At 39.5% G+C, this 143,217-nt stretch overlaps 6 protein-coding genes and 4 long non-coding RNA genes across 15 annotated transcripts; 7 read left to right on the top strand and 3 right to left on the bottom strand.

Annotated features, from left to right (window-relative positions):
- Nucleotides 1–6,969: 6,969 nt before the first annotated feature.
- Nucleotides 6,970–27,202, bottom strand: LOC116796257 (carbonic anhydrase 13-like). 4 transcript variants are annotated; one of them, XM_032706741.1, is made up of 7 exons: nt 27,108–27,202; nt 20,589–20,786; nt 16,730–16,848; nt 13,375–13,470; nt 12,183–12,245; nt 11,074–11,229; nt 6,970–8,433 (listed from the first exon to the last, which is right to left on the bottom strand). In XM_032706741.1, the coding sequence occupies exons 1-7, from the start codon at nt 27,136–27,138 to the stop codon at nt 8,320–8,322; spliced, it is 777 nt and encodes a 258-aa protein (XP_032562632.1). In that variant the 5' UTR covers nt 27,139–27,202; the 3' UTR covers nt 6,970–8,319. The 4 variants fall into 4 exon arrangements, with proteins under 4 accessions (XP_032562632.1, XP_032562657.1, XP_032562648.1 ...); XM_032706766.1 differs by lacking the exons at nt 20,589–20,786; nt 27,108–27,202 and adding exons at nt 18,962–19,026; nt 19,474–20,229; XM_032706757.1 differs by lacking the exons at nt 20,589–20,786; nt 27,108–27,202 and adding an exon at nt 18,962–20,229.
- On the top strand, nt 15,347–16,625 carry LOC116796299. The gene is made up of 3 exons (XR_004360313.1): nt 15,347–15,523; nt 15,626–15,674; nt 16,168–16,625. It is a non-coding gene; the product is annotated as an uncharacterized LOC116796299 (long non-coding RNA).
- An 853-nt stretch (nt 27,203–28,055) lies between the features above and the next one.
- RBIS (ribosomal biogenesis factor) lies at nt 28,056–33,315 on the top strand. 2 transcript variants are annotated; one of them, XM_032706789.1, is made up of 3 exons: nt 28,056–28,218; nt 31,701–31,817; nt 33,146–33,315. In XM_032706789.1, the coding sequence occupies exons 1-3, from the start codon at nt 28,099–28,101 to the stop codon at nt 33,212–33,214; spliced, it is 306 nt and encodes a 101-aa protein (XP_032562680.1). In that variant the 5' UTR covers nt 28,056–28,098; the 3' UTR covers nt 33,215–33,315. The 2 variants fall into 2 exon arrangements, with proteins under 2 accessions (XP_032562680.1, XP_032562671.1); XM_032706780.1 differs by lacking the exon at nt 28,056–28,218 and adding an exon at nt 30,783–30,971 and having other exon boundaries at nt 33,146–33,310.
- E2F5 (E2F transcription factor 5) lies at nt 33,271–47,795 on the bottom strand. Its single transcript, XM_032706727.1, has 9 exons — nt 47,578–47,795; nt 41,360–41,469; nt 40,982–41,143; nt 39,653–39,696; nt 37,864–37,928; nt 36,674–36,938; nt 35,767–35,971; nt 35,295–35,337; nt 33,271–34,005 (listed from the first exon to the last, which is right to left on the bottom strand). Exons 1-9 carry the CDS (start codon nt 47,701–47,703, stop codon nt 33,979–33,981), a joined length of 1,047 nt encoding a protein of 348 aa, XP_032562618.1. The 5' UTR covers nt 47,704–47,795; the 3' UTR covers nt 33,271–33,978.
- LOC116796307 lies at nt 35,515–36,734 on the top strand. The gene is made up of 2 exons (XR_004360315.1): nt 35,515–36,515; nt 36,625–36,734. It is a non-coding gene; the product is annotated as an uncharacterized LOC116796307 (long non-coding RNA).
- A 2,926-nt stretch (nt 47,796–50,721) lies between the features above and the next one.
- Nucleotides 50,722–70,974, bottom strand: LRRCC1 (leucine rich repeat and coiled-coil centrosomal protein 1). The gene is given in 22 exon segments (XM_032706717.1): nt 50,722–51,021; nt 51,613–51,645; nt 51,647–51,750; nt 54,362–54,430; nt 54,433–54,497; nt 54,684–54,732; nt 54,735–54,891; nt 55,760–55,923; nt 56,634–56,808; nt 57,996–58,181; nt 59,169–59,370; nt 60,639–60,778; nt 63,121–63,325; nt 64,407–64,555; nt 64,888–65,074; nt 65,830–66,032; nt 66,854–67,063; nt 67,164–67,333; nt 69,132–69,299; nt 70,011–70,076; nt 70,461–70,666; nt 70,748–70,974. Coding segments are annotated over 22 exon segments (3,144 nt in total). The 5' UTR covers nt 70,861–70,974; the 3' UTR covers nt 50,722–50,898.
- On the top strand, nt 53,500–68,538 carry LOC116796289. Of its 2 annotated transcripts, none has more exons than XR_004360308.1 (3): nt 53,500–56,011; nt 56,417–56,571; nt 67,254–68,538. It is a non-coding gene; the product is annotated as an uncharacterized LOC116796289 (long non-coding RNA). The 2 variants fall into 2 exon arrangements; XR_004360309.1 differs by lacking the exon at nt 67,254–68,538 and adding an exon at nt 57,281–57,563.
- Nucleotides 70,975–75,130: 4,156 nt separating the features above from the next.
- SLC7A13 (solute carrier family 7 member 13) lies at nt 75,131–81,221 on the top strand. The gene is made up of 4 exons (XM_032711761.1): nt 75,131–75,973; nt 78,452–78,583; nt 79,370–79,734; nt 80,482–81,221. The coding sequence occupies exons 1-4, from the start codon at nt 75,250–75,252 to the stop codon at nt 80,725–80,727; spliced, it is 1,467 nt and encodes a 488-aa protein (XP_032567652.1). The 5' UTR covers nt 75,131–75,249; the 3' UTR covers nt 80,728–81,221.
- A 5,123-nt stretch (nt 81,222–86,344) lies between these two features.
- LOC116799971 (ATPase family AAA domain-containing protein 2-like) lies at nt 86,345–107,692 on the top strand. The gene is made up of 19 exons (XM_032713466.1): nt 86,345–86,486; nt 88,573–88,621; nt 88,954–89,049; nt 90,084–90,162; nt 90,901–90,920; nt 90,975–91,075; nt 91,284–91,399; nt 92,634–92,808; nt 93,445–93,533; nt 93,859–94,018; nt 95,384–95,474; nt 95,926–96,240; nt 98,036–98,138; nt 99,470–99,653; nt 101,200–101,385; nt 102,486–102,621; nt 102,837–102,895; nt 105,084–105,212; nt 107,145–107,692. The coding sequence occupies exons 1-19, from the start codon at nt 86,373–86,375 to the stop codon at nt 107,181–107,183; spliced, it is 2,241 nt and encodes a 746-aa protein (XP_032569357.1). The 5' UTR covers nt 86,345–86,372; the 3' UTR covers nt 107,184–107,692.
- A 347-nt stretch (nt 107,693–108,039) lies between these two features.
- On the top strand, nt 108,040–112,008 carry LOC116780746. The gene is made up of 3 exons (XR_004354607.1): nt 108,040–108,346; nt 109,851–109,900; nt 110,458–112,008. It is a non-coding gene; the product is annotated as an uncharacterized LOC116780746 (long non-coding RNA).
- Nucleotides 112,009–143,217: the final 31,209 nt, after the last annotated feature.

A 143,217-nucleotide genomic window follows, 5' to 3' on the forward strand; every position in this document is an offset into this window, starting at 1 on the left:
AGCACTACGCACTTTTCAGAAAATTAAATGGAGTTTTCTCTATTTCAATACAAGGCAGTTCAGTCAGTCATGTTTTCCTCTTGCATGAATTACTGGATGCAAGATGCAAGAGAAAATTCATTAGTTTAATCTTTTTTTTTTAAATCTAAACACATTTTTGTAGGAACTTATTGTGAATGCCTCTACAAACACCTGTGAACACATTGACGTGATGCAATACACCAGTCCCTAGGGAAATGCATCATCCTGAGGCTTCTGTATTATTTAAGCAATATCACACCTAAGCAGTGTGTTTACTCGAGTGCTGTTCAGCTCTGATATCCTGGGTGTTCCCTCTCTACCATTAAATGGCCATGTTGCAGGGATAGATTACTGTATTACATCCTGATTGCCATAAGCCAGAGGTGGGGGCCATGTAGGCTGTATATACCCTCTGTACACTGACACAGGGTGAAATCCAGATCAGTAAAAATGACAGCTATGCAATAAATTTAAAAAAATAAAAATATGCAGCCTAGTATACAATTGGCTTTGTGGGCTGCAAGTGCACATTGCCGACTCATGCCCAGCCTTTCATTCCCCAGCACCTGTAAGTCCTTCTTGGCAGAGCTGCTCTCAATCCTTTCATAGCCCAACCTGTATTGGTACCGAGGGTTGCCCCGACCAGGTGCAGCACCTTGCACTTGGTCTTATTAAACTTCATGAGATTCTCATGGGCCCACTTCTGGAGGTTGTCCAGGCCCCTCTATATCACATCCTGTCCTTCAGATGTGTTAACAGCACCACTCAGCTTTCTGTCATCTGCAAACTTGCTGAAGGTGCACTCGATTCCACTGTCTGTGTCACTGATGAAGACACTAAACAGTACTGGTCCCAGTACTGACCATTACTGACCAGTACTGACACCTGAGGGACAGCACTTATCACTGATGTCCATCAGGACACTGAACCATTGACCACTACCCTCTGGATGATACTGTGGTCTGCTCCTCATCCACTGAACAGTCCACCCATCAAATCCTCTCCAATTTAGAGAGATGGATGTTGGGGGGGGGGACTGTGTCAAAGGCCTTACAGAAGTGCAGATAGATGACGTAGGTAGCCCTTCCCTTGTCCACTTCATCCTAGAAGGCCACTAGTTTAGTCAGTCAGGACTTACCCTTAGTGAAGCCATGCTGGCTGTCTCAAATCGCCTCCCTGTCCTCCATGTGCCTTAAGAATAGCTCCTAGGAGGATCTGTTGCATGATTTTCTCAGCCACACAGAGCTGAGGCTGACAGATCAGTGGTTCCTAAAGTCCTTCTTTCTGCCCTTTGTAAAAATGGGTGCAATGTTGCCTTTTTTTCCAAACACCAGGGACTTCACCTGACTGACATGGCTTTTGAAATACCACAAAGATCTTTTACCAGTTAACACACATTTACATTTACAGTGTGCTTGTCTGAACCAGAAGTCTGCCTTGAGTCCCAGCAGTGATATTTAGATATCTCATAACTGAGACAGACAGGTAGACAAACACTTTCTGGAACCTCACAGAGAGAGTGAGGTAAGAGTTGTGCCACGGCTGAAATGAACCACCATGCATCTGAATCAACCTGGAAACTGAAGCAAAAACTGGTTTAAATAACTGTTCAGATTTTCCATGTGAATCTTTACTGTTCCCTTTAAAAAAAACAAACCCAACTGGTTAATGATGATTACCTACACTCATTTGTAATTACAGTATGTGTGAATTTGCCCTTGCACTGAGCTTGCTGCCAAAACTTCAGGCATCAGCATAGTCTGACCTTGCTGCCCATGCTCTGCCCAGTGGCTTTCTGTATGCTCAGGGAAGTTCAGCTAAGTCAGAATGTGGCTTAGCAGACCTACAGAGCCTGCTTGTTAGTGCTGACATGGCCATACACCATCCAGGCTCCCTGTACACAAATAATTTAGATATTCTTTTTAATGCCTGGGAAAACTTCCAGCTGTAAGAAAATACAGAAAAACTTACCTTGCTCCTATAATGGTTGTTTATGGCATGTGGCTTTTAGGCATATGTCAAACTATATAAGGGGCAATTGCTTATGGAAAGCAGGGGAGCATTTAAATGCACGGTCATCTAAATATGATCTTTTAAATCTGAATGTCTTTTGTTATGCATCAGAAAGTAATTTTTTTTTCCACAATCCTTGTATCACTTTTAGGAAAGGGAGTAAATCACAATCAACAACACATCCTTCATACATGAGTTATATTGCGTACTCTTCTTTCACAGGCTGAGCCTTCAGGACATGTGGGTCTTATTCAGACTGCTATGTCAGTGTGAAGGTGACCATTGCCTTATTTACAGTGACATCTATTGGCAAAAGCAATCTGCAAAGGGCTTCTTTTTTCTATTAGAAGTTTTTTTTCACTGTTTGTTCTCCTATCTTTGGCATTTTTCTCAGTCTTCTTCACATCACACCACTCAGTTGTTCACAGCCAGTTCAACATTTTAGATTACTTGATATAGCTTAGTTGGTTATAATCTTTTCAAACCCAATATCCCTGTTCTCAATCAATCAATCAATCATCTATTTCCAGAGTATATGTCAAAATGGGGAAAGATTTTATATCATCAGCACAATTTGCCAGTGCATGTAAGAGTTCTGGTCATCTGCAGCACCCAGGAGACACAGCTTCTGCTGAGGCAGCATCATCTCAACATCACCTCGTTAGCATTCCCACATACTTATCCACTCAATGGAGCTATCACTGACACCTTCCACACACCACAACAAAAGCCTCTCTGGGCACAGGACTTTGTCTGCAGACTCCAGAAGGCTGGTGTAGTTCAGTGTCAGTTCAGTTCCATTGAACTCAACAGAATCTGCTGTGCTCTGGTCATCCTCTAGTCCTTCCTGTATATTCCACAGTGTATGTGTGTATATATACACATACATAACATAGTATATCATGTATCTACTGATAAGCATATCTGCAGAGAGACTATTATACATACAGTTTAGTTGCTAAAAATTTTAAGAACAATATGTAGGAACATTAGTTACATTAACACCATGAGACTGTCAGTACAGAATAGACTTTCAGGGATTTTCTCAGGATTCCTGCTGAAAATACTACACATCATGTTACAACTACTCAAATAATGTTCATTAATAAATAATATTTTGCTTTTATTTTGCCATATATAGTTATTTATCTGCCAATTCAAAACTAATTCAGTCAAACAGGTTCACTGCAGCAGACATTGGTGAAGTGGTTTGCTCTGGGCTTGGCTGCTAGTTTTGTTCTTCTCATGAAGGTCCCCTGAACCAGTCATGAAGATAAGCTAAACTATTTTGAGAGATTCAAGGTTTCTTTTGGGCATTAGGCCAACAGGCTGAAAGTTCTTTGGGTAGTCTCTGCAGACAATTTTAATAGACTTCAAAATTAATACTTGGTTAAATAGCATGGTACCATGACTTTTATATTATTTAGTTTGTCATGACAATAAGATATTGCTCTTATTTGTAACTGTATTTGCAATGAAATAGGTAGCAGACACTATTTAAATATTTGATTTTTTAATTGCTTCTGCCATCTTCAGATCTGGGGACACAGCATTCTTTCATTCATGCATAGGTACTAATGCTTTCTACGTAACCATGAGAATTTTAAAACAATTTTGGAATATACGTTTGGATGCTGAGGTTTTTACTGATTTCAGGTAAATGGTTTATTCATGAAGTCATAAACTACAAAAGAAATTGAAGTTTAAACAGGACAAAAGGAAAACAAATCAAGAACAAACTTTCTGAAAAACACTGAGAATGACTGGGTTCATTTTTTTCCTCAAAATCACCAAAGTGCTGCTTAAAAACAAACAAACAAACATTATCAAGACAACATTTCTGTCCAGTGTTCATACAACAGTAGAAAAGAACTGGAAGCAAAATGTTGACATTTAAACAGCTGATACTTTATTCAAAATACCTTCAAATCAGAGACAGAAAAAAAATATAATTCAGATCTTCATAAAAATATATATTTCATCTACCTGTTTCATGTATCCTGTATGATTTACATCTGAAAAATGAAACTATCAGGAGTACCTAAAAATTATTCAAATTTATCTACCCAAGTATGTGGGTGAAATTTGATAAAATAGAAACAGGAATTGACTGTGCAGCACATCAGTTCTGTTAAGCAGAGGCAGAGAATCTTTGTTTTCACATGACAATCCAGTACTCTCCTGCGAGAGACATTCCCTGTCCTCAAATTCTCTTCCAGAGAAGAGACAGATCATACATGCAAATGTTTCACCATAGTGAAAACTTGCACTTGGGAAGAATGATGAAGTTGACAGAAACAGAAAACAAAACATGACTTTAGAAACATTTTCTTTAAGTGTTTCATCATTATCTCCAGCCTCACAAAGACAGTAGACACACAGAAAAGGCCATCTGTTCACAGAGCCAAACACTTCACAAATAAAAGGTACAGAAATAACAGTATCTAAGAGCTTAAATCACAGAACAAATCTCTATTAGTTTAGATCTGTACAAGGACATAATAGCAAAACTTGACATGAAAACCAAGCAGGCTATCTATATGTGCAGAACATTGGTGGAAGTGCAACACTACAGTATTTTTGTAGGATGTCTTGTAAGGTTTTTATCCTAAGTCCTAAGGAGATGCCACGGAAGAAGACTCAAAGAAAAACGAGCAAATGTAAGCAATTGTAATTAAACCCAAAAATGAAACAAACATATATAACTTCACATATATAACTAGAAAGAAAGATACGAATGGGGGAAGGGGACAACAAAATGCAACAGAAGGTAGAGGTAGTCTATCAAGCAGCAGAGTGATAAGGAGACTGTCACCACGGTTTTTTAGCCTAGTTAATAGATAATAAAAGAAAGAGACCACTCTAGAATCTCTAGAGCAAGATTCCTCTAGCATTCATACCTTCATGTTGAGGCTACAACCCTAAGGTACTCCAAATCTCTCAATTATTTGCAGCTTTTAACAACTGAAGGCTAGGCAACTTAGCGATCTAGTCCTTGCCTATGTAAAGCTACAAGAATCTAAATCCAAAATCTCCTTTCCATTAAGTTTATGAAAACTGTATAACATATAGAGTTCTTTTATTTTATTCATATGTCATAATCCACTTTTTTTTTGTGAAGTTATTTTGAAATTGATTAATTGACTTGTGTTTTTTTTTCCTCAGCTTGATTCCTTGAATTCTTTAGGTCCTGCTTCATGTCTGTAAGGCCATCAAAGTCCTTTTTGCGGAAGCAACAGAGACTAATTCCTAAAGCACCAGAGAAGGCACAGGTATAGAACAAGTGGGTTTATGGCAGCAAACAGGTGTCTGCTGTATATTCACCCCATTGTACTCCAGAAGCAAAGACAGCTACTTACCAGGTTTTTTCTTTGACATAAAGAAAATTCCCAGCTGATGTTAAACACATGCAATATTAAAAACATCCTGAGCATGACTGTCAAAGGTTATGAGCACAGCAGAACACACTGTTTCCCTCCTGTGCCAAAAACAGCAGAGCTGACCCCAGGGCTCCTCTGTGGTTTATTTAATTCTGAGAATAAGTTTGAGTGATCAACTCTCCAACAGTACACAATTCTTGACAGCTACTATTTTCAGCAAATACGCTTTATGTTTTTTGGTCACTGAGCATTTCATTCTTCTCAGTATAAAGGTTCCAAGTGTGTCAGAGGTTTAAGAGTTGATCAAAGAGACCTGCAGCTGTGGGGGGTGGTGATGACATATTTTAACCCTGTTTGCTGTAGAGTCATCTTAGTACAACATAGAGTTCACACTTGAGATTTAATTCTCTGGGAGCACACTGAGTAGCTTGAGATTCAGTGTAGCTTGACTATACAAGAAATTAGTGACTGAGGACGCAACCAAGTGCTCAGAGCCAAGACTGGGTCCACATTCTCACTTTAGAGTTGCAGCAGATGGATGACCTGAGAAGCTGTTCCCAAAGGATTTCAGGCAACTGAGCGTTTCTAGTCTTTTTCAGATGCCACCACTAACTTCCATCTAGGTCAATCTAACATGAATACGGCATCTCCGCATTAGGGGAATTACTGTGAATGATGCCTTCTTCTAAAACTTATTAGTGTAACTATAAAAATAGTCAATAGTTCAAAAGTGCACTATCAGAAACTTGTACAATTGACTGCATGTCTTACCACTGCCCAAGACTACATAAAGAACGTAAAAGACATATCTAATAGTACACTGCCCAAAGGCAGTCTTCAAATGACGGGTGACAGTTTTTTCTAAAATAAGAGCTGCAGGAGCTAGATACAAAAGTGAAGCCCTCTCTGTAAAAGTTTAAGTTCTTCAGTAGAAAATACAAGACACATTCATAAAATCAATTTTTTATTTTGATAAAATCCTTATAAATATCAAAGCAATGGGTCAACTCCATTGTTTTCAATATGCAAGAAACATACAAAACTTTCGTTTATGATATGAAGCAGTAGCCTTATTGTTTTTTCTTCTGAGGCTACTCACTTGATAGGGAAACATATCAAAACCAACACTAAGTCTAAAAAGGGGTGTGAAAACATACAACACACTCTCGCTTACTCCATGCACACTTTCCTGATGTGCCCTTTAAGAAAGAACTATCCTGAGGTCTTTTTAGCCACATTCTTCTCCCTATGCCAGAAAACAAAAACCAAAGGGTTTTTCCCTTTGTTTAATACTTGTACCTGCTGCTAAATGCCTTTCATTTCTCTAATGGTCTATTTGTGCTCTCCTTCAGAAAACATTTAAAAGGAGAGGGCAGGCCTTGCAGCATATAATAGCTATATTCTGAGGAGGAGAAAACAAAAAAGTCCACCTCTCTTAAACTAAGCGAAAATATCTATATCTCTATGTCTAATTTATTAAAATAGCATATAAATTCAATCCTGATTGTGATTTCCTCATGTTTGTCCATCTAAGATCAAAAGACCCACTGAGGTAAAAGGCAGAGCCTATAAAACCTATAAAAAAATTAATTCATGGAAGATGAGTTGGTCAGAAGTACTACAGAGATTGATGGTAGTTGCTACCCATGAAACCTCTAGCTGCCTCTTCCAGGTATCACTGGTAACTATGTAGTTCTCATAGTTTGAGAGTAAATCTAATTCTATCCTAAGCTACATCCTATGGCAAGTTCATTAAAAAGAATAAAAATAAATTTGGCATAAAACAAACAATTATACTCAGATAAAAAAAGCTCTTGAGAGAAACTCAGGCTCAAGTCAATTCATAAAGACAGACATTTCAACATATTGCTATTGAGGGCTGAGCTTTTTATTAGATATCGACTTGATTCCAATTTCTTTGGCTTTCTCTGAATGTTCTCTTTGGTCTTCTCTTTGGCATATAAGTGCAACCACCAAAGTTCAACTATGACAGCCAGTACCTTGAGACGTTACAGACCTGAGCAGTGCTGTGCTCCACTGCAGAGTGTGAGGTATGCACCATGTGGATCACACTACAGCATCTAGCATGAAAGAGTCTGGAGCAACAGCCACCCCTGCCTTCTGATTTTAAGTGGTAAAAGTCTGATGCTACATGGATATAGTGTTATAGTTAGTCCCTTATTGTTCACCAAATGCAACAGACTACATTTAGACCCAAATAATTCTCTCTATGCCTTTCTACCTTGTAGTTTTCAGGTTTCAGGACAATTTCATCACTACACATTATGAAATTCAGGAATACCTAATCCACCTGGCAATACACAAAATCCTTACTATTTGCTTTTTAAAAAAACATCAGTCAGTACATGATTCCCGCTATGAAGTAGCCAGAATAACAGGATCATATAAACATCTGTTTTACTTAAATGCTGTTAGTCATTACTGCTTTGTGTCGAAAAGTGACATGATAACATCACTGAAATAGTTTTTCCTTGAGAATTACATTGTGAAGTCCTATATAGAAGCTAAATGTTATGTTAGAGACCAGAAGAATAAACCCAGAACATCCTATACTGCCAATAATACCAGGCATCCTGTTCAATAATTTGGTGGGAAATTCTGGGCAACTCCTTTACCACATCTGACCCTTATGATTAGCAGTGACCTCTGTGCTCCCAAACCAATGCACTCAAACACAGTCAGACCTGTTAATGTCGATGAACCTGCAACAGCTCAGGCAGGACATACCTGTCTGTGTGAAATGACTGCACGATAACCAGTAATAAAACAACACCTATTTGTTACAACAACTCAAGAAAAAAAAATTAAAAATCACAAAGTATATTAACTATTAAAATTAATTCAGCCTTTGGTTTCAGAGGGAGACTACTCTGGCTTTACTCCTTTAATTCCTTCTGACTTCTCGTCCTCTTAGAGGCTGGGGAGGCCGGTAGTTTCTCAGCAAGCAGCAGGCGACCTCGTCCTCAGCAGTGCTCAGGAGGCTGCGGAATTTGGCCAGCTGTGATCAAAAGACACATAAAGGTCAGCAGAAAACCCTCATATTGATACCAGTGAAAATGCATGTAGTAAATATTAAAGATACTTGTCACCTTTTTTCCACCTGGGAGAACAGAACTGTATTTTACTAAGGCATGTGGGGAATGGTAATTTCACCATTTCTGTCCTTGTAAATGAAAAAGGATGACTACTGAGAAAATGTCCCAAAATACATGTCAGCATGAAACTGTGCATAAGGATTACTTGTTTCCTATATTCACAGTTTTCTTCCATAACCTGATCTAAATAAGGAGGGTTTATATTTTTTAGTTGGATTTCATAGCTTGGAGATTCTGGAATGTTTTTTGCCAAAAATTACATCACGTTTCTTATAGTAAACACATTCTGTGTATGTTTTCTTGCTCAAAGAGTATATTCACAATTAACCTGGAATTGCAGGCGTGGTGATATAGAAAGCTGCTGTAATTGGCACTTACTCAAATCAGGAGAGACTCAAAATTCTTTCCTTGTGAAGACACAGAACAAGCAGTTATTCATACCTCAGCATATGCTGATCCCAGCAGAAACCCCTAGCAAAACTCCACGTCTCAACCTCAGGAAATCCAACTTGATTTAGTTTAGCATTTTGTTTTATTTCTAGTATTTCCAATATTCACTATTTCTATATATCACCTTACTTCCCTTCTAGGTTGCCAAAGGTAGGACATTATAATTATAATAGAGCATTTAGTTGTATGGCACATTGCATCTTATTTGCATTAAGAGAAAAAAAGTCAGTGCTATCTTGCTTCACCCCATTCTAAAGCTAACATTTGGAATTCACACTCCCTGTAAATTTATAAAAACTCAAAAGCTATTTTTAATTTCTTTCAACCTGAAAAATTTAACAAAAAGTCAGTAGCAAACTCTAAAGCCCCAAAGAAATACAAACCTGAGGAATAAAATTAAATGGCAGAACAGTATCAGTCATAGTGCTGACTGATCAATCACAACGGTGGACATTACTGGAAATACACACTTTTAGCTACATGCAACTTTATAAGAATATAGCATATTTCTACTTTACTACATAAGATATATCTAAAGTCTATGAAAAATGATTAGTAAAGAATCACTGTAATTGGCAGTTTCCCACACCATGTCCTCTGAACGTGTTACACATGGCTGTATATAGCATTTCACATTTTAGGACGTATTAATTATATATTTGCCCAAATAAGAAGCTTTTAACATGGACAATGGGTTCTCTTTAGAAAGTTGATACCTTAATGCAAATTTTCAATCCTAGATCCTCACGCATTGCAGTGAGTCTTACTTACAAAGCCAGATTGACTGGAGTGGGGAAGAGATACAGATGAGAAAAATGCACACACGACGGATTAGTGGGAGGGGGAGACCTTCAGGCCTTGGGAGCCAGCCCATTACTTGGAAGGTGAATGCTCTTCCCCCCTGCCCCCCCGCCACATGGCCCGTGACCCCGTAAGGAGCTCACACAGACCACCAGGGAGGGACGGAGGAAAGAGGAAGTTTATTGTGGGGTCGGGGTTTATAAGGCTTTTAGGAGGGTCAAAAGGGGACCAATCACAAGTTCAGGGTCACATAGAAAAAACCAATCAGGTAAAGAGTCAACAACCAATAGGAAGGGGTTAAAAAAGGACAATGAGAAACACCTCAGGACATCTTCCCAGGACACTCCTGTATGGGAGACAAGTCCCTCACGGAGGGGGGGGGGGGGGTGTCGGGAAAAAGGAACAATGACTTTGCAAAAAAGCAAAAGCCATTTTGAAACCTGTTTAAACGACATTAAAAACTTCTGTTTCTATAACATTTGAGTGATTTTCTTCTTTTTCTTCACTAGTCCACCTCTGACAGGACTTCTTCCATCCTATATATGGCAAATCCATTGCCACACACACTGAGCAAATAAATTACTTCAAATCACTTGCAAACAAAATCTGAGGTCTCCTGACTAACAAGGGTCCCACTCAGGAAGATGTCTTAACATTTACTATAAAGACTGAAGTCACCATTTCTGCTGAGTATGTGGTCTCTGGTCAGAAAAACTCTTTACACTCAAGAGCATCAGCCCGCTGGGTGTCACTGTTGCAACGTTAAGATACATCATGAAGCTTAATTTAACAAGAAATGTAAATAGACTCTTATGAAGTATCACAGTTTTCCTAAGACAGCCTAACATAAAACCCCAATTTATTACGATTGTATTTGCTTTTCACAATTCTAGTAAATTCATCAAGTTTTACATATCTGGAATGCAAGAATAAATTTACTATTCAGCTGCCAGATAAAAATGCCAGAGAAGAGGCTTGGGCAGGATATGCAAGTAATCAAATCAAATGGAATTCCAGAATTCCTAAGGGTCATCAGAACTCTTTTTTTGCTGTAAGTTCCTTATGGGTTATTTTTGATTATTAATTTTTAGAGTATGCAGATTCTTTTTACAAATGAATAATAAATAGCTGTTACAGTAGGAAAAGCAACAGGAAGTCAGGATAAATTTGATATACAAATTTTGCCTTTAGAAAATCCAATAAGTTCTGCAATGACATATTTGTGGATGTTATTTACAATTTCAAGTCTTACAAAAGCAACATTTTGGTAGTGGTGACAAATCAAACAGTACCTGTTCAGAACAAACACTTATGGGTTCTCTCAGAACAATCCAGATGACACTCTCAAGAAGAGGTGGAACAGTAAGAGAGCCAAAGTAAGTCCAGTAGTCCAGGGACTTGGGAAGCAGACAGCTAGGATCAAAGTTTGTGAATAGTGCTTTTTTACCCTGGAAATTAAAAGAAAAGGTCATTTGTATTCTAGGTTAATTATATTTAGAATTTTATTTCAAAGAAAAAAAAAGAAAAAGAAAAAGAAAAAACAGGGAAATGTTATTTAATGTTATTTATAAGCAAGAGGTCAAGATAAATCATGCCAAAGGAGGTAGAGCTTGTTTCACTATCAGGTGGGCTGGCAGCATCCTGGATGATGGAGGTCCTCATCAGTCAGACCTTCTGACGAGGTCTTACCTCTGTGACAGCTTTGCTGCTGCTGTCCCTGCTGCTGGCAGGACACCATCAAAGGTGTCATTTTAGCACAGGCTCCCCTGAGTTACAAGTGACCATGAGATGGAAGTTGAATGGAGAGGACAGAAGATGTTAGATTTTCCATGTGGTCTCTGTGGGGCTGGCAGAGTAACCCCACAGGTTACTGCCACTGGCTCCTTTCACCATTTGCTCCTCCCAGGTCCAAGTGTTACTACTGTTTCTCTGTGTTCCAGCTACCAGGCCAGAGAGGACTGTACAAAACATCATGTTGAGAATCAGGCTGATTTATCTCACACAAACAATAGAATTATTTCTCACCTCCGTTATTTCTCACCCTGTACCTCAGCAAAACAGGGGAAATACTTCCCTCATCTTTTTCACATCTTTCCCTAAAGTATGTTCTTACCCTGCTACTATTCTGATAGCAACACATTCATCAGAGACTGGGTTCTGTGAGGAATTAGTCTTTTCCTCTGATCTTTTACTGTATAAAAACTGTCTACTTAGTTTTCAGCCTAAGAAAAATGCTCCTAAACTGTCTCAAACCAGATGTGGATAGCTATGATACCAGTAATCAGGAAACATGAAAGTGAAGGGAGTAGCAGCCAGGTTTCAAAAAATAAAAAAAAAAACCAACATCAAAACAACAAAAGCAACTACCAATATTAGTATTTTTTTAGAAAAACTCATTTACCTTGATTCTGATGGTGTCCAAGCGGTCAGTAATCTTCTTCAGCTGAGGGTTGCATTCACCAATCTATTAAAACCAGAGAAAAGAGAAACACTGGAGCTCCAGGGAAAATAACAAAAATAAATAATCAAAAAGCAAATGCATAATGAATCTGTTTTATATAAAGCTCCTTAAGTGACTGTGAGAGCTGATGGATTTTGTGAAGCAGCCCGTAACTAGCTGGTCCTTGGAAACAGTACTGGTCATAAAGAAGATCCGCTCCCTTGCTGATAATAATTGTTCTGGCTACCCATAGTAATTATTTCAGCTACAAATGAATCACAGACTTTTCACTACAGGAGAACAGAAACCATCATTGTTCATGTTTTAATATGCAAGATATTAAGTGGCAAGCTTACATCTGTAATTTAAATTACTTAAAACATTGAGAATACTGTTCTTATGTATTCCAAGAAGAATCTGTCTGCTCAGAAGTCCAGTAAGACTTTCCCTTGAACCATTATAATGCAAACTTGAAAGACTGAATTAATGAAGCAGTTCTTTGCAACTGCTGCATGGAATGGCTTCCTGACTGTGCCAGCACCAGCACTAGCTGTGCTCAGGAAGCTGTGGCATCCACCGGAAACCACAGATTTGACCAAAGCCCTATCTTTTGCCATGGACTGTGTGAATTCTCCATCTGTTTCTTCATGCAGAAGTCAATGAAGCTGTTGCACAAGTTTAATTAATCTTAGAACAGGTACAAATGGCAAAAAGGTATATAAGAATTATAAGGAAATTCTCCAGTTTCTGGTTTTGGTTTCTTTATTATTATTATTTTCTAGAAGAAACTACCAGCTCAGAAACAAACTGTTAAAGAAACATTTGAATCAAATCAGATTGTCCCCATAAAGAAACCTATTAGTCAAGTACAGGTTATTTGGATCCATATAGGGGCAGCTGAATTAAGTTTCACATCTTATGCTGTACTGGAGTGCAAACTAGGCAAACAGACTCTCACTGTCTCAAAAAATCTCTTAATCTGATATTTTTATTCTTCAAGGAAGCATAGCTTTCCATATTGGCAGCTAAACACTATGAAGGAAACAAGTATAAAACAAGTATCTTTTTAGCAATAATTACACCAACCATCATGATTATCTCTTTGGGCTTATAATGCAGATTTATTAGGAGGGCTGGAGCATTCTTTTCTTACCTTCAGAAATACAGCCATGACTGCTAATCCATCTGACTGACGAGCTGCCTCAACAAAGCTGGAATACTTCTCTGCATTCCAATGGACCACATGAAGCTGAAAAGCAAGAGACACAGACAGCATCAACTCTCGCTGAACTGAAGCAGTGGCAAATGAATACTACAACTTTCTGGGTTAGATACTCTACTTCACTCTTTTGTATGCAGAGCCATTCAGTGCAGATATTTCATGAAATCAGTAAACATATAGTTCACACAAATGGTAAAAGTATTTCCAGGGGCTGGGATTATTCAAAGTTTAGCAGGAATCAGCACACCACAGTGCCTGGCAAACTGCTGTTGGGCCCCCAGATTTTGAATTGGGAAGTTAAGACAAGAAAGCCAAAGGTTATATAACTAAAGGTTTTAAATCCATATTTAGTACAGCTGATTTTAAAAAGTGATTGAAATTCATGAGGATGTCCTTAGTATTTTACTCATCTTTTTCTTTAATCAAGCTTTCAGTAACATTAATCGGCCACATAAATAGCTAGAAAACAGGCAGAGGAACACACATTAAACTTGCACTGACCCCTTGTCCCTTGTTTAGTTCAAGCTAAAAAGCAACATTTCATTTTTGATACTTTCCAAATGTTATTTTCTATGACCACCAGTAGTTAGGCCCTTACAACCAGCTTGATTATCTCAGGTTTGAGCATTTGCATTTCCAACATGTATTACTCTGGAACTGTCCTCTTGTACTTGCGTAAGCAGCTTAAAGACACCACCTAGCCAGGTGGAAAAAGGAAAAGCCCATGATCTCTGCTCCCACATCACCTAAGTCCCTCCTGCTCAACCAGGTTTCCTAATTCCTGACCACAATTCATGGTGGAAGCTCCTGGTTCTCAGGAAGCTCCAGGATATCCCAGCCTCAGGAGAGAGCATAAACAGTCACACAGCACTTACGTCTAAGTACTTCAAAAACATTAATTACTGTCACAAATCCTCAATGGATTAGTAAATCTTATTACCCACAGTTTTTAGACAGAGACGCTCAGAAGCAGGGCATGAGATTGGCTTTTCTAAAATTGGTGGCCATCTTTTCAGACCTTGAACTTTAGGAGTGCTGAAAAGCAGCTTCATTGAATGACTTAAACTGGGATGTATCCCTGAAAAAAAGGCTTCCTTTTGGAATACAGCACTTACAAGACATCTAAAGTAAAAGCAATTTAGGAAAGCTGGAACTTGCTTTAAAGGTTTCCTATGGGAAATAACATAGCTGCATGGCTGAAATAGGGATCTAGGAGAATGAAGATTTTTACCCTAAATCTCAATCCTTGCCTAACCTCTCTGAGTTTCAATTTTTCATATCTCTTACTTGGTCTTACTTCATGTTAATTTTTGTTAAGCACTTGGGCTCTAAAATGCTGAAACATTACTTCCAGCAAGTAAGGAATATCACTGTAGTCAACAATAATACATGTATGGCCACGATGACACACATGCTGGCTCACAGCTTCAGAAATCCTTGAAGGAAAGTTGCTAAAAATATTATAAATTAAACCAGGAAGAGAACATAGTCCACTAAACCTTTCACAAGTGCATTAGTGTCCTGGAGCTCATAATGTCTGCACCACTCACTATTATAAGTTCACAGAAGCTACATTGAACAACTTTTAAACAATTACCTTTTAACATACACAAAAAGGAAACAGATACTCTCAGTCAGAATTGACTTTTATTGTGGATTTGAAAAAAAAAAAAGGGAAAAAAGCTAACAAAGAACAAAAAGGAAAATTCCCACAACTACTAAGAGCCCACTCCACCCCCTCATAGCTTTACCCCAAAAAAACCCAAGCCCACCATCCCAAAAAACAAAAAAATCCCCAAAGAAACAGAGCTGTGAAACACTTTTGGGTATAGACCCCTTCTCAATGGCTGGTGACTTCTCTGTAAGGAATATATCCCGTCTTACCACCGCTCTGTCACTGCAGCTTGTGAAGAGATCTTGATCAGATCATATGTTGTCACAAAGAATGGAGCCACGGATCGCTTCTGCTTCCCGGTGGGATTAGAGGCCAAACCTTGAAGCCTTCTTTACCTGTACACTAGTTCTTTCTTCAACTCAGTTGATGCTTTTTCTTGAAATCTTCCACATCTTCCTTACAAAGGTGAGCACTGAAACCATTTTCACGTCTCCTTCTGAGGTATTTTCTTTTGTGTGAACAATGCTCAGAAGCCTTGATTTTAATTCTGCGTTTCTTATCCCAAAGCCAAAGTGACGTCTGGAGAGCTTCTTGTGGAGGGTTACCCAACCAACAGGTAACAGAAGGTTTTTAGACTGGCTAGAAATTCAGAGATATTTTCTCCTTCTGTTTGGTTTCTTAGATGGGAAACATATAATTTTCTCAGCTAGAAATTTGGGGTTGGTACTTAATGGTTTTAAAGCACCTCTATTAATTCTTTATATTCCATCTCACCTGGTTCCTGTGGAAAACATAAGCCTTTAAACACTGCAAATATCACTTTTCCCCATTAGTGTTAGAAAACTGATCTTTTTTTCCTGACTGCTCTTACATCACTTCCAGCAAAATCTGATCACACTACTGTGCATACATTGCATTTTTTCTTCTGTAGTATTATGCCTTTTATTTGTCCATTACCATTTATTTTTATACTTTTTACTTCTTTTTAACCCCAGAAAACTCTTCCACTCTCTGAATTACCTGTTGTTAAAGACCTCAGTCTCATCAAAATACTCCATGTTACTTCCATTTGCAAAGAGGAATCTCATACTGAATACTTTTTCTTGCAGATTACTCAAATGCACCAAAGGAGACAGAGCAGGAGTGAAAGCTCCATGCCAGAGCAGATGGTGCATGTCTCCTTGTGGCACCTCCACTGAAACACATTACCCCACAGATAGCAGGCATCCCACAGATACTCAAGTGCATTCTTAAAGTCATAACCACCACATCGCTAAGTGCACCACAAAATGCAATACTCTAAGTCTTGCATAAACTTTACACTGCACAGGCCCCAAATCAAATAATTCTGTTGTTTGTCATTGAAGTTGACTTTGAAAATGTTCTCCAAGGAAGAGACAGTGAAAGACAAAGTTTAAAATAGCTCTTGAACATTAAATCTTGCTCTTATCAAGCTCTTGTCTTCTGTACTCCTTTTTTAATCCTCTCCAAAGCTCTCAAATAGGTTCTCCTTTGAGAAAGGACCAAACATGCAAGACTTCAGGAAGACTGCTTGTCTTTTGATAAAATGCAGGGAAGATGAAAAGCGGGAAGAGGAGGGGCAACATTATTCTTACAATGGAAAACTAGTCACAAGCTTAGAGGTGCAGATGAGTCCATGCAAAGCCTTACCTCTGCCGCATACTTCATCCCATCCACCGCGTGCTCAGAGCCGGCTTCATCGTTGGACCCCCAATGGAAGTGAATCTGGCGCAGCCTGTAGGTCCCGCTGAGTGGCCCCCCAGTCAGCACTGGAAACCCAAGCAGAGGAAAAGGCTTCACTGCAGGAACAGGAGCCTCTACCCACATCCTCTAACCTCACACCAAACTTCAGTCTTTGGACAGTCCTTTGCTCCTTCTAAAAAGCTCTCTCAGATGGCTTCCCACTTCTTGGAAGTACTACAGAAACACTCACTTGTCCGGGATATGACTATCAAAATTGCATTTATGTGTAGATTAGTGGGTTATGGGCAACTAAAGGGTATGTTGTTATCTCCAGGTTTGTCTTGCTATGGGTTGAATATTTCTCAGAAAATGGGAAAATACTTCTATTTTGCAACATTCAAGAGAGTTTCCTCTCTTGAATAAATTTGAAAGAATCACTAAGAAATTAGGCTTAAAATATAGATTTTGTGAATAAAAGGGGTGATCATAAAAATGTAATGTCAGCACAATTTCTTCTTCTCTTTGAAATTTGGAGGAAAATAGGTGGAGCTTAAAAAAATTTCAAGGCTCCTTCCTTCATTTACAGCTAGATCTAGTTACATCAGATTGGAGTCAGAGAAAAAGGAGCTTATATCAACATAAATAAAAATAAGCCGACGCTGCATATGCATTGTACAACGGCAATATTACTGACAATTAGCCAGGGCTGGAAGGCATGTACTATGAGGAGTGGCTAAGTACTTTGGGCTTGTCTAGTTTGGAGAAAAGAAGGCTGGGAAGTGTCCTCACTGCTCTCTACGGCTTCCTGAGGAGGGGAAGCAGAGAGTAAGCTGCTGGTCTCTTCTCTCAGGTATCCAGTGACAGGACTCATGGGAAAGGCTCAAAGCTGTGCTAGGGCAGGTTTAAACCGGACACTGGGAAGCATTTCTTTACTGAGGGTGGTCAAACGCTGGAACAGGTTTCCTAGAGAGGTGGTCAATGCCCCAAGCCTGTCAGTGTTTAAGAGGTGTTTGGACAATGCCCTTAACAACATGCTTCAACTTTTGGTCAGCCCTGAATTGCTCAGGCAGCTGGATCATTGTAGGTCCCTTCCAACTGAAAGAATCCGCTATATTTTATTCTATTCTAATGCTATTCTGTTCTAATTCTATTCTGTTCTGATGTAATTCTATTCAACCTAACATGCATACGGGTAGGCTTTTCCTTGTTTTGCTTTTGCAAGTGCTCATCATTTGTGCATCAGAGTTAGAACCAAACCAGCTCTGCACAGAGACTTGAATGCGAATCGTATTCAGAAAGATTCCTTATTCCCTGCAAAACAAAACATTCCATTCTCTGGGCTCCATATGTCCTCTGAAGGTTTGGGAATAGTTTACTGGCTCATAGAAATTTTAAGGAGAAATGAGGGGAGCTGTACCCAGATGGTTTTTAAATTAAGAGCAGTGGGGAGAACAATTTTTTCTCTCTTCTAGCTTTAGTCCCAAACCTAAACTTTCTCAGGAACAAAATACACCAAATAAAGATGAAAGAATTTTAAGTTGCCTATTTGCTAACACAAGTAGCCTGGCTAATGAAAAGGAACTGGGACTGTTTATATGGGGGGAAAAATATTTGAGTTCCTTAAAGCTTCAACTCAAACCCATGCTTTTACACAGCCTACAGATAGAGGGGATGGGGAAATGGCACTCCTAAAACAAATTCCTTCTTTCAAGGAATGAAAACTTGAAGGCAAATGATCCTAGAAATGTGTAAAGATTGGTGCTGTAACTGGTTGAGGAAAAACTATTATGTAGAAATGCATCGGAGTGAAATACTTCTGCTGAAAAATGTGAAAAACAGCCTGATGATGTATTTGTGCCACGTCGTACAGTGATGGTAAATCCCTTTCATTCCAATCGTTATTAAGGAGGAGGCTGGTCAGAAGCTTTTTGGGCAAATATCAGTATCTCAAATTTTGAAAAATGTTAGAAGAAGATCAATAGACTAATTTCAAAGAATGGAGCTAATGTGGTACCGAAGAGCATAAACAGACTTAAACAAACAGTTACAGACCTGACAGCCCAGTTTCAATGCTGACCAAAGTGAAGAAATAGTTCATATGGAAGTCAGTTGATAATGCGTTAAAAGACGCTAATGTATTTAGTACCAATTAATTTGATTTTTTTTTTCATGAAACCAACACATAGCAGGAGTCCTTACTTCACAGGGGAGCCCCAGAAGCCAAATTTGGGCCCTAGAAAATTCAGTATTTTTTGAGCAATGACCTGAAAGAAAACAAAAACATTACTGATAAAGTTTGTCAGTGACAAATATTAGGGAAAATAGCGAATTACTCAGTTTATGGATGTGGATTGAAGAATCTAGTCCATACACAGAAGATATGGACTATGCTGAAGGAGACTGGGGACTACATCTGTTAATTATCTGATCTACATTTGCCAGTGCTTTGCCATGACATGAACTATATTCTTGGAGATATGGCCTGAATAAAGGAGGATCACATTACCATTGTGTTGGTACCATGGTAAGCCTACAGAAATGCTATTTAGGCTCTGTCACTTCATGGATGGAATTAAGAGAGTGGAAGAGGTTCTTGGTGTATACACATTCATTGCCTTTTTTTTTCAAAAAAAAAGAGTTTAAAGGCTAAGTTGATACAACTCACATCAGCTGATGTGCTGTGAGGGTAATTAACCATTAGAACAACTTACCAAAGGCTGTGGTAGGTTCATCATCGCTGGAAAATTTGAAATCAAGATTGTGTGTTTTTCTAAGAGATGTGCTTTACTTCACCAGTGCCTAGTAGGCTTGAAGCAGAGATTAATTCTGGGAAGTTCCGTGGCATCTGACACACACGAGGTCAGACCGATCACTGATGATCAGCTGGTGGCCCTCAGGCAACATCCAATGTTGCTTGTATTGACAGAAAATTTAAAACTAAGACTGTGCAGGAAACCAAAGCACAATGGTGTCTCCATCTATTTCTCTCCCTGTTGACACTATAAGCTAACAAGTCCTCAGGACTAATGGACAGCATGATCAAAAATTAATTTCCCTCTGGCTTTGACCCTTGGGAAAGCATTATATGGGCTTGGATCCTCAGCTAAGACTCAGGCATCCACAAGATGATATTACTGCTTGAAGATTCTGTGCTCCTACAGTTTCAAGGGGGGTTGTGCTAGTTTGTCTAACATCTAAGACAAGGTTTTAAAGATGAAGGTACTAACATTACAAAGACTATGCTAAACCAGAGAACTATTGCTTGCAAAAAGGGAAGCTACATACTCCTGGAAAAGACTGGGACAATAACACTGTTCAGAGAAGAAAAGGGATCATTTGGGATATATTTCACTTGTTCTGTATCGGCTCTTTCCTGACACAAGAAGTCCAAGTATGGGTTGTAAAAAGGGGAAAAACATACAACCAAAGCTGCAGCTAAATTCAGAGAAGAGATTTGAGCGATTCAGTTGGAATGAACCTGTAATGAGACACAAAGGATTCATCTGCAGTGAGAGAGAGAGCAGCATTTGAAAAATTGTACACAACACTGTTCAGACATGATGGCTGGCACTACCCAGACGGTTGGGGTGGATCAAACCATCACTGTGAATAGGGAATCCCAGCACTTCCTGAGAAACACAATCTCGAACTCATGTACAAATAAATTCCCACATTGTATAATACTGAAAGGCAGGGAAAAAAAGGAATCTCTCATCTGGAGAAGCAAAGCCTTATCGTTCATGAGGAATTCATACCCAATAGTGAGATGTGCCCAGGCTCTATGCACTCTGTATAGAAGACACAGTACAACAGGAAAGGAACAAACCTGATCTGTTGATGGTGTCATCGAACTCCACACTGGTGGAGTGCCCGTTGTTAAGGATGATTTTAGCAGAAGCTGGATCATAATTGGGATTTAGAGGACGGAGGGAGGGATCATACTTGGTTTCCTCAGTTTTGATGTCGATGGGTGACTGACGGTCTCCATTAGCGACAGGAAAAACCTCCTTCCAGTGGGCAGGCCCTGCAACGCATTGGAGGAGAAGTCTAAATTGATGACAGCACCCTCATTCTTCTGAAAGAAAACTTGCTTGAATTGTTCTCATTTGTATCTTTTAAATTCAAAAAGGATGAATCAGAAAAACACAGATCAAAATACTCAGCTACTTTTGCTGCATCACATTGCAACAGCAGCTCTCAGGACCCCTTCATGTACCTTGCACGTACCCTTGAACAAGGCCACATGCAGTATATAGATAATTATTCACAGTTAAGACTCAACTATGCACAAGAAACATATAACAAATGCTCATTCAAATCAAGCATCCTGTATCCAAGAGACACTATTCCCCAATAAATTTCTGACATGCCATTTTTGCCTATTATCATGTCTTATTATGTCTTTAAGGATTACCTCTTTTCTATCCAAATCCTGACATTAAGGATTTTTTTTATACCTTAGTCATTTGCTGCAAAAGACCTGAGAACACATCTTCTACTGACTATGCTGAATGAGATGGGGAGATGTCAAAAAAGGTAAAAAAAGTTGAGTGGTTCACAGGCTCTTCTGGAGCCTGATGGCAGTGCTGCACTACTGGTCACCTCCAACTCTGTACACCAGCTGTCACAACAAAAGAGAGACTGTTACCCTCTAATCACAAAGTCTATACACACACACACACACACACACACACACACACACACACACACACACACACTAGTGTAGCACTAACAAAATCCAAGAACAGGAACACTGAGGACAGTGGTGCCTGCACGCTGATAAATGAAAGTAGATCTTCCAGACACAGACTTGTAGCACCATTATCAGTGTCAGGTAGAAATTAAAGGACTAAAGAAGTTGTTAACCAATATCAGTGATCTCAAGTTAGCCTTCCTCCCTCCATGCAAGCTAAGCCAAATGTAAGCTGAAAAGCTAATAAATCAATAATATGGATATGAGAAAATGGCAAATGCCATTCTAAAACGGTAAGAAAAGCTTCATTGATGAGATGTGTGAGTTATCTGTTATCTACTAAACATCAGAGTTCTCAGTAAGAATACATATTCCATTTTCTAACCATGTCTAGATAAAGAGGCCAAAGAAGAAAATATGAACAATAAGTTGCTTGGGGAATATTTTGGGTAAGTAAAGATAAAAAACAAGGTTTAGAATGGAAAAGAGGATAAAGTAAGGAGAAAGAGGAAAGGGAAAAAGAGAAAGGTGAAAGGGGAAAGTCTGCAGGACAAAGGATCTTTCAGTATTAATAAATGTATAGTACTCCAGGCTTATAAAGGATATGAAGCATAATAAATCAACTAAGAGAGACTAGATATAAGAAAACCTTAATATAAGCATGAGAACCTAATCTTACAAAATCTGCATCACTGGAAATCTTTGTGACTGTCTATATGGAAGATAACTGATTTCAGTGTAAAAATTAGCCTGCTGGTTTGGGTCTTTTTGGACAGCTTAGCGCTTAAATAAACATATTGACAATAAAGGATTAAAATGTATGACACCATGATTAACAGCCTAACATCAAAACCTGAGAGACATTTTTCTTTCCTCGACTTCAACAGAAGTAAACACAGCTGAGAAATTCACAGGTGCTAAAGGCGCCCCAACAGTAAATCAGGGAGGGAAGCGCCTGCAGCGCCGTGGGGCAGCAGCTTGCACAGCCATCTGGGCAGAGGCTGATTCTCCTCTGAGCAGCACCAAAAAATGGGAGAGGAGAACTTGAAAGAACAGCCTAAGACTTAAGCCTCAGGCAGAAGAAAGGCAACGGCCTTTCGTCTTGAATTTGTTAAAAAGTCCTTTTGTTAATGACTGTATTAACTAAATGCATTAAGGAAATCGCTTCTAAGGCAGAAGATAAAAATCCTACTGGTTTGAAATATAAAACTGTTTCAACTTAATTTTTCTCACTTCACAAATGGTCATCAAAGCTATCCAATATTTTAATTACATAGCATATATTTAATTGTATTTAGATTCTAGTACCCTGTAGTTAGAGATGCAACGCGAAGTTTTATTCATAAGAACCATCACTCCATCATTTATACCTAACTACTGTGTTTTGGGATGCTTACAAAAAGCTTATTGCTACTTAATTTTAATGTTTCCAATATTCCTTAACTGAGAAAAAGCAAAATACATTTATGTGCTTAACTACTTGGTCTATTTGCTCTAATTCAAAAATAACTACAGTTATAGTACAGTACATAATATGAAAGATTTGCATTCAGAAATAATACAAAGGTGCCTAAAAGAGGACCCAAGGCTGTGTTTCTATCATTAGCTAATTATTTTACAGTAAACTTCAGTTCTAAAAAGACATGGTAGTTGTTTTTGTACTTGTTCTTGGCTCAGATGACCAAAATACTGTTTTGCTATGCTGATTAAACGTCTATAGTAAACAAGACTACCAGAAATAGGATCTTTTAAATAATACACAAAAATATCAGGAAACTTCAGGTCATATCAAGCAGTATTTCTTACTAGATAATCTATCAGCAATCTAATACAATTATTATACTCTTGCCACTCTAGGAAAACTGTGACTCAATTCATTACTACAGACTCTACCCCACCACAACCTGTGGATATGACTGTTGAAAAAAGTCATTACAGTTGGAAGAAATGCTCAAATGCATGTCATACAATTGGATTTAAGCAATGGGATCTCCAGGGTGAAAATTTCTTCTGAATTTGGACCTGAACTAGGTGCCTTCATATTAATATAATGTACACTTTAGTTTTATAAATATGTACTTTAAGACATATCCAGGAAAGTATAACTCACTACTCACCTCCCTTCATTTTTTCATTTACTGAAGGAAAATGATTAATATACCAGTTTTTGAACTTATGATATGCTCTCTTGTTGTTGGGAAAGTGTTCTATTGCTAGAGGCGATTACCTAGTAGCTCTTAACAATCAAAGCCATTGTGACCAAGATTTATGACAAAACCCCAAACCATTTGCTCTGAAGATTTCTTGCCTTTATTTTGGACACAGCATTACCAATTGCAATGCACACCTCTGACACTTTTAGGTCAGACTATCGCTGCATATACCACTCACCAGCACTGCACAAATCCAGTTCACGACACAGACCTCATAATGAAGGTAGTTAGGAATTTGCCAGGAAATAGAACTCATTGTAGCACCTGACAATGTTGTGTTTTTCTCCAACTGCAGTTAAAGATCACGAATTTCATCAAAAGGATAGACTAACTTGAGACAAGCCCAGTGAAGACAGTGCAGGACACAGCTCAGTTCCAGGGAGCCTCTATATGTGCATAAATAGAGCATGTACAGGTGAAAAAGTGGATTTTTTTTTTAAGAGTTTGCTATTACATATAGAAAGTGCATTATTTTATTATGGTCTGACCTTGACAGGATCACATCCTTATTTATTCCTAAAGAGAATCCATTGCCCAGTTTATCATCATACACAAAGTGCTTAAATTTATAAAGTTAGGTTTGCAAGTAATTTAGTTGCGTATTAGGTTACAATAAGATTAGCTCAAATAAAAATCATTAAAAAATAATAATGGGTAAAATAAGTGTATTTTTTTAAAGCAGCTATCAAAATGATGTAATGATTCTCAGAGAAAAAAAATCTATAAGGAGTTATAGTTGGACTCAAGTATCTTAAAGCTCTTTTCCAGCCTAAATGATTCTCTGTGGCTCTATGAATCATATCCCTTTTATTTATAAAATGCATCGCTGTTGCAGTAGTAACAGTAGTAACTAGATCAAGAGAATTTTTTTGCAGTAAAAGACAATACATGTAAGTATTTTTCATATATTTCATTAAACAAATAGTAAACAGAAGGCAATTGACTTCCCACTGTGGTTCCTTCCAACCTTACTCATTCTGTGATTCTGTGATTTGCCTTTTAACTAAGGGAATTCCCCAGTAAACAAAAAGGACTGTTCCTGTGAAGGGTGAGAAGACTCCCCTCGACAGGAACCTTGAGCAGCAGTGAATACCATGAATGATGCCACAATGAAGTCAGTTTTCATGATTTCAATATTGTGCCTCTATAGATAAGCACAATAAGGTATGAGGTAAGAGAAGGGGCAAGAAAGCAAAGGTCAAGGTTTTCATAGAAATAAAATGATGTCTTGTTGCATTTCAGAAATACATGCATCAAAGCAACCAAGAACTTCTATATGGCAAGCTACTGGTAGCAGAGAGGCTACAAGGGTGGCTTCTGTGAGAAGCTGTAGAAGCTTCCCCGTGGGGTGCCCGTGCTGGAGCAGTTTGTGAAGAACTGCAGCCTGTGGGAAGAATTCACATTGGAGAAGTCCATAGTGGGCTTCTCTCCATGAGACCCTATGCTGCAGCAGGGGCAGAGTGTGAGGAGTCCTCCCGCTGAGGAGGAAGGAGTGATGAACTGAGACGTGATGAACTGACTGCAGCCCCCACTCCCTGTCTCCTGCACTGCTGGGGGGGGGAGGATGTAGAGAAAATCAAGAGTGAAGCTGAGCCTGGAATAAAGGGAGGGGTGGAGGGAAGTTGTTTCAAAGATTTAGTTTTATTTTCTCATTATCCTACTCTGATTTGATAGGTAACAAATAAAACTAAATGCCCCCAGTTGAGTCTGTTCTGCCCATGATGGTAAGTGGTAAGTGATCTCTCCCTGTCCTTATCTCGACCCACAAGCCTTTCAGTCTATTTTCGCTCCCCTGTCCAGCTGAGGAGGAGAGTGATAGAGCTGCTTTGGTGAACATCTGGCATCTAGTCACGTTAATCACAAAAACTTTTAATTCTGTCTGTAACAGAGGGCCCATGCCCTATATGTAGATATACCATATAAGCAGACATGTGTAAGTAATATCTGACAGTTTACTTTATGCATGTATTTATGTTGCGACTGTTGCAAGTAACAAATGCAGAACTCAGAGGGAACACAGATGTCTTTTCAACTCCACAGGCAGTCAACTATAGATATAAGTGCACCAGATTTAACTAATTTCACTTTGTTTCTGCCTCATGAGTTGCAAAAGTTGATCTGAGTTTCAGGGAACCTATTTTATGCCTTCTCTCTTTTAGTCTCCTGTGAGAGGCAAGGGAAAGGAGGTGGACTGATGAGGAACTACCCACCTCACAGCTGCTGGGGGCTCCAAAAAAGGAGAGAGTGAAAGGCAAACTCCATCTCGAATATGTTATCAGCCAGTAAACAGTGTTATAGGAGAAAGTGGGCCCCAAGCAATGTCCAGGGCCACCCCTATAGAAACTCTGGTGGCCTCCCCTCTCTAGAAGTTGAGAATAGCAAACAAGGAGAGATAGGATAAGGCAGGGAGGGTGGGCTTCTTATCTGGACTGTGCAGGTGAAGCTCACAGCATGGAAACATATGGAGAAACAAATTTGAAAAACAAGACCCATTTACGTCTTCAGGGGAGGGGTAGAGCAGACTGCATAACAGCAGATAACACACCTAATCATTGCAACATCACTGTGATCCACCACCACCCAGTTTTTCAGGAAAAGTACATCCATCCAGAAAAGATGGAACAAGAGGGCCAGAAAGGAAAGGCAGTACTTGCACAAACAGTATTCCGAAATCTATATATTCTTACAGGCATTAGTATATGCAAAGATATAGCTGTCTCCTTTTACTGTCATGGCGTCTTATTTCACTGTGTACAGACAATAAAAGTTATTCCATGTATTTTGTCAGAGCCGAGCCTCCAATCTTCAAAATCACTTCTACTTGCATGACTTGTGAGACCGTCTGCACACAGGAGCAGCGTTTGCATGACTTAAAATGCAAACCAGAACAAAGTCTTTAAGCCTGCTGATGAGCACATCTTGGGACTTCAAAGACCGGCAAGATTAAGGAAACCATGGAACAACTAAAATCCAAAAGTATCTCCTCTTAGGTGCATAGTTATACATTTAAATGACCAATTCTAGTAACCAAGATTTCCCACCGTGTAACAGAAGCAGAAAACAGCTGGAATCAGAAAGGCACTGCTGATACAGCAGCTCCGATCAGTGTGACTGTTCAACAAGTACTCGATGTGCACACGCAACTGTTCATGTACACGAGCAAACGAAATCGCGACCAGAAACGCGACAGACCCGACTCGAGCCAAGCCCCGGCCCGACTCTGCAGGCGATGCCTCACGCACGGACACCTCTCTCAGCCGCCTGCCTTGCAGAATGCCGAGACAAAAATCTGCTCGCTCTCACGCTGCACAGCCGCGACAGCATCTCAGCTCATCCAGCTTTCCCGCGGGCGCGGGAGCTGCCGATCCCGGCGGCGGGAGGCGCCCTCGGGGGGACCCCGCCGGCCGCCCCGACGACCCCCCGCCTGCCGCTCCCCTACCGTTGTGCTCGTCGTATCCCCAGTGCAGCATGGCTCTGCTCTCCTGCCGGCACAGGACGGACGGGACGGGATGGGACAGGACGGGATGGGACGGGCTGGGACGGGAGAGGCGGCTGCGCCCGATTTGAAGGCGACGGGCGGCGACGCCCCGATCCTCGGGCGCTGATAAGGAGCCTGCGGCGCTTCGGCTCCCGGCCCGTCCGTGCCGGCTTTCGGCCCGAGCCCTCCACCGCCCAGCGTGCGCCCAGCACCGTCGGGGCCGCCCGGGGCTGCAGTGCCATCTCTCCAGGGCCCGCTCCAACAGAGGGAAGGCGCTGTCCCTCCGCTAGTCCCCGTCCCGCTACAGCACAAGTTGTGCGACGAGGAAAGATGGGGAAGTTGTTTCCACTCCTGGGGTCACCCCCGCCCCTCTCGAAAGTAAAGCGAAGCGCGCACCGCTGCATCCCCTCCCGCCTTAGTCCCAGGGAGCGAACCCCAATTCCCTTTGGAACCGGCCATAGAAAGATTCCACGTTTCCCAAGCGGGGCCCGTGGAGGCAGGAGGGTGTCCCCACAACCCACTGGGCATTTATTCTTTATACTATGGCCCGGGTGCTGCCTACGGGCACGTGCTTTGGCGACGCGGTGCTCGGGACTCGGCGCTCAGCCGGCGGCGGGCGCGCCGCACGGAGCTCTCAGCCTTTCTGTGCTGGGAAACCTGGCTGGGAAAGCGCGGGAGCGGCAGGCGGGGCCGGGACCGGGGCCGTGCTGGGCCGGGAAAGGGCAGGGAAGGGGCAGGTAGGGGACAGAGAAGGGGAAGGAATAGAACAGGGAAGTGGAAAGGACAGGGAAGAAGCACCGCCGCTCCCGCGGTGCCCGCCCGAGGCGGCGCTCGCCCCTGGCGGCCGCGCACGGCGCTGCGCCCCCCGCTGGCAGCGCTGGGGGGGATTGGCGGCTTTCCCGGCGTCACGCCCCGGGTGTGACGTCACCGCCCGCCCACCGGAGCCGCCGCCATGGCGAAGAGCCGCGGCGGGGCCGCCAAGGCCGGCAGCGTGTTCAGCATCGCTCGCAGCGGCGCCCTCAGGGCCAAGGCCAAGGGCAAGGCGAGGCCCGTCACCTCCGCGCTGAAGCAGGTGAGTGGCGCGGAGGTGCCGTCCCACGGCAGGGAGGGCCAAGTCCCGCTGCGGGAGGCCTCGGCCCCGCGGGATTTGCTCCTTTTAGGCCTCGCTGCGGGGCGGGGAAAGCTCTCGGGATTGATTAAATCGGGACTGATTAAATCGAGCTGTTTTAGGGACAGTGTGTGTCCGGGCAGAGTGGCAAAGCGCACCGTTTTCACCCTAAATCAGGTTTATATGTGGATGTCATAATCTGCAAAAAGAGAAGAGCAGGGAGTTTATCTGACTGATCTGCAGCATCTGCCAGAGAAGATTTCAAATGGTTCTTCCTGACGGGTGTCATTTGGGAAATGTCTGATGGCATCTCGGACATGCGATGCTAAAGGGAGCATCAGCAGTTCAGTGAGTTCACGTTCACTGGGCCGTGTTAGCAGCACGTCCTGCTCCTTTCCATCATGTTCCCAAGCCCAGCCCCAGGCTCTGGGCTCTGTTTCCACAGCTCTCCTTGATGCTGGCTCGGAAACTCATCACCTACTAGGTGATTTAACTTGCTAAATCAGCAGCAAAAGCAATTAAAAATGCATTTTGGATTTTTATGGGCTGGGTTGGTGAGTTGAACAAGCTTATTTATGAACGAGTGCAAAGAGAAACATTTTGGTGGGGGAGAACTAGAAAGGATGGAGCTGCTTCTGATCCAGTAGCTGTTTATTTGCCTCAGCTGTCAAGTAAAACTGTATCAGTGAGATGCAGTGAACAGATCTAGGAACAAACACTGTTGTATGTTTTGCTCTTAATTCCTCTTTGACTTCTTGCAGCTTAGATGGGCTGGAGATGGTCTGCAGATGCTTCTGTGAGTTAACACACTAAAGCAATGAAAAAGTAAAGAAGCAAAAATATTATTCTGTCATTTTCATGTCTGGAGAGGAGCACAGCCCAGAGGAGGGAGAGAGTGGGTCGCAGAGCTGCGAGCGATGCAGGGGAAGAGGGAATGGGGGGTGATCTAAGCAAGAGTTTTCCTATTGGTAGCAGTGAGTCATTATATGGTATCTTCTCCTCAAACCCTGCCTCCAGCCTGAGGTGTGTGTTCTGAGAGTTCAGCTGTCCCTGTAGGAAGGCATCAGATAATAAAAGTAATAAAAGCAGAACGTTTAATGTTAATAATGGCTTAATGTTCCTGTTCGATACAGTTGCAGTCTGCTGGACAAACAGAGTTAAACAGCTCTTAAGAAAAGGCTGTTTCTGATTTCCTCCTGCAAGCCAAAGCCACTTAACAAATTAATCTGGTGAACAGACAGGAATTTAACAAACTTTGGAAATAACAATTTCATGTTGTTGGCGTCGCATCTCCTCTTAGTCTAGAGTGTTCTGTATAACAAAGGGATAAACAGGTTTAAAACCATATTCATGAAAAGTCAGAAGCTTATTAGGAGTAAAATTTTATTCTCTGTGTTTGAAGCTGTATTCTTTAATGCATGAAGCCTTTGGGCTTAATAGGATTTACTTATTATTAAGCAGTATAGGAAGACGTTCAGGAAAAAAATTGTTAAAATACATTTATTCTTTAATAGCTAAAATCCCATTATAACTATTCAGACAACTTTTGATGTAGATACCTATGCCAGCTATAGAGCCTCTTTCTATGGAGGAGTCCTGCCTGAGCAGCTGAGAAATTAGGTATTGAAACTGACTGGATCCTTTTAACACCCCTGTGAAGCTGGAAGACGGTGACAGGGCTTGATGGGAAGCCCAAGATCTTTGTCGATTGTGTTACCCACAGTCCCTCCTCCGACTGGAGCTGGGTCCGTATTTCTACAGCCACTGTCCAAGTTATTATGGATTAAAGTGCCAATCTGAGTAGGCCTGTTTTATCAGCCTCTTGCTACTGCTTTCTTAATACTGGTTCTCTTGGTCACTCAGAATAAATGGAATTATTGTTAATGTAAGCATGCTCTGAAGTTATGGAGGCTTTGAAAGCAAAATAAGTATGCATGGTTTGCTTCTGCCTGTGTAAAATGCTGAGAGGTGAATTATAGGGTTAGCCTTTAGCAACAGTAGGTATCCTGAAATTTGAGGTTGCCTGAAAACTTATGAGTGTGCTTCTGGAACATCTGCAATGTAAAAGGCCATTATCTGGCTATGATCCCATTCCAGACATTGAAAGAAACAGGTGCTAGGGGTGAGACCAGCTGCAGTGGTGAAAGAGTTTATGCCCCCTTGCATCCACCTTGCTCCTCTACCATGGATAATTGCCTCCAAAGCGTAGCACATGTCCGCATTTTAGCTCTTCCCCTTTAAAAGCAAGCATCTTTGATTAAATAACTTATAAAGGCAGACTTGGGCTAAAAGTGAGGCTGAGATGCCCAGAGATACACATCCTGGTCTGCTACAGCCATAGAGTTTCTTTAAAAAAATGTGGCAAAATCTGGTAGGTGTTGGCCAGACCAACAAGTAGGATGCAAGGTGTGATGTTGAAAGGCAAACCACTGGAAGAAATTCAAAATGGCAAAATCATTTGCAAATTGTATTGGGTTTGAGGGGCTACAGGGGTGATTTCTGTGAGGAGCTGCCAGAAGCTTCCCCTGTGTCTAACAGAGCCAATGCCAGTCGGCTCCAGGACGGACCCACTGCTGGCCAAGGCTGAGCCCAGCAGGGACTGGCAGTGCCTGTGGGATACTGTAGTTAAGAAATGGGGGGGACATCTGCGCAACACCAGCAGCAGTCAGAACAGAGGAGTGGGAATTTGTAAGAGAAACAGCTCTGCAGACATCAAGGTCAGTGAAGAAGGGGTGGGAGGAGGTGCTTTAGGTGTCAGAGCAGAGATTCCCCCTGCAGCCTGTGGGGAAGACCATGGTGTGCCCCTGCAGCCCGTGGAGGTCCACAGTGGAGCAGAGATCCATTTGCAGCCCCATGCTGGAGCAGGTGGGTGCCTGAAGAAGGCTATGACCCTGTGGGAAGTCACAGGCTCCTAGCAGGACCTGTGGGCCCATGGAGAGAGGAGCCCATGCTGGAGCAGGCTCCTGGCAGGACTTGGGACTCCACAGGGGACCTATGGTGGAGCAGTTTGTGAAGAACTGGAGCTTGTGGGAAGGACTCACACTGGACAAGAGTGTGAAGGACTGTCTCCCATAGGAGGGACCTCATGTTGGACCAAGGGTAGAGTGTGAGGAGTCCTCCCACTGAGCAGGAAAGAGCAGCAGAGACAATTTATATATAATATAGCAGGGCCTGTCTACAGCCTGGCTTTTGTTTTCTCTGTGTTCTGTTTCTGGATCATTGTGGGCTCCCATTCCAATAGAATAAGTTTAACTACCTTCTCCCTTTAAATTTATTAGTACAGACTAGGTGGCCTAATTAAGTAACAGACAGACATACTGAAGAGCAATATTGGAAGACAGAAATATAATACTGTCTGCGTAATACTTGAACAAAAATGGTGCAATTTCACATGTAAGTGGAATTTTTGTTAAAAATACCAATGTGTGTATTTTTTTCCCTCCCAGATAAATATTAAAAATGCTGAAAAAGTTAGTGCAATAAATAAAGCATTTGCTGAAGTTCAGAAAGAAGTGCAGCAGCTATCGAAAGGCACCTCAGCAGAACCTCAGAAGACTCAACAGGTAATTTCCCTTTGTAAAAATCTGAGGAGACTGAAATGAATTTGTGTGTTTTTAAAGCATTATATTCTGGCTCTAAGACTGGAGGCAAATCATGCAATTGCTTTAAAGCTATAAACCCAGTTTATTAATTTCATTTGTGTGGTAATGCTGAAACCTGGTTAGCATGTTCAAATGCTATATAACTACTAGAGAGAGAAGAGAGTGGGCAGCCAAGCTGAAGCACTCTTCCAAAACATAGTTTTAAATTATTCCAGCTGGTTTTAAATTATTTTTTTAAAGTTAGTCCCAGCGCTTTGATTTGAGACTTATGTCTGCCCATGAATAGACACTGAGAGGATAAACCTGGATGTTCCCAACCTGAAGCACCGGACAGTGCTTTGAAACAGCTCTGTCTCTCTCTGTTCCTGATGCCTAGGCCTTCATGTTCCCTCATCAGAAGTACCAACACCTAAAACAGCAATTTCTGTACTAGAGGTTTTGCCTGCAGTGCTTAGGGTTCAAGACAGTGTTTCACTTGCCTTCTTTTGTTTAGTTTTTTATACAGGGCTACATGCAATCTTACACAAGAATTAATTTACAGAGTTTAATTCCTGACAAGTTCCTCCATATAAACTCTTTATGCTGACTCCTTCTGATGCTCTGGGCAGTTTTGGGGAGAGAGAAAGCAGCAGGCCAGGATGAGGTACAGATGAATCCATGCTGGCTGTCAGAAGGAGGAGCTGTTTGGAGATGTGGACATGAGTTCAATATTACTTCCTGTGCCTGAGGTGATCAGATTTCTGTATGGCTGTGAGTGACAAAACAAGTGTCAAATACATTAAGAAGAGGCTGAGGGACAAATGAAACATAAGTGACAGTGCTGTCAGTACGGGATGAGGCTGAGCCAGATTTCAAGGCAGTTGGTGCCAGTGGCCCTGTCCCTGCTGGCTTGCTATTTATTCCTCCAAGAATTCAGACTTTACTGCTGCTCCTGTGCTAGTAGGGCTGTACATGACAATGCCCAATTTGATGACCCAGGCTGTAATAGTATTTTCTCCAAAGTTGTAAAAATGTAAAGAGCAGTTTCTGAACTAAAAGGTGAGCCTGTCTCTGGGCCATGTATGTTGTTACTGGCATGACACTTTGTATTTCTCCTGCATAAGCACTGTCAAGTTAAGTGAATCCTGTAATCCCCCAAATTATTGAAGGATGACTGCAAAATTAGCCTAAATTAAATATATAAAAGACAAACTAATCTTCTAGACAATTGGGTATTTATTAGTTTGGTTTTTTTCAAGCAGAGTAAAAAGAAATTGCTTTCTACTTTAAACTGAAACTTTTTTTTTCAGGTTTCCAGAAATCTGGAAGAGGAACCAGCAAATGTGGATGCTGCTACAAACCTATTATCTCAGTTGTAATGTAAAATGGACAATGAAGGGATTGCAAGAAATGAAAGATCACAAATACTGATGGGTTTGTTTGAAGAATTTTATTAAAAAAAAATCTTGTTAATATACAAGTATTGGCACACTTTAATACAACTACAAACAGACCTTTCCTGTCATCTAGGAAAGTGGGAATGTCAGAAGTCAGTGTGAGAAACTTAAAGTGCTAAAACAGAAGGCACTTCACAAAATTTGTTCACTGAAACAATTTAGCATAACTCACAGTTGATACCCTTCACTTTTCAACTTGGCAGTGAAAGCTTCAAAACTGTTTGAAAGGTTAAAAAAAGAATATACAAGCTCTTGCAGTAAAGCTTCAAAGAAAAACGCTGTTAACTGTGAGCAAGAAGCCTAATCATTTTTTAGAAAATGATCAAAGGCTAAAAGTATTTTTGCTTTTCTTATACTAAAGAAAGCTTCAAATAATTGGATTACACAGAGAACACTTGGGTGAAAAAGTGCCAGAATTTTTGATAAGAGCCCTTTTTTCTTGTTCTTGAATTTGTTTTGTGAAGTAGTTAAGGAAGCAAAAAGGAACATACTCCCAGAGTCAGGAACTAAGAAGTTATACATTCATTATTCAAATACTTAGGTTATGAAGAAGTCTAGATGTTATATTTAGAGGTAGAAAGTAGGTCTGGTTGACACAATATCTAATAATATAGTATCTGCACATCAAAGAGATCACAGAGACTCCTTCATTATCATCAGGTTAAAGTGTAAGTCATCTCCGGGAGTTAGGAGAGAGTCGTAAGAGAGGAAAACTGTAAAGCAAGGAATAGTTTAGTTTAAATTAAAACACTTTTTGGAATATCAGCCCTATCTCATAGCTTCAGTATGTTTGTCATCACCAGTAAAAGGTTAGTCTTCATAAGTAAAATAGTCCTGATAATCTGAAAAGCACGCTAGGTATGCTACTGTGAATATCTGTACTGCCTTCAAACTAAGGCAGTAAGTTACCTATCTACCATTTTTTGCTTGGTATTTTAACTGAGTTTGCTGGAATGGAGCGACAGCTGTGGAATATGGGTTTAATTTCTCCTGCAGCAAAAGAGCTCTTGAGCAGCTTTTGAAAACTTTCATGAGAAGCATAATTTATATTATATTCCTTTTTCTTGTTACAATATTGCATATCTGCCTCAATAAGTCAGGAAGTAACTATTATCCTATTTTTACAGAGGGAAATGAAGGCTAGCAGTTTTTCTGTGCTGTCTTTGTGGGGGAATGCAAGAAGAGAAGCCTCAGCCCTCATGCAAGCACCGCAGGAACTCTAACACATAGTGTAGATGAGCTGGGCTGCTGTACCTGCCCTAGAAGCGGAGACTGTTTCCATTTGGACCATATATTGGCACATTCACAGAATCCCATCTTGTACCTCTTATCTATAATTACACACTCTCTTTCTGCAGGAGCTGAGGTTGTCTGCTTGGAGGGCGATATAGCACAGGCTGCTTACAGAGCACAGGGCAAAAGGAACAACACCAGCTGAGCTCACCTCTTGCCTGGCACCTCAGAGAGACTGAGCAGAGAGGCAGTCAGCACATGAACCTTAGCAGCTGTGGTTCAGTGCTGCCACTCTTATGGCCACTGAGGTGCAACAGCAGAAAATGGTGTAACGTTGTTCTATTAGTGTACCGCAGCAAGCCACGGATCACTCTGCGCACAGGCATGTAACTAGTTCTGAAATATTTATTTAAGCACCTGCAGGAAGCCTGAGGCAGAAAGAATGAAAACAGATTTTTTTTTTAAGGTTTTTTTTTTTTAAGGCAGCACACTAGTCATCAGCCTGTTCTTTCTTTGTCCCTGAATTAAGGACTGGTGGTTATTCATGCATGTAAGTGCTTGTTGGATTAAGGTTTCATATTTTGATGGTTAAACTGTTGCAGGGAATAGAAAAGGGAGCAAAGACAAGAATGACAGAGGAGGCAATACAGGGAAAAGAGTAGTTGTCATACTGAGTCTTGGCTCAGATTTAACATATGCCTCCTAAGGGCTGTTCACCACAAAAACCATGCTGCTACTTGTGATATTAGAAAAGATGCTAAATACTTACCGTCAGAAGACATGAGTTCATCATATATCCCCACTGATATTTCCTGTGAAAAACAGGAGCACATGCTTTATATACGTGGGGTTTTTTAATACGTGTTTATAGAAGTCAACACATATTAGCTGCATTAAATACTGAACTGCAAAGAACAGTGTGGCTCATGCAGTGAGGAGCGGCGACATAGCATGCCTGTACATGTAAATATATTTATCTTTGTATCCCTCAGTTCCCTCCCCCAACACTACCTTCTTCCACTGGTCTCTTATAACCCTAGAGCCATATACAACATGAAGCTTACTTGGTGGCAGAGAAACTCATTTGCTCAAAATGAGTTGCTACTGAGAGCTGGCTCAGTGGCTCACCAGGAGATAAACAGAGGCCTGTCATTTTGTCTGTAACTCATTGGTAACTTGGTCGCAAAGAAGGGCTCAAGGAAACCAGTATAAACATTCAAACAGGAGCTACTGCTCCCTACCTGTGGGCTCCTCCATCCTTTGCAATGTCAAATGAGTTTGGCTGGAGAATACAGTTGACATCCAGAGGCCAGCAAGCCCTGGTAGTCACTGGAGATGGCTGAGGCTTGGGCACCGTCTCCTGAAAGGTTGGGGTACAGCGCCAGCTCCGTGAAGGCTGGAGTAGGGGGCTGCAGGAGCTGCGCTGTCCCGCCTGCACGCTGCCATCTGCGGACAGAAAGCATGTTATGGAGACATGGAACACAAAGCATCTGCACCCACTTTTGTCTTTGGGAACACGGCCAGTGTCTGGGATCAGGTGCGAGGAGTTTCTCCCTTCCACAGGCACAGGCACAACTTAATTAGTTAATTAATTAAAGGTTAATAAAGGTTAATCAGGACCCTCAGAAATGCAGTTGTACCACTCATAGCATTTTCTTACATCTTTTCCTATTACCCTACCATTACTATGAAAAAAATACCTGATATTCAGGCTGTCTCTCACTCTGTGTGGAATAAGGTAAATGACATTGTGGCACAAAAGCTGGAACGGATGCCTGTATTATCAGTCTCATTAAAAGGTACACATTTCAAGTAATATCCTCCATCAGAGGTTTGCAATTTTGCTCCATATTGCATTCTGGAGAAACACCTCAAAATAAGAAACAGGATTACATCCAAAACCTGTTCAGTATAAGATGATAAGCTATGAGGGAAGAATGTGTTTCAACGGACAAAGAGGAAGAGGGGTCTCTGTAACCTCCTGAGAGCTGTTAGTAAGCCCTTGGGGAAGTTTGTCAACAGACAGCTGCTATGCTGTGCAAATTCTTGAACTTTCCTTTGTCTATCACCTTTCCTAACAGTTTCTTCTTTTCCTCTAGCTGCCTTCCTCCCCACCCCATTGGAGGTAGGAAAAAACCCTGGATCCACCTGATCGTGTGTCCGCAGCTGGTGTTTGTGGTAACTCTCGTCCTTGGTTCAGGTCATGTTCTGGTGGATTTGGGGGATCTGTAGTGGGTTTAAGTGGAGTTGCTGGAGCTGCAGGTTGAGATGGGGGCTGTGCAAGGTCATCGGGCGGAGGAACCGGAAACACCGTGGGCTTGGAGGAGCTTGATTCTTTATTTATAAGCAGCACATGGATAGGTCCTGAACTACTTTTAAGATTGATCTGGTATTTCTTCTGTCCATTCTGTCCCTGTAAAGGTGGTGTATTATGAAAGTTACTGTTCCTTGAGAACTCGACACTGTACAAGGTGATGAAGACTAAGTTCAGCTGTTTTGGTCCTTGACCAAAAAAAAAAAAAAAAATAAAGCCCAACATCACAGCTGCTAACTTGGGTCCTGCAGAGAACCTTACCATTGCCTTGCCTGAACTGATTTCGACAGAGATGGACAAAGATAGTACCACTGATCAGCTTCATGGCTCTAGCTTGGGATGCTTTTACTATATTAGACTGTGCTTAGCCTCACTAAAAATAGCTTGTGAAACTTCTCAGGTGAATTTCAGCCTTCTACAAGCACAGTGGCTATCATGCTTCATACAACGATCTCTCCCAACTATGTAAACACTATTTAAAACTGAGCACTGCAACAACAAAAAAAAATAAAGATGGACAGAGGTAAATAATTTGGCCTCCTACTTTAATCTTACCCATTTAAGTCTTTTGGCTAAAGCGAGACTGCAGTCTGTTTCTCTATCCAGTTTACTACCATGAGACTAAATCTAAACTAAACCTACCACTAAATCTAAAAGGCTTTTTTGTAAAAGATCCGTTTTAACAACGTAAAGGAGAAACTTGACAGATAAAAGCCTCTATCAATGAATTCTCAAGGGAATTCATGACAATTATGCACATTTGGAAGTTGCAACATTTAAAAAAAAAAAAAGAAGAAATGGTAAAAAAACCCTAATGTATCTTGGTTTTAATAGAAGACAGTTACCATATAGGTGTACAAACCCCACTTTTTCCCATCCAGCCTCTCCCTTCTCAACTGAAACAATCCTAATCATTTCCCCCCTCCTCTTGCACATGGACAGAGATAAATCCTCCACTCTAAGATAGCTCTTCTTTTCCACTGTTCCTCTAGAACACTTAGGTAAACAAGAAACCAGTACATACCATTTCAGGTGTAGGTACTTCTAACTGTGTACCACAAGGTGCTTGAATTGCTAGGAGTGTATCTCCTGGTTAAAAAGCAATTTTTAAATAAGTGTAAAGTGTGCATAGTTTTCCTAAGTCTTGCATGGTACCCCCTCAAATGAGAGATGGTAATATTCTAAGACCACTTAAAATACATAATTCAGCATATATAAACTTGTGCTAAAACTTGCATAGTACCTGTAAGATCCAAGTATATTGCATGATATAAATCACAGAATTCCAATACTTAGGTCACAGTTGCAAGAACCTTTTCTCACAGCAGTACAAGATTTACCATTTCCTTTACCTGTTTATCTTTTAGTTTTATATGTAACATAAGGTGAAAATATTTAATTAATTTTTTCACAGAATCAAAGAATCATTTAGGTTGGAAAAGACCTCCAAGACTGAGTCCAACCTGTGACTGATTCATCCTCTTGTCAACTAGACAAAGTGCCACGTCCAGTCATTTTTTGAACAGTTCTAGGGATGGTGACTCTACCATCCCTGGGCAGTCTATTCCAATGCTTAACAACCCTACTATGAAGACATTCTGCCCGATGTCCAACCTGAACCCCCCCTAATACAGCTTGAGGCTACATCCTCTCATCCTATCACTTGCTGCCTGGGAGAAAAGGCCGACCGCCATGTTTTAGGTAGTTGTATGGAGTGATAAGGTCTCCCCCGAGCCTCCTTTTCTCCAGGCTAAAGCCCAGCTCCCTCAGCTGCTCCTCATATGACTTACTTTAGCTAAATCAGTTCTCTGGTCTAGCTCACTTTATGACTTTGACTACAAAGATTTGACAGAAGGAAAAAAAGGTATTAATGATCATCTTCAAAGCCAGCACTTCCAAGTATCTAAGCTCACGGCTTCCAAAGCACAACTGGGATATTAAGAGCTGGCTATCAAACTCACCTGTGGCTTACTATGCACATTAAAATGTGTTGGTTGAAGTCAGGGGATCACAATTACTTCCACAGAACTGGCACAACACTGCAGGTCACTTGCCTTTCCCCTTTGTCCATAACTGATTCGGAATAACACTTTTCTTTCTCTCCCTCCTAAAAGACACTTAGGTGAAGTACTATCTGAGTGCCATGCCAGGTGCCTCCACGTTTTGTAACGGCTAATTCTTTTTAGTTACAGCTCCTTTTTGTTAAACATTGCAGTAGTTTTCTAATCTTGCATTTTTATTAAAAAACAGCCTTCCTTGAGATGGTTCTAAGCCTAGCTGGAGGCTGAACAACAATAATCTTCCCTTAGGTGACCTGGGATCGGGAAAGAATGTCAAGGGTAGTAACCTCTGCCAGCAATTCTTGGCAGTTTCTTCAAACCTGTACAGGAATCCTTTTGATTTAGCAGCTCCATCATTGTACTTTGTCTGCCTCCATTTATACAGCATCATCAGGAACTCTGACCACAACTGCCACCAGAGAAACTGTATGAAATTTGGATCTGTCTGGTTCATTTGGTGCGTTGGACCCACATGTCCTGTCTCTGGTTCCATTAATGGCCTGAGGCAAGCTGCTGCAAAGTATGAATACCAAAAAAGGCATCCAAAACCAGGACTCCAGCTGAGCTTCTATTCAGTACAATCTGTAATTACAACTAGAAAATGCTGGAACTTGGCAGTCATGAACGTTATGAGACATCAGTATTGAGTACTTCTAAATTCAAAATACTTGCAAGGAAAAAGCAAGTCATTTTTCAAGAGGAATATCAGGAAATCCCTTGCTTTAGAAATACAGTCTAACAGCAGCAACTTACCATTGAAGCAGTTGCAGATATCTTCATGGGTGACATATGAAAATGTAATGTATGTCAAGGAACATTTTTCTTGAAGCAACGTAGAACTGGTACGTGTTGCCCCTTAAAAGTAGTTTGTCCAAACTGAGTCTAAACTATAAAGTTACTATTGTTACTCAGAGGTGTAATCAAAGCATAATTTTTGTCTTTCAGAATGAATAGTTAAAAATAGAAGAGTTCTGTCTTTCAAAGAAAAAAACCTGTACTTACAAAGAAAATACAAAAAGAAAAAAAGTTGTGTAGCTTGCTTGAGAAGAGATCCTAACAGGGAGAACATGTAAAATCTTGTTTTGAAGAACACCACTTATCTCACTGACACTACAGAATTCAAGTATGTATCAGGACTTCCCATAATCACATAAAATGACTGCTAGAGGGAACTTCAGAGTTCATCTCCCATCCCATTCCTCCGCCTCAAGGTAGGATCCACTGTTCAGACATTCCAGACAGATGTCTGCCTCCCCTCTTCTGGAAAACCTCCAGTGATGGGTAATTCACTACCTCCCTGGGAGGTGAATTCCAGTGCTAGCTCTCCCAAAGCAAAGTTTCTCCTAACATCTAACCTCAATCTCCTTTACTACAAAATCCATTTTACACAACCAGTTTCTGTATAGCAAGTCCCCTAATGTTTAAATACTTATCACTGGTGCTGTAGTTTCTATAAGAAGGGCACTTTCCTGCTCCCAGTCTCAGGTGTCTGTTTTGCTCAGTATCTTGCAAGATAGCTAAGCACATGCTTATGCAGCTAGAACTCTCTGTTCATGGGTTATCTAAACACAGGATTTTTTTTCCCAGTTTCAAGCCCAACAAGTTTCAGGACACTGTCAACTCAATTTATCTTTGGGTGATAGCCTAATCTTTGGAGGAGAACGAAGCAACACAAAACAGATTCATGTAAAGCAGTGGTAACAAGGTATAAATTCAAGTGCTGGAAAGCAGTATAGACTACCACAGAATACTCTGAGTTGGAAGGGACCCTCAAGGATCATCGAGTCCAATTCTTAAGTCAGTGAGTCCAATTCTTAAAGTAAGACACCAGGATTATACTACAGACTTAAAAATACATATGTATATGCTAACTTATTTTCATGTTACCAATCACAGTCACAGAATTTAAAAAGCCATGTAAATAAAATTTGTATCTTCTTTCTTTGAGAAAAACTTGAAAAAATATTTGCCTTACCTTTCTTCTGGATAAAAGAGACTACATTATTCTTTATCAATTACCTACACCTTAGCTGTTGCTTTAATTCTAGTTCCGAGAGGCACACAATTACTTTAAAAGGATATTGGTGGTTTGTAGAATCATCCATGACATTCTTGATACTTTGCTGAAGCCACAGTTTCTGCTGATCCAATTCTTTCTCTTTTAGCTCTAGATCTTCAATTTCAGCTTCCAAATACCTCAGCCTGTCTATGACTTCTTTTGTATTGCAGCCAGCACCTACTCCTCTTAAAAAGGTAAAAGGGTTCATGAAACCACAAGTAAAAATCAAAGCAAACAGGCAATGATAATTTCTTAAGTCTATTTTCAACATTTTTAAAATCTACTAACATTCAATATGAAGGAAATGAGCATTTGTGGTGTCATATCTAGTCAGAAGTGGAAAGAGGCAATTTTTGTTGCTCTTGAGCATATGAAAATTTTGCAGAATTGACATGGCTTACTTCCACTGAATGCTGTTTTTTGACTTCTTCTCAATGAGATTAATCCCCTCCAAAACATTGGTGATATCATAGATCCTTCTCTTCTGCCTCACAGCAAGCGTATCAGCAGCCTGTCAAGAGAACAAGTATCAGCAACTTGCATGCTGCAGGAAAAGACAGTTAAGCCACTCCCTTGGAAAAATGCCACGTAATGTCATTCTGAAGGGAGAAGGTTCCACTCTTCAAGAGCCAGATATTCCATCACTAATTCTAAAGTTCAGCACCTGCAGGTAGTGCTGCAAACCACATGGAGGAGTCACTTTGCTGAAGGCCTCCTGGACAGGAGGGTATATTCACATGCGTTGCCAAAACCGTGTTCAGCGTCTGGACCATGTGCTGTTCAACTGCACGAAGAAGCTTGCAGTGCTCTTTTGGGAAGGTAGGAAAAAGTAGGGAAGGTAGACAGCAACACCCTGCAGTGGGGCAAGCCTCTTGAGCCAAGGACATGCTAAGTTTACCATCCCTTTTGTTGACACAAAGTACTGAAGCTTTTGTTTGGCTTCAGGAGTACTGGGATACAAATCAACAGGGTTGTAATTTCACAAAGTGGCCGAAGGAGAGCTGCAGTACTTCAGGCCATCATTGTCCTCACACGAATCCACCTCACAGTGTACAAGGGCTCACTCAGTGTCACCCTGAGCACCACAAACAGTTCCACAGGCACCAGGACACTAGCACAGCTCACAGGGATGTCCCACTGACACTCAGCTATCTGTACAGTGTGTCTGAGGGCTGTCACAGCTCACCTCTCAGAGCAAAGCAGAGCACCAGGAAGAGGAAACTCTGCTTCATCCCTTATCTCTCTCCATGGTGACTTTTATGCACCTGATGCAAAGAGTTAAGATAAAATAAGCAAACTTGAGCTACTCCTGCCTTCCACACCCTCAGCTCTTTGATGCTGAAAGGCAGGTCAAGTTCAAAGAACATTAGCTAAAAGGAGAGAAAGCAAAGAGGAGTCCGACTTTGTAGCTACTCAGGACACTTAGATACAACGATTACAAGGAATTATATGTATTTAAAAAATTAAAAGAGAAGAATAATAAAGAGAAGGATAGGTAGCAAAGACTTCTGCATCCCAAATTAGAACTAATGCATAAGGTAAACTAATTTCCACTATAGGAAGATAATGATTTATTTCAGTTTTTCCAACAATCTATTAAATTAATGGTTTTTGTAAGCATGTATGTTTGAGAGACAACCACAAATCCATTTCCTTAGTAGTACGTTTTGTTGTTGTTTTTTTTTTTCATTTTTCTACTTAAGTAAAATTGAAAGGACAAAATGAAAAAATAGAGATTTAAAAAAATACTCTTATAGCCATGAGATATGAACACTGCTCCTTCTCCTTGACAGTGATGTACCCCACTAAACAGTGTTTCTACTGATACCCTTAGCAACATTTATCTTTCATATGGTCTTCTGCAACAGTCTGTTAAAATCTTTTCTTATCAAACAGAATACATGCAAATACATAAAAAGCGCACAGTTCAGTTCTCTCCAAAGAAACAGGCTCTTCAATCACTCGAATCAGCAGGTATGCACATGCTATCTTAACCTGCTATTTTTGCTGTATACATACACACTGCTTCCAAGGACTGCAAGAGAACCTTAAGAATCTAGACAGTGACAAAACTGATGCCATCTGTACAATGTTTAATCAGCACCTCATGTATCTCACAGTCTTCAGAGGCACAATTTTTATAAGCTGTTTACATTATTCAGTGCAACGAATGGACAACATACACTTAAACAGCTGCTATTCAACTTTCTGCTCTCTTCCCATTGCTCTACATATTGACCGAGAACTTAGTCTACCGCTCCTAGTTTCAACAATGAAAAAACTGCTCTGCAGACAAATTTAACTGCCTCTTGAAATTTTCTCAAAGGCCTGTCTACAAAACGTAAATGCTTTATTAATCTTAATGTATTTTCAAGATGTGCTGGTAGTAAAAAATACCAATGTACATAAAATTGTAGCTATGATACCAAAGCTTAAGACTTTAAATAAAAGTCACTAATTTTGTGTACCCAATTCCAGATGTTTCAAAGTTGGAGTAACTGTTCTACTCTAAATGTTATTGCATTTTGTATGCCCAAAGCACAGCTCCATTAACACCAGCAGCAGAAATTTACCACTGCTGCAAACCAAGCTCCGGAACCCCAGGACAGGGGTTTATTTCATAGGAAAATGAAGGACACAGTTACATATGTATTTGGTTTGACTAGCCCTGTATATAATTCAATCACTGCTACAAAGTTCAACTACTTAAAACAAGAATTCCAACAAAGAAGCTGGGGCCAGTTCCCAAACTGGGAGGTTTAATCCAGCCATTCACTACCTTTCTGGTGCTCATCTTGTAATCTAATGATCTTCTAAAAATTTAACGGGCTGTTTCACAGATATTCTAAAAAGAATTGAAAAGTTCCTCTTTGACATTCTAGCAGTTATCAGTGCGACACCTTCTGGTAGGTACATGGGTCAGTCTTCCACACAAACCACCCACTAATGACTTCAATAATTAAAAGAGACAAATCTCCTGTTGTCAAAAATACTGTTAAAACTCATCATTTCTCAGCCTATGTAAAGAAAGGGACATCTACAACAGCCCTGCTAACATGGCTGGACATAGCTTCCACATTCCATCCTCTGAATCATTTGTATTTGGAGTTCCTTCATAAAATCTTCCTAATGTAAAACTGCTGGACTCTAGTAATTTCTCCTAGTATCTCCTCATACTTTGACTACGTATGTATTCAAGACAAGCACTATATGAGTGTCTCACAGAGCTAGAAGAAAAACGTATAAGCACTGGGCTTCAGTGCTGTGTGCATTCAGGTTGTGCAACTCCTGGGATACAGAAAACACACTGCTCAGCTCAGTTTCAGCTGCAGGCACGCACAGAGACACACAAAACCGTGCTCAGAAATAAAACCACCAGCCAGAAAAAAGGCAACTGGGAGTCTGTGCCCTCACACAACTTTGCTCCCTGAGAACTGACAAAAGGCACCATGAATCATCAGCTGCAAAATTTGCTGTGTTAACATCCGAAGAGCAGAAGAATTCGACAGAACACTGTGGCAGTGATTATTAAGAAGCTTAACAAAGTACTAGGCAGCAATGATTGCTTGCTCACCAAGTGTCAAAGGAAAGAGGTCCTGCATCTTCTGCACTGTGCCACTAGCAGATAACATTTTCTCCCCAAGAAGGCCAACAACAGTTTGGTGGGAGTTTTAAATTGAATAGTGTTCTTGTCAACCTGTAAGTATAAGTACTGAATATCACCGCATGCATAAAGACTAAGGGAATGTAAAATCTAATGGACAGGCTCTTTTTTCTCCTGTGGAGTAGGGCAAGTGTAAGGAAGTTGTTATTTGCACCTGATCAATACACTTCTAAAAAGAAGTCCATCTTAGAATACCTGATGTTTTTGCACTGATGATCAGGAACACTACTTAACCATCATTACAGCAGGGATGGCATTCTGCCAGAAACAAATCCCATTTAAGAAATCAAGGCAGAAGAAACTGTATGCTATGAACTGAAAAGAATACATGATTTTTTGGGCTTCATTTCAGGTGGTTTATCCCTTATTCACTCATCTTGCTCTTTTTCTCTCTTCCCTGCAATTCGTGGGTTGCTGCAGATAGGAACTTTGTTTTCTTTCTTTTCTATCTCATCCCTTAATGTTTTAAGTTTAATCCCATAACTAGATTTTTTATACAGGGTTATTCAGCGACAGTTACATCATTATTCTAGAATAGCTGTTCGATTTTAAAGTAAACACTGTAAAATTCAAACTTCAAGTAAATTCTCACTTTCACTCCCACAATTTGTCAGATGTTACCAGAGAAGTGTCCAGCACTAAAACATTTCCAAAGTGTCCTCTTCCAGACCAGTAAGCTATATTTATAGATGTATTCAAAGATCACCAGAAAATGTCCCAGAAACAGATTTTCCTTCTCAATTGCTAAATCACAAAGCTGGAAACACATTTGTTTCCAAATTACATTTTCTTCCTAGTGCTGGTTTTGATACAGAAAATACTAATCTGCAGCACATCAGATGGTCAGTACCCATCAGCAGGGAAACACCTGAGGGTGTTCACTGCACAAATCGTTTCTTGGAACACTCTGTTCCATTTCAAGACTGGCCTGTTGTTCTTCAGTTCCCTGAGCACACTGAAATAACGCACACATGCCTCCTGCTTTTCATTTTTCCTTAGATATGCAGCTTATTTATGAGAAAACCAGTTACAGAAATGTATGTTGTGACTCACTGTTTATGGAAATACCAACGGTTTATGCACTGTAGTTCGTATTTACTTCCAACAAAGCAAATTCAGAAACCAGTCTCCAGTGGGCCTTGAGCAGAAATGTCAGTGACTGGTTGCAGTGCCACCAACCCATTCCCTCTGAGTAGGTACCTTTCTCACTAGAGAGAACCAGAAACACTATTCCATCGTGCTTTAGCCCAACTTCATTGTTCAAATCAATCCTCTTTTGCACTTTAAGGCCACGCTTTTTGGTCCAATATCTTACAAACTGAGTATGTTTTGTTTCTCAGACTGACCTGGAACATCTCTCAGCACATGGCAGACAATAAAGTAAGCTGCACAACAATCCTCGTGATGGGGACAGCTTACTTCTTTTTTACTTAAGAAAGAGGCAGTTAAATACTAAGGAGCTAATCAACTTGTCCAGACCACAGCATTACTAAAGGAAGAATATAAAACCTATCAGTGTCCTTCTTTATTCACCCTGAAGTCCCACTAGCCACAGTTAGCATCACTGAAGTGCTACCCCTCTGAACACAGATGCACAAAAAAGCTCCAAGAACACCAGTCACCTCCCAGGGCCCATTAAGAGTAATCAACAAATAGGTCAGTTTTCCAGAAAGCACTTCGAGTAATCAAAGCACCAAGCCAGCCTCTTACTGCACTTTGCTGAACTCCTCAGCAGTTTGCTGACCTACCTTAACCAGCCAGGTTTACACACCTTTGCCTCAATGCACTGCACACTCCAACAGCCCAGAGGGCCAGCGTGGCAGCATGCTCCAGGGAGCTGCCAAGCAGGACACAGTGCCAAGGATCCCTCCTGCAACAAAGCGACCTCCCAGCATAAGGACCTGGCCAAGGCAGGCTGGTCCCCTGGCATCACTGGGAAGATGTTCCTGCCGCTGCGGCCCAAATGCCCTCATGCCTCAGAGGTGGCAGGCTGGCTGCAGAGGGGCATGATGATGATTTGCCACCTACCCTGCCAATTCAGCATCTTTCATACACATATAATGACCAACCAGACCAAGGAGACGGTCTGGTTTTCAACATGGTTTTCTCTTGCTAAGAGAACATCAAGGGGGTGGGTGAGAAACAGGTTTAAACAGCAATCCGTACAGAGCCAGTGCAGAGAGCAATGTAGTGCAGTAAAAAAAAGCACAGAATCATTAGGGTTGGAAAGGACTTCTGGAGATCATCTAGTCCAACCCCCAACAAGGGCCTAGAGCAGGTTACACAGGAATCCAGGTGGGTTTGGAGCGTCTCCAGAGAAGGACACTCCACGACCTCCCTGGGCAGCCTGTTCCAGTGCTCTGCCACCTTCAGTGTGAAGTTCTTTCTCACGTTGAGGTGAAGCTTCTTGTGTTTTAGTTTGTGATCACTGCTTCTCATCCTGTCTCTGGGCACCACCGAAAAGAATCTCACACCATCCTCTTGGTACCCTGCCTTTAAAATATTTGTATGCATTAATGAATTTGCTCTCAAGTCTTCTCCAGACTAAACAGGCCCAGCTCCCGCAGTCTCTCCTGATAAGAGAGATGCTCCAGACCTTCAGCATCTTTGCGGCCCTCTGCTGGACCCTCTCCAGTAGCTCCTTCTCTTTCTTGAACGGAGGAGCCGAAAACTGCACATAGTGAATAAAAACACCCTCAATAAGTTATATTTAATGCACGGTACCCATTATACCCTACTGATAAAGAGCCGGGACGCGTATTTTAGCCGATCGCGGCGGCTGTCAGCCACCTCCGGGATCCCTCAGCCCGTCACTGGCCGGCGGAGGCCCCGGTGTGGAGGTCGCGGGCGGCCCGGCCCGGCCCCCGCGATGCACCGCCCTCCCCGCAGCGCGGCGGGGCCGCGGCGCCGGCCGGGCCCGGCGGTGCCGCGGGAGCTTCCCCCCCGCCCTCGCACCGCTTTGAGGTCCAGCACGCCGTCCTTGGCCTCCTGCAGCAGCGACACGAACTTGGTGGTCAGTAGCCCCAGGCTCTTCTCGTGGCGGCTGCTGCCGCCGCCCGCCGCCTCGGCCGCCGCGGCCATGCCGCCCGCGGGGCCACGTGTCGCCTCCGCCGCAACGGCCCGAGCGCGGAGCGCGGCCCCGGCCCAGCGCGGCGGCGGAGGGAGGGGCGGAACCGCAGGAAGTGACGCCGCCGCCGTTGCCGGGACAGCGGCGTGTTTGGGCCGCGGGGGGCGAGGGACGGGCCCGCTCCGGCCGGGGAACAGGGGCCGGGCCCCGCAGACAGGGAGGACACTGAGCTGGCACGGCCCGGGCCGGCTTTCGCGCTGATGGTCTGGCGAGAGGCACAGGGAATTTCGGATGCTTAGTCAGTCCCTTGCACTCGTGTCTAAATACACTCGGCCTTAACCTTCCTGCAGGTACACTTCTTTCCCTCGGTAAAAAAGTAGATAAAACTAGAGAAGCTGTGAAAGTCCCTCCAGCCAGTTCTTAACACAGCAGAACTGATTTTAAGTTGTCATGATTAATGCACGAGAGCATGCCTTGTATCTGATGAGGTCAGAGTTTCCAATTTGTTTATATTTTTATCTATTTATTAATTTATACCTTACAGTAATGTCAGATTAAAATTCATCCTCATGAATTAGTAAATTTGGCACAGCTTTCGCCTGCACCACATTTTTATTGTTTTAACTTTTCAAAGCCAGAAATCATTTAAATGCTTATTAAAAATCTCTAAGGGAGCCATGTAAGCATAAAGAGGGAAATGATGCCAGTTAGCCACAAGAAAAACAAACATTCCAAGCAGTACTAACACGTGCATGTACTCAAGTACTGCAGTATGAGATTTCTGAGCCAAGAGCAAGGAATAGAAAGAATTTATGCTAAAAATTGTAACAACTCCCTCTGATGAAATCGGAAAAGTTTCAGAACAAAAATTTTGGAGTAAAAACTCAGAGGAGATACTAGTACACTGAATCAGGGTAAGAGTAAGTTCTTTCAACTTCATGGTGCATTCCAGTTACTCAATTACTTCACCCAAAGTGTAGCTTGGTCAAATAATAAGCAAAGAAAAAAGAAGTGCTCAAGGAAATACTAGATAAACATGACAGAATACACTCTCAAGTGGTGCAACTTTTCTGCACCAGTGATACCCATGAAAATACTATAGGCCAGTTTTCCAAGTGAGTATTTCCTCACATACTGCAGTTTCTGAAGGAGTGTGTAGAGCACAAGAATAGATTTTCTTCTGCCTTTAGAGAACTGATATATTGGTATCAGGGAATCAAGAGATCACCTAGCAGATCAAGGATTCTGCTAGAAGAATAAATTAGGCTAATTTTAAAATTCACAGCAATATTTACTGGACTAACATTCATTAACACAATTGGTTAATTAAAGTTGGTTCCTGCACCTTGCTAACCATTGCCACTATGTATTAATTTTTACATATCATCAACCAATAGCACAGATTCCAAGTGAACAATCCTTAACAGCTCTATCCTACCTGAGCTGGGAGTACCACAGTGCAGACACCTCCCCTTCAGTGCTGATGGCTTGTTCATGGTGTTCTCATGGGTCAGGTGTGAGAACTCTGGATGCAAGGAGCCAGAGCTGAAGCAGCTGCCTGTTTTCTCTGTGTGTTGTGTCCCCCCCTCCTCGCCCCCCCAATTTGGAATTTTACCCTTTTATAATGTCTATACAATTCCTAGCCCTCCATCTCCACCCTGTGGAGTGGGGGCTGTTTTCCCAGGCTGTTGCAGGCACCTCATTCAGGTGTTGGGCTGCCTTTTATTTTGCTTTGCTGTTGCTTCCATTCTAAAAACAAAAGTAGTCTGTTCCCAGTTCTCAAGGTTGTGCTTTGTCAAAGACCAGTCACTGACCATCAGAAAGTTGTTTTTGCTGCCATGGCCTCTGCTTTCAACTTGTGCCAGTGTTTTCAAGGCCTTTGTTACATCCCACACTTAAGCTGGACCTCATAACAAGAGGCAGCTGGTATCAAGCTCCAGTTCACACAACAAGCTTTCATTAACACTTTGATAACAAGTCCAGTGGGCCTCACAACTAAAGGCCAGGGCCTTTTACTAGCACTAGGTACTTTTACAGGACTGCTGGGCACAAAAGGGCACATACAGATACACTGTGTAACTGCTTTAATGCCCGGGTTCTGAACGAGCTGATTAAATCGGCTTAGTAGCTTCTATCATTGGAGCAACAGCACTTCACTTCAGCTATTGTGAGGTGCAAGGTGGGAATAGCTCCACCTGGTGTGCAAAAAGTACCCGATTTTACTACTCACTGTTTTATTTACTAGTGCATCATGAAACGCTTCTGAGCACAGTGTAGTTCAGTAACAGTTTAGGATCTTCTGAGAACAAACAAATTAAGTAAATGCCTAAGTACAGTGGTGATGATTAAGCCTCCATCATGAAAGAAGTATAACAGTATATTAACATAAGGCTTATGATTTGCTTCCATAAGAAGCTGTTAGGTTATTATCTCCTATTTTTCAAAAGCACGGTGGGAAGCCTATTGCTGTAGAGAAAACCAAACTACGCTGCCAGAAGAGCCACTCTAAGTTGCAGCAGTCATGCATTCTTCAATAGTGGCAGATTAAACTTCACAGATAGAAGAAAGATGGAGAGAGTCCATTTCTCATGTAGTGACAGGAAAAGGGGGAATGGTTTTAAACTGAGAGTAGTTTTAGATTAGGTGTTAGAAAAAAATTCCTTCCTGTGAGGGTGGTGAGGCCCTGGAACAGGTTGCCCAGAGAAACTGTGGATGCCCCATCCCTGGAAGTTTTCCAGGCCAGGCTGGATGAAGCTCTAAGCAATGTGATCTAGCGGAAGGTTCCCTGTTCATGGCAGGGGTGTTGGAACTGGATGATCTTGAAGGTCCTTTCCAACTTAAGCCATTCTATGATTCAACAGTCTTGGATCTCTCATTACAAGATTCTTTACCCCAGTGAAGCAAAGCTTCAAGCTCTTGGCTTAGAACTTTCCAACTTTCTTTTCTCTTATTAAACATGCAAATTCCTAATTTCATGATGCTTTTCACCTATATCTGTTTTAATCCATTGTGTAATCAATTAAAGATAGCCATAGGTTAGAAATAACTATTTATTATGAATATAACATAAAAACATTTATGTCTGATCCCTGAACCACCAAAATAAACAACAGAGACAATTCTCTAGAAAACAAGGAAAAGTGCATTGTAGTGTATGAAATTGCTTAAGCTTGTGTAATACATGTTTTTAGAGTAAATATTAATAATCTTCAAAGATCTTGTTGAATATCATTCAGTGCACGTGCAAGTAGTTGTATTTTATTTTCCATGGCTTTTTTATTGTTTGCCATTTCCTGCAGAAGCTCCCGCATTTCTTCTTCAACAGAGTAAACCTGAAAGAGCACACAGAGATCAAATAAAATTCTTGCTTTTCTTAATACACCTAGAGCCATAAAATCTTGGCAATTTTTAACACTTATAAGCAATGCAAGAGTTATGTGCTTATGTTTAAATATGCAATGCACTACTCTTGACGTTGGATGCAGTAGCAGAGTTTTGCTTTAAAAAAAAATATTAACCTGCTAGGAGATAGCAAGTAATGTATGAAAACCAGAAAACTTATTACGGAGAAAAAGCACCAGTTGTCATGCCAAGGAAGAATGCAGTATACCACAGGAACAGTAACTGTTAACGTTGGCACAGGTGAGTTAAAAGGATTATCTGGTTTAATCATCATTACTCTTGCTTGTATAGATAAGGAAGTGTTATATTTGTAACAGCTACAAAGCGTGGAGCTTTACTTTCCTGAATACCAGTTCTAGAGATTTTCTTGCTGTGCAAAGATTGAGTACCAAACCAGGGCTGTTTCCATTCAGAGATCAGACTGATAGATACAAACAGGAGACTTCCAACCACCACTGTTTTAGTGGCTGTAGAATAAAAATGCAAATACAATAAACATATGCATTTAGTATTAAAATTACCTTTTCATTTGCTGCTTCAATTTGTTTTTCCTTTTTCATTTGCCAGCTGCAATAGTTCTTCCTGATGTGCTGCCAACATTGACTCAAGTTTTCTTCTAAAAGCATTCTCCATTTCATGAAGCCTTTTCCACAGCAATCCTAAAATGATTAAAAAAAGAGATCATGCTCCTGCAAACAGCTGAAGTATTTTGCTTTGTCCAGTTCTGCCTTTGATAGGTTTTAATAACATAGGCACAAGACACTTCTATCAATATCAGCATTAGAAATGTCCTGTTTTCTCAGGTATATGTTCTGGTTTTATTGCACTGTGTTCAGGGCTTCTGGCATTCCTCTTAGCAGAAGCATTTAATCACTAGCAAAGACTATGAAGATTGGGCTTGCTACTGTCATATAGATAAGAACTTCACATGTTTTCAAATATCTGCTTTATGCTTTTGCTTCCCACGAGTGAATGACTGAACTGTGTGATCCTGTAAATGGCGTTTGACCCTGTCTGACAGCAACAGAAAAGTGTCTGCTTCACAGTAGGAAGCATTTTCTTGACTCAAGCAAATTTTATGGGGATAATTCTAAATATGTAGGAACAAGAAGCAAGGCAATTTTCTATTATACAATTAATTTACAACAACGTTTGAAACAATCCAGAATTATTTGGAAAAAAAAACCTCAGTTCCACTTGATTTTCTAACAATTCCAAAACCATTATTCCAAAACATTATTGATTATTGAGGAGGTGGGTTTGGTTGGTTTTTTTTTTTGTTTATTTGTTTGTTGTTGTTTTGTTTGTTTTTTAATCAAATTTGACCCTCGAGCTATTTTCTTTCATTTATTAATCAGATAACCTTCTTAAATAGCAACTAGTGTATAAATGAGTCAGTGTTTAACTTAAAATGTAAAGCAAAAAACCTTAGGTATAGCTATTCTTTGGTACATGGTTATTGCTGCTAGATAAATATAATAAATATGTAGTCTATTAACTAGCCTGGTATTTCTGAAGAATGTTGGGGAGGAAGGAAGAAAAACATGAGAAGGAAGTCAAAGAATAAAGAAAAAAATCATACTGAGAATCTAAGCTTATCACAGGCAGCAGTCTAGCACACTCTCCATAATACCAGAAGCATATGAAATAATTTCTGGGTTCTGAGTATTGGTTTCTGTATCATCTCATATTTAACTATTGATCCAAAAATTGACCGTACATGAGGAACAAGAAAATAAATTAAAAATCTGTTGCTACTTGTACGCAAAGAGAATGACAGGTAACTTAGAAACAGTCCATTTGACATGGACTGCAATACTAATTAACAGCCAGCAAGTTAGGCAGGAATGTTGATCTGATGGAGAGCAGAAAGGCTCTTCAGAGGGATCAGTACAGGTTGGATTGATGGCCGAGGCAACGGTATGAGGTTAAACAATGCCAAGTGCCAGATCCTGCACTTTGGACACAACAACCCAGGCAGCACTACAGGACTGGGGCGAGTGGCTGGAAAGCTGCTCATCAGAAAAGGACCTGGAAGTGCTGGTCAACAGTGGCTGAACACAAGCCAGGAAGGCGCCCAGGTGGCCAAGAAGGCCAATGGCATCCTGGCCTGTATCAAAAATAGTGTGGCCAGCAGGACCGGGACAGTGATTGTGCCGCTGTACTCAGCACTGGTGAAGTCACTTCAAGAAAGACATTGAGGTGCTGGAGCATGTCCAGAGAAGGGCAACAGAGCAGGTGAAGGGTATGGAGCAGAAGTTCATGGAGAAGCAGCTGAGCTGGGGTTGTTTAGCCTAGAGAAGGGGAGGCCTGGGGGGGACCTCAATGTTCTCTACAACTACCTAAAGGAGGGTACAAGTGACAGGATGAGAGAAAATGGCCTCATGTTGTGCCAGGGGAGGTTTAGATTGGAATTGGGAAAAACTTTTTACTGAAAAGGTTGTCAAGCATTGGAACAGACTGTCCAGGGAAGTAGCTGATTTCACCATCCCTGGAGGAATTTGAAGAGTTGTAAATGTGCAGTTAGGGGAGATGGTTCAGTAGTGGACTTTCCGGTGCTGGGTTAATGACTGGATTTGATGGATATTAACATCTTTTCCATGCTAAATAATTCTATGATTATTAATATTGTTGTGGTAAGTATTGAGGATCTGTCTCCATTTCGTACACAGCGAATGACGGTATTTTTACTTTATCTGCACAGAAATTACGTGAAAGCACTGTGGCCTCCCTTGTACACCAGCCACCATTGCTTGGCTAATCTCTGATTTGCAATCAATTTGTTCCATGCATCCTGGTCATGAGCTAGAGGGTGGCAGGCTCATGCTCAAAGAAACTCTGATACCGACTGTGCCTCCCACGCACAAACATCTTCACTGTACAACTCCAGCCAGCACGTGTGATCGCTGCAGAAGAGTCTCTGTTATGTAAGTGACATGGAGTTTACTCACAAGGTAAATCAAAAGCATTGGGATGGAATGGGGTATAGTAGGGAGGAACAAGTGTAGGCTCCAGTCATTATCAAAGAAAATGGAAACAGAACTAATAAGTTTAAATAACGAATGCTGTAAGTGAATGCCAGTTCCACAAAGTACACATCTGTATAGTGAGAATTCCTTCTAGGCACACAGAGTTTGTAACTGGGCTCACAAGTACTTAAAAAGGTATTATGCATTCTTTTGCCATATAATCAAACATTTTTGTATACTTATTAACAGTGAAACTCTACAGTAACTGAGTAGTCACAAGATAAACTGTTAAGGTACTCACCTTTGAGTTTGAAGACTTTTATTCTCTCTTCAATCAGCTTCTTCTCCTTGATATCAAAGTTTTCCTCATTTGTTTAACCTGCACCTCCAGCTGGCTTAAGAGCTCTCCTTTACCTTGCCACCTCTTTTTCAATGCGCTGAAAATAAAATGCACGTATTTACAATGACTATAAATACCACTCTTAGGAGGGCAGAAAAAACTTCCATTTTTCCTCATTTCTGTGGGTTTTAATAGCAAGCAAATACTCTCTGAACATAGAATACTTCAGAGCAGTGGTTGCGTACAACGATCCCAAAGAATTATTGTGACTTGTCTGTATCACCTGTGTGCATGCCTAATGTCATCAAGTTCCACTTCTTTTTCTTCTAGTAGTGCTTTAATTCCTCTTTTCTTTCATTCTGCCTTTCTAATTTTTCCATTAGCTTTTCACATTCAGCAGCTTTTTCATCCAGCTCTACTTCAAACAATTTCTGAGCTTCACGATTTTCTTCATGCTGTTTTCTGATTTGTTTATCTTTTTCTTGTAAGCCCTTTAGAAGATAAATATTTTAGTACACATAAACACTCTTAACTTTATTGTTACAATTTAAGAGTATTTGTTTAGTCTATGGTGGAATAAAGCAGAGAAGGACATGTGAAAATTTACTCTTCTGAATGTATGAAAAACACTTAGTAAAGTGATAGCCAATTAATCAATCTTCAGCTGAAAAAGTCAGAGTAACAAAAAAAACCCCACCAAAACAAATCTGAAGTTGAAAGTAAGTTAAGAAAAAAGTTATTTTGAACTCTTATTCTACAGTTGAATAAACAACTTATTCTTTTGCACAACCTATTCCACACAGTCCCTGAGTTCACAATCTGTAAGGAGTAATGGGTCTAACTTTGACTGACATAACATGCTATAAATTTTGATTAATAAGCTAGTTTTAAGTCTCTTAATGAATGAATGGAATTAATAGAACAAAACATAGTACCTCTGCTGCCAAAATACTGATTTACAAGAACAGAATAAAGAAAAAAACATTTACATGTTGTAAAATAAACATGAAGCAATATTTAAAATTGTTTTTCCTTTTTCAGGAAGAATTATACTATCTGGGTTTCACCTCTCTCAAAATCATTTTCAAGAATAATTTGAAGCAAGGCAAAGAGAATAAAGTCTGTACATAAGTATGGTTCAATGAGAGATTCAAAGTAGCACTTCTGTACATGAACATGAATTTAATAAAAAACTCTCTTCTGCTCTCAGTGAAATGAATTGCCACTGACAGCTTGATTGTGATTTGTGAGTTGATAAACAAGGACTGCAGGGCCATCTTTCACTACAGCCTTTACAATTGCTAAAATTAAGACTTGCAGTGAAAGTTAAGTATAAAAATTGTCAGATATGGCACTTACTTCTTTCAATCTCCTAATTGTTTCTGTCTGATCATCCAGTATTTTGTTTTTAATTCTTATAGTATCACTGTCCTGTTCCTTTTGCTTTTTTAACATTTCAATCTCATTTGTCAGAACTTCAATTTTAGCTTCCAGTTTTCCCCGATCTTGAGCAAGATGAGCTCCTAGACAAAACAGGATATTCATACTACAGTGCTCGTTTTACAGATGACTTCAAGATGTAGAATGTTGGGAAATTGGGTGGAGGTGCAGGTAAGAACCACCTTACAAACAGAACCATTGACTATTTTGTCCATTGGAAACACTGCAGGGATTTAATCTGTAGGTAGGTGACGCTTAGGTAGCAAGTGTAGAACTGAAGGTCTCTGTTTTATCCTTTGAAAACTTCTCTGAAAAAAGTCAGCAGTAGTTCTTACAGATCCAGCCAATCTCAAGAGCCCACAAGGTGGTGCTGAGTCACGTGAATAGAGAAAAATGCCCGAGTTTTTCTTCCCCCCTTCAGTATTTTATACTTTTTTAAGATACATACTGAAATTTTCACATTAGACTTATCTGATAGAAAAGTAGCATTATATAACTCTATTTACAAATCTTTGTTTTCCTAGTTTCATATTTAAAAGCTCTTTGTATAACACTGTGGTATTTTGATATTTTCAGGAAATAGATAAGCTGTATACGCAATCAACTCCCACAGCTGCTGTTACAGATCCCATGTGCCACAGAACATCTATTTTTGCACATCAACTCTACAACTAGATAAGAGCCAGAAACCTTGTCATGATTACAACTGTACTGGAGTGTTTATTTGAGAGGTAAGACACTGAGCACCACCATTTTTTCTGCAAAAGAAAAAATCGCCCCAAAACTATTTTACCCTGTTGTGCCAGCTCCTGTCCCCATATTTTTCTTTCCATTTTTAACCCATCAATCACAGATTCCTGGGCTGTCAGCTGAGAAGTAAGTTTTCCATTTTCCTTTTTTAGAAGTTCGACTTGAACGGCCTTCTGTTTGTCCTCCTCAGTCACAGTTTCAAGTTCTCGAGTTCGACACTGTATGAATGAACATTGGAAAAAGACAATAAGATCCTTTAAAACAAGTATTCAAAATTTCAAATCAATACTAATTGATTTCCTGGTTAGGAAAGTAATACTTATATACAGCAAATTAACTGAGAAATATTCTGCTTGCATTCAGGGTTCTATATGCATTTCTTTCCAGTTATGAAACTCAAATTTGCTTCAAGTAGACATACTTCAATCCCAGAAAACTGTAAAGCTGATTTCTAGATAACTAACCTAAATTATCAATGCCATTATAAAAACCTATTTAGAATCACAAATTCACAGGTAAAAAAAACCAAAGAGAAATTAAAGATATTAAAAACCAAATCATAAGGAAACAGACAGAACTAGGATGAATTTTCACTTCCAATGATAAAGACTTATCTTCAATTATGCAGTCTACATTTTGTTTTACAGATTACAGCTATTTAATATAGGTATTTTTGAATCTTGTTCTCAGCAGCATCACTGACTGGCAGAATCCTATTCTGTATACCAACACAATGTTTGGACACCCCAACAGCAACATGGAGGGAGGAGACTAGAAACAATTGTGCAGCAGTTGTACTGCACCCAAGTTTTGGCACAAAGAGGGACTGGATACGTACATGGACTGAATCATACATCCATTTAAAAGTTATGTTCCTGAGATTTTTAAAAATTATTTATGGCTAATTGAATAGTACTAGAATACGTTACCATAAAGCAACTGTGCCCACAGTATTTAACATTAAAATCTGACAATTAGTTATGCAACTAGGAGATATTAAGCTGCTAATAACTACACTGGATTATCTGCTCAATTTAATTTTTACTTCATATACAGTGACCAATGCAGAAGCATATTCCATTCCTTTGAATTTACAAGGGGTCAGGGTTACTAATGTAGGTTTTGTAGTTTTGACTGACCATCCGATTACATACAAACTGCCAGTGCTCCCAAGGCAAGGAGTGCACGTTTGAAAACACGACTAGTCCTCTTCCATATGGGGAGCAGCATTTGTTGAGAAATAGAAGTGCAAGATGCAAGAATAATGGCTGATGTGGAGTACTAGGTTTTAGAGCGACAGGAAATGTGTCTTTCAGTCAGTCAACCTTTTATGGAATCATTAACTTTTATAGATGAAATATTACAAAAAAATATATATGTAGTTGAAGTGTTTTGAAACAAGTACCTTTAGGTTTGCTGTAGCTTCTTCATTTGCTTTTGTTAATTCTGCAATCTTTGCTTTCTGTTCTTCTACCATACTTGTCAGGTCTTGGATCAGACTTGCCATATCTTTTTCCCTTTGCTCAGACTCAAAGAGGGCTCGCTTATGTTTAACTAGATCAGCAGAAACATTTTCAAAACCCTCTTTTACCTAAAGTTTTGTAAGACAAGACTTGAAAAATGCTAACGTTTGGGAAAAGTGTGTATACATAAGCACAAGTGACATTTAAATTCCAAGTGAAAAAAATAGAAATTTATCAACTGTATATCAAATTAGTGAATATCTGAAACTGGTTTTTTACTGGTTTGCTGGTGATACTTCAACTTGAAACTGGTTCTGCCCAGCTCCATATTTGTAAAAAACCCAAGAAAACAAAGCAAACACAAACAAAAAACCCAAGCCAAACCAACCAACCAATCAACCCCCCCCCAAAAAAAACAATACAAAAAACACATGGGTGGATGGGAAGCAGAGTTTGGGAACTGAAAACAATGCCTTGATTTAATTTCATTGTTAAGATTGACATTAAAATCTTGAAAGAAGGAGTTAAAGTAAATTCAATCTTTTTTTTTTCCCAGCAGAAAGATTTGAAGGGTAAAATATAAAATAATGTAAATACTAGCCAAAGAAATAACTTCTCTAAGGAGTTTAGTAAACAACTTTTGAATTCTGAGTTTCAAAATGCATATCCAAAATTCAATTTTGAAAAGTTAAACAATAAAGTACTTAATTACTAAATACACTAGTATATATGTAACTATAACCTTATCAAAACACATGCATTTTTACTATAATTGAATATATTCTAATAGAATGTCGACATACTTTAAAAGAAATTAATAACACTAGACAGAAGTGTTTTATTCTCCTTTCTTTTGATTAACTTCTATGTATGAACAAAAATGCTAGGTTTTTTGAGTGCTGACTTGGCATTCACTGTTGATGCTCTAATCATTGCTATTTCAAAGCCTACTATCAGTATTTTTGCATGAATGCTTGACCATAAGGATCAAAAAAAACCCCAACCCAACAAAACACCAATAACCGAAACACCCCCAAAATATGTGCCAAAACCCAACACACTTAAGAGAACTACAACCCCACCTAATGTGAGATTAAATGTTCTCTCAGTCTTACCTCTTTAAACCTTTTTGCTTCAACAGTTAGAGCTAAACGAAATTCATCTTCTAACTCTCTGTACTTCTGGTAGGATGTGTTAATTTTCTCCTGAAATTCTTTAACACACTGTTCATGCCTCTGCTCCTCTTTAGCCACTTCTTTTGACAAAGCATCTTGAAATTCAGGTCCATTTAAAGGAACTCGGCTTTCAAGTTCTTTCCTGAAGTTACCAAACATAAACTTGAGACATAAACTGCAGTATCTCGCAATGCTGTTTCAGTTCATTTCCTTGGTACTACTGAACAAGAATAATGAACTCCATAATAAATGGGATAAATTCCTTAGTCTCACAGACAGATTTCAGTCTTCTATGAAAATGACACTGCCATGAGGAAAATTCTGTTGACTAGTGTTAAAACACCCAGAGAAATATTCTTTAATTCAAACTTTTGTAGAAATTACTAAATTGCTCTTTTGCTTTTAGTTAGCATTTATTAGCTTTGCTGTCAACAAACATCTGGAAGTGACACTGGAAACAGAGCAAAGCCCTGTACAGCCAGACACCCTATTTTGCAGTCATTCTCTTCATCCTCACCCAACCAACCCTTGAGTGAGTTGCTTCTCACTCAAGACTCAGAACCCAAAAAGCAGCAGCAATGGGGACATAAAAGGAGAATGCTGAAGCAAAAGTACCCTGTACTTTCAGACTATTCTGTTTATCTGCTTTAAAGCAAAAAAACTGTCCTTCACATTACATCTTTTGGAGATTTATAATTATTGGAAGTTCTCAAAACACAGCTATCAGATTCTTCCATCTAAACTTGCAGCTATCTTGGTATCTGAATACATGTAAAATTTAGCAAATTTAACCAGCTTATTTTATTAGTAACCTTTCTCACATATTACTGTACCACAGGGTACTTAGTGCTTTAGTTTGTACACATATTTGATTGTATTAGATGACAGTAAAGAACGTACACTCAAGTATTCTCCAAAAAAAGTGAAATTTTGGAAGAGGAAATCAGTCAGGAAGTAACTCACCCCCACACCCACAAGCAGGGTACTGTAGAAGCTGACTTATTTTTTTGAATACTTTGTGTTATTGTAGTATATATAACTCTTCAGACAGTAATTCAGATACAATTTTATTTTTATCTGAGTTTTCCTGGATTACAGATCAAGTATTTCAAATAAAGAGTTCAGCCATATAATAAGAGAAGAACCTATCAAATGGAAGTTGCTTACATGAACTTATGAGTCAGGAATCTATGAGATATGAAGGTATTCTTAAACAAGCAAGAAAATGTGTGGGAAGACATTTACACTTTTACAAAGACCAGCTCTCACATTACTTAAAAAAACCCCAAACAAACCACAAAACAAATCCAAACTAAAACACATCCATACTTTAGAATACATTTAAACAAAGTACATTTACAACACTAGCATCTCTATTAACTTGTGAAAAGAAAATAGATGACCCAATACCTTTGCTCTTGCTCTCTTAATATGAGAAGTTCATGTAGTTGTTTTACCTTCTCCTTCTGTTGTCGGAAGGATATTCGAAGTAACTGTACTTCTCTTTCATTTGCTGATGCTTTAAGCTCTGCCTCTTGCACTTGTTTCATCTGTGTGGAATTCATAAAGACAAGAACAAGATTTTTTAAAAACTGTAATCTAGTCTTCATGTCTTATCCTTGAATACAAAGGAACAGGTGCTTTATAAGAGTTTGTTGTTTGTTTCTTATTGGTTTTGTTTTTATTTTGTTTTTTTTCTTAATACATTTTGTTTCACTGGAAGAAATTTAAGACAAATGTTTAAGTCTTAGCTTAACTTACTACAACACAAAAAAAGCAATTTTCATGAAGAAACAAAAGCATTCACCTAATTTATAAAGAACTTGAAAGTGTCCTGCAGAAGTGGAAGAAATGCACTGGCAGAATGATTTCCTCAGTTATAAACTCTCATATTGTAATACTTGTATTAGTTTCAAACAAAACATTTTTAGATGTATTCAAAATAACCTTTTTTTCTTTAGCACTCCACTTATATAAACTGCTTTTTGATTTGTACAGTTTAGAGTTGCTGAACAGAGCTGCTTCCTAATGATTTTACAAAAAATGGAGAATCTGTAAACTCCAGATGGCATACTCCACTTTTTCCATTTGATCCAAGCTTTTCTGAGTAATTACATTTCATAAGCTTAAGCCTTTTATATACAAAGCTCTCTTTCCTGATTCAATAAGGACGAAAAAAAAGAATATGAAAAAGAAAAGTTATAAAAAAGGTTTTGAATTACTCATGAAGTGGTAATTCAAAATCAGGACACTTCAGAAGGCTAAGTTCTCATGTTCTACATGTCAAGCCTTTTCCTGAGTAATATTTAGACACACCCCACTGTATTCTTGTTTTGTGGATGCAGAGAAGCAATTCTCACCTAAATTGAATCACTTAAAAACTGTCAAGCAAGAGCAGATGCAAATTTAAAGACTGCCAGAAAATAGGCATTTAGAAGCATACTAGACTTATCTTGAATCCCTTCAAGAAGTCATCTAGTAATGCTGACTGAAGGCCTTAAACAGTGACTGCCTGGAGGAAGTGTAATTTACCACTGAAGGTACCTGCCAATGTGTACTATGGGAAAGCTCTATTAAATATTATAGAATTTGTTATTCTTGGAGTCGATAAAATAGGCCACAGGCATATTAAATCTGAACATTAAAAAAGCGAATTTAGTTTCTAGAGCACCATGATTATTCTTTGAAACCTAATTATTAAAGAATATTTTATCCAGGATCTTAAAGAGTATTTTATCCAGGATCTTAAAGATAGGAACAAAGACTTCCCCCTAAGAAAGTTTTGTAATTAAAAACAATGCTATTACTATCCAAGGAGATGATATATTTCTACAAACTCATTAAAGGAATAAGCCCCTCATATATCAATAAGGTATTTCCATTTTTATAGGATAGAAAAAAACTCCACACCCCCCAAACCCCTCTTTCTTGTTCTCTAAATCACTAAATTTAGTACTTTTCAAGGTGACAGGCAGATACCTGATCTAAACTGAAGGTCACTTCTAGATCTGTAATAGCTCCAGGGTATCTACAGGTAAGGAAGAAAATGGAAGAGCCACTCAGATGCCCAAATAGCAGCCTAAATTAGAGGGTGACTTGAATGGCACTTGCAGGAATGCCCTGAGTCTCATTCCTTTCAGGGTATCTGACCAACACCACCTCCTACAGCACTGCACTGTAAGTTGAGAGACTTTTCAGGATGCGTATGTTAGGATTCAGTTTCTGTAAGTTCAGTGACAGGGGAATAGGCTAATATAGGAATATAAACAAACAAAAGGTGTAGATATTGGAGGACACTGAAAATTCAGCCTTTGATTTTTTTAGACAGAAATAGTGGCAGTATCTGGTCCAGCAACTTGATCTTATGCATTTGTATACTGAAAAAAGTGCCTCCAACAACAAAAGCATCTTTATCTTCTCCAGCTGTAAAAATATTCACCAAAAATCCCAAACAACAAAACAAAAAAAAACCCACTCAAAACAACCAGGATCTTTAAAGCAAGTTCTCAGCAATTACTGTTTTGTTCTGGTTGCAATTAAAAGCATCTAATTCTTTAGATCAGCAAAACAAACAGAATCACCAAGTTTCCACTGGACTAGTAAGATCTTTACTGATTTTTTAAAAAACTTGGTTTTGTTACTGTATACTATCAGAAAATATCAACTCTTTAAGTACATAGGACTTGTTCTCCTTTATCTTAAGACCACATCACATGACATACTTCCATTTATAAAATACATTAATTGACAATTAAAATTGATTCCTGTTATTAACTACTATTATTGTGGAAAACTCAGACTTAAAGTTTGTAAAATCTAGTGTTTCTTTGTATCCAGGACTATAGCAGCCACCCCATTGCCATTGTATTATTTACTCATGAAAAATATTTACCTCTATTGCTCGTTGCTGCAATCTCTGTGTCTCCATCTTGGATAGTGTTTCTTCTAAAGCTTGCATGGCCTTCTGATGTTCTGCTTCTTTATTTCTTGCCTGATTTAACTCATTAGTAAGTCTTTCAGTTTCATCTTTCAACTGTTGGACATCTGCTTGCAGTCTTGCTTTGTCATCTCTCTCTTTCAATATCAATTCCTTTAGCCTGAAAATAAATGCCATAAAGTTGTATTACAAACATTTTAGTATTTAGCTTGATGCCAAGTACATTGAGAAAAAAACATTAGTAACTGTTGTAACACCATATCTTGTTCTTTACTGAGTTTTACTACTTACAGCACTGTCATGTAAAACTTTAAAAAGATGTAAACTATTACTGAAGTCACGTGTAGCATTACTATGTAGAGCTTCATTTTAAAAAGCCTGAGCTGGAGAGAACTCACAGATAGATTCTTAGGAAATGATATTCCAGTATCATTTTGCTTACACACAGGTTGAACATATAGCATCAATTTGTAATTTAATAATTATCTTCACTAAGCGCTGAAATATCCTTAAATATTTTAACAATTTTTATATAAGATCTATCTCAACAGAAAAGGAACATAAGCTTTAATACAAGTAAAGGTGGGAAGTGAACTTAAAACAAAAAGGAAAAAAGGGAAATAATCACAGTCATGTTTCTTCCTTACAAAAAAGAAAATGCGTCTTTGACAACTCCAAAAATATCTGATGACAAACAATGCTTTGTTAGAAGAGAGATCTTTTGAAAAAAAGCTGCTGCTCAGAACTTATACAAGAATGATGACAACCAATGATGACAACTATCCAAAGATGTGCTAGGCCTGCCCTGCACAACATATTGCCTACAGGCCAACTCTGGCCGGCCAGAAACACCTTTGTTCCAGTGCACTGAGCAGGAAAAACACAAGGAATGCTGTAGGTATAGGTGGAAAGAGAGACTGGGAAACAAAAGGTGAAAGCATGATATGAGGCAGCTACTAGAGCTTGAACTGAAAGTACTGTTATGATACAGTTGGGAAGTAATGGCTGGAAATGGAGGTAAGCAACACACTGATATTGTTCTAAGATTAGAACAGGAAGAAAGCTGCAGAAAGGAATTTCATTAGGTAAGACTGAGAGAAATTCTAGCACTACTTCTTGCTAGTATACTTTAAACAAGTATATTGTTTAAAGCTGTTCTCATTTTTTAAGGCTACAAACTGAATTTTCATTAATTACAAAACCCAAACCAAAACTCTTATATTACAGCACTGTTTCCCTACCTGTCTGTAGTGTATACAGCCATACTCTGAATATTCTTTTCTTCTTTTGAATGCTTCTGTAGCTCTTTGACATGCTCTAATAATTTCTTCTCTGCTTGCTCTGCTTTCCACCTCCTTTCTTTCTCCTGCTCCAGTTCTTGAATCAGCACCTTAGCAAGAATGTGGTAGGCATCAAATTACTAGCAGACGTTCAAGCATAGCCAAAAATGACAAATAATATTTGTAAGTGTAGAATAAGATTTTTTGTCTTTCTGGAATTCATGGGTGACAGAGCAAAGGGCAAGTGACCAGGTCAAAAACTCCCATAAAAGTGAAACAAAATAAAACCTCTCCCACTTGACACTACAAGAACAACACTACTTTTGATACTATCTACATGCAATTGTTTTTGTCACCTCCACTTTTAGTTTGACCAGGAGACATATGCTTGGCTTCAGGTGAAGACATACTCATACTTAATTTGAAATGATGCGAAACCTACTTGGTATGTTGATTCCTCTGTGGGATTTGAATGACTTTCTTCTAGTTTTTCTATATTGCTCTGTCTACCAGTCAGTATTTCAGCTTTTCTTCCCACTACTTTCAAGTCTTGATTATCTGACGATGAATTAAGATGAGAGTCTCTCTGACTGGAGTATGAACACTTTGAGGAACTCTTCTTCTCTTCCCTATATTTGCAGGACATCAAGGTATATTTAAGAGTTTAAACAGTAACGAGATTCAGACACTTTTATAGGATGAAATTTTACAGTTCTCTGCAACATTTGAATAATACAGTTCAAAACCACACAGAAAATAATTTGCAAGGAGACCATAGCAGAAACAGCCAAATTCAAATAGTCAGCTGTGAAAAGATAGCATAAACTAGTTATATGTATCTGAAAGACATCTTATGATCACATAGATATCAAACAATTCTGGAGAAGCAGAGTAGCTGTAGAGCTGCAGTGGCTAACTATGCTAATATATTCCAATTTGTATCATCTTCTACTCATCACTCCTGATAAATCAAACAAATCACTATGGCATTCTCAGCTTCATCACAAAATATGGACAGTTAAATTCTTGATCATTGTTCAGACATCACAAATCTTTTATTTTTATTTTTTAATGACTCAGTTCTGTCTGTGGAGAATTTTTCTGTCAACACAATTTAAAACAAAGATGGAAGTGTAAGCCTTCAGAATTCTGAAAGTGTTTGTTTTGGAATCTTCAGTTCGATTTCGTTCTCACTTAAAGGCAGAAACTGCTCATATAGAGAAATGGCAGAAAGAAGCCTCAGAAGCTACTCATTTTCAAGGTCTCATTAACAGAGCTAATTGACCCAACCTACCACTTTCAGAAAAATGTTTCAAGTACTACGTTCATTGTGACAATATTCAGCTTAATTCATTTTGGCTTTATATGGCAAACATCAGGATACCTGTTGGTTATTTTGTTCTTAAGATGACTCGCATGACACTTAGGAGATAAGGTAGTTCTCCTGTGAGGAGGGATTTTGCTTCTTTTCATGACCTTTCTGTTGTTCTCTTTCCCACTCTCATTTTCACTCTCAGAAGTTGGATCTGTGTCTCTCTTAGCTTTGAGACAACTTGGAGGAGCTTCCTGTCTTGAGCTATCAGATACCTAGGAAGAGATCAAAATTTTATCTATAAATTTTACCATTTCTAATTGGCTAATTTCTAACACTTATTCAGGTGCTATTCTTAAAAAACTTCACACAAAATAATCTTGATAGGAAAGTAAATAATTGCTTCCAATTTTTTACTTTTACAATCCCTTCCCTCCTTGCTAAAATATTTAATTGTTTAAAAGACAAAATAAACCCAACATGCTTGAGAATATATTGGTGTATCTTTTTGAAATTCCTGAAGTTTGGTAAAATCCTTAGGCCTAAAAGGTTGGTGCAAAATGTAAAACAAATACAGCACTTAAAACCAAAAAAGCCTTGCAAACACCACCAACTGTTAAACCTGACAAACTTGTATGTTACCTGTGCTAACAAAACATATTAACAAAACGATGTTACCTGACAAACATATCAGATCAAGTTGACTTATTGGTAAAATTAATTTTCACCAACTGTATAATCCAAGTGTTTTGGTGCATTTCATGTTTTACTTTGGTTCAGTTACTATATTGATGGCTTCAGGGTAAAAAAAACAGACAAGAATTTTCTAACATAACATGATCACATAGCTCTGCTAGTCCCATGCACTATAGTTTTTATTCAGTATGAAAGCTGTCAGGATTCGAAGTGCAATCTTCAGTTTTAAAGATTTGTTTTTATTTTATTCCCAGCTTCTCAAAATGATTAAGAACACATTAGCATCGTAAGCTCATAAACACCAGTAGAAATGCTCCAGTCTGTTCCAGAAAACTTTTGCATTATCAGAAATGTACACCTGATTAACAAAACTTCTTGTGTGATCACAGAAAAAAATCACCTTTTGCAGTATCTGTGAAATCAGATCTTCTATTCTTTTAATCCTCATCTCACTGTGTATTTTATCAAGTTCAGTCTTCTCTGGTTCTGAAGATGAGACAAGCTCTGTGGAGGAGCTGGTGGCACCTTGTACTGCTATTCTTGTACGCTGACGAAAATTAGCCAATGCCTGGTCAATATGAGGTGTCGCCAGCGGTAAGGCAACACTGTTCTATCAGAAGGAAAGACAACCCTTGCAGCATTAATGAGTGGCATGCAATATAAAAATAAAGCATATCATTATTAAAATCAGTACACACAAACTATGGCACCTGATCTCTGGATGAGGGGCACCCAGATGAAACCAAAGAGCCCAAAACGTCTTCTAAGAACTGCAAATCTGAACAGTTTTTTTCTTCCAGGTCCACTGGTTCACCAGAAATACCTCTTCCATCTAGAGCTGTTAGCTGGGGCAACGACTGAAGAACAGTTTCTCTATAACCTTGAGGAAAAGACCACATGTAAATTGAAATCAATCTCCCAAGATGTCTAGTGTATTTCAGTTACCCTGTCATCTTAAATGATTCATTGCACTTTTAATACAAGAAAAAAAGTAGCGAGTTATCTACAATTGTCTCATCTTTCCCCATCCATGGCATTCAACAGATAACATTACAAAACTAAATGAACTTGGAAGCTGTCTGCCTGGTCCTGGCCTACACTGGGATTTCCCAACCATCATCAGCACACTGCAGTTGCACAGACAACCTTTTAATCTCAGACTACTGCACAAAAACAGTTGTATCAAATGGAAGGACAGACAAATGTAATGGAAAGGCCAGTTCTGAAACAGCTTAGATAACTTCTTTGTCAGTGAATGAAATAAGGCATTATGAAACTGGAAAGCATTGAAGTTAACTTTCTTTAAATTAATGGAATTTGGGTTTCTGAACAGTGCAGTTTTGAAAGTTAGTGTCACCAAAGACATATGAAGAGGTATGTAAATACTTGCTGAAGAAAACTACTGGAATTTTCTGAGTTATCCAGATAACTTTAATAGTCCTGTTACTGTTTCCATAGTGCCTGAATGCATTTGTAAAACATTTGCTTTTGAAAATATTACTTAAAACCTAATTTGGCTTTCCTCAATTACCTTTGAGGTTTCTTTCTAACTGTACATATATTACACCTGTATCAGTTACATGCCCATTATATAGCTGATATTTTGTATTATTGCATTATTTGTACTGTTCTACTCTTTGTAATGAAATTATCTTTGAGCTCTCCCAGAAGTATCCATCTTCTGCTTCTACAGATTTTCCCTTCTATAGATTTTCCCCTCTCATATACACAAAGAAAGAAAACAAAAAAAACCCGACACCAAAACAGGATGCTACAATTTAACTTGTTTGAAAACATGGTGTAACATTTAAATAGCAAGAAAAACCTACCCCCAAAGCAGAAGCTCTAAGCAACCCAACTGAAAGCGATATATCCACATGCAATCTCCAACTTGTCTCCATGCTGCCTACTATGTGAAACCCCTGCCTACTATTTTGATACAAATGCTAATTACTGCAGAGTATTCTAAGTCTGCCACTACTAACCTTAACCTAAAACAATATCATAGAATCATAGAATGGTTTGGGTTGGAAGGGACCTTAAAGATCACCCAGTTATCCAACCCCCTGCCATGGGCAGGGACACCTTCTACTAAACCAGGTTGCTCCAAGCCCATCCAACCTGGCCTTGAACACTTCCAGGGATGAGGCATCCACAACTTCTCTGAGCAACGTGTTCCAATGTCTCATCACTTTCACAGTAAATAATTTCTTAACATCTAATCTAAACCTACTCTCTTTCACTTTGAAGCCATTCCCCCTTGTCCTGTCAGTACATGGAAAAGAGTCCCTCTCCATCTTTCTTCTTGTCTACCTTCAGGTACTCGAAGGCCACAATTAGGTCACCTCAAATCCTTCTCTTTTTCAGGCTGAACAATCCCAGCTCTCTCAGCCTTTCCTCACAGGAGAGGTGCTCCATCCCTCTAATCTTCGTGGCACTCCTCTGGATTCACAAGTGAAAATGCTGAGCCTTATGTAACCATACAACATGTTACAATGTTAAGAATACACCCAGGGGCGGGAAATTTTTTTTTCATGGAAAATTAATTACTTTTGACAGAATTTAGATTTCACAGGCTGGCCAGCTTATGAATGAATTTGCAAGCTTCAGAACATGGCTCACAGGTTAAAGGAAATGACTGGCCTAATGAGCACAGAGTATCCACCTGAGATCCATACCTGCTGTGTGACAAACTGGATTGGCTTTTCCGTTTTTTTCCAGTGTGAGGTTCGTCAAACAGTGCAGCCCCTTCGTGCACTGAAGTAAGTGAATAATGTTGCTTACACAGTTGCTGTGAAGCTCAATGTGGCTAATCTTATATCTGGTTCCATGAAGGGATCGAAATCCTGGAAATTTGAGAAAAAAAAACCAAACAAAAAAAACGTTTTGTGCTGCAGTCCTAGACTACAGGGTTTAGAACAAATGGCAGCTTGTTGAAAAATATTCAGTAAATAATATAACATAACTGGAAATGAGAAAAGAACACTTGTTCCATATCCTTGCCTATATATGTTAATTAGCTGTGGGTACTCTACCACATAGTACAACACTTAAGCCAGTTATGAGAGCTAACTGTAAAGAAACACATTAGTTTCTGGCTGTTAAAAAGTGTGTAAAAATAAACATTTTCATTGAAGCTTCATTTTATAACTCAGTTCATTAGCGAAATTGTTACCAACGTTATTTTTAATTTTGTATTACAAATTCTCTTGATTCTGTAGCATAAAACCTCACAAGCAACAACTGACCATTTTAACAAACAGACACAGATGAAAACTTCCATAAGTTGCATTTTTGGAAATAAGTCTGAAATGTTTACTGTGCTACTTTCTGAACAAGCTTGGCCTTGCCCAACACAGGAGAATAAATTCCAGTTTAGAACAATCTGTGGTGTTAGAAACTTGAAAGCTGAGAGGAGCAGCAATTGCCACTCTTAATATAATTATTTGGTGAATTAGCACTTTAAGTACTAGAAACTTCTCAAAATACACTTGGTCAAGTTTTTCAAAATTAAAGTGAGATAAATGGTTTGCACTGCACTTGGCAAAGGCACTTACCAGAGAGATCATGTATGCGATTATATGACAAGTTCAGCACAGTTAAATTAAAGAGTTTTTCCAGTCCTAAGCAAAATGAGAAAAACGTAGAAACCATAAGATTTGCAGAAGAATGCTCTGTTTTCAAACACCAAGCTTGCAAAGTGAGCCTTAAAAGACCATAACTACGAATTATGACATCACATAATTATTACTACTATGATTATATTATGACTATATTAAACTATAATAGTAAAAATCAGGTTTTCCTTCTAATTAAGGCATTTTTGTTACGATAAAGCTTACCACATTTTATACAGACATTTTAAAATTCACATTATAATATCGTTAGTAGCCCAAACTAACTTTGCATAACCTTCATTATATGCAAACATTCCAGAAGCAACCTTCAAGACAAATCTTAGAAAACTTTCGTGAGTTTCTAAATGGACAGAAGTAAACATTGCCGACCCTCCACTTTGGTTATCAGGTTACAGGATAAGCTCAGGGTGCGCAGGTTCGCCAGGGAGCTGAGCCCCTCGATCCGGCGGATCTGGTTCGAGGACAGATCCAAATGCTGCAGGTTGCGGAGGTGGCCGAGCCCTTCGATCCTGGCGATGCGGTTGCAGTGGGCGTTGAGCGTGTGCAGGTCCGAGCTCAGGGACACATCCAGCAGGCTGCGGAGGAGAGGGGCCTCCGTCAGCCGGGCAGCTCCGCTCCCGGGCCGCCCCTCACCCTCCGGCCCGCTCCTCACTCACCTCTTAAGGCCCCTATCCATGAGGCTGAGCTCGCCGGGAACCCCTGCCATCTCGCCGGGAACCCCTGCCATCTCGCCGGGAACCCCTGCCATCCCGCCGGGCTCCCCTGCCATCCCGCCGGGCCCCGCGCAGACCGCTCCTCGCTTCAGACCTCCCTCGCCTCCCACGGCGACGCTCCTGCCTTACGGCCGGGACACAACCGCGTCAGGGCACCGCCGCTCTCCCGCTCCCGCCGCGGGCAGGCGCGGCCGCAGCGTGAAGCGGCGCCCCCGGAGCCCGCGCAGCGCGGCAGCCGAGCCCGCGGCCCGCCCGGCGCGGGGCAGCGTGGGCACGGAACCCCGCCGCGTCCTGCCACCGCTTCCTGCCGCTTCCTGCCGCTTCCTGCCGCTTCCTGCCGCTTCCTGCCGCTTCCTGCCGCTTCCTACCGCTTCCTGCCGCTTGCTTCCTGCTGCCTGGGGTCGCCCCGCAACGGGGCAGGGTTTATAGACCGGACTGCTTTGAATTCTTCTTGGGGGACGTTTGGGAGCTTTGGAGTTTTTTAGAGCTCACACAGTATTAAGAGTTCAACAGAATCACAGAAGCACAAAATATCCTGATTTGGAAGGGACCCACAAGGATCATCAAGTCCAGCTCTTAGCCCTGCACAGGATCATCCCCAGGAGTCACACCATGTTCCCGAGAGTATTGTCCAAACACTTCTTGAACTTTGTCAGGCTTGATGCTGTGACCACTTCCCTGGAGAGCCCGTTCCAGTACCCAACCACCCTCTGGGTGAAAAACATTTTCCTGATATCCATTCTAAACATCTGACACAGCTTCCTGCTATTCCCTTGGGTCCTGTCACTGGTCATCAGAGAGAAGGGATCAGTGTCTGCCTCTCTGCTTCCCCTCACAAGGAAGTTGCAATGAGATGAAGACTGCAATGAGATTTCCTCTCCATCTCCTACAGGCTGAACAGACCAAGTGACCTCAGCTGCTCCTCATTCGACTTCCCCTCAAGGCCCTTCACCATCTTCCTTGCCCTCCTTTGGACACTCTAACAGCTTAATATCTTTCTTCTATTGTAATAACCAAAACTGCACATAGTATTCAAAGTGAGGCCACACCAGTGCAGAGCAGAGCGGGACAATCACCTCTCAACTGACTGGTGATGCTTTGCCTGATGCCCCCCAGGATACATTTGGCCCTACTGGATGCCGGTTTACGCCACTCAAACCTCAAAGCTTGCCACTGTCTCAGGCATACTGGGCCTGGCCTGGGCTCAACTGGAGCCACAGATTTCACTCTGTAGAAGAGGCGTTTCCTAATGCACTGAAGTCGTGGTAGCACTTGGAGCTTTGGTTTAGTTCTTGCCCATAGACCTGCCTGTGCAGGGTGCTGAAATCTGTAGCTCCCACCCCGGTATTTGTGCATGGCCTGACCCTCACTGGATCCTGAAGAGCAGGAAAATCCCAGCACTGTTGAGCTGTTGGGATGTTCTGCTGGCCACAACTGATGAATCTTGCTCACCTCCTTCTACCAGCTGTCAATGGGCCTGATGCACCCCAAGACACAGCTGACTCTTCTGGCTGCCAGAGCACTGATGACTCATATTCAACTTGCCATCAACCAGGACCCCCGGGTCCCTTTCCACAATTCTGCTCTCCAGCCTCTCATTCCCCAGTCTATCAGTCTGTACATACAACCAGGGTTGCCCTATCCCTGGTGCAGAATCCAGCTCCTGTCCTTGTTGAATTTCATATCATTAATGATTGCCCAGTCCTCTAATTTGTCAAGGTCTCTCTGCAGGGCCTCCCTGCCTTTGAGGGAGTCAACAGCTCCTCCCAAATTAGTATCATCAGCAAACTTGCTTAGTATCACTTCGAGTCCTGCATCCAAGTCATTTATGAAGATGTTGAAGATCACAGGGCCTAGCAGAACCCCACTGGTCATTGGTGTCAGCCTGATGTCCCACTTCCCTATTACCCGTTGTGCCCTACCCATGAGCCAGTTGCTTACCCATCACATGATGTGTTTATCCATCCATTTTGTCCAGAAGGATCCTGTGAGAGAAAGTATTGAATGCTTTACTGAAATCCAAAAACATTACGTTAGCTGGCTTTCCTTGATCAATTAGATGGGTTACCTTGTCGTAAAAGGAAATTAAGTTTGATAAGCAGGACTTCTCCTTCATGAACCTGTGCTGGCTGTGACCAATGACTGCACTGTCCTTCAGGTGTTTTTCAATACCTCCTGGGATAATCTTCTCCAGTCACTGAAGTGAGACTGACAGGTCTGTAGTTTTCCAGGTTATCCTTCTTGCCCATCTTGAAAACTGGGACAATGTTTGCCAGCTTCCAGTCAACTGGGACCTCTCCAGATTCCCAAGACTGTTCAAAAATCATTGAGAGAGGCGTTAAGAATGACTTCATCCAAGTCTTGGAGTATTCTCTCATGAGTCCCATGAGGCCCCATAGACTTATAGAGATCCAGCTGGAGCAGCAGATTCCACACAAGTTTAGGGTCAACTGGGAGTTTATAATTCTCACAGCATGGTCCTGCAGCTCAGGCTACTTTAGCCTGTCATCTGTGTTGAAGACAGAGCCAAAGAAAGCATAAAACATCTGCCTTGTCTACGTTCCTGTTTGTGAGGTGACCATACTCATCCTATAATTGCCCAATGTCATTTCTGCACTTTCTTTTACCATTAATATATTTAAAAGAACTCTTTTTATTGTCCCCTACAGTACTGTTCAGCTTCAAATCTAGTTGAGCTTTGGCTACACAAATTTTCTTCCTATAGCAATGAGCAGCATCTCTCTATTCCTCCCATGTCTCCTACTCTTGCTTCCATTGGGCATACACCTTCCTTTTTGCCTTGCCTCCAAAAGAATATCCCTGCTCAGCCAAGCCAGCCTTCTACCTTGTCTGCTTGACTTCTGACATTTTGGAATTGCCTACTCCTGTGCCCTTAGGAGGTGATGTTAGAAAAGCGACCAGCACTGATGGACCCCAGCACCTGCAAAAGCATTTTTACAGAAGTCTGTAGGACTTGTTATTTTGAAGATGAAAGTGTATAGTGAGTGCCACAGTGATTTGGAGAAGATGGAAGAATTGTCTTATGGTTAAAAGCTTCTCTGGAGCTGTGGATTCTTTCACTGACCATGCTGCATAGCTTTTGTGTGGTGAAGGAAATTCGCTTTATCCAAGGCATTGAAAAAGTTAAAAGATTACAGTCTGTGCACGTGCCTGTTTTAGCTAAAGGTCTTTTACATGATGGCATATTATATAAAGCTAACTTTTCAGATGAATTTATTTTGCACTTGAGCGAAAATCCTATGTTTCAGGACTGATCTGAACCACTGTGTCTTTCGCAGTTGGGCTCTGTAAAAGCATGAGTTCAGTTCATTGCATTACTGAGCTTTGACCTCTGGGACAAAACCGGTTCCGCAAGTTAAGTGACAAAAAGTAAGAACTTTTCTGCTACTAGTTTGGGAACTAAGAAAACCCTTAAGGTCCATGCTGAACTTTTAGTTAGTCTCCCTTTCTGCCTATTTTACTCTACATATTTTAAAAAGAATAAATACGTTTTTTCTTGTACAAAAGTCATGGTTTTATGGCATATCCACATCTGATTAAAGAGAAATTTCTTTTCTGTATTTTGAACACAAAATACACCACAGATTGTTAAATATGTAAAAAACCCCCAGTGGCTGCACCTTAAAAGACACAGACCAAACTGGTGGGAATGATGACTCCTTCATCTTTCTGTTCAATAGCACTATGCAGACAGTGAAAATGATAACACTGACTCTTCCCCTCACAGTAGTGTCTGAAGATTAATATCTTCTTAGGACATGTTTGGGTGCTATATTAATGGTGAGCGCTCAAGAAAAAGCTAGGAATAAACTGGTAATTTTCTTTCTAGTGCAGTGTTTAATGAGTGAAGTATAAACAAGCTCCTGTATATTCAGTGACTGATGAAGTTTTGGCAAAACATACTGGTGATTGCTGGTTATCACCGTCTATTTTATGTACGGACAGTGGAAAAATAGTGCCAGGCTGTTCAACTAATGTCCACGTCACTGTCAATGACATAAGGAGGGCTGACTTCTTTCTTCATGCTGCCATATCCTACCTCTTTCCCTAGGTCTGATGTAGAAGTCACATTTACCCACCTCTCTCAGTTGTCTCTGAAGATATACAAAAAAGAAATGGAAATCTGTTGATGAAAATCAGCTGAGAAATGAGCATTTACTGTGCATTATTTGTTATGCTGTGTCCTTTAAAAATACTTGCAGACCTCAATAATTTCTGAAGTACATATTAAACCAACATGTACATGATTTGCCAGTAATTCTTGAAGTATTTGGTTAATCATCTTCACACAGAAGACATCAAAACCCAAAGTATGCTCTTTTCTGAATGATTAAGCCAGGCTTCTCATAACATTTCACTAGCAGGTAGAACCATGACAGACTGCTAACAACAAAGTGAATTCTGCTGTGAAAAAACAGAAAAAAATGGGAAAAGGAGAAAGCGATGATTCCAAAGATGTGCAAAGAAAAGAAAAAGCGAAGATTCAACTCAAAAGAAATATAGGTTATTTTGATGGGGTAAGTTTTATTATAGGAACAGTTGTCGGGGCAGGTATCTTTGTGTCTCCCACAGGGGTGTTAAAGCATTCCTTACTCAATGTTGGCATCGCACTAATAATCTGGACTGCATCTGGGCTGGTTTCTCTGATGGGTTCCCTCTGCTATGCAGAACTTGGAACCTCTCTGCCCTTCTCTGGAGGAGAATATAGCCATATTAAAAGAGGCCTTGGATCCCTCCCTGCCTTTGTGTTTATCTGGACGTCAACATTTACCAAACCAGCATCAAATGCTGCTCGAGCCTTGCTGTTTGCTGAATATGCCACCCAGCCCTTCTATGGCATTTGCCCTCCACCAGAAGTGCTGAAAAAATGCTTGGCCTTGGCCGTTCTCTGGTCCCTGGGGATTTTGAATGGCTGCAGTGTCAAAATGGCTGCGTGGGTGCAGACAGTTTTCACTCTGCTGAAGATGATGGCCTTGTCTGTAATTGCTGTCGGCGGCATTGTTCTCCTCATTGCAAGGCAAAAGGAGAGTCTGGCCAGATTTGAGGACTTGTTCGGCTCAGAGATCCCCAACGCTTCGCAGGTTGCTGAAGCCTTCTTCCAAGGACTGTACGCATATGGAGGCTGGTGGTCCCTCAATTATATGGCAGGTATCTCACTCCTCTTCTTTAGATTTTGTTCTGCAGTTGTCATTCTTGTGTTCCTCAACTTGTCTTGGTAGAACTTGTCTCTCCTTCAAGACCATAGGGTCTCTCATGTTTTATGTGAGTCCTGTGTTTGTTGGGGCTGGTAGAAGAGGCAGTGTTCCTCTCTAGGGAAGTTTCCTGCTTTTTGTCCAGTCTCGAAAATCAAACTGACATTTCCAGTGGGGTACAAGAGAAATCAAAATAGTTAATTTAAAATCTTCCACATAAACAGAACTTTTCATTCCTAAAAAATTTGCATTTTGTCTTTCTCCGTGTCCGTGCCAGTGTATTTTTAGGAAAGGATTAGGTTATCCATGCCAAACTATGTGCACATAGATAATTTCTGTTTAAATATCTGTACCTTCTCTGAGGTTATGTAGTTGTTTTGTATATTGACAAATTAATTTTGAATTTTTTTTAAAATTTAGCAATTTTATGGGATATATTTTCTTGGGAAAATAGAGTTTTGCACAGAAGGTGAAGAGAGATCTAAGGAAAGTGGTATAAATACTTTCATAGAACTTGTACTCAATTTCAAACACTTAAAATATTTTTGAATATCTGTTTACTCACCCTATTCTATATCTGATGATGTGGCAATAAGAAATAGAGCAGTTTTTAATGAAACATACAGAGATGATGTTCCTAATGTTAGTTATTCATGTCACAAATTAAATTAATAGAGTTTTATGATATGATCAGATTTATGGAATTATGTTGGAAGCAGGTTGGTATTGCTCTTATATCTTTAACTATATGTATCCATTAACCTCTATCATGTAAAACATTAAATAAACTGCATGTGTTAAATGCATAACTCAAAGTTCAATGGTGAGAACAATGTGAAATTTGGTTAATGTTTAAAAACCTGACTGTTATCATTACAATCCAGTTATTCCAGCATTAAAAATGTGTTTCAATTAAAAAAAAAGGTGACATAAATCAAGAAAGTATAGTTTTGAAATCTTAAGGATTCCTTAAAGACAAGCACTTAGCTTTGTAACCCTGAGAAAATACAAGACTATTGGTAAAATATTAATTTTTTTTTTGGTCAGTTAGCAGTACTAATAAATACCATACACTAGGCAGTACAGCTGTTTAGACAGATGCAATCTATGCAATAGTTCTGAATTGAACTGAGTTTCCTATTCTTCAACAATAACTTCATTTCTGTGAGCTTCAGCTAAAGCATCAGGTGCCAGCTGGATGGCAGGACTGCAATGACCAAAGAAACGAATGAAAAGATAAATTTAAATTGGCAGTTTTGGTGATTGTCCATTTCTGGGCTCAAAATTACCAAGTGTATTTCTTACATCTGAAATAAATCCAAAATTCTCTGATAGTCAGTATTTGAATTCTGCTGTTGTGCTTCTTCAGTCCTGGCTCTGTGCACTACAGACAGCACTGGGACAGGCTCAAGGCTGATGTTCTGGGCAGAAGATAGGAATCGTATATGAAAGAGGAAAGGGATTTCAACCTCCTAAAAAGACCTTAAGTAAGCTGCATATTTGGCTTTTCACTTCTTCCTTCTTGTGAGTTACTGGCTGGTAATACTCAGGAGATCTTCTTTAAGTGCTGAGGGAAGTGAGGAGAGGGAGTGAGGGGAAGAGCGAAAGAGGTGAAAAAGACCCTTTTTGATTGAGATGAGGATGAATTATTAGGCTTCTGGAAAGCAGCTCTATCTTTTGTTGGGAATATCATGTGCTCAGGAATGTGTGCCAATGCCTCAATTATTCCCTGGCAAAATCTGGTATTTTTTTCTTATTTGATAAGTGTACTTCTAAGCTATCAGGCTTAGCTCTAAACAGTTTTCCTCCACCAACTTTGCCCTGGAAAAGGTAATAATCATCGGTATCCAGCTGGGAATGCCCCCCTTTTAAAGCCACTGCATTATTGCTCTTCTGTTTATACCATCTAGTATTTTTTTCTACTTTTTCTGTATTTCCTGATATAAGGGCAAAGAAAAAGGTTTTGAGTAGGTATAGGCAATTACGAAGTTTAAGATCAGGACTCATGAGGTGATGTCAGAGTAAATAATCTGGCTTTAGAGTCTCATGTTTGAGGTAGTGATTTACAAGTAAAGTTACTTGAAAATTTCTTACCAAATCAATTTTCTAATGTAAGTCAAATATGTGATTAATTAAATAAAAGAGAAATTATCAGTCCTTCTGTAATTTTTTTTATCATCTGTTCATCCAGCACTCCTTCCAAAATAGTTAATAAATAGCTAAATAAAAATAAATTGTTTAAGAATCTTTGATAGTAACCTATTTGAGAACAACCATAGGACTTCACAAGCAGCGTAATTTAGCAGCCATGATCAGGGATTGGGGTAGGACCTTGGTGTCAGTCTTGTCAAGCTCTGCACAGATTCACCACTGAAATACACTTGCTGAAGCTACACTGCTTGCTTTATTTGTCTTTTTAAACTGTATTTTTCAGAAGAGATGAAAAACCCCAGCAGAAATATCCCATTAACTGTGATGACTGCTGTTCCTGCAGTAATTGTTTTTTATTTACTGGTGAACATCTCATATCTGACTGTCCTCACACCTAAGGAAATTGTCTCCTCAGGTATGGATTTAATATTTTTTTAATTAAAAAGATGTGGTTCATTAGCATACCCATCTGATGTCAATGTACTGGGTTACTTCTGCTCACCTAACTTCACTGTCCAGAAGTTTGGGTTCATTCTATTTTAACAGAGAATTCTTTAATTTTACTGTATGACAAAAGTTCGACTGAATGCAGACAGATGTTATTAAATGTTGAAAATGTTGGTTTATATCTGCACTGGCCAAAAATTAAATCAGAAGTGTCCTCAAACCTGGAAAATCAGATGAAAGTTAGGTCCTGAGTATAGCGACAACCTTTGTTTTTCCTGTAGTTTTAATCCTCTCTCCTTCTTCTTTCCCTGTCTCATAGTGTCTCAGGTTAGAGCCGTTACTGTTTAGGAGGTGGACAGTTTTGCTGTAACAGCAGACTGTGTCACCACCATGGGCATGCTGGGGCCTAAGGTGTTCATTTACTTTTCTTGACCATGTGTGTGTGTTTTTGATGCACGGCTATGAAAGGCAGCTCTCTCCTGCTGGGCAGTCCATTACTGTGGTATTTGCCCCAGCAGGTTTACCTGGCTTGCTCTGGCAGGTAGCACTGCTAGCTGTCATTCTCCCAGGAAATCTTTAGCTCATGAATGAAATACCCTTAGGATTAGATTACTGTTTGACTACTGTAACAAAAAACTACAGGCATTGCTGGTAAATACAGGTGTTTCTTGCATTTTAAGTTTTGTTTCTGTTGAGTCTGTCAGTGATTCAGAACATGGTACCTGTACTACATTAATGCTTTACTTTCTTGCAGTTGCTGTGGCAGTCACTTGGGCTGATCGAGTTATCCCCTCTGTTGCCTGGATCATTCCTCTCTGTGTTGCTGTCTCAATATTTGGTGCCCTCAACAGCAGCATGTTCACACTAGGTCGATTAAGCTATGCTGGAAGTCAGTCAGGACATTTACCTGTTTTAATATCCATGCTTAATGTCCACTCCTGTACTCCAGCACCAGCCATGATTTTTTCAACCACCATTGCATCCATTTTTATCATCCCCTCTGACCTTATTATGTTAACAAATTACTTTGGATTTTCTGCCTGGCTTATGATTGGACTGACTTGTGCAAGCCTGATTGTGCTTCGATACCGGGAACCTCATCTACGTCGACCATACAAAGTAAATGGACCTAAATTGCAAAATATTTTTACAGATTTGTTTTGAGTAGCGTGTAAAAGTTTCAGAACAAGTGCAAGTCAAAAGTGGATAGTTACGAAAATACAAATAATAATCTTGGTACTTAGAGCCTTATTCAAAAACCTTGCTTCAGGGTAAAAGGAAGTGAAACAAACAGATGGTCTGTGCCCTGGAGAACTTGCACTTGAAAAGAGGAGATGGTTATATGCAGAATGGGGGAGATGTGCACCAGATATGTACCAGTGTGGAGCAGTACCACGAACAGCGTAGGACCCTGGCTGACCGATCATGGTTAATTAAACCTTGATCTACTCTCATCTTTCCTGACACAACCACAGACATTATGGATAGGTTGAATTTCCTCTTAATCTAGTAGTTGGAAAGGTGGGTTAGAAGTGTATCCTCATTGTGAAGGCTTCTTCTAGGCACCTGAATTAGCCCTGAGTGTCTTTTAGGAACCAGTAATATCATATGTCAATAAATGCATTTCAGGTACTGCCTATCGCTACCCCTTGTGATAGAAGGAGCTTAAACAAATATTTTAGAAAGGATGCCTATATCTTGTAGGCAATTTGAGGTCAGATGATTCTTGTCCTGGGTGAGTTTATAGCAGTGTGAGAAATGGTACTCTACTGTGGCAAAGAATGAGTTGTTACTCTTATGAATGAGGTGTAAAATCACAGTTGGTCTGTTTATTTCCTAAACCGTTTTTTTTTCCTTTTCTTGCAGGTGTTTCTGCCAGTTCCATTTGTGATGGTGGCAGTGTCTTTCTTCCTAGTTTCAGCTCCCATAGTCTGGTCTCCCAATCTGCAATATGTTTACGCTTTCTTGTTTATGCTGGGAAGCCTTATTGTTTATCTACCTTTTATACATTTTAAATTGCATTTTGCATTTTTTGATAAAATTACTTGTCACTTACAGCTGCTGTTAGAAGTCTCTCCTGCTGATGGATCTGCTGAGGGCAAATGTGAATAACGGCAGCTGTTGAATCCTGGCACAACTAAGAGCCAACACAGGATTTTGTTTAACTGAGAGTGTAAACAGTACAAGTTAGATGTTAGGTGTGAAAAACAGGTGTTCATGCATGTATAGATATATACATACATAGATGAATATACATACGTTGCATTCATGTATGCATACATGCATGTATGTATATATACATGCACATATATATATATACATGCTCATATATATATGTATGGGCATTAGCATAGTAAGTTAATACGTAGATATTTGTGTGTCTGTGTATATACATAATAGGTGCAAAGGATCTCTTTTAAACTTGTAAAATCTGTAAAATGCTCTCTCTTGCTCCTGAAAACACACTTAAAAGTTGCACGTAGTCTTGCAATAATAAAAATAAGACTCAATCACAGCATACATAATTATCAATATTATAATACAATAAATGAGTAAATATATACTTAACAGCATTATATAAATATACTTTTAGAATCTGAACTAAATGGTCTGGATTATTCTTCGTTTGAAGTAGCTCATTTATTAGAATTTCTGGTTTTAAAGCCTTTACACTTCTGTTCATCTGCTTTTTTTCCCTGAATTTATTTTCAATAAAAACCTTTGAAGAACATCATAAAATTGACTGAGACCTTTTTTATACCAAGAAAACAGCACATGGTGCATCTTAGCTATTTTAGACCAGCACATAAAAATTCAAGGTGAAATCTTACAAAGCATCAAGTAAGGCAGTAAGAATTATTTATCCTCTTTATTACAGCAATAAAACTAAAGATATGTGGATTACTTTACTAAATTGTTTACATACTAGCATTAACATTACTTTATTCCTTGCTTTCTTTTCGGTGTTATTGAGAAGTAAGAGCTTTTTTAGGCCTCCTCACCTCTATTTTTATTATGTTTATGAAAGCAAGATAAATTAATTATTTTTTCTTTTGATAATTGGTCCATATTAAGTTCACTGAATATTTAAAATTAAAAACAAATAACAAGTACACAGGAAAGATCACGTACTTAAGTGATTAATCTATTAATATATGTTGGTCTTTTATAATTACAAAAGAATTACATATGTAAAGTGTTTTTTCAAATCTGTCGATGAAAGCTCCGCGACACAACCAGCAGATGGCCCCAGACTGACATCGCTCTAACACCATGATATTCTGGTCTGCTGGATGTTGTATTGGTGAAACAGTTTTATAACACAGTAGAATGAAAAAATTCGTGCTAGAATATTCGATTCACTGATATATCAAAATTTTAGAGGTCAGAATGATCGATAAAATCTTTATTTGTAGCTACCCTAAGTACAGGGCATCCGTCAATAAAGCTGGGAACCAACTGAAGGTTTAAGAGGATTTGACTTTCCACTGGAACGAGTCCCCAGATGCAAACAGGTACATGAAAAAAGTGGCTTTTCTTATAGGTGATGGTGTACACAGAATGAAATTTAAACCTTTTAAAATTCTGTAGGAAGAAAAGTCCTTACAAGTGAGAGAGCAGTGAATACAGCTGAGCTGGAGACTGGATCCTGCTGCTGAAAGCAAGGCAGGAATCAATGTTTAATTTCATTTAATAGTGCTATTGGAAAAACATTTCTCTTGCTATTTAAATTTTAAAAATAATGAGACTCACTGAAATTTTATAGGAGCAATATTTTAAGAACTGAACTGTAAAAGGAAGGAAGGAAGGATTTTACTGTGACCAAAGCACCCATCAGTGATTTGTAAATGCAGGCGTGGCAGTGCCACAGATTTTCAACTGAGGTTGATCAAGTAATTTATTTAAACCCATATTTTAATATGTAAATAAAAACTGGAAGTCATAAGGGAAAAAAGTATATGTGATAATACTATTGTGTTGTAGACTAGATGGTTAGGAAAAGCAGGTATAAGGAGGAAGTTGCTCAATTGGATGTGTTATTTCTATGTAATTCTTGTCAGTGTATCTAAACTTTAATTCCATAATGAATTGGGTACCTAGTGATCATATACATCAGGATATGTTTGGGTAATTGGAGCATGTATCTGTTAATGATACAAACTTTGAATGTAGACCTTTAGTAGTTTCAAGAAATTAGGGAACTCAAAAGTCCCATTGAAATGTAATATGAAATAAATTGCATCTATATATCTTTCTGTAATGTGAAGTAGATAGTTTTTCTTTTAACAAAAATCTAGGAGATGGCACATAAACAGGCACGTACATGGTTCTTGCCAAAGGATCAGCGGAAATGAGAACGTTTAGAACAGGCCAGAATTAAAAATGTCCATGCAAGCCCCTCTGTGAAGGCACCTTTTGATGGCCCTGCATTATCAGATCATAAACTATTCTTTTATATACCCGTACCTCATTTATTGAATAGAATGTTTGATGTCCAGGTAATTTACTATTAATTTCCTCCCATTTAAATATGTGACCTTGCACCTTGTTTGTCGGTCTCTGTTCAGATGCTGCTCTTGACAAACATTGTTAACTTCTTACAGACGTTTTTATGGTGTTGCTCATGGCAGCACCTGGCCACCTCACAAACAACTACTTAATTTGTCTTTTCCCTCATGAGCTGAGACAGTAGTATCATCTTTGCTTGCGGAAAGTGAGTTAAGCTGATGTGTAGGTTGCACAACAAGTGCAATTTGTGTTGTTCCCTGAAATCCTTCAATTCATGTCAAACACCTGAATAGAGAACCATTGATGGAGATCCAGGTTCAACTATGGATGTTTCTTTATCTTAGGAAGCAGGGCAAAGAGCCAGGGAATCAGTGAACATACATCTTATATGGCTATTCACACACCATATACAGATTTCAGTTTCCATTCTTTCCATCTTTTGGATGGAATAAAGGAAGTATGGCCAGAATTGCTCACTAACTTTGGTTGCCTAAGATGGGGTACCTTAGACCTGATTTTTCACAGTAATTATTAAGTTCAGATTTCCTATAGTCCCCTGGAATTAAGTTCCAAGGATAATAAAAAAGGAAAGAAGGACAAATTATCAGTGTCACTTTGGTTTAGATGAACAGCAAGTATCCTATAGCTCAGCTTCTGACTAACTGGGTGGCAGCTCCAATTCCTTTAAGACCTACAGTCTACTAAATGTTAAATTAAAACTATGAGATTTTAAAATTCCATAAATCAAACTGGGAGGATTTAAAATTTGATATAGAAAATAAGGAAAACAGAATTAATGACAGTTTTTAAAAATTATGGTTTAAATTATTCCAGTATGGCCTTAGAATTTATAGAGAGAAAGTAGTTTTAATTCTTCCAGGCAATACTCAAATTCCTAAATCCAGCAAGCATTCTGCAAATGCTACCTCATTCACTAAATCAAATTCCTCTTCTACAGTGAATGAGGGATTGGCTAGCTCACATTTAGCATCTTCTTCAACACAAATTGTTGACTTATTCCCAGATCTGAGTGCTCTTACTAAATGACACACTGTTTGGAAAGGGACTTACACAGCTGAGCTGAATTAGCATTATAAAAACAATCACAGATATGGTATTGCTGATCTCCTGAATATGAGTCACTGATGTTCTCTTAATGCAGCCTTTCTTTTGCCTGAGCATTTTAGAATGCTAAATCACAAAGAAGCAAATACACTATTAAATTTATAAAGATTTCTTATTGTTGCTGGATCATTCTATATTTCCGAGCAGTAAGCATAAAGGAACAAAATTCAAATTTATAACTCGTATTAGCTACTCTGGCCAAGAGCAATTCAATATTTTAATATTACGGCTTCTTTCAGTGACACTAGTTGATCTCCCTTGCTTTCCTACTTGAATATGTCTAAGAAAATGCTACATGGACGTGTGACTGTTTTAGTATTAGACTATTGCATGCTTCAGAAGTTCAACCTTAAAACAAATAAAGATAGAATATGTATATATTTGCTAAATAGAGATAAAATGTGGATAATTTTTTCCAATACTATACTGGCCCATTTCGACATGTAACCTCCCCAGCTGTTTTTATAGGTTTCTAACAAAATATTTGTATTTATGTCTGCATCACCTGGGGTTTTTTTGTTATCTCCTTAAAAAGATAACATAAATATCAAATGATAATCAGTCTTATTTTGAAAATTACGTGTAGTTATACATCATGCTAAGTTCATGTGTGCTGAACTGCTTTACCAAAAAAAAAAAAATTCACTCTGAGGCAAAACCCAGCAATTGTACAGAAGAAACAAAAAAACCCCAGCAATGAATTGATTTACTTCCCTTCTCACAGTTAATGTTAACTGTGATTCCAATAAAAAGATAATCAACTAATAATGAAAAATTTCACATATTGCTTGTGCTTTGATGTGGTGATTTTTGATTGGAACCTCTGGGTTACACAGGGGAGGGTATATGAGAAGCTGCCTATAGCTGCTAGGCCTGGAGGAGCTCAGACCTTCTGACTTCTACTCTCACATTTGATATATGCACTGTGGGTGTTGCTAAGGTTCTCCACATCTTAGTTTCCACATCTACTAAAATGGAAACAATTGTGTTTTAACAACTTAGAGGTCAAAGAGTATTTGCTTGTGACCTCTTCTGGATCACAGTTAGAAATTATTCTTGTCATTGCCCTCTGTGTCTTATTCCAAGTGCTGGGGGATCCTGGGCATTCCCAGTTCTTACTGGCTTGATTTGGAGGGGTAAGAGCTATATATGTGCTTCAGGAACTTTGAAGCTGTTTTTATTCTGCTTTGGAACAGGAAATGAAACATTTTTTAAATTAGGAAGTTGGATAACCTGTACCCTACAGGTTTAAAGGCATTGTTAAAGAGTTTGACTATTAATGTTGATTTTCAGTAGCTCTTGGTACACGGGGGAAATTTCAGAAGTGCAAAAGAAAGGTAACATGCCAATATTTAAAAAGAATAAAAGAAATGACCCAAGAAATTATAGACCTGTCAGTGTCCCATAAATCCTTGGAAAAATAATGGAACAGATAATATGAAACTGAATTAAAAAAGAATTAAAAGCGAGTAGCAGAATTAACGCCAGTTCATTTGTGTTTTGGAAAATAATCCTATCAGGCCAGCTTCACATTATATTTTCTGTAATATAGGTTGATTAAAGGATGAAGAAAATGGGATTTGGAGGTCCACCAAAGTTACAGACTTAGACAAAGTAGTTACACCACTACAAATCAATCCGTTTTGTTAGTCAAACTTTGAAGAGAGTAGGATTTTTCATCATCTTGCAAAGCTACTAAAATGAACCTTATTAGCAAGCTTATGTACATCATATTGGCTAGGGACTTTATACTTCTTTTGACAACAGAAAAAGGTATTGTTGTTTCTGGCAGCAAGACCTAAGTGTATTCACAGTGGTTAGGCTGAGACCTCCCTGTGTGCCACCATATATACAACAGGTCTTTATTGTAAGGGTGGTGAGGCACTGGAACAGGTTGCCTGGAGAAGTTGTGGATACCCCACCCCTACAAGAGTTTAAGGCCAGGTTGAATAGGCGTTTGAGCAACCTGGGCTAGTGAAAGGTGTCCCTGCCCATGGCAGGGGGGTTGGAATCAGATGATGTTTAAAGGTCTGTTCCAACCCAAATCATTCCATGATTCTGTGATTATGAAGTGCTGGGCTGCAGGTGCCCTCCACAGTAGAGTCCCACCAGGATTGGATGTGATGGAGCCTGGAACTTTGGTGAGGGGGTGTTGCCAAGCAACCTCGTGGAATCTCTGTAAACACTCCATTGCAGTTGGTAACACAGTATCCCTTCCTGTCATTCTGCCTGCATGGGTATGTCCTGTAATCATTATTAATGTATTGATTTATGTAAGGTGAGAGCCTTTGCACTTCACAGCCAAGCTCCTGAACATGAGGATTTTTTTTGAAACAGGTGCTTGTGGCTGTTTAAGACTTCCATGTCAAAGTGTGTGCCAAAAGGTGGATTTGGCAGGTGCTTCACCTGTAAAGAATTTGGGCACAGCCAAAGCTTTAGTTGGCCACTAGTATCTTCATTTTGGGGTTGCCAGTTGCAGAGAGATCTTCATATGGGAGCATCTTTTATGTGTGGGCTGCTTCTTGTGAACAAAACCAATCTTTATGTTGTGACTTTCAGTAGATTTAACTTGTCCTTGAAATGCCTTCATGTTTAATTAACTTTTCTCTCATGCTTACAAATAATTTTCTAATGCCTAGTCAAGTTAAGATACAGGGGAAAGCTGGATACAGTCAAAGTGAAGCAGCCCTAGTGTTTTTGTCTTTGTCTCCATGATTTAATTCTCTTTATGAAGCCCAAATTGACATTGTTTTCTGAAATGTTTGCAAAGTGTAACAGCAGTGAGATGCTTTTTCTAGCATATGTAGTCATAGAAAATCAGCATGAGACCTTATTTCCAGTTAAGAGAAGAATAAGAAACCTGTTGTTTAAAGAAGCCTGTGAACTAAAAATGACTTAATGCAATCATGCAGACAAGTGCTATGAAAAACTTCCATAATTTCTTTCTGGTTTCTTCCTATGATCTTCAGAACTCATTTTTTAACTGCTACATGAGATTTTTTTTATTGTGTTTAGCAAGAGGGAAAAATAAACCTGAAAACAGTGTGTGTTTTTAAATGCTCAAACACTTGTTCTTAAATCTCACTATAAAAAGGTCAACATTTGACCTAATTTTTAAGTAAGGTTGAAAAACTTGGCTAAGGGTCAGTGACTCTTATTTTGTGCACACTATATTGAAATGTTGCACTGATTATGTTTGTTAGTTTCAATGGGATTTTTTTGTACTTGCCTGTCATTGCTCTTACCTGTCCACTTTGTATCTTAGTACTGCAGAAGCAGCATCACCAAAAATGGATGACAGAGAGAACATGAGCAGGGTATTTCACACAGAGAAATTATTTAGTTGAAAATTTAATTTAGCTGAACAAAGCATAGTGTAGTCTAGAAAGCTATTTTTGCTCTCCAATTATAATTTATAATTCTTACAGTCATGCCACAGCTACACTCTAAGGGTGGGGGAAATATCTTCTTCAGAAGATATTCACTGATATGCTGCAATACATCTTCCACTATGCTTTCTGAATTGCCTTATGACTTTTGAATGGACTCTGCTTGCAAACAACAGTTTCAGGGCCTGGGTTTTCACTTCAAATCTTACTAAAAACTGAATTTACTGATACCTGATTTGTCTGTGTTTTGTCTTGTGCCAGTCTTGCCTGTGAGCCCAAGTGGTCCTTTGTCCCAAGTGGAACTCATATTAAAATGATAGACAGCAACCATATTCCCTCTATCTTAGTTTTGCTCTATTAAATTAAGTTAGTTCACTGCCCTTTCAAATCACAGGTGCTTTACTTTTTAAATGTCTTCATAACCTTCTTTGATAGGGTTTTTTTTGTTTGTTTGTTTTTGGGGTTTTTTGTGTTTTTGTTTGTTTGCTTGTTTGTGTTTTTTAGATCTGAATTCTTTCGTGGTTTAGTTTTTGTTTTGGGTGGGTTTTGCTTTTGTTTTTTCTTATGAAACCAGAATTGCCTATAGTACTTTGTATATACTCTCCCAAATCCCAGGATGATTTTCTTTTGTCTGCTAGGAATTGCTTTGTCCCAGGTTCTACTAAACTCTTGGATTATTTACCTGGTATTAATTGATACACTCTATTTTGTATCTGGCTAGATGTAACTATCACATTTATTAAACCATATTTTAGAGCAGTAATACTTGTTATTAATCTTGGTGCCAGAATGATGTTCCTATTTTCTCCTCTCATGTCTTCATTTCATCTTTTGTCTATATAGAGTGCCTTGGTAATATTACTATAAAAGCACCAAATACGCCCACAGGTTTTTTGCATATTTGTGACTGATCTTTCTTGTTTCTTTTAATTAGGAAAGCCTCAATATGGGAAGAAATAACACAGAAAAAGCTGACAATCCAGGTATCGTTGTAGGCTAGTTCTATTTTAAATTTTCTTGACTATATTCTATCCAAAAGCCTTGTCTTAAACAATTGAGATGGGCTGAACTACTGGTTATTTTTCATCTATTAGAAAAATCTATGTTGCTATTGACATTACAAGCCATGGGCTCTAGGGCTGTACTGTAGAAAACTCAGAAGAGGTATTCAGAGAAAAAAAAAATCCAGGTTTTTCCAAAACGCTTACAAGGTAAAAGGTTGTGGACAGGTGGAAATGCATTTCATGTAGTGTGTTTTGAATATATTATCATTTGCAGCAGTACTTACACAGTTTAACATTATGTTGACGTGCAGTGGTTTCATCAGGACATGAAGCAAAAGAAGGTGATGGTCAACGACGCTCCATTCGACAGAGGAAAGCTGTTGAGCGCTATCAAGCTCCATTGGAAAGTAGGTGTGGGTGCACTGGATTGTCATTAAGGTGGATGCCACTTCTCAGCTGGAAGGGGAGAGAAAATAAGATGGAAGAGAACTTGTAGGTTGAGATAAGGCAGTTTACTAAAGCAAATGTGCACAAGCAAAGAGGAAAAAAAGATTTTATTTTCTACATCCCATCAGCAAGCAATGTCTGGCCACTTCCCGGGAGGCAGGGCTTCAGCATGCGTAGCAGTTGCTCTGGAAGACAAACATTGTACATAAGGAATGCCCTACCTTCCTCTTCCTTTTCTTATGTTTTATATCTGAGCTGATGCCATATGATATGGAATACCCCTTTGGCTAATTTGGGTCAGCTGACCTAGCTGTGTCCCCTCCCAAGATCTTGCCCACGCCCAGCCTATTGATGAAGGGCCAGAATGTTGGACAGACAGTGCTGATGCTGTGGGAGGACTGCTCAGCAGCAGCCAAAACACTGGTGTGTTCTCAACACCTTTCCAGCTACCAATGAAAATCATAGCACTGTGAGGGCTGCTATGGGGAAAATTAACTTCACCCAGCTGGACCCAATGCAGTATGTTACAGGCACAGTTTCTCTTGGGACCTAATTTCTTGCATGGAAGTGAGATTTTTTTTTTTTCAGTGAAAATACATGCACACAGCTTTTCTTTACATTTCTTACATTCATTCTGCCAGTAAATTTTATTAAATGTATGCATCCTGTGCACATTCAATTTTTTTTTGCATCCTTTTGGCATCCTTGTTGTTTTTCAGTAAAAAAATTACTTATGTATCCTTTAAAGAATAGTAATTAAAGAAACTTGATAATCTTACTCTTGTGTTTTTCAGTTCTCCTTAAAAATCAGATGTGCCTTTTTTCACTTTGATCAAACCACCCAATCTTCCCCTCCTTGAAACTTCCCCTGAACTTAGAGATGGGGGACACATCTCTAAGTTCAAAAAACACATCCCGTTTTTTGCCTCTTTGACTATCCTGCTTCCTCTCAAACTTGTTTGTAACACTATTCTAAACTCTTTGCTTTCAACAGATCTAGGAAAACATAAGATAAATTTTTCCAACCGTACTTCACCTGTCAGAGAGAGAGATTCATGTAAAAGAACTAAAAGGTTGGTGTATGGTTAGTTCTTTCTCAAGTGCTGTCAGTCACATGACTGAACAATGCTTTCAAGGGTTTTCAGACTAGTGATAATTAGAGATTAATATAATTACAGATTATTGCCTTGATAGTCTGAAATTATAAAGAAAACAAACACTGAGGAGGAGGCCATCCTTTTTACTAGCCATCAGATTTTATTTGAAAATGAAGTATTTATGGTCACTGATAAGGTGTTGGTGAGAGTTGTGGCTGAGATTGAGTAACTGACATTAATTTGTTCTGGAATGGAAGCCCTAATGTTCCTCTGAAAATCTTAGACTACTTAATCTTTAGGTGTGCAAATTATTTTCTTAAAACTGAAGATAATTTAATTAGAGGGAGAGCCTGTATGGAAGTTTCAATGACTTTTTTTTTTTAATCACTCAAATAAAGATTCTGGTTTCTCTTTGGAATCAATTCATGTTTCTGTATGAAACTATCCTTAAACAAGAAAAATGCTAAATGAAATTCAAAATTATAAATTGCAATAGTAATATTTGTAAGTACTAAGAGTTGTTAAAAATAATGTCTGGAGTGACCGTTTTCCTTTTTTTATTCATGGCCATTAAATGCAAAACAGTTGGAATGATAGATAGTTTAGATAGTTTATGCTCATAAACATTCACTTGCTATGATTAGAAAATAAAGAATCTTTTATCTGCGTTGTAATTTAGAAAGCACCTTTTTCTTACTCCTTAATTCAAATTAGATCTCTTTCGGTCAACTCTCGGAAAGACGACTTGAAAGAAGTTCGCAAGGATCGCATGAAAGTCGAAGTGACTTGGAAAGACAACTTAAATGAAGTTCACAGAACTTCACATGAAAATCAAATGAACGTTGGAACAAGTCTGGCTGGTGTTGAGAGAATGCAAATAGATAGTTCGGTAAGTATTTTTACTTCACTGTGTCGGTGAGACCTTTGCAGTATTTATGAAAGTTTCCAGTAACGGAAACTTCCTTGGTTTACAGTTTTCTCTCAGGCGATTTGAAAATTGCCATGAACGTTTCCTTGGTGCTGACATCTAATTTCTGATAGGAAAGATTACAACTGTCTTTGACATATAAAATGTGTTCTGTTGGCTTCATCTTTAGGTACAATTTGATGGCGTGGGTGGTCATTCTCACCACATTTCAGATTTAAAAGAGATGATCATTTTGCCGTTGCTTTATGCTGACACCTTTGAGAAACTGAAAATTAAACCTCCCAGGTAACAGGCACCATTTAAAACTGTAAGTTAGAATTGATCTATTTTCAGGAGAATCAACGTTTCCATGCCTCAAAATTTTCAGCAGTGCTGATGGGGATTTTTAGCACTAGTAAAAAGTAATTTTTAAAAAAAACGATAGAATGCAGCATATATGTAGGTTCAGAGATTTACTATGTGACGAGACTATTCTTTAAAAGTGTCTTGCCTTTGAAAGGTGGGGTTGGAGATTTTTTCTTTAGAGTCCTACGCACAAGTGGACTTGATTAGTTTGTAAGTAGAATAGAATTTTCTACTGGTAGTCAACTGTAGTTTGTTTTTTGGAAGTCCCGTTCTCTCTCCCACCAACTCTTTTTTTTTCAAGTGCTCAAGTATCAGTTTTACAATTGATAGGACTTGCAACTAGGACCTTGCAGTGTTTGTTGTGCTTGGGCTAAAATAAGAATATGTCCACTTCTTACACAGCTAAGTGAGTTCTGTGTTACAAAATGAAGTTATTAGAGACTTGTTAACTTTATATATTCTTGATCAGCAGAATTCAGTCATGGTATACTGAAATAGGACTTTAAATTCTTTACTTTCAGCAACTTTAAAAGTATTACAAACATTGAAAAGAAAATCTGTGTTTTGCTTCTTTATTTGTTGAAATTCTTTTTGAATCAGCAGTGCACTGGCTTTTCTAGTTGATGGGAATGCAGAAATACGGAATACCTTCTCCTCTTCCTGTATCACCAGCAAAGGGAGACCAAATCCAGTAACCTAATGCTTTTTAAGTCAGAAGTAAACGCTTTATTCTCAAATCTTGCCTTTTGTGAAAACAAAAATGAATATGCAGTATATCACGGAAAAATGAACTGGAGATTCCTAAGTTAGCCCAGTCTCAGATTTTGTGTTAGAAGTTTGTTCTTGTTTGGCTGCACTGTGCTGTAACCACCTCTGCTGGTTTGTCAGAAATCTTGGAAGTGTCCTTCTGGAATGCTACTTACTGTCTTTTCTCAAGGTTTTGTATGTCTGCATTATCCTCTTATTAATTTTGTTTGCTGCCTTGTAGAATTGGGTAGGAATTGACTTTTGACTTTTTTCATACACTTCAGCTGTTACTGCTCTCTTATCCATTAAGTGTTTAGTTTAGGAGAGCAGTGTGTTTTAGGAATGGTGGTTGTAATAGGTACTTTTCCATGATGGTTTTTTCTTATGTGATTTTTTTTTAAAATTTTTTTTTTTTTTCAAATTGCAGAGGCTGTCTGTTCTATGGTCCACCAGGGACTGGAAAGACACTGGTTGCTCGTGCACTTGCTAATGAATGTAGCAGAGGTGACAGGAAAGTAACCTTTTTTATGAGAAGTGCTGCCGACTGTATGAGTAAATGGATAGGAGAATCTGAACGACAGCTTCGTTTAGTATTTCAGCAGGTAAAGTTGAAACGTGCCATATATTCCTTTCAAGTTGTAATTAATTTTCTGTGGTTGAGTAGAACTCATTCTTTTTCATGTTTTTCTCAGCTCCTTCCACTGAAGGTCCGCTGGGATTGTCAGTGTTTCCTTTTTCAGTGGGGTTTTTAGGGGCTTGAAATCTTGAGATATATTGGGAAAGATGATAAAGCAAGTAAGAAAATCACTACCATCACCACCCTCAAAAAAACCCCCACCATAATTCACAACCCAAACAGTCACAGAAAAGGTTTTAAGAAGCAAGAGATGGTTGCTTTAGATCAGAGGGAAAAAGATGCAGGCTGAAAGCATGTTCATTTAAATTGGTAATGGAAGGTTGCTTCCAGAACCTGTAACTGAATTAAGTCCTGTATCTGTTCTTGGTGGTTGCCAAATAGCTGTAAAAACTACTGGTATGATTCATTTCCTGGGTTGACATAGGCTGCTGTCTTCTGTTACTCATGCCACTTTACTCAATTAGCTCAATTAGTAGGGAGCCCTGATGCTAATCTGAAAAATCTAGTTCCAGTGCCTTTCCAATCACAATTTTTTTCATGCATTTTCTCTTTCAAATAGTGTTGTTTTCCTGATGTCAATATTCCTGCGTTTTCACTGCAGGCCTACCAGATGCGACCTTCAATTATTTTCTTTGATGAGATCGATGCTCTTGCTCCCACACGGTCCAGTAAACAAGACCAAGTTCATAGGTAGGACATGTTTTGTGTCTGCATAGAAAGCTGCTTGATCTTTGTGAAAGGAAGACCGCAACCAATTTAACTTGATGTGACAGATTCATTTATCCTGAAAACTAGTGCTACTGAATTTCAGATGATTTTTAAACAACAACAAGCAAAAACAATTTGCTAAGATTGATATCAACACAAGTTCTGTGTTATGTCTTAAAACAAGTATTTTCCTGATCACCATCTCATCAATAATGGGTTGTCCTTTTGGAGGGATCAATTAAGAAAGTTATGTGGAACTGAAGAAAATTTACTAAACTGGTGAATAAAAATTATGTATTTCTGTTAGCTCTGTTGTGGGGACACTTCTGACACTTATGGATGGCTTAGCCAGCAGAGGAGAGGTTGTGGTTATTGGAGCCACCAACAGACTGGATTCTATAGATCCTGCTTTACGAAGACCCGGACGCTTTGAACGAGAATTCCATTTCACCTTACCAAACAAACAGGTCAGGACTTCGACTCAGTGCTTATGTGTCAAACTCCACACCCCTGTAACAAGGCAACATCGTGAAGCAGTGCAAGTCTCCATCAGTAGAGTACAGCCTGGACAAGAGAGGGCTGTCTGGAGAGATTGCATTGCACTGTGGAGGGCAGACTTGGTACTGAATACATAGGAATAATGTTATTTCAACAAGTAGTTTTGGTTTCACTGGGACCAGCAAAGAAAACAGCATGCTGCTAGTCATCAAAATGTTTAAGAAAGAATGAATGTATGAATTAAAGTGCTGCTGTAGCATCTTTAAGTGAAAGAAATGGTGTGCACACAAGAATTCCTTTTTGGTAGCAAAAACTTTGATCAAGGCTGATGCTGGAGCGAATTAAGTATGTTGGATCTGACGTTCTTACTGGTACTTATTAACAGGGACTTGGACTAAGATGTGAAGCACATTGCAGAGATGCAGGGCTTGGGGAGCTTCTAGTTCAATGGCAATAGCTAAACAATGTAGAAATTAATTTTATAGCAACCAAAAAGTATTGTGGTGGGGATGGGGTGGGAGGGAGACCATGTTTTTGTAGTTTTTCTCTGGCTATCACTAATATTTCTTAGCACTTTTTGGGAAAAGGATAAAAGGCATATTAGACTGAGAGCTAGTAGAAGTGCACTAAGTAGTGCATTAGCACAAACATTTGTGTCCAGTTTTTATCTACCCTCAGGAACAAAAGATGAGGTACTATGAAACAGATCTTATACAGAATTGTCTACTGTGGAAGAATATTAGAAATCTACCGTAATTAATCGGTGTATCAGGAAATACTTCAATGAAAGTCTTGCTAAGAAGAGAGATGAGGATAGGCAATGCTTGATGTTTTCTGGATGAGTGACAGTGGTTTCAGTCATACTTTTTGTTCTTGGTAGTAATTAGCAATTTGAAATGGAGTGCTAGGACTGTTTTCCTTGAATGAAGTAGCAGAAAAGCAAATTTAGTGAACTAATGAAATCATCACCATGAAATTTTGCTAAATTTGAGAGAATTTTCTTTGATGCAAAATTTCCATTTGCAGATAGAGCTTTTAGTATATTTTTTTCTTTATTAGGTCTCACGCTTGTGAAAACCGACTTTTTATGGAAGATGTACATGCCTTTTAACTCACTGCATCCCCCAGCAAGAGTTTAATATAACAGTTTGAGAATTATTAAATTTCCTGCTTGAAGAAGCAATGAGAGCATTAATAACTGACCTTTAAAATAGGTAGAGAAGCAGATAAGAAAAGTTTTTGTATTAGTCTGAAGGTTTGGGGGTTCTGTGTTGTGGTTGTTTTTTTCAAGAGAAAACTTAGGGCAAACTAAAATGCAACCATTTTATTACCAGGCGAGACAAGAGATTTTCAAAATTCACACACGAGACTGGACCCTGAAGCCATCAGACAACTTACTTGAAGAGCTGGCTGAGAAATGTGTTGGTGAGTTTGAAAACAGTGCTGGTCCTTTTCCCCTGGGCAGCTTTCCAGCCTCTCTTCTCCCAGCCTGTAGGGCTGCATGGGGTTGTTGTGATCAAAGTACAGGACCCAGCACTTTGCCTTATTGAACCTCATACAATTTGCCTCAGCCCATTGACCCAGTCTGTTCAAATCTGTCTGCAGAGACTTTCTGCCCTCCAGCAGATCAACACTCCTACCCAATGTAGTGTTGTCCATGTTCTTACTGAGTGTGCATTCAATCCTCTCATCCAGATCATCAGTAAAGATATTAAAAAGTACTGGCCTCGATACTGAGCATTGGGGAACACCACTAGTGACTGTCTGGCAACTGGATGTAGCATCATTCACCAACACACTTGGCCTGGCCACACAGACAGTTTTTAACCTATATGTATATATAGACATAATATTTGATTCTTGTTTTGTTTACTAGGATATTGTGGTGCTGATATTAACGCCTTGTGTGTTGAAGCTAGCCTCTGTGCTTTGCGCCGCTGTTATCCTCAGATACATGCAAGTGACAAGAGACTGAAGATAGATGCCACTTCGATTAAAGTAACAGCAAAGGATTTTGCCATGGCCATGCAGAAGATTGTTCCAGCTTCACAGAGAGCTGGGGCTTCACCTGGACAAGCAATACCACTACCACCTATTTCAAAGCCGCTGTTAGAAAACACTCTGGAAAGAATTTTACAAGCCTTGCAGAGAGCATTTCCCCATGCAGAACTTGCACTGAAGAAGGACCAAGGTATAACAATAACATCTACTTGTTTAAAATTCTGCCAAGGCACACACACAAACCTATCAGCCATAATGACAGTGCAATTTTATACTTTGCATGTGCACAGTGCAGGAAGGGAGCTGTGAGTGACTAGAAATATGCTGTAGACAACTATGCATTCTCCACTGGAGCCCCCCGTTTCTGACAATAGCTAACAACACATTTACCATTTCAGAGATGGATCTAAGGTTTCATGTATGAGGCACCTCTTTCCAAATCATAGAATCACAGAATCATAGATCGTAGAATGGTCTGTGTTGGAAGGGACCTTAAATATTACCTAGTTCCAACCCCTCTGCCATGGGCAGGGACACCTTTTAGGCCAGGTTACTCAGAGCTTCATTCAGTTTGGCCTTGAACACTTACAGAGATGAGATCCATTTTGGGCAACCTGTTCCAGTGCCTCTCCACCCTTACAGTAAAGAATTTTTCCTAATATCTAATCTAAATCTTTCAGTTTGAAGCCATTCCCCTTGTGCTGCCATTACATGCTCTTGTGAGAAGTCTCTCTCCATCTTTCTTGTAGGCTCTCTTCAGGTACTGAAAAACCAAAACTAGGTCACTCTTCAGCCTTTTCCATGCTTAACAAACCCAATTCTCCCAGCCTTTCCTCCCAGGAGAGGTACTTCATCCCTCTAATCATCTTGCTGGCCCTCCTCTGGACTTGCTTCAACAGGTCAATGTCCTTCCTGTGCTGGGGAGCCAAGAGTTCAATGCAGTACTCCAGGTGGGGTCTCACCTGAGAAAAGTAGAGGGGCACAATCACCTCCCTTGATCTGCTGGCTGTGCTGCTTTTGATGCAGCCCAGAACACATTTGGCTTTCTGGGCTGCAAACACACATTGCTGGCTGACGTCCAGCCTCTCATCCACCAGCACCCCCAAGTTCTTGGCAGGGCTGCTCATGATCAATTCATCCCCCAGCCTGTATCAACACCTGAGATCTCCCCAACCTAAGTGCAGCACCTTGCACTTGGTCTTATTAAACCTCATGAGGTTCTCATGGGCTCACTTCTAAATCTTGTCCAGGTCCACCTGGATGGCATCCCATCCTTCAGATGTGTCAACAGCACCACTCAGCTTGGTGTCATCTGCAAATTTACTGAGGCTGCACTTGATCCCTTCATCTATGTTAATTATGAAGATACTAAAAAGCGCTAGTCCCAGTACGGACCCCTGAGGGACACCACTTGTCACTGATGTCCATCGAGACTCTGAGCCATTGACCACTACCCTCTGGATGGGAACATCCAACCACTTTTTTATCCATCTAACAGTCCACTCATTAAATCCATCTGTCTCCAATATAGAGAGAAGAAGGTTGTGTGGAATCATGTCAAAAGCTTTACAGAAATCCAGATAAATGACATCTGATGTCATTGACCTCATTCACTGATGTAGTCAATAATTATTACTAATGTAGTAAATAAATGCTTAAGTGAAGGGAGAAGAGTTTTTCTGGTGTCTAAGAACTACAGAAGTTGTTCCTGATTATCTTTATTCTAAGGAAAAAATCTCCCAAGGTTTTATCAACAGAGGGATAATACTTGATGCAAATCACAGAACATAGGACAGTTTTGTATAGACTTATGCAATCTCCTTTGATCTGTGGTAGAATGAAATCTTCAGAAAATGGCATCCAAATGACAAAATACAAGAGAAGTGGTTTCCAGCACTGATTTCAAAGGTGTATTAATGCAAGAGTGAGATATGAACTATCCAGGAAAGTTAATAAACTTCTCCTGTCTTTAAATGCTATTTTAGGAAATGATGTGATTGACAATGAAGAATCACCATCAGTCTCTGGAAAGATGCCAACTCATAAAATTTCTGATAGCAAAAAGGCAGAATTCCACACTTTTAGCAGGTACATGTCTCCTTTAGCATGCACAAATGTCCCCTTTATGGTTACAATTTTGAGATGGCGGGATCAGTAAACTGTTCTGGTGTGAGGGATGCTAGATGTGTGGGGGTAATCTATTTGCAAGAAGAGTGAAGATCCAAGTGGGTACTAAGGTTCTGAGTACAGTGCCCTAACCCATCAAACCGAATGGTCCAAACCTCTTTCCCTAAATTGAAGTGCTCCACAGATTAGAAGAACATGTTGATTTAATCCATAGTATTCCTTGAAAGACTCTAGACCCCCAAAATGTGCAGTCTGTCCTTTTAGCTTAAAAAAACCCTATGGACTTGTGTAGCGATCTTTTGCCCTTCTACCTTCCAAGATTGTTGAACCAGTAGCAAATTATGTATCAGAAACAAAATTGAGAAATGGTTTGTTAAAACACTGTGAGAAAAATTTAAATGACATCTGCATTTTTTGCCTTTACCCTACTGAGTTTTTGTTATTCTTTCGATGTTTTAATTGTGAAAGTCACATAAGCCAACAGGTGAAAAAATAGATTACTGTCAGTTATTTTTCTCCCTTTCTATTGCTGTGCTGTCCAGAAAATGTGACCTGCTGAATCTGGTTAGGTCTCTAGGATCTTTGATTTCCACAAGTAAAGGTATAACAGTATCGTGGTGGAAATACCCAAAAACCTCTTCACAAGTGTGTTTCTTGCTCACAAGGCTAGATTACTAGGAAATTAATACACAAGTCAAAGATGCATGAATAAAATAAACATAAATGTTATATTTAGTGTAGTGCTGTAATTTAACCAATCCAAACATGTACTTCTTCAGATACAACTAGCCTGTTTCAGTGCCGACATCAATTTTTTTTCTTAGAAATGTTGTTTTGCTCCTTCCAACTGCCTCCAGGATCTATGGCAAAATTTAGCTAAACTTGACAGCTGTAGAGATCTCACAGTTACTTACAGTCAAAGCACGCTGAAAATGATTGTGCATGGGCAGTGAAGAGGCCCAGACTGGTTTCTGCTGAGAGAGTTCTTATTCTGCCCTGTATCAGGCTACTGACCAGTTGTTGTGTTTGTATTTGGTCAGATTGTCCCTCTGTGGGATTTATGAGCTGTTACTTAACCCAGCCAAAGGAATAGCAGACATGCTAGAGACTGGCAGGACTTCTTACCTGAGGAATGGTACCAGTTACTGAGAAAATAGGCTTTGATAGGCTTCCTGATCACAGACCAGCTTATGGTGGAACATGGAGAGTATTTACGAAAAAAAAGTGTATGGGAAAAAACTTGTGTCTCATCATCACTCATTTTTAAACTTGTTTTCTTCTTATTGTTGTAGCAATCCTCCTTACCAGCCAACATCTTTCAGGCCACGGTTCTTATTAGTTGAAGAGCCAGGATCTGGGCAAGCTTTTGATTTGGCACGTGCAGTAATACATGCCCTGGAAAAGTTTCCAACTTATACACTAGACCTACCGACTTTGTTTATTAGCAGCACATCACAGGAAGAAACATGTTCACAGGTATCTTTTTACTCATTAATCTCATAGGATTTGTGAGCTGTATATATATAGTGAAGTGAGAAAAATTCACTGTTAATGGAGGTGGCTTGATTTGAATGTGCTGTTATGTTTATCTCTGTCTGAAAATCTGCTTTTCTTGTAGATGAAATTATACTGAATAAGGATGTTTATACATAGCCATGTTTTCCATTTGAAATGAAACAGGGAGGATGTTGTTAGCAGCTTGGGAAGATGGGAGATACTGCTAATAAACCCCTCTTTGCGGCAAGAAATCCTGCTGGTCTTGGTGGGATCCAGAAAGTTGTTTTTGTTGTTTCTTAAGTCTCTGTGCTCCCTGTAGATAGTTCTGCATCATCCTGATGGTGTGTCATGCACTTTTTGTAGCCTTCTTTTTTATTATATTTGTAGGCAGCTAACGTTTTGGGGAAAAGAAGGGTTTGGTTTTTTACATATACAGCTTGTACTGCTGTGGTACATGCAATAAAAGTGTTAAAATTCATGGAACACTTAAATTTGTAAACTGGTGTGTTTTCCTTAACTAAAAAAAAATTAAATATAAGCTTATTAGTGCTGTTTTAATTTTTTATCTTTAGGCAGGAAATTGATTTCATTGTTTGGCATCACTGTATTCAAATATTTTAACCTTTAGTAGTAGCATTTGAGTTCTGTACAAGTCAGGAAGAACACATTATATGACGTGATTCTTGTTTGTCACATAGAGGAACAATTCCTTTTTTGTCATGGTTGCATCTGTGGTCATATAACTCCCCTGTGTAGTCACTGCCTGGATACACCAAGTGCACTTCCCATTTTTTGACAGGAACTCCCTGAATATTGTTAATCTGAAAGGGTGCCCAGAGAAATTTGCCATGTAAAAGGACTGTTGCCAGTTCCCTCATGCAGTACATTCAGGTTCTCTTCTGTGATTGAGGTGCCATCTCTAAGCAGTGGCTTGTGATCTTCCAAGGCACGTGATCTGGTCTGGTGGATCCTTTGGTAATGAGAGGCTGTGAGTGATTCATCTCTTCAGGCAGACTAAGGACTGGTCAGTTCTTGTAAAATATGCTTGAAATTATGAATCGTAACCAGGCTTCTTTTATCTTCTCAGCCCTCATCTTTTCACATAGATATTTGTTTTTTCAGACTGTGCTCTGGTCTGACTTGAGTATGTGCCCACTCTGAATTGAAAATGGTGCAGTTACAGTTGTGTAGCAATTTATCCAGGACATCTAGCTGAAGGGTTAGTCTTGTTTTTTCAGACACACCACCACATTGGTTGAATTCTGAGACTCTTTAGGAACTCTTACACCTAAGAAATTTTGAAATCAGGCAGAGATTTAGGTCTGTTTCTGTCTCTGTAGCAACGTCCATATTTTAGTCAAAGTGAAAATTTTACCTTATTGTTAAGGAGTTGTTCATTTATTGGTTTCTCTTGATGTCTTTGTTTATGCATTCTTATTTCATAGGATAGTTCAACTGATATGTAGTTATTTAGTTATCTGCTCTACATGATGTAGTTTTCTTATCCAAGCTTTCATTTTACCAGTTGATACGAGAAGCTCAAAGAACAGCACCAAGCATCATTTATATCCCACAAATCCCTTTGTGGTGGGAGGCTGTTGGACCTACACTGAAAACTGGTTTTACAGGACTACTGAATTACATTCCATACTTTGCTCCAGTTTTGCTTCTTGCAACATCTGATGTGCAACATGAAGATCTCCCAGAAGAGGTATTTCTGTCGATACTTTTCTTCCTTTATTACTCAGTTTCTTGTTAATTTATAACTCTGTGAAAACATTGGAGTACTGTGCTGCTCTTAAGCAAATTCATACTGTTATTACTGAGGCACCAGAACCCAGTCTCTTAAAATTGGCTTAGACAAAGAGATATGGAAAGCATTTGTCTAAAGTGTTTTCTGAGTAAAGAGATTGACTTTGACCCAACTTTTTTTTGCTTCTCACTCATGCTTATCTGACAGATGTATAGACTTACTTCAGACAATCATTTCAGTGGCTTCAAGATGGTTAAGTGTGTCCTTAGTGTGCTTGAAAGGTAGCTAGGAAAAAGATTGGGTTTTTTGATAACATTTTTACCAAAACCATGAAAGGTACTTTTACAGAAAAAGGATGGTGATCACACTGTTACTGGTAGAATGTAATTTCAAACATAAATTATTTAATGAAAAATTCAATTTCTTTCTTCATCTAGATGAAAAGTTGACAAATTAAAAAGTTAAGGTCCAACTTCTGTTTAGGTAACTTGGAAATCAATTTTTAGTTGTGTTCCTTAAAAAAATTCATTAAGAGGATGTGCTGAGCTTTCTAGACATCTGAGAGTGTGCATTAAAGGAAGGCGTTCAAAATGTGATTATACTGCTCTGATTATTTTGTCTCAGTAACGGAAGTTTTTACAATGCTAATAGATACCTTCTAAATTTAAAAAAAACCAAACCTCCACCTTAACAAAAAGTTGACACTTGTCTGCTGAGCCTTGCCTCTGTAGCTGCCATAAGAATTCAAGTTAAATGACAGCAAAGTAGGTAAATATAAAATAAGCAGCCTTAGGGGTGATGAGCGTTGCCCCTTTCTCATTGGCTTATCATACATTTTTTTCATGAAGCTTAAACTCTAGAGGGTTCCTTAGAGAAGGTGTTTTAATTTGTGCTGCTATGAAAATCTAGATTTTTAAGGCCAAAAAGTTAACTTTACATAGCTTGTCTTATCCAGATGAGTATTCAGCTTGATTTACAACGGTACTCATCTTTTTGGAATAGAAAAAAAATATTTATGTGGCCTTATGTCTCAAATGTCTTTTCCTCTCATGCTCTAGATAAAAGCATTGTTTAATAATAATCGTGAAGAAGTTTTCAAAATCCCGCGGCCTACCTGTGCTGAAAGAAGAGGGTTTTTTGAGGATTTGATCATGAAGCAAGCTGCTGAACCTCCTGCATCAAAAACCAATGCAGGTGAGGATATTCTACATATAAAACTTTGCTACTGTAAGTTAATAGCTAATACAGCATTTGCTTTGGTGATAATTTTCTATCAATTATTTTTCTGTGGTTTCTCTGTTATTGCAGAGAGGTACTTTATATACAGTACTCTGTATATACAGTACCTTCACTGATACTGTATTCCAGATAAAGAGAAATCTTGACTTAAGAGATCTGTGTCATTCCAGATTCACAGGTACACCGTGTGACTCATGCGAGATGTTCTCAGGTGGATGAGCAACCACGAGTATGTGACAGGAAAGCAATGAAAATTCAGGCACAGGGAGTGCTTGTGGATGACTCTGAGCTCGGAGTAAGTCTAATTTCAATTTTGTTAATACTGACACAGGACAGTGTCAGTTTTCTTGTTACCTGTATAGTTGTAAATTAAGTTGTTTGCTAACCAATGCAATTTCAAGCAATTTATGGGAGGGATATACAGCTTGTGAAATAATTCAACCTGCAATTGTTGTTTCCACAGCTGTTCTAGACTGCTGCTCTTGCTTTTGGTGAATTATATTTTAGGAGACAGGGTTCTCTTCCTAATTTTTAATGTAAAAGGGCAAGTTAAATTTTAATATAGCCCACTGACAACCTGCTTGTGCTATTGGTTATTAATGTCTTAGCAGTTTTTACGATATATTAGGAGGATGTTGTTTTGTTTTGCTGTTTCCATGCTTTCATTTATTAGGAAATGGAAAAGGACCTTGATTTTTAGCAGTCATGGCTTTAAACCTGAAGATAGCAGGTTGACTTAAAGCTCATCCTGGTTAAAATATTAATATCTGCTTTTCCCAAATTCTTTCAAAATCCAGAGTTAGAATTTTGCATTTTCACAGTTATAGTGTCATAAGTTATTCCAGTTCCCTATAGGAGAGAAATTGTTATCCTAGGTTAGAGTTGGGGAAAGGGTCAAAATTAGGCCTAGATGCAGGGGGTAAAAGAGATTCATTTGCATGAATTGGAGAGGGTAGAAGAAGAACCTGATCTTCAGGGGATATTGCTGTGACAGAAATGTGGGAAATTGCTACATTGAAGTACTGGAGGTTGGTCAAAGCAGATGATGCTGCTGTTTACCTGCCTGAGAAAGGGAGTATTATTTGGATGTTTCTTCTGCATGAAGAAAATGTGACCAGAGTGGAATCTCCTTTGCTGAAGAGGCTTGTCCACATAATTTCTGTCACATTTTTAAGCTGTGACTTAATTTTTAGAGGTAAAAGTATCTTTTTAAGGCTGGTGTCCTAAATAAACAAATTTCAGGTGGTTTTCTTGTTCGTATCTGCCTGTGTACGGAGAGAAGCCACATATGTTTTTCCAAACTCAGGCTGCTAACAGCATGTGCTCTGATGTTATTGCCCACTGGGGAAATCATGTGGTAGAGCCCTTACAGATGTTTCAGCTTTATGTATTTTTCAGCTGTGAGGAGAGAGCTACAATCATGAAATATGTCTTTTTAAAAAACTTGTTTACTTAACATGGGTGCCACTGGAACTTGCTGCTTGTACCAGAGAAGTTCTTTGGAACTCACCTGCAGTTAAGAAGCTGGATGAACCTCCAAAATATAGCTTCTTGGTCTTGTATGGGGTGGGGATTTTGATGATTTATTTGGTTGGTTGCTTTGGATGCTGGTGGGTTTTTTTGTTTATTTGCTTAGTAATAGGCGTAGAACTTGATGAAATAGAAGAGCATACAGTTACCTATGTGGCAGCAATTAGAAATAGTATCACATGCGATGTTGGCCACACACCTCTGTCATGCTCTACCTTTTGTGTCTGCAGCAGCTGAAAGCATGCTACATGGTTTTTGTGTGTCTTATCTCACACAACACACAGCTACTGTACAGCCCCAGCAGTGCTGCTGCTAGCATGTTAGTGTTGCTTTCTCATAGATTATCACATTCACATCTTTGGTGACAGAAAGGACTGTGTGAGAGATTGGTAATTTGCTACAGGGAGTCTCTCTGCTAGTCTCTTGAGTTGATGTTAGGCACAGTACACATTCAGCTAATGGGTAAAGGTGAGCACCTAAGGATGCTTCCATTTCTGACTAGCACAGCTGTATCTGGAAGATCTGTAGCCTGGCTTCCAAACACACATTTTCCAGGGCCCTGTATGGCATTTCTAATGAAATGCAATCGTGGCTTTCCTGTGGCAGCTACTCTATGACAAACTGGATTGTGTTGTTTGCTGCTGTTCTGGAGGCAGTTAATTGTCAATTATGATTGTTGATATCATAGAATGATGAGGAAAAAGGTATTGTCTGAACTTTAAGCCTTCCTTTTCTCTGAAGTGTGAAAAATTAACCCATTTTCTCAAGTTAAATCTTGTCAGATATTTAATCAGTTCTCTGAAGTGCCACTTTTCTTTAACAATATAAGAAAGTAGGACATATCTTGTGCTATTCGAAACTGTAATTTCCACTCTTTTTTTCTTCAGCAAGTGTTGGATTCTATTGTTGAGGCAACTGAAACCATCAGTATATCGAACATGGTAAAATTATATTCTGTCCTTAGCCTGTGCATTTACCAACATCGAGATGATGCCGACAAAACTGAATTAGTGACGGTAAGTTTTTTTGTTATGCAACACTTTCTGTTACACCCTGTTATGTGTGTGTGTCTATTATGCCTATGTATGTGTGCACTGTGAACATAGCACTTATTTAGCATTACTCTTTACTGCTTAGTTGCCTGTGTTACAAGACTTTTTCATTTTAGTCTGGAAGACATTTATCTATATTGCAAAACCATAGTTGTATTTGGCATATTTCACAGAATATGCTGAGTTGGAAGAGACCCACAGGGATCATCAAGTTCAACTCTTGGCCCTGCACAGGACCATCCCCAAGTCACACCATGTGCCTGATAGTGTTGTCCAAACACCTCTTGAACTCAGACAGGCTTGGTGTTGTGATCACTTTCTTTGGGGAGCCTGTTCCAGTGCCCCATCACCCTCTGTATGAAGAACCTTATTCTGTTATCCACCCTAACACAACTTCCCTGACACAACTTCAGGCCATTCCGTTGGGTTCTGGCACTGCTTACCACAGAGAAGAGAGCAGTGTCTACCCCTCCTCTCCCTCTCATGAGGAAGTTGTAGAGTGTGATGAGGTCTCCTCTAAGTCTCCTCCAGGCTAAACAGACCAAATGAGCTCAGCTGCTCCTCATAAGGCTTCCCCTCAGGGCCCTTCACCATCTTCGTTCCCCTCCTTTGGACACTCTCTAATAGCTTAATATTGTTGGCAGTTTCAGCAGGAATAGGCTTGAAGACAATGGGGCCACCCTCAACTCTCAAAGCAGTTGACCCCACTATGCCTTCTCCAGAACCTTTTCAGGGATGGGAGGCTGAGAAAGGAGGGTTCTTTTCTCAATCTGCCACTTCCTCTTTCTCCCCTTGCAGGCAGTCACACATGGTAACACTTGTGTAGTAGTCATTCCATTCTTGAAAACAAATTAAGTATGAAGCATTACAAGAATTTGAGACTCTTCTCTAGTCTCACTATACTTTCTCTTTAACTCACACAGCTCAAGCATCTTTAATTTGACATGTGGGGAGTTTTCTGCCTATGATGGTTTGATGCCCCTGAGTCCAACTCTTTAACTTCTTCCTCTAAGAGAGGATTTCTGAGTTGTCAGAACTTGGCAGAAAGCTTTCATGGGTACCCACGGCCCCAGTAAGGCATTCTCAGTATTGAGCTGATTTAGACAGGTTGGGTAGTCTGTCTTCAGCATCCTGGAATCCATTTGTCTTTCAGATGCTTGTGCCTGAGAATAGATAAAATTCTTTATGCCTCTCACTCTGCCTTAAAAAAAAGAGGCAGCCTCTTCTTTTTTAGCCCTGATCATCTTGATCTCTTCTTCAATGTCCGATAACGAGTTAGAATGGATGGCCTGTTCTGACTGTGAAGCACTGAGAATTATTTGGATTCAGGGAGGCCATTCCTGAAAAATGCACCCTTCTCTCATCTAGCATGTTGATGTGTTTTGCAACAGGAAGGGATTTGTTTATGTTATATCAGGGCTTGTCAGCTTTTGTGACTGGACCTGATTTCTTTGTTTGATTTCTTTTACCTTAAGCGTAAACCAAAAAATATCTCCTATTCAGAGTGGCTGCCTAAGTCAGTTAGGAGCAATCTCTTCTGTATGAAGAGAGAGACTTTAACAAGTATTCAAATACCATTCAGAGTGCAGAACAGAACAGCTCCAGCTTTCAGTTGTGGCTCTTCAGGAACTGTCTTCTTTCTCATTGTTCAAAGTACCGTTGATAGAGATTCATTGTCCCTTGATACAGATCCCTGCAGTCTCTCTAGCCTACTCTCTATTTTGGGTGCTGAGTTGGAAGCTAATGGGTCTAGAAAGATGTTGGGATGGTAGCACATTGGCTAAATATTACTAACAACTGTATGTATGTACAGATTCTTGATTCTTTGATGAAGAAGTAAACAGAGTTCTCAAGCTTATATTCAAACTGACTCCTAATTTGTCTTTTTTTTATTAGGAAATGAAGAAAGAAATTGCAGCCCTCAGTTGGCTGTGATACTTGACTTCAGCATACTTGACGTACTTTAATGTTCATATATGGCTCCCAAATAGATAAGTTGTGTTTATCATGTCTCAGTAATTGTAGCAGGTATAGAAAAAAGAAGAAAGAAACTTTAAGCACGTAACTGAAACCAGACATAACAGAACCGGCAACACTTGGCGAAAGGACTAAGGTAACACCAGATTATAAGGAACAAAACCAGGCTATCTTGTCAAACTAGGTTAGGGTAATTCTGACAGTAGGAGACCGTGCCCACTGGCTCAAGAAAGGAAGACACCGTCTGAAGTAAGAAGGGCACTAGCTCAAAAGAAGATTGAGCATGTGGGCATGTGAAGTGACAGAATCATTTAACCAATAGAAGACTAATTAATAAGAGGACTATGGAATTTGGAGCCAATGAACATTAGTGTCTTTGCTAAGAATAGTGAAATGTTGCAATACTCAGTATGCTGGCTTTGTGGATTATTTCTGCAAATAAATCAAATATCTCGACTCTGTGTGTGGATCGGCTTCTTGCACACTGGATGAAAGAACTTGTTTCGTGACAACAATATTTTCTTTTCATGAAAGCAACATGAGATTCACTGGTATTGATTCTGTAAGAATCTGTCACTGTAAGACACGAGAACTGCTTATTTTTTTCCTCCAACTTCATTTCTAATGAAGGGAATCGAGCCGAGAGGCCAGGAGTAAGACACAGCGCTTGTGACTCCGGTTGCCTGTCGTCTCCCGGGGGTGGGTGGGGGGCACTCGCCTGCCCCGTTCCCGTCGCCCGGCGGCCCTTCCCAGCAGCAGCCGGTGCAAGCGCGGGCAGGGTGCGCGGCGCTCCACCTCCAGGGCTCCAGCTCCGAGTTCATGCCCCCCCTCGCTCAGTAGCCGCCGCATCTGGATGTGCTCCAGGTGCATTCCGGCCGCCGCCAGAGCCGCGAGATCAGGGATGTCTGGAGAGCCGACGGGGCCGTGAGTACCGTGGCGGGGGGCGGGAGGCGGTGCACGTGAGCCGGGAGACGCAGAGGAGGAGCCGTGGGCGAGGGCGTTCCGCTGTCGGCCGGGAGCCTTCGGAGCTGTTGGGAGGAGCTGGGAAAGCTGAATCCCCGCGCGAAAGCACCGGAGATCGGATCCCGTCGAGGGAGAAAAGGAGAGAAACGAGTGTTCAGGTGAGCGCCCGCGGCTGCCGTCGGAGGCGTTGTCGCAGCCGGACGGGCCACCCCAGCGCCACCGCCGTTCCTGGCCGTCCCGCGGCTGAAGGAGGCTCGGCACAAGCCCTGCTCCCGGGGGCTGTGGCAGCGTGCGAGAACCAGTCCCTGGGGCACCTGCAGGCCTGGGAAATAGAAACCTTCTGCACAGTCTTGTGATTTGCTGTATTTGTCTTTCCCTTCCCCGTTTGATTCAGTTTCTTATATGAAAAGTTATGGTATGAAGATTAGCTTAGAGACTGCTTTGCTTTAGTTGTGATAATGGTCACAGAGAGAGCGCTCACCATTTTGATGACAAAAATTTGTAAAAACCGATGCTTGACACAAACTGTACGTGACCTCTGAGTGCATTCTAACTGGCCTGAAGTGCCTGTGAAATACTCCTTAGTCAAGTGTTTATAAGTACTACTTTGAATGCTTTAAAAACAAAACTGTTTAGAAATCAGGACTCATTTGTACTTAATTAAAGCGGATAAGCTAACCTGGTGAAAATGTTACTTAAGCTTTTTATAATCTTGATCTACCCTAGTAAAAAAAGAGGCAACTTACATGACTCTAAAGGATGTCAAGTAGCCTGTGCTTTCTGCATCTGAGTGTTGCTAATCGAGTAACTGATTAATTTCACTTTGAGGAGTTCTGTGTTTTTAACATAGCCTTCAAAAGCTAAAACTCTTCTCTGCTCTTTCCAAGTTAGGATCATCTCTTCAGGCTGTTCTGAATTTCTGCAGAAAATAAAGACAAACCAGATCCAACTCAGAAGTGGTCTGCTCTTCAGCAGAGCCCTATCTTGGAGTGAGGCTTGTCATGACATCCTGTTCAGACTCTAGTTTTGACAAAAGCCTGGAAATATTAAGGGAAAATGTCAGTCGACAGTTTATGAGATATTATATTTCTAGGTGTTCAATCCCTGTTCAGTTTATACAATGAATAGAGAAGCATGCACAGTGAGTCATTTTATGGTAAATCTACAACTAAGTCTGCAGGGGAATATGAGTATGTTAATGTCAGGGCCAGTGCCTTAGAACTAGGCTCACTCTTCTTTGTAAAAGTTGTCTTCTTGCATAAAAAACATATATATCTTCATATATATATATATATATATATATATTCAAACATATATAGCTTCTTTGAGATCCCTTCTCCTCTTTGGTTACTGGAATAACCAGTATAATAATTAGTTGCCCTGTCAAGACATCAAGATTAGCACCTTGAAGAACATCTGTTCTTCAAGAAATGTGTTCATATGGTCTGCAGCAGACTTGGGGTCTGAATCCTCCTTGGGGTCTGCAGGCTTTTCTTTGCATGATGTGGAGCACCAGATTATAAACCTGGTGAAGTTCCCTGAGGGAAGCTCCCTGAAGTCTCGAGCGGGAACTATACAATGCAATGCCATATAACATTTCTTTACAATACTTCTAATTCAACAATTCTTTTCTCCTTTCCTCTGTCCTCTTTCTTAATGTAGGCAGTTGGCAAAGCCAAAATCAAGTCCAAAAAAGGAAGACTATCAAGAAGGTAAGTAGTAGTAATTCCTTAGGATTCCTTTTTAGCCTGGTTTCTTGAGGAGGATTGCATTTGGTCACTGTCTATTTAACTTGGCCCCAAAACCTTCTAAGTTCATCAGCCAAAGTTGGCTGAAGTTGTGAGAATAAATATCACTAAGATAATGAGTTTCCTCTGAGTTTTACAAAAAAGAGGTAGATGCAATAGGAGGGAATGCTATTGATTCCTTTAAGACTTGGAAAGAATGCAGTGTGAACTCCTACCTGGTCTTAGATACTGGAGTAGGAACTCTTTAGTTCCTTAGCTCAGGTTTCTTTGTGACATGGATTTTCTGGAGTATGCAGAACACAGATTAATTGTAAATCATTCTTGAAGTAGGAGGGAATTTTGTAGTATTGTAATGATGCCTCAGAATTTTTAGGATTTTTAGCTTTTCGTAGATTTTAAAGTAGCTATGTAGTAAATATAGATTTTTTAGTATAGCTGTACAGTCTGTCACTTTAGAATAGTAGTTATCACTTAACAAACCCTATTCCCCCATTTCATGTTGAATTTTCTAAATTCTTTAGGCTTGTTTAGGCTCCTTTCAAGGCAGGACTACAGTAAACGCATTCTGTTTAAGAACATGCGCATCCCAGGGCTGAACAACAAGATACCTTCATAGTCAAAGCAACCTTCAAGCCCGGAACCTTGGAGAAACTCCAGAGACAGTACATGTCGTGAAGAAGAGGAAGATGGAAGAAAGGGATCTTGGGACCTCCAACTCAGTTTTCAGGGAGGCGTGTCAGAGGTGCAGATTTGGGGAAGATCTGGGGGCGGATAGTTCTTGTATTAGACCATAAATTGTAGAACTCCTGGACACGTGCCTTTGTACTCCTTGCTCCAGAGGGCCTTCATTAAAGACCTGCTCTATATCTTGTCTATACGAATAATTGCCTGTTGAGTCTTTTTCTCCCGAATTTAGGCAACACTAACATACATGAGTTAAAAAGTGATTTGGCCACAAGACTCACAAACCTACTGACTTTGGGAAGTTGATCATATTATCTTGGAACTGGATTTCCGTGTACACAAGTGGGCTTGGTGCCCTGAGGCTGCTTGCTGGCAGCTGGAAAAATCCATTAGCTCCAGGCAGCATCCTGCCATCCATGGGCTGAGCATAGAAAGGGGCCCAAAATGCCCTTGTGTGTAGTAACTCAAGTTCTACTTGTTGCTTACTGAGCTCAAACTTAGTTTCATACAGATCAAAGCCTATCTTTGTTTAAGATAATGAAGTGTGAAGTATCTATTACTTTGTTGTTTACACTTTTCCAGAGAGAAGTAACTGGAATAAATTTGCTCCCTGCATGGAACAGAATTTGGGTTCTTGTTGTCATTAGATTGGCTTTCCAGTCTATTAAAAAGGTGCTGTACAAGTCAGGCTTTAAACAGGTAGTTTAAGGTTAAGTACTTTAATTTGAGTGCTGTGGTCATCACAATGACTTTCAAGAAGAAAATCCATCCACTGCAGATTTTTTTGTTTGTTTTATGAGAGCAACAGTCAAATAAAGAGAATAACTTGCTTGCTTTCTCAAATTGTCTTATATAGCATTGCATTTCAGTCAACAGAACACTGAAGACCAGAGCTAACACAAAAACTACAGGAAAAAATATTTCAGAAAACAGGAGAATAATGTATTTTTCCCATTTATCCTTAGTCCTTTTTTGAAAGAACTAAGTTGCAGCCTTTGGCATACTTTCTAGCAGAAATTTCTGTCAAAGCCATTCCTATTGATGTTTTGATCTTTCCCTTATGCAACACACTTTGACAACTCTATTTTTTTTTCTCAGAATTGTCTAATCATTTCACTTTGTGGTCTTCATTCTAAGTCAAAAATGTTACGGCATTGTTTTGAATTTACTTTCAAAAGCTGCTGATAATAACCACAACAGCTGCCAAAACGTGCCAGCTGAGTTTTGTCATATTTATTTCAGTCTTTGTAAAAGATTCCTTTCTCATTTGCAGTCTATCCTTGTTGCAGTCAGTGGTTGGACTAGTTCGGCAGGATTGCTGCAGCAAAATATCAAAAAGTCACCCAAATGTGAAAATATTCAGGACATTGAATTGTGGTCTTCAGCTTTGTCACCAGCATAAGAAGTTTTCAAATTTGCTGTTGGAAATGGCATCTTCTCTGTGTATCCATTGCCATTGCCATGTGTTTGATAAAGTTTGCTGTTCCACTAATTGTCCAGCCTGGGTATGTGTTCTGATGTCTAAAAACACATTGCTAAGACTAGTTCTTTCTGAATTCATCTCCCTTCACTTTCTGACTTGATTTTGGCTCTTTCTTTGTTTGCTGTTATTGAATTTCTGTTCAGCATATATATTTTATTAGACTGACCAAGACATTAAGAAACTTGCCTGAGTCACAAGGGGAAATCTTTGCTAAAATTAAGGGGTTTTTTAAGTGTGTTTAATGAGAGTGATTATGGGTTTCTTTCTTCATTTTCTTTTAAGTGAGCTCTGTCAGCATTCTCTGAGGATACTAAAACTGGGCTTGGTATCTGAGAAGCAGTCACCCAAAAGATGTAGTGTAGAGTTCTTGTATGGTGAAACGGAATTTTTACTTTGCATAAATTATGTTCCACGTCTGGCCACAGTGTCACCCTAAGGAGTTATTCTTAGCTACTTAGTTGCCAACACTTCTAGCGCCTGTTTCAAGGCAGTAATCCCCAGGAGAGACTCCTATGTCCTCAAAACATGACTTGTATTTCTTGTTTTGCATGGGTGATACAGGAATTCATATTTAATTGTTTGAGTCCAGATTATTCAGTGTGCCTTTATTATTCAGCTGCTGTCAGGTTCCTAACCTTAACTGGGACCTTCTTGAAGCACATGCAGTCCTTGATCACGTCACAGTATTTCTTATGAAAATCTTGATCACATAATGCAGACATGGGAGTGAGTTTCTGGTAAGACATGCTGAGATCTCAGCATCATGTAGAGGTGTCTGGGAAAGTTTTAAATGACCTGGCACCATGATTTCTGCATGGTCAATTGTGTCATTTAGCCACCTCCGACTTAGAACTGCTCAAACCAGCACCTTCAGGTAGGGGGTGTCAGCCAGAACCCTCAAAGGCAAGGGTATATCTCAGATCACAGTTCTTTTTATGTCTTGTCTAGTGGAAACATATCCCTTTACCCAGGCTTAACATAACAGTCTTCAACTAAATGCTGAAAGTCTCATCAAAGAAGTCCATCAACAGATAGGAGAGGGTAGAAAGGAAAGTCACTTCCTTTTAAGCAGTACTGGAGACAGAGAAGCCTCTATCCCTCTCTGATACCTTACTTCACCAGCTGGAAAGCTCATGGATTTATATATTAGTCTTGCAGCCTTTGGCTGTGCTTTCTGAGTGCTCCTAGCTGTAACCCATAAAAACATGTATATATCCTTAAAGCCAATAAATTTAATTAATACAGTTGTAAAAGACAGAGTTACTACTTCTACAACCTCCCCATACCTTTCCAACTGCTTCAGCTGAAGGCTGGGTTGGTACTGGTACTTGCATCTTCCTTGTCTGTCCTTTGTATGAGGGCCAGGCAGCCTTCATCTGTTCCAAGATGGTAATGGAGCCCTCTGAGAGGAGTTTTCCTGGGACCACTGGAGGGGTCAGGAACCAGCAGCCCTAGGTAAATCACCATAGCCTCAGTGACCAACCCCATGCCCTGTGCATTTACTATAGGAAATGTAATTTCCTTGTTTGTGCTGTAACACTAGCTGAGGTGGTCTAACAAGCTGACAATTGAAAGGCTAATTTCCTTGGATCCAGAAGGCTTTTCTGCTCCAGACCCAAGCTGGAGTAAGGTGAATTTGCTGTAAGTTAGCAGTACAAAACAGAGATCAGTGATCTGCCAGAAGAACAGGCACAAGTAAACCTGCAGGTCTCCGCAGTGTGCTGCTGATCAGTGAGCAGCTGTCTGTGAGCTGATCTGAAGTGTGTAAAAAGGGAGAAACTGGGAGACAGGCAGGAAAGCAGCATTCATCTTTGTCTGTTGAGTTTTAATACAACTTAAGAAATCTTCCTCAACTTACTCAAAGTACTAATTAGAGTTTGCAAATCCAACTTTAAATTAAAGTAGTACTATATTGAGGCTTGCTGGAGTGCATCCCATTAAAACCAGTGGGTAAGCTCCCATTAACACAGCAGGGGTTTATTTCTTTATTGGCTTGAATCATATATAAAAGATGGTAGGGTCTTGTTTGAACTTTCATTCCACATATATGTTAATGCATTTTAGAACACCCTGCCTACATTTTAACTCCTTGAAGATCCTCTGAGGGTGTTTTTCTTAAGTGTCTAAAACATTCTTATTAAATTTATAAAAATACATCTCCTAGAATATTTTCATATATGAAAAAGAAACTTTTGTCCCTTTACACTGTAGTAAAACAAATGACTTTGTTTAAAATTAATCTATTGCATTACTCTCTTTTGACATCAGAATTCATCTATTGAAAGTTTTCCTAAATGTATTTTTTGAGACTTTTCAGCTTTTTTCATCTTACTGTACTTGCACATAACATCTCTTCTTTCCAATCTTTTTCTTTGTGCACTGAAGTCTCCCAGTAACCACTGCAGTATTTAGTACTCCTCTACTGTTCTCACAATCCTCATGCCATCAGTAGCTGCTGTAATCTGCTTTTCTGGATAAAAATAATGGGAGTTTTCAAGTATGTGTTCCCAAAGCAAAGGAACTGCATGACAGTGTAGGAGTCTCAGGACTAACTGAAAGCCTGTGGCACAAACACACAAAACAATACAAGTAGGAAGCAACAATGAGCCCTCTTTTCTCTCTTGGCTTCTCTTACTGTTTCAGCAGCCTGAGGAGGAACTGGGCAGCAGCTTTATCTGAGCTTTCCTTTCTCCTAGAATTTAGTGTCCCTTTAGTCCCTTCAGTGTCTGTTGCAAGTCCATCGCACTGCCTCATTGCTCTAAAGCAGATAGAAATCTGCTGCTAAGGGAGCTGCAACTTCTGCTGCCTCTGATGAAAAAGCTGACTCCACTAATTTTGCATCAACCAATCCCTGTCTCTGTGTACAGGGTATTTGGGAGAAGGGAATGGAACAGAAAGATTTGATGTGGCTCTGATGGCCCTATACATGCTTGCAGATCAGTCCTAAGGCTGCTGCCCTGAGAGTGCCTGACACTGGAGCTCTTTCTTTACAGTGCCTCAGCCTCCGGCCTGCACCTGATTTCTGTTCTGTGATTTGCAGAAACACTTGCCAAGGTGGTTCCAAGCCTTGCCACCCTTGAAGATGTGATGCTGTCCTGTAAAAGGGGTCAAGCTTGGTTTTATGTTGCTGGCAACTGATGCCTCTGAAAAGAATGATTTTTTAAAGGGGTGCAGGAGTTAGAGAAAGGATCCCTCCAAAGACACTGGGAAAAATGGCTTGCCTGTTAAATCTCCACATTTTTGGCTCTTCGACTTCATAAGAGACAAAGCAGGGAGTCACTCTTCTGTTTCAGTGTGTTTAGTGATAGAGAACTGTTTCCCCTTCCTTAATCAAATCATTGGCCCCCAAGGTATGGCAGCAAGGGCTTCAACATCATCTCACTGCTGCCTGAGATAACACAGAGTAAAGCTCAAACTAGCAAAAATTGTGTTGAGGGCCTGTCACAACCCAAAAGCAGGAGTGATGTGCATTATAAACTCTTGTTGGCTGAACAAAGACATCAGTCCACATACCAGGGAACCCTTATGCTTTACTGTATAATTGTCTTAATTCTGGCAACTAGCCCACTATTTAGTCTTAGAAGTGTTGGTTCACTTGTGGCTCTGCTATGGACTTCTGCTTGTGTTAGTCCAGACACAACCTCCACTCCTAACAAAATATATTGCTTCCCCTTGGGTTTCTTTAAAGGACCAATATAATCAATTTGCCATGTTTCCAAAAACTTTCTCTTATTCTTCAGGTTAGGGAGTGGATCCTTCAAGGCGTGGTGGTCCAGGTGTGAGTGGTGCTGACTGCAGGATGAAAGGGTTGGAGTACTTGGGTCACTGGCCAACCCCTACTGTGGACTTCCCTGAACAAATCTTTTGTTCTGAAGTGGCCTTGCTTCACATGAAACCATTCCAGTAGAGTCTCTTGACTTATCTCCTGACTTGATTCATAAGGGGAGACTATCCTTTTTCTTCTTATCTGGGGTATTTGCCACCGCAAGACAAGTAAGAGAGTCAATTTGATTATTAAGGAGTAAGCTGTGTTATCCCCCTTTTGATGTGCAGCAATCCACCTTACCTGTGTGGTCTTTTTTTGATCAATCTGCAAGATTTCCTCCCATTTATCCTTTTGCCACACTAGTAGTTAATTCACTTCCCATTCATTGTGCTTGCAGAAATGGAGTCATTCTGTACATCCCTTAAAGACTACATATAATTCAGTATAGATGTACTAGGGGTCAACGTTCTTGGCTTCATTCTTTATAGCACTCCAAACTGCTATAAATTCACCCACCTGGATAGTCCTTTCCCACTCTGTGGTTATCCTATCCCTGGAGTCAACATGCAGAGCAACTGCTCAATATTTCCATATCTTACCTTATCTTTTGAAGGAGTCATCAGTAAACCATATGTTTTTCACCTGGGAGCTGTTTCTATGGGGGAACTTACAGGGAATCCATTAGGGTCAGTGTTTAGTACTTGCTGCTTTGGAAGGTCTTTTGGTGGGCCTTTTTTAACATCATGTGTGTGACAGTGGTGTTCTATCTGTGCATTCCACTTTCTGACAGTTTCATGTTGGGCCACCCCTGGAGGGGCTGGAATACCCACTGACACTTCTTTTAGCACCTTAAAGGGGCCTCTTGACACAATGGATTGGCATTTAATTATTTTATCCGCCTCCTGCAAAGCTATGCTTACTACAAGTAGCCCCTTTTCCCAAGCTGAATGTAATTTTTCTCCATTTTTGAAGCATCAGAAATAGAATTCAATAGGTTGGGTAGGCCCTCTGTGTCTCCCTTGCTACATATGAGTTGATAATCCATGGATGGCAAAACCCCATTCCATATGCAAGGGGTCTATGGGATGTATGGGTCCTAGAGCTTGGTATACCCCAGCTTCAAAGACAAGCAGTCCTATGGTGTGTCGCAATTCCTTTTTATTTCCTGGCATCCCAATCTTATCCAGAGTGGTTAATGTCTCTTGGGAAATGCTTGTCCTGCTTTTCCACCAAATACCTAAGAATTTTACCTAGGAGGAAGGGAGCTGAACCTTCTCAGTTGGGATTTGGAGTCTCAAAGTCTCCAAATGAGCAATTTTCTCTGGTTCACCACCTCCACCTCTGGGCAGCCAATTAACATGTCATCAATATACTGGTAAATCTTGAGCTCCTCTTCTGGGCTGGTTTGGGACAGTTCTTGAGCTAGAACATAATGGGCAAGGGTGGCTGAATACCAATATCCCTGGGGAAGTTGAGTAAATGTATACTGCACTCCTTCCCATATAAATACAAACTGTTCCTTGTCCGATTCTTTTAGGAGAACCATAAAAAAACCATCTTTCATGTAGACAGTTGCCAGAACAGGGTGATCTTTTTTCTGGATAGCCAAAATCAATTCAACCATCAAAACTGCACCAGTTAAAGTGCCTGTATTTTCGTTCAGATGCTGGTAGCGAATGGTCAACCGCCACTTCCTGTTAAGTTTATGCACTGGCCAACAGGAGACTGAGCAGGGATAATTATGCCCTGGTCCCATGAGTCTCACTAATTACAGGGTTAATCCCTTCCTTTGTTCCTCAGAGTAATGTGTAAGGTTTCACATTTGTTATCTTAGAGGGAGGCAAGAGTGGTGCTGCTGAGATTGTGGCATGGGCAAGTCTGAACACCCATCTCCTTGAATCATTCCATGCCTGCCCCTTTAGTAGATCCAATCCCAAAATATTAATAGGTGTATCCCCTATTATCATAAGTATTTCTGTGTGAAAATTTTCTCCTGGAAGCCAGCAATTCATCCTAGCTGTTCATTGCACTCTTGAATTTCCAAAAACATCAATCACTTGAATTCATATAGGACTGGGTTTAATGTCACATCCTGTGACTTCCTTATTGCACAGAGTAGACACAAGTCCACATGTCAGGGAACTCTTACACATTGTTGTAAAAGTGCCACCTTAACTCTTGTAACTGTTAGTCTCAGAAGTGTTACCTGACAAGATTTTACAGCTAACTTTAACAAGCTCCCAAATCCCGCAACAAGGTGTGGAGTAAGGGGTAGAATATGATTGCCACACTTGCCAGGATAAAATTAGAGAGGAGAGAAATAAAGGAGAAAAGGAGAAAAGAGAAGAGAAAAGAGAACTTTAGATCCAGCCCTTAGATTCTGCATTGATCCTGCTGCTGTGGATAGTTTGGATCTGGGGTCAACGAGGAGAGAGAGAGGAGGGCAAGAGGGACTGATTCCTTTTATAGTTTACCTGGTGTGTGTCACTTATGTAAAATAGATTTTTTTGTGCCATTTGCACCACAGTGTTTGTGTACGTGGAGTCAGCCCTTTGGGGCCCTCCAGGAAATGGTTTGAGGAGCATGTGCTGCGCTCATTAAATGTATCTTACAGACTTAAATGTAATTATCTCCAAACGTATACTTTGCACTGTTTTCTGTAAGATTCTGGAAAATTTTCTTTCTTTATACCAATGTTTAGAGCAGTTGTTTTTCACTTATGTAAATCAGAACTAGGATTGTTTGCATTCACACTTGAATTTATGCTAGATATGCTTTTCTAGTCACTTCTTCACTGCATTGGGATATTGAATTAAATTGGACTGTGATTCAATGTGCTAGTCACATTGGGATTAGAATCAAAGCTTAAGCAGAAGACAAAAAAATAAATTTTGTATTGTGAATAAGACAAAATAAAGCCAATTGTGAAGTCTAATTACTGGAAATAAACCTGATATATTGCTATCTCATTTCTTTAGTACTGAGTGAAAACAGTTCTTTTTAAATCATGAGTCCATAGACCTTATTAAATGCAATATAAACTCTTGGGAAAGAGTTGATGGAAACATATTCTCATATTTAAAACATTTGAGACCTACTTACTCCTGTTTCATCTCTCTGAAGGTTTTCAGCATTTCCTGTGCTCGTAGCACACTGAATCAGCCAGTGAAGGGTATTGGGATCCCTTGATCTGCCTGGCTGGTTACCTGAATCACATTGTATGAGTTACACTGATCAATCCCAGTGATTAAGTGCTAGAGACACACTTTCTTTTAAGACACTTTCTTCTTTTTGAAGATGTAAAGACACAAATGATCTCAGATGAATATTTTTAAAGGATGTAAAATCTTAGGGATGAATCATCGTCAATTCAGACAAATTTGTACAGCAATTATGCGAGCTCTGTATCATAGATCAGGGATTTGTCTTTTTAAAGCCAGGATCATAACTACAGACATCTAATTAAGCTGAATACTCATTAAGGTAGTCAGGGAGCTTTTCTGCACCATTACCTCAAGAAACAGATCAGCAACTATCATACCCAGTGTAAGAATGAAGTCAGTCATTCACAGACTCACAGCAATGTTCGTTGGAAGAGCCTCTGGCAGTCTTCAAGTCCCATCTGCTGCTCAAAGTGGCACCATCACCAACACTAGACCAAGTCAGCTGTGTTGATGTCTAGGCATAAAACTTGGAAGCTTCCAAGGATGCAGATTTCACAGGTTTTCTGTAAAACTTGTGCTACATTTCCAGTGAAAATGTTTTTCCTAATGTGCAACCTCAGTCTCCCTTGCTGCAGGATGTGTCCCCTTTTGGTATCATTTGCCACTGCTGAGGGGCTGTTGGCTTTGTCACCTTTGCCACTACCCTTCAAGTAACTGCTGGTTGCTCTTGCAATGTCTCTTCTTTGCCCATCTCCTGCAGCCTCTTCTCATGGCGCTTTTGGTCCCTTGGCAGTCCTCACCTGCCTTGCCCCTTTCTCGGCACTCTTAAACTGGGGAGCCCCAAGCTAGACCCCAATTAGAGCATAGCAACTTTCCTTGATGTTCTGGCCACAGACTTCATAAAGGAGTCCAGTATGCAGTTTGCTTTATATATGGGAAGAATAGGAAAATGGAAAAAAATTATCCTTATTTAAAAATATTGGGAAAAATGGGGTAGGAGCAGGCTTCAGAAAGTGACCTCAGGGTTAAAGCAAATCCTTTTGATGACAAGACCAGCTCTGAGACCAGTAGCAGTAATGTAATGAAGCAAATACCATGCCAGGGCAATGATCAAAAAAGGAGCAGAGAATAACAGAGACCATCACCTTGCCCTTTTGCAAGTTAAAATAAGTATGTGCCGTTTCGGTCCTGTTTCAGAAGGACTTGCTAAAGCAGAAAAGATAAAAGAGTTGCAAAGGCAAACAAAGACTGACTCATTACTGGTCATAGACACTAAGTTTAGAATTCATCAGCCTGGAAAAGTGACTACTGAGTAAAAAGGCAAAAAAATGTTTGTAAAATTGTGAATGGCATAGATGAAAGTGGACAGGGAAAATTTTTTTCCTCTGTATTTCTCAAGACAGTAACTAGTAGATATCATATTTACAGTTAGCAGAAAAAGCAAAAATGAAGGTGTTTTTAACAAAATTAGTAGTTAATCCCAAATCTTCGTTCGCGAAGCTCAGCCATGATGTCATGAGTTAATCCGAAATTTCTTTCTCACCACTGGATGTTGTGAATGCTGGAATTCTACCATGAATGAAACCCAAAACCTGGATAAAAAGAGGAAAATCCATTGTGAATTATTAGTTGCATCTCTAACTTAGCAAGTGCTAGTGATACAGATTGCTAGAGGATAAGAAAGTATCCTGGGAAAATATTTACCACATACTTGCTGTCCTATCTATATTTTTATTAAGCATTTGCCGCTGGCCAGCGTTGGAGGTAGGACACTAGGAACTGGAATATTGCTTGGTGATCCCCTACAGCTGTTTGATATATATGTTTTGTGTAGTTATGAAAGTCATGCTTATGATTTCCTTTTTTTGTCCCTGAATTTAAATTAAATCAAAAAGATTGTGATACGTAGATTTCTAAATCCTCCACAGAAGCAGCACTTCTGTCCTGTTAACACCAGTCCACCTCCAAACTCCAGTGATGTAAATGGAAATATGTGGGCTGACTTTATTATATGTAATAAAGTCGAGTGGGGATATGCTAAGTGAGAAACAGGCAATTTGGAAAATGAATTCACTGTCAAATATTTGTCATATCTTAAGCCCCTTGAAACCTCTCCTGAAGGGAAGTAAAATAATAAGAAAGCTTTGTAGCCTTTCTGCTATTTTATGTGTGGTGTTGTTCCTAATTAGCAAAAATTTCCCCTTCTATGTATAGATATGTAGCTTATGAGCTCTATTAACTTAGAGGCAAGGCTTCAAAATATCTGGTGACAGCTTTTCTGGGTCTGAAAAAGTTTTTTTTGGGATACTGTGTTTCTGATACAGAAAATGAAATTGTTCTTCCTAAGGTCAGTACATGCTTCAGTTTTGCACATCAGCTACAGCCCTCTTCAATACTATGGAAGTGATTTCTTTTCTGCTATCAATACAACTGTGAGACATTTTTCCCTCACTTATCAGTGTAAACTGCTCAATGAAAGTAGCAGAGCCAATTTCAAAAGGCCACTTGAAGACATTTTGCAAACACTGTGCTTTAAATTAACTTCAGCACATGAAGCCATACCCTTAGAGCATACTAAACAAAAGCTGAATCAGTATCTAGAGAGTTGCACAGCTTTTTCCTCTCTGCATCCAGGATCAAAAGCCATTGATGTTCTTGAGGAACTTTCTATTTGACGTCAAAGGGTTTTGTATCCAAACTAATTGTAGGATGTGATAAATCCCTGTAGCAACTCTGATATGGGACTTTTAGCCCATTTTGCAGCTTCAGTCATGTGTGTGGGTGTTCAGGGCTCTTGCACTTCAATGAGCATACTTGTCTTGCATTTGGTTTAACCTTTTTACTAATGTGAATGAGCACCTTAATTTCATGTATTTTGCTTCCAAGGCAGCCAGCCTGTAAGACTCCAGCCCTGGGAGCTGCCACCTCACAGACTCAGTTATGAGTTTTACTTTAAAATATGGATATAGAGTTCTTTAATACCTTGAGCTAATGTCAAGAGAATAAGCCATGGGCTTGTTCCCAAGAGGTTTCTTTATTAATTTTGGAGAGAAGATAAGGGAACTTGGCCAAGGTTCAAAAAGGGCACTAGACAAGCTAGACAAAATGTTCCACCACAATACCGACTCAGCTCATATACTATTAATCCACAACACTTAATTTAAGATCCAATCCCTCCAGCTCCAAGCCACCCAAAACAGAAGAGAAGCAGAGGGAGCAAAAAGAGAGAAGGAGAAAGAGGAAGAGAGAGATTATGTACCTACCACTGGAACCTTGTAGAAGACTAGCTCTCACACGTCCAAGTGGCAGGGCCGCGACACGAGGCGAACACATGCTTGTGGTTTTATCGGCTTTGGTTCCTATGGCCAACCCCTCCAGGTGGGGTCTCTGACCCAACAGCCACTCTAGGGGTTCCAGGCCAGGGTGAGGAGCAGTTTTCTCACTGTCCCTGCCAATCTGAGGCTGGCTTAGGGGCTGCAGGAAGTGAGGTGTGTTGTAGATTTCCCAGGCTGTTTGTGACTGACAGCTACTTCAGAGCTTCCCTATGTGGATTCCTGGGACCTGCCATGGGGGATATGATGCCACCTCACCTCCTTGAGATTCGACTCATCCCTTCCCCCTCCACACAGACACAGACACACACACTCACACTCCCCACAAGGTGGTTCTGACCCAATAATCACTCATCTGAGATCTAACACCGTCTTTGCCTGGAACAACCTGTGCTGAGCATCATGGATAGGCCTTTCCATCTCTTGGGCTGCTGGGTCATGGGGTGAAATCCAGCCTGCCACAACTGTGGTGCTGGCTGCTGGCAGGGAGTATCAAATCACAGCTGACAGTGCTACTGTGTGTGGGTGTCTGCCCAGAGAGAGTGGTGTGGCTCTGCTTTTGCTCCTGTCCTTCCTGTGACAGGCTGTAATTACAGCCATCACTTAGGTCTTCAAGATTGTTGGTGTCAGTTATCCTTGTGCTGCTTTTACTCTCTCATCCTCAAGCAGTCCAGGTCATGCCCTCCCCACCAAAAGTGCCTGAACATGTGCCTGCTCAGTACTGTTACTGAGCCTGTGTTACAACACAGGCTTTGTAGCAGCGATAGAATTTAAAGAAAATAATAGGTAGCAACCTATGCATAACTTCTTCAGGAATAGACTTGTTTTAAAAATGCAATCCTGGACTCTTAAAAAATAAAAAAAATTATTTAAAAAATAAAAAAAAAGAAGGGCAAAGCTGAACCTGTCATATAGAAGGCCTGTAGTGTAGTAATAGTATTATATATTATTAGTATTGTGTATATTGCTGTCAGTGCTTAAATATTTTTTACATCCACACATTCAATATCACTTTTTAAAGCTTCCCTCTAGTACAGAAAGCAAATTAATTCCAGCTTTTTACACCTCTCTGGCAAAGGCTATAAATCACTTTCTCTTTGGGGACAAATATGTAATCTCCTATATAATCTCTGACCTTAATAAGAAGACAAAATAATGAAAAGCAATTTCTCTTGTTATAAAGCTGTGCATACATAACCAGTTTTAGAGAACCTGGTAACTCTTGATAGGAATATCTGAAGAAAAGCCGAATTCTCAGGGAGACAATGAATTTCTATTACTAGGCACAAGAGAGAACTGCTTTGAATGTTTTCAGAGATAAATTAGTAGGTTGTGGAATTAGTATATTTGGAGTCCTGTGCATTTCTCTGCCAGTTACTGATTTCCTAAGAAGAAAAAGTGTTTCTGTACTATACTGATGGCTAAGTCATGGTAATCCATACTTTACTTCTGTCTAGGAAACCTCCCTCAAATAAGACATGGAAGAGGAGAAACCTGGTCATACATTAAAGGATCTGAGGAATAGTAGGTTCATACTCAGTGCAGAGCCCTGTGTTCAAAGTACACACAAAGACTCTTGGTATGTCATACCCACTGTGCTCCTCTGAAACGTGCATTAGTAAACTGTGATGCACAACTGTGTTGCACTGTTTCCCAATGATGACAAAGAAGAAATAATTGTATTGTTGGTAATGCCTTTTTTGTTTCATGCAAATGATAACTTTGAGCCTTGGTTTATTTTCTAGTCTAATTCCATATTACTGTGGTCCATGTCCAAAATGCAGAGCTGCAATAATTCAAGGTAGATAATGTATATATGCCTTCATGTTTTTATCTTTTTACTCTGAAAATTACTATTCCTCCTTTGCTTTCTCTATTGGTAATGAATTCCCAAGTCTGAGGCTTGCATAGGATACCATTTGGTATTCTTTACTTAACATAAAAACTCTCTGAATAAAACAGATTTGCCACATGATGATGCGTTGTGAAACCTTTTCAGAAACAACTTCAAATAAGGATTCATTAAGTTTGATTGATTATTCACTTATGTCACTGCAATTTCAACAGGGTTTATTTAAATTTAAATTTAAGCAAGAGGAAAAGCTGGCCACTGTGGGCCATTAAAGAACATGGACCACTATGGTGCTCAATATGATTTCAACTTCAAAGCAGGCTTTCTCTCCAGAGCCAGCTCACGGTTTTATAGTGGCACAGACAAAATGAAAGTTCTGCCCCAACATGATGGTGTTGGTTGCCTTGTACTTCACCTCTGCAGACTGCACCATTCAGAGTGGGGAGCAGAGAGTGAATCCCTGAAGGGAGTACATGAAGGAAGACGGGCTGATAAAGGGAGATTTTGAGGGGTGGCAGGTTACAGCCATAAAGTGGCAAAGTATAGAGATGGGCTGGACTCACAGAGCTCTGGCGAGGAAGGAGGTCTGTGTGTCTCCCCTCATTAACAGTGTTACCTTCTCCACTGAGCAGGTGTCTCCTCCCAGCCCTTGGCAGCACACAGTTCTTTCTCCCTGCTGGAAGGTGAGGACAGGGCTGGGAGCTGCCCTTCTTCCTCTCTCAAGCCATCTGCTTCCCCCAGAATGGGCTCTAGCAGAGGTTGTGCAGACAGGAGGGACCTGGCTATCCTCAGGCTTGTGAATGTCCTCTGCATCCATCTACTCCATCTACCGTTTGAAATTATAAAGACTTTCTGCTCTCAAATTATCTATTTTATACTTAAGTGGTTCTAATTTTTTTTGCAAGAATAACTGTAATTGCAATGCTTTTCTTGGTTTCATCTACAGTATCATTATCCAGAGCAAAAGACTGGATTCAGCAAACGTAAGTGTGGGCTTGGGATGGAATTAATGTGAAAATTAGAATGTGATAGAAGCAGCAGATTAATTGGTTTTCTTTTCATGAATTTGGTCAGACTCTTATTTCACTTGTGATGATGATGACTCCTGGACTTCAGGTATTTCATATTTGTAAGTCAAGGAAGTTTTTCCAATAGGATGACACTTAGAAAAAGTAGCTACATTTAGTTTGGTAGAATTAAATTAGGAAGAATAAAAGATTTTTACTAAATTCAGCCTCAAACTTCAGAAATAAATGGAAGGCAATTATATGAATCGTTGTATATGCCAAGAAATCAAAGCTATTGCATTGATCGCATCACTCTAATCCCAAAAATTCGCTTATGAATATGTACATATTCTTTAAATCTCTTTAAGTAAGGGCTAAATCCCTCCCATGTTGAATTTGAAAGATGATAAAGCAATGGTCATAATTAAAAAACCCAATGTATGTTTACATTTTGTTATTCATAACAGATAAATTCAGTTTTGCATCACATATCTAACTTACTTTTTCTAGGTAACTCATTCATAATATTAGATGGAGATAGTTTAAAGTTAACACATATTTTAAAACAGCATAGAAAGAAGAAAATGTTTACATATTTATTAGACATATTCCACTCTTAAAAATCACTGAATTGATCAAAGCAACAGTGACAAGGGAAAAAAGGGGGGGGTTATTCTAATTTTTTTATTATCTATGGTAGCCTCTCTTTTAACAGCTGTCAGCATGAAATTGGTGTAAAACATCAGTATAGGTGAACATGACTCAGATCCTCCAGAGAGGCTGCTGGTTGATATCTTAGACAAACCCTCATCTTTGGTCTTTATTTCAAGTCTTATGCTGCAGTGCAAAAATACGCCATATCTTTTGTGAAGATATTTGTTGCTGCTAGAGATGACAGTCTGTCATGTTTAGAAAGCTCCCAGTTCTTGTCCGAGTTGGCTCTCAAAAAGAAAATGATTGTGTCAGAGACAAAAACTGATTCTTGGTCTGTGCAATGGTGCAGGTTGCCTTTAGTGTTTAAAGATGTTGCTGTAATGTTTTTGACTTTTCGTGAAGGTTCGCATCATCCAGATAGATCCTGAGCTGTCACAATAGAAAGATATATTTGTAATTACTAATGTGATTAGGTATTAAAAATTGAATGTACTCTTCTCAACATGTCAACTTCTTTAATAACAGCAATTTTGTTTGCATGGTTGGCAAGACTGACAGTGTTCTTTTGGCTACTACCCACTTTCTCGATATGTAACTAATCTACTTAAATCTTTCTGTCATTTGATGTAAATCCAGAATACTTTGGTTCCCATCCTCTATTGCTGTTTTATTGCTGTGCTCAAAGGTTGATGCTATGATCCATCAAAGCACTGGATGTATGCCACTAGAAAATAATGTGACTAAACATGAGTATACATAGAATTTGTAAAAGCAGTTGGAGATCTTTCATGATGGAAGTGCTATGCTGCAAGAAATATTTACTGACCTGGATAAACACTACTTATCGATTTGATCAGCTCACAGGTACAGCTAAGTTGACTAGAGCTTGAACATAGCAGAATACATCTCTGGAGATTACACAAACTGATATGAGACGAGATACTTTAATTTTAAATTTTTTCTCACCTTAAATTAAAAAAGGAAGGAGGATATTTAAAATCCCTATCTGGACACACACATAGAAGCTCATATTCATCTTACTATTCAGTTTATTCAATTTCCTTCTGACTAATGGGGCCTTTTCAATATTCTTTTGGAAAAAAAGGAAAAGATTGAAAGTTCATATTTTATTGCTTTTAGCTTGAATTCCCACGTTTGAAAAGATTGATAACATAAGGCAAACAGCTAGTGTTACACTGAAATATAGAATGGCCTTTTCCTTTGCCAAAATGCCGATTAAATGAGTTCTGACCTATATTGCTTTTTACAAAGTGACCTTTCACATACACACAAAAAAATGGACGTACGTATAATTAACCTCAATGAAATGTGACTTAAACAAGGGACCAGATTTTTATAGGTTCCTATGTGAAATATTCTTTTCTACTTAAAATCCCCATGGCTGACTCTGTGTGTGGTGCCTCTAGTCCCAGAGGTTCAGGCTGTAAATTAGATTTAAAAAGATGTATTTTTCAGAAACAAAGAAGGTGACTATAAATAGATTTATGTTAAAAAACCAAGTGCTTCAAGTCACTTCCAATAGAAGTATTCTATGATTTTATGGTTCTATGTCTTTGAGGTTAAGCTTTCTTGCATCATTAGTCTGTAAGTTTACTGACTACAGAAGTGCTCAGATTAAGTCCCTATAAACAACAACTTACAGGTCTGAGAGAACCTGGAGTTTGACCCAGGAACCTAATTTGGAAATCGTCCTGTATTATTTTAGGAAAAAAAATACTTTGCATCTGAACCCCACAAAATTTCTCTTGGGGCATTAAAATTTGAAGCTTAATTTTGTCATATGGGTCTGACATCTAATATTTATACTGGCTGATGAAAACACCAGCTGTGAACAACCAAATCCAAATAATGAATACCTATTTTCTCTATTGTGTTTCTGGGGGAGAAGCAGTTTAGTGTAGTTGCTTTTGCAGCTGGCCTTTTGTCAGTCTATTTTAAATGAGATAGTTGTGAGGAATGAATTAGTCAATCGGTTTGTAAAATTGGCTCTCACAGGAAAACGATGCCCACTAAAAAGTATATTACTATAAAAAATTTTGTCAATTTTTCATCTGTTGGATAAAGTAGAAAAAAATTTATAAATTAACTGAGAGATGAATTGTTGATTTTGGATATATTAAAGTGACAGACGAGATTAGGACCATTAATATTGTGACCAGTATCACAATTGCGACCATATTGAAGTTTGCAATTCAACAAAGGATAAACATTTTTAGCTAGATATGAGTCCATGCCAATCATTTGTGAAAAAACCAATCTAATCCAGGGAGAATTCCTGTCTAATTGAGAAATAAAGTGTAAACAGTTTGGTAAGTTTTGATGAAAAAGACAAAGGTATTTCTTTGTATATCGCAAACAGAAAATTAAAATATTATCAGGAGGTTCTGGGTGAAGTTTACAAAGATTATAGAGAGGATGACTATTTTTGTTTTAATTATGTTTTTCCAGTAACAGTCCTTTTCCACTTGCAAGAACAGACTTGAAAGTTACACGGAGAACCCACAAACAACTTCAACAAAGCAAAATAACTGAGCAACCCCAGATGAAAGCGCAAACCAGGCAGGTACAGGTCAGTGCTCTTTTTCTTCTGCTGCTATTTTTGATTTCCTTTTATAGTCAGAGCAACTTGGAGATCCTTTTCCTAGAATTTGCCAAAACTATGTCTCTGTTATAAGGCTCAAAACAGTAAGTTTCTAGTAAGTTGTACCATACCAGTGTCACATTAGCTTCAAGCCTCTTCTCAATCTCACTATTCACACCCTACCACAAAAAGTTTTAGCTTTGAGGCCATGATTTAAAGGACCTGCGAACAGTTTGCATCAACAGACTAGTAGCACAGTAGTGTCTGGGGGCAAAATAGACTAAATAATAATTGGATTTTTTCTAATAGGAATAATTTACAGATAGAAAATTCCATTTAAGCTATGGTCTACACTAAAAAGCAAATCCATGCATTTATCCAGGCAGAGAGTTTTCTTCTACAACTAAATGTCACAGCTGTCAATTATAATGTTACACTGAAAAAGTGGTTTTCCAGATGTGTGGTGTATTCTTAGTGATCAAGTTTTTGCTACCATGGTGTTCTGAACATGTAAATAAGGAAGTATCTGAAGTGAGGAGTAATTCCTTTTATCAAGCCAATAAAATGGCAACCAAGCTTTCGGACATAGAAGCCATCTTTCAGGTATATGTTTTGCCTTTGTCTTTTAGAGGGAGGATGGCTTTTTGGTAAAAGTACAAAATTGTATCTTTCTGCTGACAGGTGAATGAGGCATTTTCATTAAGAGCTGAATTTAATTTGGTAAAATAAAATGCATGTTGTCTTCTAAAATTTGCTTCTGAGATAATTGTTTCTTTGTCATTATTATTTCCAGATTTCTCAGAAGAGTAAGAAACAGGAAACAGTTGGCAGAAAATCATATCATTAACAGCCTTAATAAGTTGGGGTTGTGAATTTTTTTAAAGTGTTCCTCTTTTAAATTATTTTTTTTTATTGGAGCACTTTATATTAGAGTTCTTTCCTCATATCTGGTCTCCTGAAACCTTCATTACAAATCCTGTGTTTCATGACACCCTCTTGCTCTTTTAAATTGAAAATGCATTGTTCTCCTCTGTTGCTATAAGCTACAAAAGATGTCTGCCAAAAAAATTTACCAACTAAATAGTTACCTCTTGTTTTGCACTATATAAATAGCTGTGTAGAATATTTTCCATAAATTCATGAAACATCCACTGAAGTGCATGCCTGACATGGATTAACAAATATGGAATGAAAATATGCCTTGGTATTTTTTCTGGCAGTTTTCTTCTCTTGACACCACAAGTGCTCTGGAATTTCGCAAGAGATGTTGCATTTTAAGGTAATTTGCTTCATCTGATTTATATTTCCATCTCCATCTCTGAAAAAGGCAGCACTATTCTCATTCCCCATGTTATTAATGAACACAGAAAATTTCTATTTATTGTCTCTGACTAATGCTATTTTACTTTTGAAGATCCTCTACGTCCTGTAATTTTGGTGCATAATAAAACTGGGGTTTTTTTAACATTATCAGGCTTTGCTCCTATCTAGCCAGGCATTCATGACTGAGAAGTATGCCACATCAATTGACAAAGAAAAGATAATGAAGTGTAATCAGCTCTTGCAATAAATGGGAAACCTCCCAGTTGCTGACAGGGTCTGTGTTTAGTACTGTTATATTTTTTCATGAGCTCAGTTTGCAAAAGCCTCACGCACTTTTTGCTTCTAATCCTGCTCTCTGTGCAGTATTCTTGCAGGACAAGTTCAGCCCTCTGGGCATGGCTGCTTTCAGCCTTAGCTGTCCTCTTCAGTATTTTAACTTCAGGTATTCCTTGGTAAAAAAAACTTCATATTCGCTTTCCAGTACTTTTGTTCGTCTCCTTTTCTCCTGAAACTTGATTTGATCTTTGCCATTCAAGGACTCCTTTTGCCAAGAACTGAATTGTTCTTTCAAGAGTACTCAAAAAAGCCAGAACATTTGGCTTTATAAAGAAGAGGGAACTCTTCATAAGAAAAGTAATAGGATTTTTCAGACTGTCTGGAAGAAATTGTAAATTTTCCTCTCCCATGTTTTATCTCTAGTGAACTCCCTTTTATTGATTTAGGTAAGATACCTGTGTCTGCAGTCAGAACTGTCAGGAAAAGCTGATCCTAGAGGTGATGGCCCAGGAAACAGTCTGCCAGGCACAAAGCCTGTTGCTGTGCAGCTCATCAGTGTGTAGTGAGAACTCTGTCACAAGTACACCAAGTTCCTGAAATCTCCTTAGCTCTTCAGACAGTGACTCTGGCTTGTCGGCTGCTGGCGTCTCCAGTGGCTGGCAGTGGTTTCCAGTGGGTTCCCAAGCATTTTGATGCTGTCAGGTTCATCACTGATGACCTCACAGTTTTGCTGCCTATGAGTCAACTAGGAATCAAGTGCAGTGTCAGAGCCCCTAGGACTACTGCCATGGTCAGGGTGGCTATGTAGAGAGTCCCAGCATGCTTCAAATGCAGACAAACTGCTGTGCCCCAGTTTTCTATCTGTTCATTTTGTTCTATGCCAGTCTTTATAAAACCCCCGTATGCTGTATCACTGTTATCCAAGGGACATTCTTCCCATTCCCAGTCTTCAGGAGGGGAGCAACAACTCCCTCAGTCCTCTTTCTGGGTGGATGGAATCCCCCTTGAGATCTCTACCCTTTCTGGCTTCTCTTCAGGCATCCTCATCAAGTCACAGAGCCCACATTTTTCCCCTTGCAGCAATATGGAGCATTCATTACTAACAGCATATGGTCCTGTGATTCAAATCTCTCTGAGAGGCCACCATGGGGAAAGGCCAGAAAGAATCTGAAGTTGTGAAACAAACATACCCAGCATGACCTTCTCAATACTTAGCGGCAAAGGATTATTAATCGAAATGTTCTAGCTATTATAACTTGGTCAAGTTTGGGCAACTTCGGTCACAATAGGCTAGATGAATTACAGTAGCTGTGGAAAGGAGAAGTTAATAACAACTGAAATGTATACACTGTTCCAAAAGACTTGTGCCATAGAACAGTTACAAAGGAAAAAAACCATGAAACGGTTGCACTACAAGTTAGCTCTGAAAGAAAGTCAGAAAAAAATGAAAAAGAATTATGATTGGTAGTAACATTATGGTCCCATGATGTGAGTTTATATAAAAACTTGATGCTCAAGGTAATGACTACACAAGGCTTTTACAAATCTTTTACAATGGATGCATATATTTTTAATACCAGGTATGAAATCATCAATATTAAATCATCAGTTCCTGCTATTAAATCATCAATAGTCTTTTCCATCGGAAGTTGAAAATTAAGTACTCAATCTTCCTTCCACTTACATAAGAGGTGTATTTCTTTCATTCAAAGATTTATTCATTCTTCCAACCTTCCTAAACTTGATTTCATATTCCTTAAACATTAAACAACATCTTTTATGGTGAACATGACAAATTTAAGGCCCAGATATATCACTAGTATTGTCTCCTAAAGCATTGCCCATCTACACTAGCTTTCAGTTGGAAGCATTTTGCTAGCATTTTAAGGACTAGTGCCACGGCCCGAGGGGGGAGGGGAATGGGGCCGTGACACAGCACGGATGGGTTCAGGGACAAGGTAGACATGCAAAATAGGATCCTTTATTGAGGTGCGTCGGGTTTTATGAGTTTTAGGTGGGGAAAGGGCTAGGATATGGGGTGGAGCATGAGACAGACAAATGGGGGAACAAATCAGGGTAGGGACACAGGCAAAAGGGGGAGGAAAAGGGCAAATGGTAACTGTTTCCTCTCTGCAGCTTCTTCAGCCTATCAGAGAAGGGACCGGGGGAGCAGGGAGCAGGCAAACTGGTGGCAAGCCCAGGTATGCCCAGGCTATGCACTTTGTAATGTGGATACAATGAAACCACATAATAACAGTAAAGTTCATATAATAACTGTAGGGTCCATATAATAAAGTCCTGTCAATTGCTGTATGTTTTTCTCCAAGCCTGGAACTGTTCCCATCCTGAATTTTGCTCCTTCACAGACTACATTTTTTTCGTCCTGGTATAAGCAGCGAGTCACCCGTTTCTTCCTGGATCTGAACAGTTAGCACAAATTCAAGGTGAAAATATCCTCTTTCACACATCTTTCTACCATGTTTCCTATCAGACCAGACAACATATAGAAGTGCGTGTGTGTGTGAATTCGCATTCCTCTCTATGAATGTCACAGGAATTTAAAAGCCAAGCAGAAGACAGGAAGCAGAGAGTTTCCTTATTCACAGCGGACTTGGTTGGACATGATGGCTAAGATGTCCTGCCTTGCTCTTGGCACTCAGTTTGGGGGATTACCTATCCCCCATCTCCAGAGGCTGGTTGAGCATTTGTGTGGAATTTCAGAGTCTCTGCTTCTTATTTTCCCACACTGCAAGGAGTCAGAAACACCACACTCTGCCCACCTATTTCCACCACTCCCTCAGAGGAAAGAATGATTCTTACGTTTAAACTGTTCTCTTCCACCAGCCTGCCTGACATAAAAATATTTGTGAAACCATGTTGGTTTTTATCAGAGGCCAGATGATGACATCTTTCTATCACAGTAACATCTTACTCCATAATTATATATTGACTTCAGTACTTATCCCTTGTGCAGTAAGGTGCTGCTCAGTTAAAACAACCGTATCACAAATTAATCAGTTACTATCCTCAGAGATCTTTGGGAATCTTGGGAGTAGTAGCCACTGATTTGTATATCATTGTTAAAACAGTGGTGGAGGGAAGGGTCTGTTTTTTCTTTTGAGTAGAAGAAGTAGAGATTTTTGTTAGCCATTTCCTTCCTGGCATTATTCAGCTATGTCCCAGCTGGCAGTTCATAGGGTAATTTGGACAGTTTATATCCAAGTGTACACAGTGGCCCAATCCTGAGTCAGAATCAAGGCCAGACCCTGGGTGAGAATCAGGCCCTGTTCTTGTGCTGTTCCATGCCAGAGATCAGAAGCCTCAGTTCCAAGGACATACAGAACATATGCAGTAGCTGGTACTGTATGGCATCAGGATGAATGTACTGCACTATTTTAGGATGCATGATAAGAGTCCTTAGAAGTAGGACTTGTAAAATTACCTAATTAGAAGAACTCTTTTGCCATTCAAATCTTGATAAGGGCATTCATCAAGATTCAGCTCTAACTTTTGGTACATTTTCTGCTTTATTGCCTTGGATGCGGGAGGATTCTTCATTTGGATAAATGTCGTTTCACGCACAGAGTGCCCAGGTGGCCAAGAAGGCCAATGGCATCCTGGCCTGTATCAGGAACAGTGTGGCCAGCAGGACCAGGGAAGTGATTCTGCCCCTGTACTCAGCGCTGGTGAGGCCTCACCTGGAGTACTGTGTCCTGTTCTGGGCCCCTCAGTTCAGGAAGGATGTTGAGGTGCTGGAGCAGGTCCAGAGAAGAGCAACAAGGCTGGTGAAGGGACTTGAACACAAGTCCTATGAGGAGAGGCTGAGGGAGCTGGGGTTGTTTAGCCTGGAGAAGAGAAGGCTCAGGGGAAACCTCATTGCTCTCTACAACTACCTGAGAGGAGGTTGTAGCCAGGTGGAGGTTGGTCTCTTCTCTGAGGCAATCAGCAGTGGGACAAGAGGGCATGGCCTTAAGCTGCGCCAGGGGAGGTTTAGGTTAGACATTAGAAAAAAATTCTTTATAGAGAGGGTAATCAGCCATTGGAAAGGGCTGCCCAGGGAAGTGGTGGATTCTCCATCCCTAGAGGTTTTTAAGATGAGGCTGGACGTGGCACTTAGTGCCATGGTCTAGCAACTGTGGTGGTAGTGGAACAAGGGTTGGACTTGATGATCTCAGAGGTCCTTTCCAACCCGTATGATTCTATGATTCTATGATTCTATTCTACACAGTACATAATTTACTGTGGCAGAAGCAGTTTTATCAAGTTTTGGTTTCTTTTAGAAGCCTACAAACCACCGAATAACTTCTTAACTCTCTTTGCTGTAAACAGCCAATATGACTAAAGCAAAAGGATCAACTTGCGTTCTCTTAATTTCCTAGATGTTTTCACTGAAACTTTTATTGTTTAATTTTTAAAAGCATTGATAACCTGATTTTATTAGTTAGGTATATGGTAAACTATGTGATAATGGCTGGCATCTATTTTATCATAAATCAGGGTATAGATATGCAATATTTAATAGCAGTGTCACATTTCTAACAAAGCATCGCAGGTTTGTAAATGCCAGTAAATAATAAGGCAACACTGACTTTTACATGTTCAGGATTTTGCCCCACATATGCCTCATGTTTTGTTGTATTTCTCAAATAAACATAGATTAAATATTTTTGTGAATAAACCAGACTAGAATCTAGGCCTGAGGCATTATGTTCCTAGCTTTCAACAAGATAAGACTTCTTCAGAAAGCTTTAGCTACTCCTGAGTGGAAGAAGAATACAGAAATATCAGTGTTTCTTTTTAAAGAGGACATCTTAGGGCAAAATATTTGTCTCACTAGCTTGTATTTTATAAATATCTTTTATTATATTCTGTTACAAATAACGTAAGTGTGAGTTTGAGCAATTTTCAAAAGTTTTCATTACAGTACTTCTGACAAATACTGCTTTATCCAGAACTAGATTATAGGGAAGAGAATGAAAATTAAGCAGAATAATTTAACAGCTGATAGGCACTTTTGACACTAATTGCTAAAATGAAGTTCTGTTAAGAAGAAAAGCTTGTAAGTACTGCAAAGCAAACTTCACTATGATTTTCACAAAGAAAACCAGTTCAAGAACAAGAGATTTTTCTTGTAGTGTCTCCATCCAACAAAACTTCAATAATTATGGCTACAAATGAATGTTTCAGTATATGTAATATCAAATACTGAAACAAGACTTTAGTCAGTTTAATGCAGCTATTTTTATGTTATTGCTTTCACTCATAAAGTGTTATGAAAAGAAGGTTTTATTGAAGCTATTACTTAATGTTTGATGGAAAGCCCCAGTTTCCAGAGAAAAGGAGTCTTCCCTCTCACTTTTTTCTCATCTCTCTCCTCCTCTTTTAGCCTTTGCTCACTTTTCCTTCCCTTTTGTAAGTCCTCTAACTGTCAAGGTTATAGAGCAGCACTTGAAATTTGTGACCAGAGTACACATCAAAAAATGTCAGAACAACACCAAACAGACAACAAACGTGGTGTCCACATGCATTAATTTTTTATGAGTGTTAAGCAGGAGCCCTGCTTATGGATATTTAAGGTTCACCTCTTCTTGCATCCCATACTATCTTCCTTCTCTTCATGTGTCCATTAAAATGTAGACTATTTTATTTTTAACTACTCAAAACAATATATTCCTCACCTCTCTGCTCTTGTGTCTTACTGCCTCTCGTGCCATCCCATGCAACGTATACAGGGCAACTTAATACTTCACTATCTGCCTGCCACTGTGCACATCTTCAGCTTGGACATCTCATAGAATTGCAGAATCATAGAATGGTTTGGGTTGGAAAGGACCTTAAAGATCATTTAGTTCCAAACCCTCTGCCATGGGCAGGGACACCTTCCACTAGACCAGGCTGCTCAAAGCCCCATCCAACCCCCCCCCCCATTTCCAGGAATGGGGCATCCACAATTTCTCCAGGCTACCTGTCCCAAGTGCCTCATCACCCTCACATAGAATTTCTTCTGTTTATCTAACCTAAATTTCCCCTCTTTCAGTTTGAACCCATTACTCTTTGTCCTATCGTTACAGTTCCTCATGAAGAGAGCAGCTGTGCAGGGAGAACTGCTTGAAGGCAAAGCTCACAGCTGGCTAATTGCCTGTGCTGGCAGGAGCTGTGGGTAGTTGCTTTACAGTCTCCACAGCTCTGAGATCATGCTTGTGTCAGAAACAGCAGGCAACTGGATGCCCAAGGCAACTGGATAAAACCAACTCAGAACAGGCTTTACAGGTCAGTAAAAAGAATGAAGATTTTTGAAAAAAACAGTTGTCTAGCGGTGGAATTATTTTGTGGAGCTCAAAGGCCCCTGCTTAAGGCCAAGGGGCTGCTGCCCATCAGCCTCCAGGTTTTAGAAGAAGTCAGCCACTTCTCATGCCATCTAGGAGCATTTGCTTGTTCAGAACTGTGAATCCATGAGAACACGACACAGGATAAGGCTTCTATGCCAGTGTACGAGCAAACTGCAGAGTCAACTTCAAAGTTAAAGCAAGGATATTTCAGTCAATAAAATAATAATTTTTGTCTTTAAAGGTGGATAACAACTTCTACTCAGACTTTTCTGCTAGAGGGTAGGCTTTTTAGTGGCTTTCAAGAATTCTATCTGGGAATCACTTTTTTTTCTGGTACAAAGAAGAACTTGCTTTGTCCTTTCTAGGTAGAGACTTCGTTCATATTTGTGTACTTTGAATTGCCCATCTTTTTATCATTAAGATGTTGTGATAAAATTGAAAATAGTTAGAGCTGATGGTTTAAAATGGATTCCAGTGGACTAAGATTTCTTACTGACCCTCAGTGCTCATATTTGGAGACTACCCATGGATGTAATAACTTAGAGAAACAAAGCAATACGCTAAGAACCATGACAGTTTAAAAATAGTCTCAATGATGCAGCACACTCATCTTGAGGGGAAAATGAATCTGCCACACTGCAAGTCCTTCATCTATGTTCAGAACTTGAAAACATTTTACAACCTCTTTTTAGACTGTATCTCAAAATAATGCTTCCACTATCCTTAAAGAAGAAACAGCCTTGGAAGAAATGTAAGAGAAACCTCTAGCAATGACATTTTTGAAATGACAGATTAAATTATTTCAGTGAAGGCTGGGGAAGTTACAGTCTTGGGCCAGTTTTATAGTGAAACTATAGTGAAACTATTTTGCATCATTACCAACTACCAGTTGGTTAGTTGGGCTGAACCAGTTGTGTAATTTCTTTAAATTGGACATGGATGATTCATGAAGTATCAAACCAAAATACCACAAGCACTTTTTGTGGTATAGTTTAAACATTTCTGTAAGGAAAATTACATTTGATGACATAGTGATGTGTATAGCTGGTGCCTTTTGCCCAGTGTGCCTTGAAACACTAAAACCACAAGTGTTCCTTGCAGTTATGAGACATAGTGAGGAAATCTGTAACTGATAATAGTTTTAAGAAAGAGCTCTCTATAGAGCTCCAGTTTGCTTTTTAGAAAGCAAATAATTATACTTAGCAACTTGACATGCAGAAGTTTGCTATTTGAAATTCAAAAGAGATATTAATAAATTCTGTCATTTTTGCTACCTCATTGAACTTAATTTATTGCTATTTAAAATTTTAATGGCAGAATTCTGCACTGAATAAGACAGTGTGAGAAGTGATATGAGAAATGGGGGCAGAAATAAACTTCCAAAAGGAATTTTTTTTTGTTTTGATGCACAATATATGCTCCGTTTGAAAAGGTACTACATAATCAAGAGCAAGAACTAGCTGGTTTTTATTATTCAGATAAAATATTATTCAAAGTGGGAAATAGAAATAATATATTCTGTCTTAGATGATCATTCATAGGCATACAGAACAAATAGATACCAACAAATCAGTGTGTCATTTATACAAGGTATTTGACAAATACTTCTAATATGTACACAGAAATCAAGATCTGTTTATGACTGACATGAACAGGCAAGAAAGTTTGCCAGTGTATTAATAATTATATCTTTTGTAGGCTATAGTTATTTATTCTACAATTTCTTATAAACTGCAGTCAAGTGTAACACACAATTTGCTGAATATACTGCTGACCATTGGATCTTGGAAGAATATGTCATCCAGCCTAATAAAGCATAAAATAACTTTCTCTTTTATTGTTCTGTAGAGAAAAGCATTATCTAATAACGAAAATAAGAAACATGAAAATCCAAACCTGAAGCAACAACTTTTCATTCTATTGTTGTGTAGGGAAAAGAATTTAAAAGAACCACAAGAAGCCAAACTCTAAGAATCTTACGAACACAGTTATTATAAACTGTTGCAAAAACTGAAGGCAAGTTTCAGAGAAAGTCAGAAAAGCTTTTGACAATATATAAAGTACAACAGAACAAAGACATTTGAGTGAGCGCATCCTTCGATTAAGCCTAAGTATACATATAGTTCTAAATGAATAAATGCATTATTCATATTTATTTTATGGAAATCATGGCATGGTTGTATTCCTTTAGTGTATCCCAGTCTCCTTCAGCTTTTTCTAATGGGCAGAAAAAAATGTTCATTATTGATGCAGAACCTCAAACAAAGTTTAGATTGCACCAAATTATTGGATAAAGGAGGAACCCCTATGACATTTTTCCAGAGAAATTGCAGCATGACTGCGATGTTAATTCAACAGCTACATTCCCTAATTCACAGTTATGCAACACACCATTAGTTTTCTTTTATCAATTACATCAAAGACCATGTAAGTAGTTTTATCTAGTGAGAACAGAATTGTTTAGCACACACACAGTGTGAGGTGGTGATGTGCAAAACATCAGAAAGCCCCCGAGCTTCAGTGAACTTGGCAAATAGGCTTAGGTAGTATTCAGTTAAAATTTCAGACAGTTTGCCACCTTCTGTCTATCCATTCATCTTCTTTGTCCTAATGAATCCTGTAGCGTTGTATTGAAAATATTCCACAGACATTAAAGTGTCAACCGCAAGTCTTTAAATCCAGAAAGGTATGTTTTCTCCAGTTCTTCTGTTCCTATAAACGTGTGCCTTGTGAACATACTTAGGGGAATAAAGCATGCGTTAATAAATATTCAGTAGTACTTGTAAGCACTATGATAAAATACAGTTGTCATCAAAGGTGAGAACTGATATTTAAAGGAAGAATATTACCTCTATAAATATGAATGTACTTATTTCTTACTGTATTTGAAACAGTCTCTAAATAAGTTTACTTTCTAGTTTTCCTGCTATGAAATAAACAGGAAGAATGTTCACTGGCTATGAAGTGAAATTCATATTAATTTTACTATGGTTTGAAAACTATCATTTATCACCAGCTTTCTGGTACTGTAGTTTGAAAAGATTAAGACATCAATATATGTGGTTTCTTGTTTTTTCTTTTCATGTCTAATCACTTTTTGCTCTAACTCCTGACTTACTAAAGGCTTTACTTGAGAAACTATGTTTTTCAACTGAAAGAAGCATGCTTACAGTAGTCTGTAGGTAGGTGCGTTGCAGCAGCAGCACAAGCATCTTAGGGCAACCAAAGGTTTTAATGACTTTGTAAGGAGGCGAAAGGTGCCTAGAGGTAAACTTATGTCTGAACACTCTGGAAAAAAAAACACCCCATGGAAAAGCATTCTCTGAATTATGAAGGCTGCTTCAGAGATAGACAGGGAGAAAAATGCTTAAAAGAAATATGTGACATGGGCTCTTGGCAGCTGTGGTGGGTTGACCTTGGCTGGACACCAGGTGCCTACCCAGCCTCTCTATCACTCCCCTTCCCAGCTGTAAAGGGGAGAGAGAGTAAGATGGAAAACAACTTGTGGGTTGGGATAAGGCAGTTTATTTAAAGCAAAAGCAAATCAAAGGCTTGTGTGCACAAAAGCGAAGTGAAAAAGTAACAAGGCTTATTTTCTACTTCCCATCAGCAGAGATGGTCGGCCACTCCCGAGAAGCCGGGCTTCAGCACGTGTAATGGTTCTTCAGCAGGCAGCCATTGGAACAACAAATACCCCCCTTCCTGCTCCTTTCCTTAGCTTTTATATCTGAGCTGATGTCATATGGTATGGAATATCCCTTTGGTTAATCTGGGTCAGCTGGCCTACTTGTGTCCCCTCGGAGAAGGAGTGTTACAGTGCTGATTCTGTGCTCAGCAGTAGCCAAAACACCGGTGTGTTATCAATACCCTTCTAGCTACCAATGCAAAGCACAGCACTGTGAGGGCTGCTGTGGGGGAAATGAACTCCATTTCAGCCAGACCCAATACATTTGTCATAAAATATCTATTTCGTGGGCCTATTTTTTTCAAAGACTCAAACATGAAGAAATGGAACACACAAAAAATAACATCATCCTCAGATACCTAGTGATCTGTTGGCTATGGCACTCACTGAGGGTGTAGGAGATATAGATTAAACTTTCTGCTTTACTGGGTACTTTCTTAGAAAAAAGCTCTAAAACCTGAGGCTGAGAAAAATACACTTCTGATATTATGGTGAATAGGGCACTGGTCTACTCAGTAAGAGAAGACATCAACCAAGGACAGCAGTTCTGTTGCCTACTTTCAACCAACTAGAATTTGAGAATGAAGTGTAAAATCTTCATTTAAATAGATACTTTACTAAACAGACAAAACTGTTTCCTGGTAACTGTCGTGGGTGAATCATCTCCAGGATGCACCTATTTGTCTCTACTGGCTATAGAAGTCTGGACAGATCGTTTGCAATATATTTTTACAAAGGAACCAGTGCTGAAGTTCGGGTCCCTTTTTCATGCCAGGGTAGGGGAAAAACGTAGCAGTCATGTCAAACCTTAATGTCCAGTCAGCCCAGTAATTTCTACTCTGAATGCCATGAAGATTTGCTTATTCTCAGGGAAAGCAGAGATGGAGATGCCTGCTACTCTCACAGTCTTCTGCAAAAAGCTTTCCTTGATTGCATTAGAATGTGGAACAAAAACTCTTTTAATACCCACATCTGTTTTGTTTACACCACTAAATATTCATGTAACTTGAAATACAGGGTAAAGGGAAGGACAAGGCACAACATCTAATGATTGAACAGTTTACATAATACAAAATGCTGCAGAGAGAGGGCTGTGAGCTGCCAGCACAGAATTTGGCCAAAAGATTCTGTTCACTTGTAGTATAATTTCCTGAAGGTTACTTTTAATAGTCTGATCAAACTTCTGGAATTTTCTCTACTTTTACTACTTTACATACACTACTTTAGGTATGTGCCATATGTGATACAATTCAGTATTCAGTTACCACAGCATCCTTAAGTGAGTACAAAGTTTAAGAGAAGCTGTATAACTATCCACTAAAAAGTTTCTTGAATAATTCACTATCTTCCTCAGAAATAAATATACTGTAGTCTAGAGCTGGCTGAATAATGCAAGAAGTTATTAATGGGTAATTATTCTATGAGAAATGGTCAAATTTGCAATAGGTTTTATTCACAATAGATTATCTGACCAGTTTCATTGCTGTGAATCAATTTTTCCAAGCAGTCGGGCTATATCCTAAATGAAATGCACTTCCCAATGCTATTAAACAAAATTAAGTATTTCTGCAATATTATTCATGGTTCACTGTAGCCAAAGAAATACCTTATACTCTGCAGAGGCTTTTATGGTGATATAAAATACTTCAAATGCCTTTAAAACTATCAGAGTATTGTCTTGGGATTTGTCTACAGTTAAATACCTTCTTTTCTGCATCACCATTTCTGTATCGTTTCAATATTTGTATTTTACAATGTCTGCATGATGGCAGTCAATACACTGGCTTCATGAATAAATCATTTATTTGCAGAGTGCTCTCTGTTTAAATACCTGTGAGATCCAAGGGGTTTATTGTACTTCAGTTGTGTATAGTATATTTTATTATTATTTACTTATATCTTCTAACATCTTACAATAGGAAGAGTAGTGTGATGATGGGCAACAGAGATTGAAGATGATAAAACACACGATTTGTTTTCAAGAGCAGGTAAGTGACCTGAAAGGTGGCAGGGCTTGCCTGAACTTCAAAAAGCCACCCTGTGCCCCCAATGAGCTTATGAAGAAATCAGAGGAAGGGTGTGATAAGGGTTGTAAGCAGAGCCAGAAACAGCATAGTTTTTTAAAAAAATAATTTGGTTCCATCTTCCAATGTGAAATAGTTCACTGAACTGCAGTCAGTGACTCTACACACAGAAAAAGCTGTCTGTCAGTCTTACCAAGTGCACGTATCCTACCTGAAGGTATCCTGTCCTTAGAAGGTATGATTCAAATGCACACATCTGAGAAGAGTGACATCACAGGTTCAACATCAAAGTAATCAGTGTAGACTTTTATTCCTTTAAGACCAAAGTGGAAAGATTACCCTCCAAACTCATTATTACAATTTTAAAGCCAATGGAAGTCATTACATAATCTGTCCCAACTTGCAGGAAAATATATGATACTAGGACTGCACAGCATTTTTACCTGATATCTAAAGGAACAAAATACATTCAAAATAATAATTGCAAACCCCCCTACATATCAACCAAGAAGAAAGTTAGCATTACCCTAAGTAGGAAAGAGTTTATGTCAAATAAACATAAAACCCTCAAAACCCAAGTCTCTGTATCTTCTTTTTTAATTATCTTTAATTTCCAGTTTTATAACCATGGTCTTTCTCTAAGTGAGAACATCTGCTTCATTTCTCTAATTGACTATATTTTGATTTTTGGTCTTAGACTTTGTCACAAAACAGTCTTTAGTTAGCCCTTATTGGTGCCCTATTTTACTTAGAAGTTACTATGTTTCCAATGTGCTTAAAAAAATAATTCCTTATTTTATTTTCTGTCTTTGAAAAGCCCAAGGTAGTAAAATTTTCCAGACCGCTGGTGCTTCCTAACTTATCCTCTACCTTCCATAACTGGCATAATTTCCCACAGTATCAAAAGTATAAAATAGAAAAATATTATATATACACCTTTCCTTCTTGGCAACTGAAGAAATACATGGTCTATTTGATATGAATGTAAGATAGAAAATTTCTACGTGCAGCATCTTAAAAGAGATGCATGGCAATATTTTTTTTTTATGAATGATTTTTGCTGGCTCACTGCATTTACTAGAACTGTGGTTCGGCAGAGT

The sequence above is a fragment of the Chiroxiphia lanceolata genome, chromosome 1, assembly GCF_009829145.1.
Source record: "Chiroxiphia lanceolata isolate bChiLan1 chromosome 1, bChiLan1.pri, whole genome shotgun sequence".
In the NCBI taxonomy this organism is placed as follows: Eukaryota; Metazoa; Chordata; class Aves; order Passeriformes; family Pipridae; genus Chiroxiphia; species Chiroxiphia lanceolata.

Coding starts and splice junctions, on each gene's coding strand:
- E2F5 (XM_032706727.1), bottom strand. CDS start 47,703: ATGGCCGCGGCGGCCGAGGCGGCGGGCGGCGGCAGCAGCCGCCACGAG. Junction 41,144..41,359: donor AAAAACAGCATTCAGTGGAA/GTAAGCCATGTC, acceptor TACCTTTTTAAG/AGGAGTAGGTGCTGGCTGCA. Junction 39,697..40,981: donor GATGATTCTACAAACCACCA/ATATCCTTTTAA, acceptor GACATACATTAC/ATTTTCATATGTCACCCATG.
- LOC116796257 (XM_032706741.1), bottom strand. CDS start 27,138: ATGCTGCACTGGGGATACGACGAGCACAACG. Junction 16,849..20,588: donor TGACACCATCAACAGATCAG/GTTTGTTCCTTT, acceptor TTGGGTTTCCAG/TGCTGACTGGGGGGCCACTC. Junction 13,471..16,729: donor GGATGAAGTATGCGGCAGAG/GTAAGGCTTTGC, acceptor CTTGCTTTTCAG/CTTCATGTGGTCCATTGGAA.
- LOC116799971 (XM_032713466.1), top strand. CDS start 86,373: ATGGAGCCTGGAACTTTGGTGAGGGGGTGTTGCCAAGCAACCTCGTGG. Junction 93,534..93,858: donor AAACAAGACCAAGTTCATAG/GTAGGACATGTT, acceptor TATTTCTGTTAG/CTCTGTTGTGGGGACACTTC. Junction 105,213..107,144: donor ACAAAACTGAATTAGTGACG/GTAAGTTTTTTT, acceptor TTTTTTTATTAG/GAAATGAAGAAAGAAATTGC.
- RBIS (XM_032706780.1), top strand. CDS start 30,798: ATGCCAGTCGGCTCCAGGACGGACCCACTGCTGGCCAAGGCTGAGCCC. Junction 30,972..31,700: donor ACAGCTCTGCAGACATCAAG/GTCAGTGAAGAA, acceptor TTTCCCTCCCAG/ATAAATATTAAAAATGCTGA. Junction 31,818..33,145: donor AACCTCAGAAGACTCAACAG/GTAATTTCCCTT, acceptor TTTTTTTTTCAG/GTTTCCAGAAATCTGGAAGA.
- SLC7A13 (XM_032711761.1), top strand. CDS start 75,250: ATGGGAAAAGGAGAAAGCGATGATTCCAAAGATGTGCAAAGAAAAGAA. Junction 75,974..78,451: donor GTCCCTCAATTATATGGCAG/GTATCTCACTCC, acceptor TGTATTTTTCAG/AAGAGATGAAAAACCCCAGC. Junction 78,584..79,369: donor TAAGGAAATTGTCTCCTCAG/GTATGGATTTAA, acceptor ACTTTCTTGCAG/TTGCTGTGGCAGTCACTTGG.